General features: G+C 40.1%; 1 protein-coding gene across 2 annotated transcripts; it reads left to right on the top strand.

The window, feature by feature from the left end:
• Nucleotides 1-36,050: 36,050 nt before the first annotated feature.
• LOC149259687 (zinc ion binding protein) lies at nucleotides 36,051-104,145 on the top strand. 2 transcript variants are annotated; one of them, XM_089418953.1, is made up of 4 exons: nucleotides 36,051-36,566; nucleotides 36,919-37,114; nucleotides 37,853-38,365; nucleotides 47,225-47,526. In XM_089418953.1, the coding sequence occupies exons 1-4, from the start codon at nucleotides 36,397-36,399 to the stop codon at nucleotides 47,309-47,311; spliced, it is 966 nt and encodes a 321-aa protein (XP_089275079.1). In that variant the 5' UTR covers nucleotides 36,051-36,396; the 3' UTR covers nucleotides 47,312-47,526. The 2 variants fall into 2 exon arrangements, with proteins under 2 accessions (XP_089275079.1, XP_089275071.1); XM_089418945.1 differs by lacking the exon at nucleotides 47,225-47,526 and adding an exon at nucleotides 103,816-104,145 and having other exon boundaries at nucleotides 36,057-36,566.
• The last annotated feature ends 40,034 nt before the right edge of the window (nucleotides 104,146-144,179 follow it).

Below are 144,179 nucleotides of genomic sequence, written 5' to 3'. Positions count from 1 at the left end.
CCACCTCCTGGACTCCAAAGAAACATTTGGATCTTTTTGCATATAATTGTTTCTCCTCCAATAGTTGTAGCACCCTGTCAACATGTTCAACATGATCCTTCCAAGACTTGCTGTAGATTAGTATATCATCAAAAAATACTAACACAAATTTTCTAAGGAATGGTTTGAAAATTGAATTCATCAAACCTTGAAATGTTGAAGGTGCATTGGTAAGGCCAAAAGGCATGACCAAAAATTCATAATGACCCTCATGAGTTCTAAATGCCGTTTTCGGAATGTCTTCAATCTTCATTCTGATTTGATGATATCCCGAACGAAGATCCAACTTGGTGAAGTAAATTGATCCATGCAATTCATCCAGTAATTCATCAATAACAGGAATGGGGAACTTATCTTTAATAGTGAGCTTGTTGAGCTCCCTATAATCCGGACACATGCGCCATGATCCATCCTTCTTGTGCACCAATACTACTGGAGCTGAGAAAGAACTTTGACTCGGTTGAATTATACCAGCCTCTAGCATTTCTGCAACCATACGTTCAATTTCACTTTTTTGGACATAGGGATATCTGTACGGCCTGATGTTTGGAGGAACACTTCCTGGAATCAGATGAATAGCATGATCATGATCACGCATAGGTGGGAGACCTTTGGGAGTCTCAAATACCTTGGAATGATTGTCCAGGACTTTTTGGAGATCTGGAGAAATAGATGATTCCAATGTGGAAACATCTAGCGAACATAATTGTGCAATTACACCTCTTTGCTCCTTTTTTAGAAGCTTTGTCATGCCATTAGAGCTGATTATCTTTCCTGGTTTCCCTGCAATACCCCTTAATTCAACTTCCTTTCCTTCCGTAGAAAATTTGATGAAAAGTTCTTGAAAATTAAAAGCTATTGTACCCAAGGATTGTAGCCATTGGACTCCTAGTACAACATCAGCACCTCCCATTGGAATGGAAAGCATTGGGCTAGTCAATACATATTCTCCCATGGATAGCTTGATATTATGGCACTTTCCAGAGCAATTTATTGTTCCTCCATTTGCAATCATCACTTGACACTCTGGTGCTGGATATAGGAAGCAATTCAATTCTTTTGCTACCCTACAATGAATAAAATTGTGGGTGCTTCCTGAATCAATCAACACTATTACCTTTTTCTTCTTGATTTGTCCTTCTATCTTGATGGTTTGAGGAGTGGTAATTCCCGCCAATGCATTACAAGATATGGTCGGATTTATTTGTTCTTCATCTAGGCTTTGTTCCTGGAGTATATCCTCTTCTTTTGACCTTTCTTGCTCCTTTTCTTCTTCCTCTTCACAATCTATGTAGAATAATTTCTTCTCAGCACACTTATGACCTTTAGTGTATTTGCTATCACAACTGTAACAAAGCCCTTTTGCTCTTTTTTCTTCCAATTGTTGTGGTGTCAACCTTATAGGTTGTGGAAGACTAGGGGCAACAACACTTCCGTCTTTATAGTTGTGAGTGGTATGCTTCCTGGTTGCCATAATTTTGCTTTCCATTTTTCTTGCTAACCTGAATGCCTTCTCTAATGAATCAGGTTCCCAAAGGCGAACATCATGTTGGATATTATCCTTTAAAGACCCTATGAACACATCAATCCTATGCTCCTCTGGAATATCTTTTACCCTTATGTTCAATTTTTGGAACTCCTCAATGTGCTCCATTATTGAACCCTTTTGTTTGAGACTTATCAATTGGCTAAAAAAAGTGTTGCTTTTTGTATCTTCATAATGTGCTATCAATTCTTCCGTAAAAATTGCCCAAGTGATAAATTGTTTACGAGAGCAAAGCCATTGATACCATACAAACTGATTTGGTTCCAAATATACAGTTGCCATACGTACCTTTTGTGCGTTTTGCACATTATTGAGATCGAAGAATTGCTCCATCTGTAATATCCATGTGGCGGGATCCTTGCCATCAAACTTCCTCATATCGATTTTTGGAATATGGTGATTCTTCGATCCAACATTAGCGTCTATGGAATCATGATTAACATTTCTTTTGTTCTCATCATGAGTTTCCTTTACTACCTTTTCACCATTAGTGACCCTTTCTTGTAGCAACTTCTTCAATTCTTCCATGTCTGTCTTCAAATCTATCTTCAAATCTGCCATCGAATCCTCCATCTTAGCTTCCATGCCTTTTATCTTAGATTCCACGCCATTTATCTTAGATTCCACGCCACTTATCTTAGCTTCTGTTAGCTTTTGTGAGCGTGACATTTGTTGCACTTGTTCTTGTAATTTTGATATATCATGTAGCATTTCTTCCTCTTCTTCATGAGTCATGCTAGAGCTTTCAGGTTCCTTACTAGGTGTTTGCATTTTCTTTCCTCGGGGCATCAGTTACCGATAATAATGCTTTACTATGCCCTTTGAATTCCGTTAAACCAAGCTTACACAAAAATTTAAAAAAAAAACTACACACCTTTTTTCACTTTATAGAAGCCTGATATTGAATCTGATGTATCTCTGTAATTTCGGATCATCCAGTTCTGAAATTTCTACCTGTAGTAGCCTTCTGCGTCCTCTTTCCAATGCCACAAGTCTGAGCCAAATTGGATTCTCCAAGAGTTATGTGAAATCTCCCACAGTGACTTGCTTTTAGACTGGTTCAGTAGAGCGAACTTGTACGACGTGCCACGAGTCACTGTTTCAACCTTTGAATCTAAAACACAAATACAAGAAACTACAGTCCGTCCTCTTTTTGTACCTTCTTACGAAATTTCAATCCGATCCCCAGAGAGAAAGTTATGACGATTTTCCCCAGGTCACCTGTTTTGAATGTAATTCAGGAGTCTGCAAAAAGACCAACTTCCTCAGATCATATCTCCGCAAATATCGCGCGAAAAGCTCTGAAATTCGGACCCAAGGTTCAGCGCGATTTCTTCTCAAATGGGTTTTTTTTGCGACTTCTGAAACGTCACAAAAAAAAAGTTATAGCGAAAATTCCACGATGACCTGTTTGGAGCAGCGAAACCCTAGAATCCAAAGCTCTGATACCAAATGTTATGAAACCAGCTCACAAAAAGATAGAAAAGAGAGATCCACGCCTTAGAATTCAGCCTCTTCGAGGGGGCAACCTCCTTTACATTACATAAATGAACAATTCTTGGATGATACAAATGACAAAACCTCCTTTCTATATATAGGAGTCTAAGGAGTCACAATATAATCCAGCCGACCTAACAATAATAATATAAAGCCACAAAAATAACAATAGAGGGATTCTATGGGGCACAGAAATAACAATATGGGGGTAATAGGGGCACAACAATATAAATAAGGGGTATAACTACAATAGTAATGGGGTAATCACTAGTATTATAGGGACCCAACAATCTACAAAAAAGGGAAGCAAAATGTGGTGGCAGATGCACTCTCAAGAAAGGATGAGGATGTGGAAGCATTGTTGTGTGCCATTTCTATTATCCAACCAGATTGGATAAACGAAGCAAGGGAGGAATGGAAGAATGACGAAGAAGTGTGGGCACTTATTCGAAAGCTACAACAAGATTCCAGTACTTCTGATACATTTAGCTAGAAAAATGATTCGTTATGGTACAAAGATCGCTTATACCTCTGTAAGAATTCCCAGCTAAAACAAAAGATTCTTATGGAATTGCACACTTCTCCCTTAGGAGGGCACTCTGGATTTTTAAAAACTTACCATAGGGTTAAGAAGGAATTTTTTTGGGATGGCCTTAAATCAGATATTCAAAAGTTTGTGGCGGAATGTTTGGTTTGCCAGCAAAATAAAGTTGAAACAATTAAGACACCAGGTCTATTACAACCTTTATCCATTCCAAGCCAACGTTGGGAGGTTTCAATGGATTTTATCACAGGTTTACCCAAGTCTGAGGGAAAGAGTGTCATCATGGTGGTAGTTGACAGACTTACCAAGTATGCACACATTTGTGCATTATCACATCCATTTAAAGCCAGTACAATTTCTACTGCATTTATGGAAACAGTTCAAAAGCTACATGCAAACCCAAAGATTATTGTAAGTGACAGAGATCCCATTTTCACTGGAAATTTTTGGACAGAACTATTTTCTTGTCTTGGTACTTAGTTAGCTCATAGCTCATCTTATCATCCTCAATCTGATGGGCAAACTGAGATAGTAAACAAATGTTTGGAAGGATATCTTCGTTGCTTTGTATCTGATAAACAGACACAATGGGTCAAATGGTTGCCTCTCGCTGAATGGTGGTATAACACTTCCTTCCATACAACAACAAAAATGACCCCATTTATGGCACTTTATGGGTATCAACCACCATCCATCACATCATATTTAAGAGAAAATTCTAAGGTTCAGGCAGTGGAACATCACATCGAACATCAACAACAAGTCCTCCAACTCTTAAAGGATAACCTCGTGTTGGCACAAAATAGAATGAAACAACAGGCAGATCAACATCGCAGTGAAAGAAGTTTTGATGTAGGTGATTGGGTATTCCTATGGCTACAACCATATAAGCAAATGTCCCTAAAGCAAGCTAAGAAGGATAATAAATTATCACCAAAGTATTATGGTCCGTACAAGGTGTTGCAAAAGATTGGTACTATGGCATACAAATTGGAGCTTCCTGCAGCTTCTCGATTGCACCCAGTTTTCCTTGTTTCGTGTTTAAAGAAGGTTATAGGTGACAAGCTCCCAATTCAAACAATATTGCCAGAACTTGACGAGGAAGGAAAAATTATATTGGAACCGGAAGCAGTCACAGAAACAAGAACTCGACAGCTACGAAATCGATCAATTTCAGAGTATCTTATCAAGTGGAAGAACTTATCCGCTGAAGATTCCACATGGGAGGATGAGAATTTTATGCAGAAGTATCCAAAACTACTCAAGCGTTGAGGACAACACTTTTTTGAAGGAGAGGGGCATGTTGGGTCCCTATAATACTAGTGATTACCCCATTACTATTATAGTTATACCCCTTATTTATATTGTTGTGCCCCTATTACCCCCATATTGTTATTTCTGTGCCCCATAGAATCCCTCTATTGTTATTTTTGTGGCTTTATATTATTATTGTTAGGTCGGCTGGATTATATTGTGACTCCTTAGACTCCTATATATAGAAAGGAGGTTTTGTCATTTGTATCATCCAAGAATTGTTCATTTATGTAATGTAAAGGAGGTTGCCCCCTCGAAGAGGCTGAATTCTAAGGCGTTGATCTATCTTTTCTATCTTTTCTTGAGCTGGTTTCATAACAATGTCTCCCCACCTATCTCTTGGAGGTATAACTACATACAAAGTCAAATCTTCCTCCAACCTGGAGGACAACTAATCAATCTCTATCGAAGTTGCTGCCTTCTCTTGCTTCTCCTTCTTTTCCTTCTTCCTCTGAGGACATTGAGTACTGTAGTGATTGAACTCACTACACCTAAAGCAATTAACCTTCGATAGGTCCTTCTTCTTTATTTCTCCTCCATGTGAGCCTTATACCTAACTGAGACCTTTCTTTTCCTTTCCCTTTGATGCAAGGGCTACGTTCTCCTCCTCTTTCACACTCTTCAAATCTTTGTTGCTGCCAATAATATTACTCTTGACTAGAGAAAGTCACATCTCTTCTTGCGTGAAATCTACCCACAATCGATTCCCTCCAGGTAGTTGATCTCATTCAGCGATGCCTTGGATGAAAATAACCCACTCCTCGGTGAAATCGTTGATATCCACACACACAAGTTCATCTTCTTGCAGCGCCTTTCCTTCGCCAGAAAGCTCATTCCAAATATCCTAAATCTTGGTAAGGTAGGGGGTAACTCCTCCCTTTTGCATCCTAGTGGTCCTTGACTTCTCCTTAAGGAACATCTTCTGATTCTCGGAAGGGTTCCTGTATAGTGTTGCGAGTACATCCCACATCTCTTTAGCTGTATTCTTGGTCATTAAATGTGAGACTATATTATCCTGAAATCCATCAGGGATCAACCGCTTCACCTTGGCCATCTCTTTATTACAGTTATCTAACTGTTGCAGGTCTGTAGGTACAAATATAACTCGTTCTACGTACTTCTTTGAACCAAACTCTTTCAATAGAAATGACATTTTGGCCTTCCAAATAATGTAGTTGGATACACCATCCAATATGTCACGATCTCTAAGTCTTGCTGAGGCTATTTTCTGCAAAACTCACAACTGAGATATAAACAAGAATCTCCTCCTCTCCTGCTCAGTTGTCTGCTCTACTACTCGCACTCCCTCCTGGAATGCGTTGACCTGCTCTGTTATTGCCTTATGCTACTGGAAATCACTGATTTCCTCCTACCAATTGGATATGGAAACCCTCTAAGAAATTCCCTCAGTGTGTGTAATTTCTCTTCCACCCGATGCTGATTTTGCAACTGCAAAAAAATTTGCATGCAGATCAAGAATTTTCCCTGTAAAAATATTGATCTGCTCACCTGTTGTTTGCTGGAATCACTTCCAAACAAATTCAAACTTTTCTGGGCACCTACCTTTGCAAATTGAACCTCTGTCCAGTAATTCACATTGCTTGGCTAGGCCCCGCGCAGACCTGGAAATCGAGCTGCCAAAATCCCTTTGACTCTAGACGATTTCCTCCTTCCACCTCTGAGATTCCTGTCTGATCAAACTTACTCTGATTCCATGTGAAAATTCACTTGAAATGCAGCAATTGGGATTAATTCTTCTAACTAATAAATTATACAGTTATTTTGTTACAGCAAAATATCGAATTAATCACACTGCAATTTCTTCATAATAAAAAAACTGTGGAAATATACTGGAAACTAAGAAAATGATAACACACAAACAATACAAATTTGACATAGTTATTTTTGGACAAATGTCCCTAAAAAATCCCAATGTGGGAAAATCGGTGCAGTGGATGAGGGTTTTATTATTATATGCAACAACAAAAAATTTGAGGACAAATCTAGATGCCAAATGGAAATCCTCTAGCAAAATATACTGCCAAAATTATTGGGAGGATTTTCCTCCCTCTGCATCAATAGATCAACCTCCTTTTGACCGACTTACACAGTTGGCTTTGGCAAGCCATACGACCCCAATAACTCCTCCAACTTGGTCGCCTAGCCTCCCTTTATCACTGAAAATAAGTCACTATGCCTTTTGGGTGATCTCTCGGCCTTCGACAACTAAAACACCCCTCTTCTGACACTTTCGTTGGGGTTTCTAGCTTGCTCGTTCATCCTTGACGACTTTCCTACAAAATAATTTGGCCTCCCAACTACAACTGATTTGCTACTGAGAATCTTTATTGTAAATGTCTCTGTTGCTCCCTCAATCCTCCTTGTCTGGCTTGAACCTTCTTCTTGCACTGAATCCTGCACTGGATAGCTCGATCTGCCCAAGGAACTCGCTCTCCTAGCTTTCGTTGGCTCTCACAAATGTGATTCAATGATGCTTCCTCTAACCCCATCGACCTCCTTTTATAAGCTCCAATTGGATCACCAATGACTGTGATTAAGTCTGTATCAACGACTGAGATCATTTCTGAGTTGATCCATGTGAATTTCTAGATAAATCTCACCTTTCTCAATTAATTAATCATTTTCCCTAAGTTAGACTTAGGAAAAAATTAATTATTAATTAATTAACTTAATTGAGCTGCTTCTAGGTGGGTTTTCTAGAAACGATTCCGGGTTTTGGAGTCCTAGTGTTTCTCAACCTCTCGAACCAAAGTCAAGACTATAACACCATTTGATGCTAAAAAAACTAAAAAATTTCTCAACAAGATCAACACTTTTCGATTTCGGGGTGTTTTTTCATGTTTATTGCAAAAAAAAATTTACTTTTCAATGCCATTGTTAAAAAAATAAAAAATGGAATTTTAACTCGGGGAAAAAATTATTCCAACAACAACACTTTTTGTTTCAAGGGTGTTTTTCCATGATTTTTATGCAAAAAAAAATGGTTTTTACTGTCATTATAAAAAAAAATGTTGAGAAATTAGCCCCCCTCCGCCACCCCCCCCAACCCCCACCCCCCCCCCCCCCCCCCCCCCCCCCAAGACATTGTTCCAACATCAATACTTTTTGTTTTTTGGTTGTTTTTTCATGTTTCTTGCACAAAAATAGAGGTTTTTTTGCTAGAGTTCTCGTTTTGAGGTTACAGTTCTCATTAAGTCAGTAACTTTTTTTCCCAACCCCATATTATGTAACACACATAATATTGTCCTACAAACATCGCCACATGCCATGATATGTTGGAAGGAACCTTTTGCATGTGTATCTTATTTCATGGGAAAACTATAAAACCTCACAAAGTTTCATAAATATGGGGAGAAATTAAAATTAAAATTATAGACCCCGTTAAGCAATATGTTGGAAGGAAAATTTTGTATGTGTATCTTAAGTTTCACAATGATAGATAGAAATATCAAAAAAATTTATAGGTCTCCTTATCTATAAGCAAAGGGTTATCAACATTGAAATTAATTTTAATGAGAAGTAATAACAATATTGACAAGGTAAGCAACCTATTATCAATGGCTCTCCTAACCTTTCTCAATGATAACAATAATATGTAAAACTAAAGCAATTGATGCATTGAGTATAAATAGAGCTGGAATGATGCAATTTCAATGCCGGTAACAACAATAGTAACATGCATCCACTCAAGTTGCTAGAATCCTCATCCTTTTCTTCAATATCATAGAGGAAATTGATCACTTGTAGCAAGATCACTCCAAGCAATAGAGAAGTACAAGATAATGTAATAGATAGAAATATTTACATGTCACTTCAAGTGACAACACTACAACTATAACTATTCTCAAGAAAAGAGCATTGTTGTATAGTTTTTGTTCCCTCATTGTTTGATTCCCACACAAGGGATAATAATCATTGCCTTGAGAACAAAACATTAAGGTAATGCAAACTATAACACAATGAACTTTTATCCAAAAGTTATAATTACATATATAAATGTATAACTATGACTATTCTTTAAAACCCCCAAAACAATCATATTAATAATTAGACAGCTGTACAAAACAACCACATAATCTTAATTTAATTAATTAAGAAAAACTATTGATTACTATAAAATATTAGCAAAATCACATAAGAGATCAATTGAAAAAAGAAAAATACTAAAACAACAACAAAAAATACAAAGTTGATTTTATTTTGATTTGTGGAAATATGGGAATAGAGATCTAATTCCAATAACATAATATCATTAATAGGTGTTGTACAACTTAGTATGGGGAAATATCGTTGCATTCGTAAATGAGTGTAAATGTTTAAATGTCAGCTCAATATGGAAGCGATGTTGTAGTGTTTTTAAAATGAAGCTTTACATCAAACAATAATAATAATAAACATAAATCCATCTTAACTGTGGATCCACCAAGCCCTGAGAGGGATCAAATCTCTTAAATTGCAAACTTCTTTTTTATTGCATCACTTGAGAAAATGTTTGCGTCTTGAGAGATTTGATTCCTCTCATTGCTTGGTAGATCCTTAGTTAAGATGGATCTATTTTGGTTCTTAATAATATTATTTGTATTATATAAATTTCACATAAGTATTCTCATTATTAATTTTATTAAAACCTTGATTTAATCTGTAAGGAATGTCCACGTAATATTGTTTTTAGTAGTGAGGATAGAGGGTTTAGATATCTCAAAAGTAATTATAATATTTAAAAATTGTTATAAAATTAAATTAAAATAAAATATTTATAAATATTTGGGTCGTGAAATAAGTTATGGTTTTTGGGCATGTTGTATTGATAAGCCATGATATTGTAACAAAACCTATTTACAAATTGATAATATATATGGTTAAATATCTCGTCATATTGTAAGTTTATTGTAAATATTAAGTCTTTATGGGCTTATTAATTAAATTTAAATATGCTTACTGAATTCAATTTGTTATGTTGTAGTTTTCTTTTTATTAATACAAATGCAAACAAATTTTTTTCAAAAAAATCATAATATATATATCACATTAAAATAAATTAAAATAATAATGATTTATATTCATACCCATCATATTTTGAAACATGAAATTAATAAATATATCAAAATTTAATTAATTTAATTAATAAACATATAATTAAAAAAAACTGTAAATAGATAAATGTGAAATATATATAATATAAATAATAGCTATAAACTAAGATCCATTTTACCATTTAAATAAAAAATGCTTCATTAATGTTTCAAAGTTTCAAATTTAAATTTAAATAATAAGTATATAAATATTCAATATTTACAATAAACATTTTTTTTAAGTTATATATATATATATATATATATATATATAATCAATCCTATGCACATAACATTAAAAAATTATAATCACGCACAATTTAAAAAATAGGGATATTTGTATATTAAAGATTTAAAATTTATATAACTAATATAGATCCATCTTAATTCATGAACTACCAAACGTCTAAAGGGATCAAATATCTTCAAATGCAAACTTTTTTAAGTGAAAAATTGTGTACCTAAAAACATTTGATTCCTCTCAACTCTTGGTAGATCTAGTATTAAGATGGATCTATGTTGTTTTTGAGCAAAATACTAATAACATGTTGTAACAATAGTATATTTTTTATTTTCAATCATTTTATATAATATACACATAGTTGAAATTGGAATATTTTATTTATGATTCATGTTGCCCGTATTAAAATATTAATATATGCCTCCTCACATTCAAAAGTGAAAACATATATCCATAGAATATTATATCTCTAAGCACACATTGAATTATTTTTGTTATTAATACTTTTCAAAATCTCTCTATATATTATTTTTAACAATTACAAATCTCAGTTAAAATATTAATATATGCCTCCTCATATTCATAAGTGAAAAAAAATATATTAATATATGCCTCCTCATATTAAGAAGTGAAAATGAATATCCATAGAATATTATATCTCTAAGCACACATTGAATTATTTTTGTTATTAATACTTTTCAAAATCTCTCTGTATATTATTTTTAAGAATTATAAATCTAAGCCATATCTTTTTTTTGTAAGTTTGGCATGGCTACATCTTCAACATGTCCAATATATCACCCCAATCAGGCGGGGAATTGAACTAGTGACTTCACATCAAAGTATGCCTTAGCAAAGCACCCAATCACCATCTATCAAAGACCCCGTGGACAATCTCAACCATACTTTGAATTAGACTATATAATTAAACTCTCGTTAGTTCAAATATTATATATCAATTCCATATTGATATAGAATAAATCATACATTTCCTTTGCAATGGAAAGTGAAAATGAAAGATTATTTTTAATTTAAATTACTTTATATTTCTTATATAAAATTATGTTATTTAATATAAATATTGAAATATTTTATTTATGGTTGACACTACTTATTTGTTACTATATTTCTATTTTAAATATTACATGTCAACTGAACACAAAATAAATTACACATCATATACCATCAATAATATTAGTTTTACATGCTATCTACTGCACATTAAGTAGTGAAGGAATTACATATCTCCTTTATATTAAAAGTAAATTAGCCCAAAGGGCCTAGAGGAGAAGATGTTAGGGTGTTTTGTTCAGACACTTTGTGGTGTAAATGTCATCGATTCGAAACTTCGTAGGCAAAAATCCAGCCATGCTAAGGGTTTGTGTGGCGTAGATCAGGTGCAATACCTGGGTAATTTTTATGGCTTAGATGCCCCTAGGTAGAGGCTAATCAAGCCATAGGTTAGATGTGCCAGTCATCTGAAACAAAATAAAAAGTAAATTATTTTTTTATTCTTTCAATTACTTTGTCTCTCGATATATAAAGTTGATGTAAAACTATGGTGGAAATTGGAGGCTTTTGTTTATTGCAGACAATGGCTTTTTTTAACTATTTTTTAATTTGTTAATAAATGTGCTATTTTATTATTTTTAAATGTAACGTTATGTGACAACATCTCCCTCATACTAGGTTGTAGAATGTCTCTCAATAATATTATTAAGAACTAGCCTAAATCCATTTTAAGTTCAGATCTATCTAAGGTCTAGAAAACTCGAATAACTCATGGTGTAAACATTTTTTCAAGTTTTGCACTCAAAAAGAGGTTTGCATCTTGGGAGATTTAGAGGAATCAAATCTCTTGAGGTGCAAACCTTTTCTCAAATTTTGCACTCAACAAAAGGTTTGCGTAAAAAAATTGGTTTCTCTAGTTGCTTGGTAAATTTAAAGTTAAGATGGATCCATTATAGTCTTTATAGCAATGTTTGCAAATATTATATAAAACATAACTAAAATGACATGGTATGAAAGTCGTCAGCAATCTTAATATAAGAGTAAGGGAAATTGTTATCACATTAACCATAAGACTTGCACACCAAAAATAGCTATAACTTGATTTCTTTTTTGGTCAAGTAAGAGTGGAGCCTTCAAGTAACCGATAAAAAGATTACATATGGTACACGTCTTTGCAAGTGTAAAGACCAACAAAAGACAGACCCGTTGATGATTAACAGACAATAGGGTCAACAAAACCCAAAACCTTACACACAAAACCTCCGACCATTTTAAAACCCAATAGCCATTCGATAAGAACCCAATTGATCTGACGGTCCTCAAAGATATCACATCGGAAACTTGCGCGACACTTACCCACTTCACAGAGCCGAGAGAGATTATAAACCATTGGTCTATAAAACTTTGGGTCCGCTCTTAGACTTAACCTCCAACCATTTTAAAACCCGATATCCTTTCGATCAAGAACTCAAATGATCCGACGGTCCTCAATGATATCGCACCGGAAACTTGCGCGACACTTACCCACTTCACGGAGCTGATAAAGATTATAAGCCATTGGTCTATAAAACTTTGGGTCCGCTCTTAGACTTAACCTCCAATCATTTTAAAACCCGATATCCATTCGATCAAGACCCTTTTGATCCAACAGTCCTCAATGATATCGGATCGAAAACTTGCGCGACACTTACCCGCTTTATGGAGCCGATAAAGATTATAAACCATTGATCTATAAATCTTCGGGTCCGCTCGTAGGCTTAACCTCTGACCATTTTCAAACCCGATAGCCATTCGCTAACGAAGGCCATCAAAACCTGTGGCCTGCGACCCTTCAACTAGCACGTTGTTTACCAAATACTCATCCCCCGTAGTTAGCTATGACTTAAGCATTGACTGTGGGATCGACGGTTAGGATTTATTGCGGCACTTCAACCAGGCTCAAGGACTTCCGCTCTCTCCTACTTCCGCTAGTCTTCCTCCTGCTCATTATTCATGGTTTGGAAGTACGCCATATCTTTGGCTGCCTGTCGTTGACAATCATCACGCAGTTTACCAGAGGGTATAGAATCCCAGTCATACTGAATATAGATTTCCTTACATAGCACTCCTTCATTCGCCAAACGATCAGCTAACATATTGGCTTTTCTTCGCACATGAACGAAGCTGACGATTCTCAGGGTTCGCAAGTGGGAATGAATACACTGAAAGACCTACGATAGCCTCCAATGTTTCGACACTTTTCCAAGTGTCGTTCCATTACACATTTTCTTGGCCGCATTAATGACCAATTCAGAGTCAGCTTCAATGATGGCGTTGTGTAAATTTGACTCCATCAAGATTTCCAGGCATTTCTCTAAGGCCATGAGCTCCACCATGTTATTAGTGGCAGTCCCCAAATGACTGTGAAAGATATCCTTTATGCGCCCCTGCTCATCTCTTATGACACCACCAAATCCAACCATCCCTGGGTTGCCCTTAGAAGCCCCGTCTATATTGATTTTCAAAAAACCATGAGGAGGAGGCTACCATATATCTTTACCAACAATTGTTTTGCTCACACCCTTGTCAGTGCCTTGGGGAACTAGAGAATGGAGACCCAACTGCAGCAGTATGCGAGCATCCTGGGGTGAAGGAGGGTCCTCAGGAATTTTCCACATAAGGGCTCCTACTGTATCTTTGAGCTGTCGTAAAATTTGGACAATGATGTTCTGGGTCGAGCCTGTTTTGTTCTTGAAAATCTTGCCATTGTGTTCTTTCCAGACATCCCAGATAATAAAGCCTGGAACCAAAGTCCAAGCCTTGTTAATGATTTCATTACCTGAGAAGTCTTTCCTCCAATTCTTCAAAGTGTTGGTGATGCTGAGTCTGTCCCTATCAGTTTGCCTGAAGACTGAGGCCGCCCAATCCCACAAGGTAGAGGTGAAGGGGTAGAGGTTTAGTAAATGTTCCATCGTCTCCTCTTGTAAGCCACATAGATGGCATTTGGATGGGCCAAAAAATCCCCTTTTCAGAAGATTCTCCCATGTGAGAATTTTCTTTTGGTGAACCAACCACATAAACAACTTGATTTTCATCCATTACAAGTTCTGCCAAAGGTCATTCCAAACCTGATCAAAGTTTGGATAATCAAAACCTAGGGCCATGCGTTTAGCTTATTTGAGGTTAAAGGTGCCTTCGGTGTTTCAACCCCATATCAGTTGGTCAGACAAGGATGAGACCAAAATCTTCCTCTGCTCCAAGTCAAGAGAAAGGGAATCCACCTGGGCCTTCAAAGGAGTCTCTTCATTATAACCAATATCCTTCCACATTCTCCATTTACCATTGTCCCTAACCTGATCTCAAAAGTCACTTACCATAAGTAAACCTTTGTTGTTAGTGTCATTTTTGAGAACGGTTAGTTCTTCTCTAAACAAATTTGGTTCCTGCTGCCAGTTATCCTCCCAAAATCGTGCAAGGTTCCCAGCTCGGATCTCCCAGAAACTATGCTACTGGACAATGGCTCTATTCTCCCAAGCAAGGTTCCAAATGTGGGAGCCCTTGATGAGCCTTGACATGCGGATATGATCCCTCTCCTACCAATTATTTGCATATTTTTGTTTTAAAGCTTGGCCCAAGGGGTTTCCGATTCCTTGAGTCACCTCCACCAAAGTTTGGTTCCCAAAACTCTGTTGAGGATTTCAGGGTCATGAAGCCCCAAACCACCATGGGCCTTAGGTTTGCATAGCTTTTCCCAAGCTACCAAAGCCCACTTCTTTTTCTCTTCCCCTTTGCCCCAAAGAAAATCTCGTTGAATACTCTTGATTTGTTGCATAACTCCTTTAGGAGCAGGAAGAGCTAAAAACACGAAAATGGGTATAACCTACGGGACAACCTTTGTAAGCACAAGACGCCTCACCAAATTCAAAGACCTGCAGGTCCATTTCCTAACTTTGTCCTGAAGTTTATTAGTTACCAGCTCCCACACTCCCTTGCTTAGAGGTTTGTCAGTAAGAGGCATTCCAAGGTACTTGGAAGGTAACTGATCCCTTTGAAACCCGAGAATTCTGGTGAGGTTCCTCTGAATAGCAATGTTAGTGTTGAAAAAAAACACCTTTGATTTTTCAAGGCTTACCTCTGTACTAGCAGCCAAAGCAAAGTCGTTCAGGATTTGTTTGAAAGCTCTAGCTTCCTTGACCGTAGGAATGCCCTGCAACATTGTGTCATCAACAAATTGTTGATGAGTAGAAGCAGCACCATCCGGGGTAAGTTTCAGACCCTAGATTCTTCCTTCAACATTTGCCATTTTGATCACTCTGCCTAGCCCTTCCATCATGAGAACAAAGAGGAAGGGGGAGAGCGGATCCCCTTGTCTGAGACCCCTAGAAGGCATAAAGGTTCTAGAGGGAGAGTCGTTAAGCAAAATGGAGAAGCTAGCTGTGGATACAAGGGCCATAACCCATCTTATCCAGTTGTGGTTGAAGCCATAAGCTCTTAGCATTGCCCTAATGTAAGTCCAGCTTAGCTTATCATAAGATTTCACTAGGTCCAACTACATGATCATACCAGCTTGCTTATTGCTCTTAAGAGAGTGTACCACCTCGTGAGCTTGTATGATGTTGTTGAGAATTTGTCTTCCTTCCACAAATCCAGTTTTCTCCTTAGAGACGAGAGTAGGAATAAGAGGCTCGAGTTTGTTAGCGATCACTTTGGAAATAATTTTGTACACCACATTACATAAGGCTATGGGTCTGAATCTGTTTGCTCTCATAGCTTTTTCCTGCTTTGGAATCAAAGCTATGAAAGAGGCATTAAGAGCTTTCAAAACAGTTTTGGATCTTCTAGAATCTTCCACAACATCAAGGATATCTTGTTTGATTGTTTTCCAGCAAGCTTTGAAGAAGTCCACATTGAAACCATCAGGGCCAGGAGCTTTCCCATTTTGCATCTCATTAATAACTTCACTAACCTCCTCTTCAGACACTGGCCTGTTAAGATTGTGGTTGTCTTCCCTGGCTACAAGCTTAGGAATGAACTTTGTGAATTTGATAATGAACCGAGATCTGTCAACGAGAGGCTCCTCTGCTATGCTAAGGAAGTGTTGAAATAGGATAGATTCCATTTCTTTGTGAGAAACGAGCTCTTTCCCCTTGAGAATCTTTAAGTTTTGAGATTCTATTATGAGATCTATGATCTAAGGTTGATCTATGAAAAAAATTTGTATTTCTTTCTCCTTCTCTAGTCCATTTCACCCTCAATTTCTGTCTTTAGAAAATCTCCTCTTGCATGCACCGATCTTCCCATTCGTTCTAAAGAGAGTCAGCCTGATTTTTTCGCTCCTCAGTAAAACCTTCTAAGATGATGATCTGATTAATCTCTTGGAGTTTCTGCTCAACTTCTCTTTTGGCTTTAAAAATATTACCATACTCTTTTTTGTTCCAGTCTTTAAGCCTAGATTTGATGTGTTTAAGTCTCTACTACAACATGAACATTTTAGTGCCTTGAACGGGCATATCTTCCGTCCACCATTTGTCAATATTGTTGGTGAAGTCAGGGTGAGAGAGCCAAACATTTTCAAACCTAAAAGGTTTGTTCCTCGGTGTACCCATAAAAGTAGCTTCAAGCTGGACAGGCCAGTGGTCTGAGCCTCCAAAGGGAAGGATTAAAGCTGACATATCAAGGCCTGTGAGAAGGAGGTCCTCTGAGATTATGAATCTATCTAATTTAGAGGTGACTTGAGAAGCCCCTCCCCTCTTATTATTCCAAGTAAAAGTGCCATTTATTGTTTCGGTGTCCACTAGCCCCATGTTATTCATGAAGTTCTGGAAGGCAATGGAGTCTCTGCCTAGTGTTTTGGTACCACCTTTTTTCTTTGTAAGAGATCTGATCATATTGAAATCCCTTGCCAGAATCCAGGGTATATCCGGATATCTCTCTCTCAGCTCCTTAAGGGAGGTGAGAAGCTTAAGTTTATCTTCTAGCTTTTGAGGATCGTAGACGTTAGTGATCATGTAGATCTCCTTATCACCCAAAGGTTGAATCACCAACGATAGATAGTTCCTAGAAGCTTCAGCATCCAGGATTCCAAGTTTTTGAGGATCCCATAGAGTAATAATCCCACTCACCGAGTTATCCGCTTTAACCTCTAGATACTCATACTTGATTAACCATTTGTTGTGTATATCTCTGATCTTGTCCATCGAACATTTTGTTTCTTGAATAAAACCATATCTGATTTTTCTTCTTTTATTCTACTACTAAGAGTTCTTTGTTTCCTTTTACTTCCTAGACCCCTAATGTTCCAGGTTGTAAGCTTCATTAAGAAAGGTTTGTAAAGGAGTAACTGGTAAGATCCCTCATCTTACTTGAGTTAATCATAAGTTTCCCACATTCGGTCAGCAACTCATTCTGTTTTTTCCTTCCTCTTTTCCTACCTAGGTTCCTGGAAGAATGCATCAATGTATCGTCCATCGTTTTCACTCCCCTATTCTCCTGGCTATCATGGTTTCTTTTGACTCCAAAACACTTCATTTGTGATCTCCATAGGAAGAGCTGTTGAACCCTGTCAAACTCCTCTTTTGGCAGAGAGTCTACCCCTTTGGTGATTCCCTGCTCCAGAAACTTTTCTAGATCTAAATTCTCCCTCTCTAGAATCTCCTGCAGTTCATGGTCTTTCGTTCCAGCCTCACTTGGGGTCATCTCGTGGTCCCTACTGAGCTCCATAATGCTTGGCATATCATCCTTTTGTTTGTTGTTTTCTGGTATATCCTCCATATTAGCATCCCTTTCCTTCTCAGTGGGAATATTCTCTGATTCCTGGTTTGTCCCGTTGTTTTCGACTTCTTCTTCTAAGATCTTGAAACTATTGTGGCTCGGTTGTCCATCTTCATTAATTTTCTTTTGGTACCGCTTGCCTCCTTTCCCTTTAGTAAAACCTTTGGGATCCTTGCCTGTAGTGGCTTCCGTATTGCTCTCCAGCTTGTTCAATGGACAATCCCTGTATAGGTGCCCGTGTTCATGGCACTTCAGGCACCTAAATGGCACGTGTTCATAGTCCACCGCTTGCATCCGTTCCTCATCATACACTTCTAAAATGATTGCATTCGGAAGTGCCCCAGATAAGTCCATTTCCACACATATCTGGGCGAAGGAAGTGTATTTGCCTCTTAGAGTAGCATCTGAGATCTTTATAAAATGCCCTAGCTTGTTGCCGATAGCCTTTAGAGACTCTGGCAACCAATAATCTAAAGGAAGGGAGTAGAGTCTTATCCATACTGGCACCGAGGTGAAAGTTTCTCGTTCTGGGACAAAGTTCATTACCCATGGTCTCATATAAAGGCCTGCAGAAGCGTAAAAATAGGGTCCTCCCTCAAACACTCTGTCTTTATCCTCTAAGCTTGTGAACACCACCATGAAGAAGCCCTTGGACCCAAGGTGAAGGTTGATTTCCCCCTTTGGTTTCCAATGGTTCCTTATCCATGCTTGCAAAGCCTTCTCCGTCGGCCAAATCCCCATAAATTTACAGATAACAACATATTCCGCCATGTGTTCTCTGTGCACCTGTAGCGCTGGGTCACTTAAAATGACTTGAGGAATAGTGGTCGCCTTGGGTTTACAGACCCTGATTTACTCATAGGAGCAACATTTTGATTTCTCCCCTCTGTCCTCTTCTCCTTGCTAGCTTCTGTTAGCCTCGCTGACAAAAGGCCCAAAATTGGATTCATATATGCTCTTAAAGTCTCCGAATTTACTTAAAATCATTCCAAAGGATCCAAGTATGCCTCAAAAGTCTTCAAAATCCTCTTAAGGATCATTAAAAGTCAAAACCATTGCAAGAGGAGAGCCCTTGGAAGGGCGGAAATACACTATCAGGAGGCAAAAACACTCCAAAACCATGAAAAAACCAAAATCGCAGGCTTAACAGTCCAAATGCACGACAGCCATTCGATCTTGCCGATCAACGGTCCAGATCTAATCGGCAGATCACATCAGCAAATCTGATCAACACAGGCGGGCCGTGGCAATCGACGCAAGACACCGCCGATTAGCGATCGGCGATGATTGGATCAGCGGGTCGCAATCGGCAGAGCCGAGTCGGCGGTTATCGACGCAGACAGTATGCAATGAGCGATCGCGATCGGAGATTCAACGTGGATTGTCGATGCATGTTCAGATCGATAGCCCACATCGCATCGACGAATCGCAATCGAGAAAACGAAGGGGCGCAACCTTTACATGTATATGTGCGCGATGCGATAAGCCCCGAACCCGATGGGTTTTGGAAGTAAAATGTATAATCTTTCAAATCCACCAAAGCCCATTTTCAATGTATTTTTGTGTGTTTTCATTGTTTAAACGAAATACAAAGGAACCTTGGGGTAGTGCGATAGCGATGAAACCCAGACCCGATGGGTTTCCGGAATGAAATCATATATTATTTGAAGTCCGGGGAAAGCCATTTTCCATGTATTTTCAATGTTTTACGTATTTCACAATACAAAGGAAATATGCAGGGAACGGGCCGAATGCGACTTGTGATAACCCGAAGGGCGGACCCGATAGAGGAATTAATCATTTTTTAGGACTGTTGAAGTCCGAAAGAAACAGAAATGGGCGGGTTTTTTCAGTATTGCATCATTTCTCTGTTTATAACAGAAAGCAGTCATTGTTTGCATTTCAAAGGGAAAACAGAGGCCTGAGGACCCTTTCCACCTCACAGCATAGTCTAGGAGACAATTTGTCGGGAAAACAGAGGCCGGAAAGTGATCATGGATACACAGCACGCCCAACACAGCCAACCCGAAACAAAAATATCATGGGCATCTACAACACAACACAGCCTGAAACAAAAATATCATGGGCATCTACAATGCAACACAGCCCGAAACAGAATCTGTCATGAGGCATCAACAACGCAGCTTATCCAAAACCAACAAGTGATCATGGAGCATCTCTGGCATGAGAGAGCTCCCAGACAGCACAACAAACTACCCAAAATATCTGAAGGTGGTTATTCCTTTGTCAGAAGGAGAAAACCTTCGAGCCATGTTTTCCTATTGAGGGAATCAATCAGTTAACAAGACAGATCAGACATATTAAGACTCCGAGCCTTTGAGAGCTCAGGAGCATTGTAAAAGGCCTATAAAAGGCTGGAAACTAGATGTAATAAGGGTTCAACTTCTGGAGATTGTTCCTCCTCTGTTCCTTCAAGCTTCTCATCTTCATTGTAGCAATATAAGCTTCTTTTGCTATTATATTTTCAATGTCCATTCTCTTTGTTGTTCTATGCTTGCACTTGAATAGGTTATTCAGGTTTTCTGTTGTGTCTAATGCCAGATAACTGTCATCTTATCTCTGCATTGATAAATTAGATTTGCAAGTCTCATTTACTTCTTGTAGCTGGCCATTCATATGTGTTCATGTATGCAATCTACTGGTACAATGAGTGTTCTCTATCTATCCATTGAATCTATAAATTATTGAGCATTAGTGGTCTAAATCCTTGTATTGGTGAGAGTGTTCATGCATTTCTTGAGTGAAAATAGAGCTGAAATGGTTATCTGACTTGATCCAAACCATCATCCATTCCAATAGTTCTGAGAACAATATTGAAGATTATATGTTACTAGCCATCTCCGATCTACAACCTAGGAGAGTTTCCTAGAGTGATAACATAATTGGCGCCGCTGCCGGGGAGAGGAAACTGAAGCTTAGCTTCCCTGGGAAACGACAGAGATCCAGCTTTGATGATAGACAAAGTCTGGGCACTTTTTTGGTTGTAATCATCTATCTGGCGACTCTACTGAAGGACGAACCTTTTGGCGACTCCACTTCATAGTTCTGGCTCAGTTTGTGAGGCATACTTGGAGAAATCCTCAGGAGTCACAAGCTGACCCAATACCCGACCCTAAAAAAATCATCAAAGAGAGAAAGGTATTGCAAAAAGGAGAATCAGGTTCAGGTAAACCTAAACAATCTCCCATATCTCTTCAAGGAAGGCATGTAATAGAACAAATACATGTTGAGAGTATAGCTTCTAATACTAGCAACGAAGAAAAACTCTAAGAGATTCATAAAGCTCCTTATTCTCTAGGTTCTCCTTTTGTTGTAAGCCCAAAGGAAACCTCACCTCCTATCCGTCATATTCCTTTAGTCTTATCAATCACTCCTCGGCCCTCTATCATTCAGACTACCAGTACTCTTTTAGCCACCACAATGATGGCAGGCCCACAAGCACCTACCAAAATGGAAAGAATCATAACTGCTAGGTATGGACCTCTAATACTGCCCACTCCGTTGAATGCTATGCCTACTGGAGAATATCAGAAGTATATGCCTAAGTTCACTGGGACTGAAGGTGTTACAGCTAAAGAACATCTTGAATCATTCTATAGCTATGCTAATAACCTGGATATTAGTGAAGATGATGTCTGGATGAGAGTCTTTGTCCAAAGCCTAGATGGAGAGGCTAGAAAATGGTTCAGAGAACTGACCCCAATATCTATAGCAGATATTGAGGCCTTAGATGATGCATTCCTAAAGCATTGGGATCTCCTTTACTACTACACTAAGTTTGGGAACTTAAAGAGGGAAAATGGTGAGCTGCTGTTTGATTTTAATAAGAGATTTAACCGCATGTACAATAAGATACCAGCTGAAGTGAAACCCACCACTACCTCTGCTAGACTCATCTATGCCAGTGCCTTTGATTCTGACTTCTGTTTACTGTTGAAGGAGAGGCGATGTGCTTCTTTGGCTGATATGCAAGATGTAGCCCTGGAAGTAGAATCAAACATCATGGCTACAGAAAAGCTCAAAGGTAATGTTGATAGAAGGAGACAGAGGGGCGAGCCTTCATCATCCTCTGATCCTAAGATAGATAAAATGACCAAGATGATAGAATCATTAGCCTCTAAAGTTTCCAAATTAAAGGTTGAGCAGCATTCTAGGAAAGGAAGGGTTCCTAATACCTTTGCTCCTCCAAATCCAAATCCATATAGAAGGGCAAATGACCAGTTGCAGATCTTGCAAAGGAACAAAGATGCCAATGAAGACCAAAGGGTGAAGACCCCTTTTCAAAATGCAGTCATGGAAGAAGAGCAGTTTGAGGAAGATGATGAGATCCATTGTATGGAAGACAAAGGCAGCGCCACTTTTTTAACCAAAGCTACCTATGAGAAGTCATTATTCAATGATCAGATCAGCCAAGAGTGGGACGGTGTAGCTGTTCTACAAATTGAAGATCAACAAAGATATAATCTAAGGTCGATGATGAATAATGTCAAGGTAACTCCTGTTCATAAAGCTACTATCCCTGCAAAACAACAAGCTAATAAGCAAAAGCAACCAGCAGTTGATCTTATCATCCTCAAAGCTTCATCCATAGAGGTAAGAGGCCTTGACAAGTCCCATTCTTCTTTCAGTTTTCAATCAGAAATTCAGAAGCTAAGAATACTTATGCCTCTGATTGAACCAGTGAAGAATGAGTCCTTCAAGAATTCTATCCTTGAGGCTCTTGAGCCTAATGCCATTCAAGCTTCCACTGACTATGTAAATATGCAAGAGGACCAACCAGTTGTTATTCTCAGCCCAATGATTGAAAATTGTGAAGACAGCTCCCCATAATTCTATGTCTCTCCGACTATTTGATCTGAATTGGATCCATGAAGATTATCAAAGTGCCATGACTGTATTAAGACAGGACAGACTTCGAATTTATGAACACAGAGCGATCAGGAAGACCTCTGGACAGTGGCAGATTGCAGCTAGCAAGGAACAACAAGGACCTCGGTCAAAGCGCGTTGACCGAGGCCCATGGAGTCCGTGCAGGAGGCAAAACTGGCACTTAGGAAGCTTGGATCGGGAAACGGAGGCCATTTATGATGCGCGATTCGCGCATTGCTGGGCAAAACCCATCGAGAAGGAAAAGCCCTGAAGCGCTTGGTCGCATGGGAAGCCGGGAAACTGTGGGGAAAGCGCTAAGGTGAAAGGCGGGACCCGCGCTCCAAAACCAGCAGTATATTTGGGGCATCCTTGGGCAGTAAGCAGATTTGGCTGAAACCGAGTGATTCCATTCATCGCACAACGCGTGTCCGGCAGATGAGAGAGAAAACTGCCGCTCATCGCACGCTAACAGTTGAGCAAGTGAACCGCGTGAAATGAGCGAATAACGTAGGATATGGGGGCTCCAGATTTGACGACGGAGATTGTGCCCAATGGAGGAACCGGATTTGACAAGGGAATTAAGCCGCGAAATAAAGAAGTTTGAAGTCTGATTTGACCACTGAGTTGGCGGATGAGTCATTCCACAGTGTAACTGAATTACCGAACCATTGAGGAAGAGCTGGCGTAGTTCGTGAGAGGACAAGTGGCCACTTCCCTGTGGACGATGGTGATGACGCAGAGGCAGGGAACTCCAAGCAAACAGCAGCAGGCGATCCGAAGGGGCGGAAGAGGAATCAAACAGTCGTGAGATAGATCGGCTTTAAGCCATGAATAGACAGAGAACAGATGAAGAAGAAGAGAGAAGAAGAGAACGAAGACAGAGAGAGCGAGAGCAAAGAAGAGACAGTGAAGCAAAAAGCAGAAAACAGAGAGCCAAGCTGACCTAAGGCAACATCGAGCAGACAGAAAGCTTGAGAGGTTCAAGCAATCCTTGAGAGGATCTGTCGGGAATTGAGCACCACATTGGGCTTCTCCCATTAAAGACCAGAGAGGTCAAGATCTGGTAAGGAAAAGAGTTTGTGTACTCTAGTGGCTTGGGGGATCCAATAACCACCCTACCAGGCATTGTTCTGTTTCAGGAGACTCAAATTGAGCTCCTCATTGTAAATCTCTGCTTTAAAGACATAATAAAAGGAGGCCACCACTAAAAGCTGGACTGGAGACGTAGCCCTGGAGAATAGGGTGAACTCCTTATTAAATCTGTTGTTTTCTTGCATTTGCTTACTATGTTTCTCTTGTTGTTTTCCATTCTTCTAGTGTCTGTGTATTTTGCAATCTGATCGATTTGTTGCTTAAAATTACATAGACAAACACCAGCACATGAGTATGTAATATCTTCATTTATTAATTAAGTAACTGAGGTCACTCACGAGTGATTTTTAGATCAAGTGGTATCAGAGCTTTAGGCTATTAAGGTTAGACAAGCTTGTATTGGTTTTGCTGTTGAATGCTAACTAGATCAAAGCTCAAATTAGGAGAAGGAGAGTTGGTCGAAACTAATCCTGAAATTGGGAGATTCTATCCTCGGAAGACAATGTCAGAGGAAGGTTCTATGGGGCCAAACCCTCAATTCATAGATAGTTTCCTAGCCATAAAGTCCATGGTAGAAGAAATGTATAGGGACTTTAGAAAACATAAGGATGAAGATTCATTAGGCTCTAAGCAAGACAAAGGAGAAGATGAATCACATTCCCATGACCACTAAAAAGGCAAAGGGAAAGAGGAAAGCTTTCTCACACCTCCTGATAGCCCTAAAAAGAAAGCATCTTTGATCAAACTAGATGTTAAATTTGATTTACCTATATATGATGGAGAGTTGAATGTTGAAAAGCTGGACAATTGGATTAGACAAATTGATGTGTATTGCAGAGTACAGAATATCGACTCAGATAAAAGCAAGATTCAGCTGGGAAGCCTATGCCTAGGAGGCACTGCCTTGGTTTGGTGGGAAGGAAGAACCCAAGTTGACATGAAAAGACATGGTAAGACCATCTCTATATGGAGTGAATTTGTTTCTGTAATAAAAAAGCAATTCTATCCATTGGCCTACATGCAGCAAGCCATGATGAGTTGGCAAACTCTTCGACAGTTGAAAGGGAAAAATGTGTAAGGGTACACTCAAGAATTTAGAAAGAAAGCACTAATTCTAGGAATCTCATTAGACTCACCTGAGACTCTGTTGAAGTACATTGGTGGTCTACACAGCTACATGAAGCATACTATCCTCATGTTTAATCCCACTAGTATAGATGAGGTATCTGTACAAGCTACTCATTTAGAAGCTAGAGGAAAGAATGGAAGTCCAGAAGTTGGGGGATCATCCCAACCCACTGCAAGCAAGAATAAGGAGAAAAGATAGCATAAGTGGAAAGCAAGGAAGGCCAACACTGCACAGAAAAGCAAGGCTTCATGCACTCACTGTAAAAAATATGGGCATGATGATGAGCATTGTTGGATTCTGCATCTAGAGCTGAGACCTAAGAAGTTCGAGGGCAAGAAGAAGAAGACTGCTGCAGCTATTCAGAAAGATTTGGGGTCAGACTCGGGAGATGAAACAACCATTGCAGCCATAGGTATAAGAGGTAAGAATTCTGAAGCATCTACTAGTAATTTTGCACAATCTACTATTGATGAAGAAAATGAGAGAAAAAGACATGAGCTTTTCAATATTCAAGTTATTTCCAAACATCAAAAGATTGATACTTTGTTTGATAGTGGCTCACAAGTAAATTTAATTTCTGAAGCAATTGTAAAGAAGTTGGGATTAGCAACTACACCTCACAAGAAACCATACCCATTAGGATGGTTAAATGATAAAGCACAACTACAAGTGACTAGATAGTGCAAACTCAAGTTTTCTTTTGGGTCAGCATTTGTAGATGAGGTTGAGTTAGACATAATTCCTTTGGATATATGTGGAATTGTTTTAGGAAGTCCTTACGTGCATGATAGGAAAGCTATTTTCTATAGAGCTGAGCACAAGTATCTACTTGTTAAAGATGGAATCAACTACTTTGTAAGAGCTCATAAGCTCAAGAATAATTATACTCTCATAAACTCAGGGCAGATGAAAAGAATGATAAATTCATGCAAACAATTCTTACTGATGGTTGTAAAGGAAAAGAAACCTGATAAAACCAATGTATTTGAGGGTTGTAATGCTAAACAACAAGCTGATTTAGAAAAGGTTGTTTCAGAGTATGATATATTGTTTCAAGAACCTAAAGGTCTGCGACCCAAAAAGGAAATAGTACATGATATTATTTTGCAGCAAGATGCTCCATTGCTTAACATTGGAATGTACAGGTTGTCTGCTTTAGAGAATGCTGAAATCAAGAAGCAGGTGCAGGAATTGCTCGAGAAAGGGTTCGTCAGACCTAGCACATCACCATGTGGGTCACCAATCGTTTTGGTGAGAAAGAAAGATGGCTCGTGGAGAATGTGCATTGATTGCCGAACATTGAATAAGATAACAATAAAAAATCATTATCCCTTCCTCGCATATATGATCTTTTAGATCAAATGAAAGAAGTTGTTTATTTCTCCACACTAGAGTTGCACAGTAGATACCATCAAGTCAGAGTTGCATAACAAGATGCATGGAAGTCTGCTTTCAAAACAAAGCAGGGATTGCATGAGTGGCTGGTTATGCCTTTTGGCTTAACTAGTGCTCCTGCTACTTTCATGAGATTAATGAATGATGTACTCAGACCTTTTCTTGATGATTTTGTTATTGTGTATCTGGATGGCATTTTGATTTCTAGCAAAACGTGGGAAGAACACTTAAAGCATGTTAAGCAGACACTATATGTTTTACAAAGAGAAAAAATTCATGTTAAACTCTCAAAATGTGAATTTCGCACATCTCTGAATTATTTGGGTCATATAGTAGGGGGTGGTGAATTGAAGATAGATCCCTCTAAGGTGGCAGTGATTATAAACTGGCCTAAATCCAAATTTGCTACAGAAGTTAGAAGCTTCTTAGGGGCAGCACAATATTGGAGGAAGTTCATTTCTAACTTTTCCTTAATTACAACTCCCTTACATGCTTTAACAGGATTGAACAAGGTGTTTCAGTGGGGAGGCAAACAGCAGAAAGCCTTTGACACCTTGAAAGAAAAGATTAGTACAACACTTGTACTAGCACTGCCTGATCTTCAAAGACCATTTGAGATCCAAACATATGCCAGTGACTATGCCATGGGAGCAGTGTTGACATAGCACGGTAAACCCACATGTTATCATTCTGAGAGTTTTAATCCTGTAGTAGTTACCTATCCTACATATGATAAAGAATTGTATGCATTAGTTCAGAGTGTGAAAAAGTGGAAACATTACTTAATGGGCAAAGAGACAGTAATACATACTGATCATCAACCACTTCAATATCTACACTCCCAAACTAAGTTGCAGTAATCAAGGCACTATAGATGGATGGGTTTTCTACAACAATTTCATTTAGTCATCAGATATAAAAAGGGCATACACAATAAAGTTGGAGACATGTTATCTAGACCTATTATAAATGCATCTACTATACTTAAGCATAATTCTGTGCTACATAAAAGCTACATTGAACAATATGCTCAAGATATAGACTTTAAAGATGTATATGCAACTTTAATTCAAGGCAAACGAGTAGAAGAATTGGATTATCATATACAGGACCGACTCTTATACCATTGTGGGAAGTTATGCATTCCACAAACTGAGAGAGTAAAGATAATTAGAGAAGCACACACTTCTCTGATATCAGGGCACTTTGGGGTAAGTACAACAGTTGCACAGCTGCAAAGATTTTGTTATTGGCCAAAAATGAACGAGATAGTTTCTAGATATGTAAGAGAGTGTACTATGTGTGCTAAAAGCAAGCCCAACAACATAAAACTAGGCTTGTACACTCCATTACCAGTTCCTTCTCACCCTTGGGAAAGTGTTTCCATGGATTTTGTTGGAGGACTGCCTAAATCTAGGAAAGGTCATGATTATCTATATGTTGTTGTGGATAGGTTCAGCAAAATGTGTATTTTGATACCTTGTAATAAACAGATTACGACTAACTATTTTTTGAACATGTATGGGTTCATTTTGGATTACCCACTTCCATTGTATCTGATCGAGACACCTGATTTGTGGGGAAGTTTTGGTCAAGTCTATGGGAATTGATGGACACCAAACTGAAGAAAAGCACAACTTTTCATCCACAAACTGATGGCCAGACAGAAGTAGTCAACAGGACAGTGATCCAGTTGCTCAGAGGATATTGCAGCAAACATCCTAAGCTTCGGGATGAACATTTGTGTTATGTGCAACATGCTTACAACAGAGCAAAACATTCTTCTACACGAAGATCTCCTTTTGAGACCTGTTTTTGTTTCACACCAAGGTCTCCTTTGGATTTTGTCTTTGGTAAAGATACCACGGTTGATGGACATAGTGATGTGGATAGGGCAACTAGGTTCATTGAACATATCCAAGAGATCCACCAGGCAGTACAGGAACAACTGGAAAAGAGCCAAGCCAAATACAAGGCAAGGCATGACAAGCATCGGATGGAGCATAGTTTCCAAGTTGGTGACCAAGTCTGGCTGTATATTAGCAAGGATAGGATGCAAGGTGAAGGTAAAAAGCTAAAACCTACCAGGTATGGACCCTTCAAGATACTTGAGAAGATTGGTGAAAATGCTTTTCGCCTTGATCTACCAGCTTACATATACATCTACTCAGTCGTAAATGCAGATTGCTTGAGATTGTTTGAACCCTCTCTAATTGAAGATCCCGAAGAGCAGAGTCAATTGCCTTCTATTGATGACCTGCTACCTGGATATTTTAATGAATTGCAGGAAGACACAGTTCTGGATAAGAAGGTGAGGACAACGCGCATAAGAGATGTTGAGTACCTTAGAGTAGGGCTCAAGGGTTCAAAGTCGAGCAGTGCAAAGTGGATAGAGATTGGACAAGCGAGACAATTGTACCCTCACTTAGTCGATGCTTGAAAACCAACTTTTAGTGGTCTAAAAGCTTTTTTTTTAAGTGGGAAGGCCATGATCCGAATTAGATCCATGAAGATTATCAAAGTGCCATGACTGTATTAAGACAGGATAGACTTTGAATTTATGAACACAGAGCGATCAGGAAGACTTCTGGACAGTGGCAGATTGCAGCCAGCAAGGAACAACGAGGACCTCGGTCAAAACGTGCTAATCGAGGCCCATGGAGTCCGCGCAAGAGGCAAAACTGGCACTTGGGAAGCCCGGATCGGGAAACGGAGACCATTTCTGATGCACATCGCTGGGCAAAACCCCTCGAGAAGGAAAAGCCTCGAAGCACTCGGTCGCATGGGAAGCCGAAAACTGTGGGGAAAGCGCTAAGGCGAAAGGCGAGACCCACGCTCCAAAACCGGTGATATATTGGGGGCATCCTTGGGTGGTAAATGGATTTGGTTGAAACCGAGCGACTCCATTCATCACATGATGCATGTCCGGCGGATGAGAGAGAAAACCGTTGCTCATCACACACTAACGGTCGAGCAAGTCAACTGCGCGAATGAGCGAATAATGTAGGATCTGGGGGCTCCAGATTTGACGGTGGAGATTGCACCCAATGGAGGAATCGGATTTGGCAGGGGAATTAAGCCGCGACATAAAGAAGTTTGAAGTCTGATTTGATCGCTGAGTTGGCGGATGAGTCATTCCACAGTGTAACTGAATTACCAAACCGTCGAGGAAGAGTTGGCGCAGTTCGTGAGAGGACAAGTGGCCACTTCCCTATGGACGATGGCGATGACGCAGAGGCAGGGAAATCCAACCGAACAACAGGAGGCGATCCGAAGGGGTGGAAGAGAAATCGAATAGTCGTGAGATAGATCGGCTTTAAGCCATGAATAGACAGAGAACAGACGAAGAAAAAGAGAGAAGAAGAGAACGAAGACAGAGGGAGCGAGAGCAAAGAAGAGACAATGAAGCAAAAAGCAGAAAACAGAGAGTCGGGCTAACCTGAAGCAGCATCGAGCAGACAGAAAGCTTGAGAGGTTCAAGCAATCCCTGAGAGGATCTGTCGGGAATTAAGCACCACATTATGCTTCTCCCATTAAAGACCAGAGAGGTCAAGATCTGGTAAGGAAAAGAGTCTGTGTACTCTAGTGGCTTGGGGGATCCAAGAACCACCCTACTAGGCATTATTCTGTTTCAGGAGACTCAAATTGAGCTCCTCATTGTAAATTTCTGCTTTAAAGACACAATAAAAGAAGGTCACCACTGAAAGCTAGACCGGAGACGTAGCCCTGGAGAATAGGGTGAACTCCTTATTAAATCTGTTGTGTTCTTGCATTTGCTTACTGTGTTTCTCTTGCTGTTTTCCATTCTTCCAGTGTCTGTGTATTTTGCAATCTGATCGATCCGTTGCCAAAAATAATATAGACACACACCAACACATGAGTCTGTAATACCTTCATTTATTAATTAAGTAACTGAGGTCACTCACGAGTGATTTTCAGATCACTATTCATGATAAAATCCTTCATAATTGCCTTCTAGACACTGGAGCCAACCATAATCCAATGCCCAAGGCTGTCATGGATAAGCTCGGTCTTGACATTACCAAGCCTTATCAGTTGGCCTCTATGTAGCTTAAAAAACTAGTTTGCCAGATCACAGAGGAAGAAGGTCCACAAATTTGGGACATGTTCTTTGAAGGGGCTTGCTCTAAGGAAGCTACAGGAATAGGTGAAGTCCTTGTGTCCCCCAGACAATAATGCATTGATTCATCTTTTATATTAACTTTTCAAGTCACAAATGACACAACAAAGTATGAAGCAGACCTTATTATTCAACAGGTGTACAAAACCTTCCAAGCAAAACATCCAAGGCTGAAAGCATACAGAGATGACGTGAAATATAGACCATCTCTGCTTGATAATGTGAAGTGCTGGAAAGTTTTTGAAGTAGATGATCAAATTAATAGGCTTTTGCAAGTCTTTGATGAATTTGCTGATATGCACATTGACCAAGAGAAAGAAACCTTTGATAGAAAGGTAAAAATGGTCAATTTTCAGTTTGATGACTCTTTTCTCAAAAGGGATGCATCAAAGGAAGGAGGAGAAGATGTTTTTGATGGCCCAATCAATGGGCAGTTTTTGAAACTTTATTTCAGTTAAGGCTTTCAAGCCTTGGTATTGTAAATATGTTTTTTCAAGTTTTTATTTCATGCTAAATAGACTCCATGCCCAATGCAACACTAGGAGAAAGATTTGATTTTTGTTTTACAGGAAAGGCATTGATCTGTGATCCTTGAAACCTCATAAGAAGGATTTCATTCCCAGAAGGAGCCAATGTTAGCCTCGCTGACAAAAGGCCCAAAATTAGATCCACATATGCTCTTAAAATCTCCAAATTTTCTTAAAATCATGCGAAAGGATCCAAGTATGCCCCAAAAGTCTTCAAAATCCTCTTAAGGATCATTCAAAGTCAAAACCATCGCAAGAGGAGAGCCCTTGGAAGGGTGGAAATACATTATCGAGAGGCAAAAACACTCCAAAACCATGAAAAAACCAAAATTGCAGGCTTAACAGTCCAAATGCACGACAGACGTTTGATCTGGCCTATCAACGGTCAAGATCTCATCGGTGGATCGCATCGGCAGATTTGATCGGCACAGGCGGGCAGTGGCAATCAGAAACTCTCCTATGTTGCAGATTAGAGCTGCCTGGTAACAACTTCCTCATGATTCTCTTATTGTCCTTGAGGTCTGATGGTTTTCGATTTTTTTGTATTCGTAGCCTCTGTTACCATCTTCGTTGGTTTCTTGAAGTGATGTGATCCATCTCCATTGATTCTGTCCGCAACCACTTGACTGTAGGAGGGAGTTGAACTCCCTCCTTCGCGCTCTGCCATGGTGACCAACAACAAAACCCTAGTTCAGATTGCAGTGCATGTCTTCCTCACATATAATTAGGCATATATTAAATAACAAACCAGCTATAACTTGATTTCATAAAGTTTATTTGGTTGGATTGATTTTATACATGAAACATTAAAGTGATAAGTAAAGTTACATTTTTTGCAACCAATTATGCTGGAATCCAATAGATATCTTTAACAATCACAATAAGTGAATTAATTTGCCAAGTTCAAGTGTTTTTCAAGGTTTTGAGTCCATTTATATAATGCATTCTAAATAATAACAAATCACATTTTTCTTTTAAGAAACAAGTATTCATTCTATTAAGAAAACCTAGTTTGAAGGCCAGGACATTTTATAATGTTTCATAAATAATGTAGATAATTCATTACATCTATCCCAAAATTTCAAAAAAATATTGTCTTTATTATCCTCTATTATATATTTAACTATACTAAATTGGGGTATTCCATAAATCCTCCCAAAAAAACCCCACCTAAAACTATATATTTGCATAACATAGGCTAATACTGAAAAAACATGTCTACATATCCCCCAAAAGCTAGAATTCCTAAGCTCTAATCTCTGTCACGACGTCCTCTACGGGATTGACTTCCTGGTCACCTACTCAGTCACTGCTTTCACCTTCTCGACTGCTGATGGTGCCTCCATTAAGCAAAACAATTTCCATCTGCTCAACTTTGTTGCCTGCTGGGAGAACCTCGTCATCTGCACCTCATTCTTCAGCCAATCATGGGTTTGCTAAACAAAATTCCAGTATCTCCATAGCCAACTAGAGTCGGTCGAGTTTAAGCTCTATTAGGCCCATCTGACTAGCCATCAATTTGTTTATTTTGAGTCGTAGCTCCAGCTGAAATCAACTCCGTGTGATGGGAAATTAAGGAAATGATAAACTTGAGCGCTCCTTCCCTTCTGGCGAGAGAAGAACGAAAATCCTCCACACTATCTCTCAGAGAACTCTCCATCATATTCAGACAACACTAGAGACGAAGGTAAATTTGACAAATGCAACTCCTTAATTCACGTCCACAACTACCTGAAGACCCCATACTTCTTATAAATACCATTTCGCTTTCCCCATATGTTTCAAGCTCACTCCATTCTACATTAATGGTTGCGTGCATCACTAGAGCACCATTTGCAGGAACCATACTGAGAATCAGATAGGCCTTCCGAAAATCAATGTAATAAACTCTGTCACCCTGAGGTTTGTTATCACAGAATGAAAGCTCATACATACGACTTGCACTAATTATCTCAGTTGCCTTAATCCATCTGTCTTGTGTCCTTTTTGGTGTGACGATTCCATCCCACCTGTCTTAGGTTGGCGCGTTTCTCCATGTCCTCCGAGAGCCTTCACTTAAAGATGGTAGTATGTTTATGCAATATGGAAATAAATACACTATTCCGACACCTTGTCCTTGCTTGGTTTGCCTCAACATCATAACCATTTTAAATAGTCTTGGCATTTTTATGGGATAAGTTTGAATGCTATAGTCCCATCATCAAATTTTATTTCTTCTTGTGATAACTGCGTGCCTTGATTGGCCAAGGAATCTGTAGCCTCATTGAGGCTTCTTCTTATATGATAAAATTCAAGCGATCCATTTTTTTTCCGCCAACAACTTGATTCAATGAATTATTGGAGGAAGGAATTCATCGTCATTCTTTTTGCATTTTATCACTTGTTGTATGATGACTTTAGAGTCTCCAAAACATTGACAAATGTCGAATACCTCTAGTGAGGGCCAGATCCAATCCCTGCCATAGAGCATGATACTCAACCTGGTTGTTTGTAGCAACTTCTAAACTCCAGGTGAATTAAGACTCTTTTTCTTCATCAAGGTGAAAGAGAACCTCTCTCGTACCAGCGTCTACAGGGTTTCCTTTCGAAGCACCATCAAAAAATAATTAAAATTTCCCCAAACTTCTTTTCCATATGTGGAAGTCCTCTGGTTCCAACCTGTTTAAATGAAATTGCGGATCTAGTCCTTTGACTCTGACGCTGCCAACATGATTTGAACACTGCTCCAATTTCAACCATTCTTTTTTCTGTATGCGAAAGCTTTTCCAATTATTTTTTGAAAAAACCTTGAAGTGAAACTCTCTCAAAAAACATTATAACAAATCACAATTTTGCTTGAAATTATATCATAAAATTAGAAGAAAAGACTATTTTATCTATTAATTAAATTATGTCAATAATAATAACTAAATTTTTCATATTTTCTAATGAAAAGTAAAGTAAATAACAATTACAACATTTTAAAAATTTCAAGTAAATATAAGAAAATCACAATATTTCCAAAAGCGGTAGTCTAACCAGATTGCAAATTTGTCAAATCATGGAATCATGGAAATTCTAGTAAGATTTTGATAAAATAGGGGGGCATTTTTGTAAATCCAGGTTACAACTATCAAACTTCAAGATTTTGAGTGCCCCAAAAGTTTTTATTGGCGCTGAATCCATTTCCACCATCAAAAACATGATTTCAAATTTTTTTACCCTGAATAAATAAAAAAGCTTAACATTTTCCAAACGCCGATAAAATAGGGACAATCATTACATTTTTTAAATTTCAGAAAAAATCGTTAAACAAAACACACCTTTTCAAAGTTCCAAACTTGAAAAATCCATCACTATACTGTGTCAAACAAAATTTGTTGTAATGCCTCAATCAAGTCACGCTGATGCTTAATTTTCAAGAAAAGCGTTTCAAACTGTAAGGATTCATAGAAAAGCGTTCCAAACAAGATTTTGAAGAAAGAAAGAAGAAAGAATGAAAGAATTTATTTTAACGTCCATGAGCCTAAAGATAGCCTATGAGATAGGTTGCTTGTTCATCTGCTTGATGTATTCGGCCCTTTTTCTGTGAAGCTTCAAAATAAATGCCCCTAGCTTTTCAACAAACCCCTCGCTAAATAGATTATCCCAAGAGCTAACTGCGAGCATATCTGCATAACTTTCCCTGTTGCTTTTGAAGGCCTCACATTCTAAAATTAAATGTTTCTCTGTTTCCACTTTTCCGGAAGAACAAAAAATGCATACTCTTTCCTCCCACACTTCCTTTGGCCTTTTCCAGCGCCCTATTTCACAATGCTTCTGAATTTTCTCAACTTGTCTCCACTGCATGTCGGATGTACTGTTGGCCATAGTTCACAACCATAGAGAATCACCAGAATCATTAGAAGCCCAAAAAGAGTTTGCGTGGTTTTCCAGTCCCATAACTATGCCTCTCTACACCTACTTTGGAAAACATAAAATGCTTTCCAACCCCCCAAAGTTCTTTTCTTTCTACAACCATTCCAGCTTAGATTTTTGTTGAAGTCAATTCCGAGGTATTTGTAATCCGCAACTTCTTCCAGAATGTTGTCTTCAAAGTAGAACTTATGCTGGTTGTGTTTTCTTTTCTTAGAGAAGGCCACCACTTCGTTTTGTTGATATTGACTTGCATCCCCACACTTCTACAACAATGCTCAAGGGATAGTAAGTGCTCTTGCAAACCAAGAGCCAATTTAGCAATTAGAATAAGGTCATTTGTATACAAAAGAAGCCTTATAACGAACTTGCCCAAATAGATACCATCACTCCCTTGCGAATTTAACAACTCCTTAAACTTGTCGATATATAAACCAAAAAGGGTAGGAGACAACGGGCAACCTTGCTCGACCCCGATATCGCTTCTAAAACTTTTAGAAATCCTTGCTGAAGTTCTAAATTTGACTTTCACCTCTTCATACAACCTATGTACCACTGCTCTCAAATGTTTAGGAACCCCAAGTTCCTCCATTATGTGCCAAAGCTTATCTCTATGAACCGAGTCAAACGCTTTTCTGAAATCAACAAAGCAGCAAAATACTTCTTCCTTTTTCTCCCAAACTTTTCAATGATGTGCCTTAAAATTATACAATGATCAACTATGGAATGTTTAGGTCTAAAACCTGCTTGCGCTTTAACACGCTTATCTCTTTCTTTTACTCACTTGGTAATTTTATTTTCTAGCATACTTCATAGAGTCGGTGTGGTCCCTCGTCCAAGCAAACATATTGCTTAACTTTTGTGATCATGGCGGGCAAACGTTTCCGTTTTCTTCCAAAGTCATGCTAGTGGCCACCAAAGTGTCCATGTGGACCTTCGAAAACCGTTCACTCACAGTTTGTGGCGGGACTTATTCATTTCAAAGAGGCGCTCCTGTATTATAAGCGTTCCATGTGAGCGGTGTCTTCTCGTAGACGGTGTTGAGCCGAAAGTGAAGAAAAACTATATGCTTTAATATTATGAAATAATGATCGGAATGATAGAAACTTCCGGAATCAAATCGGTCATTTGATGCAACTGGTTTAGGTGCTATAGATCACACTTCGTCCAAATCCCATTAACTCAATTGTATCACGTGGTTGCATAGCTGCAATTCAGCTAGCGAAAATAGATGCTTCTGTCGCATTAAGCTTCTCCTTCCATATTCTTCGAGTAGTTTTAATACAGTCCATAATGCCACTCGCCTCAATTGGGTCAGGGCACCTTTGCAAGGTATGGGAAATCAAAACCCTAGGGAAGAGCAGGGATGCCGAGGCCAGAAAGCTTCTAGAAGATGTGGCTAAACAGGTCCAGCCCATTATGATGAAGCGCAAATGGACTGTGAAGGTCTTATCAGAATTCTGGTATTCCATTAACACGTTTTATCTTTTCATTTTTTTCTGTTGGGTTGCTGGTTTACTTGCACCCATGAATTTCGATTCAATTTAGTTTAGTTTGTGGCAGTTTCGAATATTTAAATTCTGAAATTCTGGATACACATGGCTGTCTGAGAGTTCAGAGCCTAAGTTATGGATAGAGACAGATTGAAATTCTGGGATATGGATGTAAGTCCTGGAATTTAAAACCTCAGTCTGGGATAGTTTTTTATTTTTATTTTTGGTGGGGGCAATTTTTTTAGTTTAATTTGTGCTTTATTTTTGAGCAGTTGTTGGATTTTAGAAAGATTATGACATGTATGTTGTGGATCGATTGCAGTCCGCGTAATCCATCTCTTTTAGGACTAAATGTTGGAGGAGGTGCAGAAATTAAAATTAGATTGAGGAAGCCTAACAGAGAAATGGAGTTCTATCCGTATGAGTCCTTGCTGGGCACTATGTTGCATGAACTCACACATAATGAACACGGTCCACACGACGCCAAGTTTTACAAGCTATTGGATGAGATCACCAATGTAAGTCTGAAACAAATTTTGTGAGTTATGGAACTTAGAAGTTTCGAAATGAATTTGAGTTAATGGAAAACTGTTTTGAGATAGCTTAAATTATGTCAAAGTATATCAGCGCTGCTGTCTACGAGATGCTATTCTTTTCTAAATGGTATATTACTATATTGTCTGGGCTTTTGAACTAGTGACCAGCTGAGGTAAACTTGTTTGCGCTTATTTCAAATAGGTTGGGTCATCGGCACATTTAATATCGAAATTTCATTTTATTATTTCTATGAGGTTAAAATATCAGCTCTATTTCAAATAAGGGATTTTTGTGTTGATGCTGAAATTTTAAGCTTTCAACTTACTAGTAATGGAAGTTCATGACCTTGGTGTGATGCAAAATTCTTATTAACTCCATGCTTAAGATCAAATGGAAAGGCCAGTATTTTATCTAACCTCTGAACAAATGAAGTAGTTCTGATTTAGTGGTCAAAACTGTGGGAACCCTTGTTAACTTGAGGTCATTACTTCCTTTCCCATTGATCTACCATATCACCCCAGTCATGCTAGGAAATTTAAAGAATTTGGGACCTTTATCTCATTGACCACACACTGAACTGCATGTAATAGAGTTGTTTTTTATGATACCACTCAAAGTGATACTGAAGGTGTCCTAGTCATTCTCGTAGTAGGATGCTTTTGGATGATTTCATGTATAACCCTAAAACTTAAAGGTAATTACCATGTCTGATTTTGTAGGAATGCGAGGAGCTGATGGCTAAGGGAATCAGTGGAACTGGCCAAGGATTTGATGCGCCGGGAAGACGATTGGGAGGATTTGCTCACAATCCGTCTCTTTCATCCCTCCGACAGAATGCTTTGTCTGCTGCAGAAAAAAGAGCTCGTCTTGGGACTCTAGTACCTTCAGGTCCAAACCGCATTGGTGGTAATAAGGAGATGATGAAACTTTTGACTCCAAGGCAAGCAGCTGCAATGGCTGCAGAAATGAGACTTAGGGATGATATTTGGTGTGCTGCTCCTGTCACTTCTGGGGCAGATGGGGTTCAAAAGGCCAGTGAAAGAGAGAGCAGTTTTGATGGATCTTCAAGTTCAACAGCAGCTATTGAGAGTCAAACAAGTGCAAACGAAGGCAGAGAAAGGAAGGATATTTTTCATGGTTCTTCAATGTCAGCAACAAGATCTGAAAACCAAACGAGTGAAAATGAAAGGGATTCTACGTGGGAGTGTGGTATCTGCACTCTCCACAATCCGGTATGTGTAACTACTTATTAATTTCTCTAATTTTCATTGAAGCTCAGGAATTTTAGTGCATACCTATTGCTGAGACTGAACAGTATTATTATATTTTTGATCAGATATTAGAACTTAATTGAAGAAATAAAGTCATATATGCGATAAGACTTGGGAAGACTTAGGAAGTCTTACCGTGAGAAAATGGTGAAAGCTTAACATGAGAAAATGAGTCGTTGCGACACTTAGGAAGTCTCATCCCATATATGACTTCCATATATGGGGTAAGACTTCCACCTTAGCAAAATGACAACCTCTAACAATATGTTAGAGAGTGCCTAGATGAATAATGTGCAGAATGGTCCAATCTTCTCAATTTTGAAAGACTAGATGATTCCTACAAAGCAACTCAATCAAGTAGACTCTAAATCTTCTACTATCACATGCTTCTACCTATGATGCCATACAAAATCAAGAACCTTCTAGAGTAAACAACAATGCATGCTATTCTAAAGGAAAGACCAACTTCATAAAGAACCTGACAGAGAGGATGCCTTCTTCAATAGTAAAGATCTTTGACATCTTCTTTCTTCGGCTTCTTCTCAGGTTCTCCCATTTCTTCAGCTGTGTGAGTTTCACTTCTTTTCTTTCTTTTGTTGTTCTGCTTGTTTGGACAGTCCTTTTTAAAGTGTCCATATTCATTGCATCCAAAGCATTGAACCTTGGACATATGCTTCTTCTTGGACTTACCAAACTTTCCCTTCTTCAGCTTCTTGGTTCTTGCAATAAAATGCTTGAGTTTGTTCGTTTGATTTAATGTCATCCTTTTCCTTGATCCTAGTTTCTTCCAAGATACATTAGGCCCTCAACTCGTCAAAAGGAGTTGAGTCTTTCTTAGAGTAAATGCTAGTTGCAAAACTGCTCCATTCTGGTGGCAAGGCATTTAGTACATAGATGGTCATCTCAGAGTCAGAAATTGTCTCCCCAAGCCCTTGCAACTGATCTCTTATTTGAGAAATCTTCATTAGAAAGGAGGCCATGTCCTCATCCTTCGATTTCTTCATTTTATATAGTTTATTTCTCAAAGACATCTTTTGACTTGATGTACTTATAGAGTACAAATTTACTAGCTTGTCATACATAGCCTTAGAAGTCTTCAAATTAGCAACAAATGGAACAAGATGATCCTTAATGGATTCAACAATGATCCTTTGTGCCCTTACCTCTCCTTTCTTATATTTTTCTTGTTCTTGAGTCTTGTCATTTTTTATCTTGATTGCATGGGATCCAAACGATTGACAACCCTTCTTAAAAACAAGGTTAATATTAGTCTCAAGGATATTGGTCTTAGAATGACTTGAACAAGCCTTGCATTCCCTTTATTGATGATATTGAACTTCTTATGGCCAAAATTGAATTTAGCATGATATGGCTCTAATCAATTCATTCCAATAAAGGATATTGTATGATCCGAAAGGCAAGACATTTAGATTGGCAGTTGTGGGAAGTCCATTCATTTTTATAGGACATTTCTCTAACACCTCTTGTACTCCCCTCGTAGCCTTATTGACCAACTGGATCAATTGAGGATTGCTATGCTTTGTAGATTTAAACTTGCAGCAATTATTCCAGGTGTAACATAACTGCTACCCACCAAAATGGGTAATCCCATAAGAGAAAACTTTTCTCCTACATTTGACAACCAGCCAGTCAGCCAGACAGCTAGCAGCCCCTGGCAGCTACCATTAGTTGATGATATGCCATATATCTCCGCCACTTGCATTAGCCACTTGCTTCTTGCCGTCTTGCTTCTTGCCATCCGACATGAGCATTTTAAAGTTAGTAAGCTCAGTGTATTTCTGTTCCTAAAAGCAGATCTGGAGTTTTCTCTTTTTCGTGCATGCATTTGGGCATAAATTATTTTTATTGCAATTAGAAATCAGATTTGAGCTTAGAAGAGCTAACGTTGCTCACCTCCCTTATAGCCTTCAAGCCTTTGTTGATCTTATCCTTTGTAGCCTATTTCTTGGCTGTTATATGGTTTTGCATGCTGTAAATTTGCCCATCATTGAAACCCTAACTTATAAGAATCTTTTCTTAGTTTATTGGGGTTGGTTGAAAGTGTGTTTGAACATTTGTAAATCTTATTTTGGCCTCCAAGGCTTTGACAGTGTTATGAATAAAAATATATATAAAATAATATAAATAATGTAAAACAATAATAATAATAAATAATGATTAATTAGTAACTAGTTAATGAAAAGGTATGTCCCTAAGGACATAACCATTGGTGAAGAGGTACCTGCCTAGGGTATATAAGCAGACCCTCACCCTCATTGTAATCATCTCATATCTCATCAATTCTTTTATATAATATTTAATATACAATTACTTGTCCTACAATGGATGTCTTTGTCTTCGAAGTATTCTGAAGATTATTGCAGGTATACGAACTTTGTTCGTTACAGACAATACCTTCTTCAATAACAATTAAGCTCTTATCACCCTTGAGCCTTCCTTTTGTTGAAGATCTTTCTAGGTAGTATCTTTAGCAAGATCGTTAGAGAATCATTTGCCTTAGTAACCCTAGGTCATCTATCCTCTAAGCCTTTCTAGGGAAACCTCCCTTGTGGGGATAACATCTGACAACAAAACAACAGGAGAGAGGCCACTGAGGTGATAGTGGTGGCTGATCTCTTTGTTTCCCTAAGACCTAGGTTTCTCAGTTGGGCTTTGCACTAGGTTGCTAGATTTTGTGGTAACACCCTCCATTGGTCTACTCTTCACATAACTGCATGATTGAGCCGGCGACTGCTAATGCATTTGCTTGTTGACTCATGGCTCCTGGTTGGGCTTCTATGGATCATGCTTCAAAGTTTTCTATAGTGTCCAACACCGCCTGACTATATCTTTTCAATCTTTCATGTTTACAACCATAAAATCCTTTCACTCGTCAAACAATAAGGTCATAATTACCAATAATCTTTAAAATTTAATACAAAATCCTTTTGCCAAATTTAAACCAAGTAAAAGAGCCTCATATTCAGCTATGTTAGTTGTTTTAATTTCTAAACGAAAAGCATAGAAAAAGTGTATTACCTTTGGGTGAGGTGAATACAATACCTGCACAATTACTTGTTTTGGAACTTGAGCCATTAAAGTTCATCTTCCATATTTTGTTGATGTTCTTTTGAGGTGATTCAGTTGTGGCCATCATTGTATATGAACCAAAACCATCACTAAAACATACACATCGATTTTATGTGTTCTTCAAATCTTCCACATGATTCTGTCTGAATTGTTTCTGATTTAGAGTCACAAACTCATCATCACTAATGGGGATTGTGGCATATGACAAAGCCATTTGAATGTTTCCGCCTAGAATAGTTGCCCACTTTCTTGATAAAAGAATAACTGATGCTGCTAGAGCATCAATCACTACAATATCCATCACTGGGCAAATGTTTGGATGCATTGTAGGGTGAATTTGTAAATCCTCGAGCAAGCCACACACTGGAATTTCTCGGGGATCCATAGCACAAATGTTTCTATAAAGACCTAGAAGTCAAGTGTGATAATGTTCATGGTTGCTCCAGATTCCAACATAGTATTATGCAATATCCAATCTGTAATAATCAACAATACAAAGAATGGGTGATGCATGGGATTCTTGCCCCCCTTTTCAATCATTCTCTGTAAAATGATAGGGGCATCTACTCCTTCTTCCATGTTCAAGACAGGACCACTTTTGACTTCAAAACCAAGTGCCTTGCTATGTTGCCTCTTTATTGTGGGATTTTTACACAATTCCTCAAGTCACACTAGTATATGTGCACTATTTTGCCAAGTTACGACATAATCTCCTTGTGATGAAGATGAAAATTGAAATTTCCTTGGGACTTTCCTTTTAAATAGCTTTAGGCTGACTTTCCGGAGGTGCTGATGACTATGGTTGCTTAGGATTGTTAGTCTTTCTCCTACTATATGTCTTTCCCTTACCCCTGTTGGGCATCATATGACAAATCTCTTCTCTTAATGACATCTCACCCAAGAGTTCTATAGCTCGATCAATTTCCATAGTATTGACTTGGGAAGCTTGTTCATCTTCATAAATCTCACTTAATGCCATATTGCAAGCATCTGGAGGACCTTGATTGCCTTCTCTTGTGTTTTCCCAAAAGAGAGCACAAGTGTCCTTTGCATGAACTTTGCATGCCCTGCAATAATATGGATGCATCTGATCCATCACATTTGTTGGTTCCAATGAGTCCGGGGGGTCTATGATTTTGTCCCAGTCTCCTGAATTTACAAAATCCTTTTTTGCATGGATGCTTGATACTTGTTGATGTTGATCTCCAACTCTTTGAACTTGTCAACCAAGACTGCTGATGGATCTGAATTGGAAGGTGGAGTTGGAGCCTAAACTCGAACCGTTTGCTTATGCTCAACCTTTCTCATAGGTGATAGAAGACGTGGCTTTCTTGACAGTACCCAACTCTCATCCATACTTTGTTTTTTCCTTTGCTTCTTTCAGTTCTTTGGTCTTTGCTTCATTCAGGAAGCATCTGTAATCCATTGGGATGGCTTCTTTGGTGGGCCGATGAGTATGTGGAATATCCCGCACAACCTTATCAGACTTTTTGTTATACTCATCAATAGATTCTTTTTCCATTCTCCTAATGTTAGTTAAAGCATTCAACAACAATTTTACATTCTTTTTCTTAACCCACTTATCAATAAAAACATCACAAGACGCCTCAAAGGAATCACTACCATTATCAGGTAAGCTAAGAAACCATTTTCTAGCATCTTTATTTTAAGACAATGCAAAACATTTAAGCAAGACATATAAATGACAAACAAAGATAGAGATCACGTGTTCCATAAAAGCTTCCCAATGCTCTTTTGCTCCAACTGAGTCATCCCCAATAAAGGTGGCATTTCCTTCAAAGAAGTAGGCATATCATGAGGATGATGTGCAATGTTAGCTAGATTGAAAGGTTTAAATATATCTGTCAACCATAGAGCAACCATTAGATCTTGAATATGTTAATAATACTCAAGCTTCTTGAAATAGATAAGGATAGAGGGCCTTGATTATTTGCTTTTTTGTCTACTTCTTCCTTTGATAAACTAAATGAGGCTTAGGGACTTGAAGAAGCTCATCTCAAGAGTTTTCTTTGTAAAGTACCTTTTTCTATTTTCTTCATGTGGAGTCGCTAGATGAGATCTGCCAAGTTAGTTGAGAGAATCTCACCAAAATACAAATTTAAAAGAAAGAATTATGTACAAATTTGTTGTTGATCAATGGAGGAAAATGACCTTGTCCCTTTTATCGAGGCCAGAAAATGTTTGTCGTGCAAGGGGACAATTCACTCTTTGAAATATAACGCTGTTGAAATGTTGGGATGATTGACCTTCTCCCCGACAATGGTGCTTGAAAATGTTAAGCATGCAAGGGGATAATCCAAAATATGAAGTGATTGTCATTGAAACACTAGGATGATTGACCTTCTCCCCAACAATGATGACAAAAAATGTTACCACTCATTAGCAGGCTTAGAAAGGTCCAACCAAGATGCTAAATGGTAAGCATACAAGAGACATACCCACTGTCATATCAACACATTCTCCTCTTACCTTTGGCTAACTCCTAGAACACCATGGGGGGTATCCCTACACAACAAAACATCACCAAAAGCCTAAGAAAGGGTAGTGCCTACAAACATTCAAATGATGAAGGTTAGGAGTTAAAGAGAAACAATAAATTCAATCTGATATAAGATATTCTACTGCAGAAAATACAGAGGCAGCAAGGAAGATACTAAAGTAGATGAAAATTTAACCATGAGAATTGTACCAAATTTGAATATGAAGGTCCTTACAGATATTAGAAATGAAATCCTTGACAAATACCTTTGGTTTGGGGCTAGAAATTATGATTAAGCTTACTGTTATAACCTGCAAAATCTGACTTTCTGCAAAAATATGCAAAAACCAGCAAGGAAAGGGCCACTTGGAGACTTCAAACAAGCCCAAAAATGCACTTGAAACTCAGTGCTGTTGCTTAGAAGTGTGAGTACAATGAATTGACAATAAAATGAGCCTACTAGCACTTCAAATGATTGAGTATTCAAAGAGATATTTGGATTTGAAAATTATCGCTCAGTTTTGGGGTCCAATACCCAAGGGCTGTGTTACCACAAAATCTAGCAGGGCTTGGAGAGGGAAACCCTACAGGACAAGAGCTAGATAAAGTGCTAGCAATGGGGTAGAGGCCCAATGTCACCTCAGCCAAAACCCCCTGCTCTTTACAAACTTTCACCGATGGGAAGAGTTCCGGTAAAGGAGGAATCACTTAAAATGGATATGCTAATGATAAGGTACAAAGTGACCCAATTAAATCTCATTCAAAGAGAAACACACTAAAGGTACAAGGCTTCAAAGAAGCAAAACACTCTTAATGAAAAATCCAAGAAAAGAAGGCTCAAGTCCTAGGGCTTTGAGATTTTCGATGGTGATAGGTATTCACAAGGTCAATGCCTGAAGGAAAGGGTTTCTTACAATGATATTCAACTAAGCCAAGGCTCATGAAACTCTCAAGAAAGTCAAGTTGAGGGGAAAAAAAACTAGGGTTTCTGTCTTAGAGCAACACCTAGGGAAAGAGTTTTTATGGATGAAATTTGAGTGGATGCCCACCAAATTTATAGATTAGGTAGCCTAGACCTATCTCTTGATGTTTAGGCTCTCAAATCACCAAAAAGCCTCCCTAAAATTTCGCTCCAAGCCCTAGATTTTCGCCCTAGCCTTAAAAGGACCAAATTTGAGAAGAGAAAATTATGGAGAAAATTTAAGGTTGATCATCAAGTGATTAGACTGCATTGTCCTATGGGGATATGGAGTCAAGGATGTGTTAGATAAGCCTAATTCCCTTCCAAGGAGGTCGAAATTTGATGCCCTAGCTATCAAAATTTCAACAATTACCCACTTAATGGAATAATGGATTTTTATGGAGAATAACAAAAAGTACTCCACTAGGAACATTCATTACATGTTATACAATGAGTAACATATACAATACTCAACTAGAAACCCTTTAGAATTTATTTTCAACAAGTCAGGGCAGAAACAATCATAATCTAGAAGCAACAATTCCATACATTAGACGCTTAATAATCTTCTACAATAGGCCCATACAAGATAACATGTAGCATATCCATCCATTAGACCAAGAAATAGCTCCAAAGAATGTCAAAAATCAGCTTCCATACATCAAACTGCATCCAAGTATCTCCAAAATCACCCACAAGAAGCAAGTGCGAATTCTCTAAGAGGTTCGAAATTCACAAGTTTGATGATGAGAGAGATCAAATGAGATCTCTCTAATTTATCTGTTCAATGATCTCTAATTTTAGCTTGTGATCCCCTCAAATAATAAAATAATGGGCAAGTACTAAGTAAGGTCACAAGCTGACCTTATAGCCAATATGTAAACATAAGAATTAACCCACAAAGAAGCCAAAATGTTGACGACATGCATGTGTAGGCCCTTCTAGGGCATGCATTGAGCTCCTGTAGTGCTGAATTGAATGAAGAGGGCTCCAAAAATCATACTCTAGGGGTTGGACCCTAGATCTCCATGCAAATCATCGTGTGGAGCCCAATTTTTGTTGAAAATTTGGTAGCTTTGGTCGGTATTTTCATTGGCAACGCGAAGGAGAAATTATGATTTTCTATCCTTGACTAGGTCAGCCTCAAATGCACAAGTTGGCCCTACTTAATGATGGGTTTGACCCCAAGGTCAAAACCCTCCTCCAAGATCATATATATATACAAGTTCGTTGACCTCAATTTGGCATCTCATCCATCCAACACATTTGATATGAAACATGAAGGTGATTTTTCCACACATGTGAAGAAGGAAAGGAGAAATTCTGATATGTTTTGACCAACTGTTTGACTTCAGTTTGACCCAAGTTGACTTGGGAGAATTTGCTTCTGTTTGATCAAGACTTTGACTAACATGGAAGGCCGAATTCATCTATGGTTTGTTGACTTTGTTTGACCAAATTTGTGTCTATGTTTTGGGCTCGTTGACTGCAGATCAATCTTGAGATTTCACTGAAAAATAGTGGTTCATTTGACTGAGATTTGACTAAATTTTGGCCTTTCTGTTCAACTACCTCACTCCAAAATTTGGCCCCTCTATTGCAGACTTGAACATTGACCAATGTTGACTATTTTCTCTCTCCTTTGATTGGTTTGACTTGGAAATATGGAATCTTGTTTGGAATATTTTGATGTACATTTTTGATGAATTGAATTCTCTTTCATAAGGAAAGATTGTTGGGTTTTCCCCTGGCTGTTAGCCTAAATTTTGGTGTCTCTTGTCTCTTGTTTTACTATTTACTGTGATCTCTATTGCTCTATTGAAGAAAGTGAATGGTTGAAATTTTTCATGTATAACTGCTTAATGATTGGAATGCTATAAGAAGACTAATTGTATCATTGGAAGTAGTTATCAATTTGAAAAATTGTACTAGTCTTGATTGCACTAGAAAATCAACATGATATCAAAGCTATGGTGGAATAAAAGAGCATGAGATCACTCCTGAAGAAACCCTATTCTACATTTGGAAGAAGATTGCTCATCTACACTTGAGGCAGCCCTGAAGATAAAATCATTTTTGGTTACCTTGGAAGCCCTAATACACTCCAAATTTGAGCTCTTTGATCGAAAGCCTTAGGATAATGTTCAAAGAAGTCATAGAAAAGTCAAAGTTTGTATTTGTGAAAGATCTGAGTTTTCTTTGAAAAAGATCCTAAGAAGTTCGGGCTCCATTTCTGTGACATCCAAGTTGCTTTTGTGATTGAAGCCAGGTCTTGAAAGAAACTCAAAGTGAGATCTCTGTGGTATTGTTCAAAGCATATGCAAGTTATCTCTATGATAAGTGTAAAGTTCTGTGACCTATGAGATGATGATCCAAGCTCCTTGTTAATGATCCAAGTGCATGATCCAAATCAGTGACCAAGACCGAGCTTGTATATCTCTGTGGAAGGAGTCAAGACTGAGCCACTTTGAAAGATCCCTGTTCTATACATAGTGAAAGAGACTTGGAGAAAGAGCCGACCTGGGATTCCCTTGGAGAAAAAAGCTGGAAGAATTTGAAGAATACCTCTATACTGAAATAAAATTTGAAGTATGACATGTGAGGTATGTATCCTAAAAGTTAAGTGATATTCTTTTCTTTACTCTGTCTTGACATAATTTGTACAAGATTCCTTTCTCTTGAAGATTGAAGGAACTCACTGGATCAGTGAGAAACCCTTGAAGTCAGATATCCATACTTAGATGAATTGATATGACAAATTAAAATTAGATGATGTTGTATTATGACATGTTGAGGAAAAGACACTCACAAAGGAGATCACTGTCACTAAAAGTCTAAATCCATGGCAACCAAGTTTCAATTGTATTGTTCAAATCAAGCGTTAACAATGGAAATCCGAAATCTGTGTTTCGAAGTTTGTGGAAATATGAGCCTTCTCTTTGAGCTAATACCGACCCTCATCTCTGTGGTATGGTAATCTGAGCTCTTTGTGTTAAAATTGGCAACTAGGGCCAAACTCCATGTGGGTAATCTTATTTATGACAACTGATATTTTTCTTGGATCCCTCTCATCGAGAGGTGTAGGATTGATCTAAAGATCATCCGATTCCGATAAGTATTCATGGAGTTATGAATTTATTTGTGTTATAAGACAATTCGTCAAGGTCAGCCAACAACCAAATAAACCCCACATGTGCTCAACGTTTTAGTATAAAAGGAGATGACTTGAGAGTCATTTCTCACACACACTTCTATCTTGATTTCTCTCCACTTGTCTTGGGTTTTAGTGGAAGAGAAATCTAGGAGTGGAAGCCCTAAACATTGGAGGATAAGAAGCTGCCCTAGCTGCAGTCAAGAAGAAATACGTTGCCCTAATCTAGAGGACGTAGTCATGAAGAAAAGCCCTAACGCTATCAAGGAGGAGCCTTAAACCTATACGCTGGTCCCTACTAACGCAGACCTAAAGCCCGCCCTAACACAGACCTGAAGATTGCCCTAACGCAGACCTAAAGGCAACCCTCACTAAGGCCTAAAGGCAGCCTTAACGGATCTATCCTAAGGCAGCTCAAGAAGAAGGAGGACGCTGATGTGAAGGGTCAAAGGGACAGCGTGGAGGTTGCCTTAGACAGAGTGAAGGGCTGTGTGGACAGCGGAGCCTTAGCCGCAACATGAAGAATCAAAGGGACAATGTGGAGGCTGTAGGGACAAGACGGTTAAGTGCACCATAAGCAAGCAACCAGGCTGAGGAGAATAGAAGCAATATGCTACTGTTTGTGGACGGATAGCTAGGTGTGTAAGGGCTGCCAGATGCCCTAACTAGTCACCATATAAGTAGCAATAAAGGCAGCATTGGAACAACAATGTTGTGGACAACAGCAAAGTAAATAGGACAGCTGGGCTACATGGTGCTGCTAACTAGTGCAGCAAAGTAAATGGGACAACAGGCTACATAGCGCTGCTAAAATGCATGGGACAACAGTATGATATAGTGCTGCAATGTTCAATGAGATAGCTGTAAGATGTTGGGACAACAGTATGATATAGTGCTACAATGTTCAATGAGACAGCTGTAAGATGTTGGGACAACAGTATGATATAGTGCTGCAATGTTCAATGAGACAGCTGTAAGATGTTGGAACAATAATGTGATATAGTGCTGCAATGTTCAATGAGACAACTGTAAGATGTTGGGACAACAGTATGATATAGTGCTGCAATGTTCAATGGGACAACTATAAGATGTTGGGACAACAGTATGATGAGACAGAACAATGATGGGACAAAGATGATATTGTGCCACAATGTTCAACACAATGATGAGGCAGTGGCACAATGGGACAACAATGACATTGTGCAGCAGTGGCACAATGGGACAACAAGCATGGACAACATGGCGCAACATGGCAAGCATGGATAGCATGGCAAGCGTGGTGTAGCATGGCAAGCATGGCAAGCATGGACAACATGGATAGCTGTGGCAAGCACATGAGACATGTTGTATGACAACATGGTTCCACAATGGCGCATGTGACAGTAGTGCAGCATGGTGCATCACGGTGAGGTGCAACATGATGACGAGATGTAACACTATGATAGGTGAAGGAGTCACCTTGGAGAATTATTTGAAGCAACATGTCTTCAACTGATCTCATGTATCATCTTCTTAGAGATGATCTATGCTCTTATCTAGATAAGCCAAGTGTTGACTTCTGTTGTAAATGTACTATCTCTCTCTCTCTCTCTCTCTCTTTGTGCTGAACTTTTGAAGAACATATAAGAAGAATTGATCAAGGGTTTCCCCACATTGGGGTTTGTCCCTGGCTAGCGCCACATCTTGTGTCCTCTTGTCTTGGCTTGTCTTCTGCGATTTACGTTTATGTTCTATCTGTAGTTTACTTTAATGCTGATGTGATTGCTAATCTGGAAAAGATATTGACCTAACTGTGAAAATTGAAATAAATTGCTCTAAGCATAAAACATACCTAAAATTAACACTTTGACATGATCATATGTGGCATCCGAATTATCTCTGTAAATATGAGCTATCTAATGACATCCGAGTTTGTCATTTTTATGGAAAGTGGCAAGATTGAGTTTGGAATCAAATCCAAGCTTAAAGTAGTTTGAGACACTAGTCTGAAATGGTACCTCTGTGAATTAAGTCCAAGCAGGCTGGGATTCATCTCTGTATAATCTGAAATAGTATTCTAAGACTTTGATCTGATCTATAGATTCTTTTTGAGAAGGACAGATTAGCCATTGTATCGTGCTACTATAAGAGACTAAGTCTCTTTGGAACTTTGCGTAAAAGAGGAAGAAAGTGTGCCATTATATTTAAGGAATTCAAAGACAGTAAATCCTAAGAGGTTGACAATGCCAGATAATGTCTTTAAAGGAAATAATTTATAAAGTTCGAGGATCCAAGACTGTCACATGGAAGGTCTATTATATACATTACCTTGAAAGTCATGCCCCATTAGAAAGTCTTCAAGCATATAATCAGGATTGTTGTAATAGATTCACAAATGACCTCCCACCATGATCATTTCAGGTGAAGAAATTATGTGACCCCTATTCATTTGATAACAAACCTGAGTAGGGAATTACTTTGAAGTCTCAAGTATTGAACAAGGAAGATTCCGAGCTATCCCTAGATCATAAAATGTCATTGAAAGATAGGATCTGCTAAATCTGAAGATGTCTCTTGTCCCTCTTCAAGCCTTGAAAGCCAAAAGTTCCACTTGATGAATTCCTAAATGACAAATAGTTTGCATGAATATTTGAGTATAAGCCTAAGACCTGAATGATGAAATTTATTGCAAGAACAAATGTTGCTGTAACAATAACGTTGTGATAAAAAAAGTTTCTTGATCTGAAGAACATTGCAAGCGTGTAGCTTTGGACATTGGAAACAAATTCAAGAATGACAAGGTTACACCATTTTCTAAGTAAGGCGGATATGATAAGAGGTTGAAGCTCCTCTTCAAAACTTAAAAGTCTGATCGAATTATTGCTGAGGAATTGAGACTTGATGAGATTGCAAAATCTAAAGGTTTGGAGGATTGAATGTCTTGACCAGATTCTAGGGATGTTTTGAGTTGTAAACCACAACAGGGGTTTGAACAAGAAAGCTCTATGGTTTGTTGATAAAACCCTAGGTCTGATGATTCATAATATTGATATTGAAAACGAAAATGATGAAGTTGGAAAAAGAATGCAAGGATGAGTGGATTTGTAAACCCTAGACTAAACTTGAAGAATTATTAGGATTTGGAGTCAAAACCCTAGTTAATCAATTGTTAACCCTATCTAAACAATTAGGGTTGGAAAAGAAATCCTAGGGCTTATGGATTGATTATTTCCGCTTGAAAGAAGAAACCATAGCTCCAAGAAGGAATGACATCATGATGATGATGTGGACGAGGTTGATTTGCAAGAAGGCTAAAGATCAAGAGGGAACTAACATGTTCTCAAAAGATAAGTATCTTGTATCTCTCTTTTTTGAAATCATTACTATTTTTGTTATTCTTCTTGGCCTTGTGTATCTTGTTTGGTTGCATTTGTTCTTCCTTGGTGAGGATTACAGGTACATGATGAAGCCTGCCAAGGTTGTGGCAATAGATGAAAAGACTGGAAGAACAAAGACAAGAAGACTTGTATTGAGAGATATTGTATTACATAAGCTCTGGACTCAGAGGGAGAAGACAAGATCAACTTGATTGAAGCATGTTTTGATCCATGATGAAAAGAAGTCAGTTGTGACTTCCAAGATGAAGATGGCTAGAGGTCTTGAAGAATGATGTTGATCCAACGATGTTGATGGTGAGCCCTTGATTTGGCTGCTTTATTTTGGACAAGGGTTGAAGTTCTCCTTGTCCAGTATAAGAGGGAGCTGATTTTTGAATTTGAGATGAATGACCTTAGTCTTATGCATTACTGTTTGGGATTGGAAATTTGGCAAAAACTTGATGGAATCTTTATTGGACAAGGCACGTACACTATTAAGATCTTTCAGAAATTTGGCATGATGGCCTATGTTAGTTTTTGTAGCATTGGAGGTGTTCTAGTCTTGAAACTATGGAGAGGCTAAAACACACGAGCTCTCCATAACCCATAAATAGTTTCTGGAAATTCCACCTAGAAGTGTCTCAATTAGATTATTAACCTATTTTTTAATATTTCCTAAGTCTAAACTTAGGAAATTTGGTTAATTAATCAGAATTAATTGAGATAAGGTGTGAATCATCTAGAAACTCACACGGATCGACTGGGAAATAATTTGGGCCCTTGATTAAGTTTTAATCTTGGCTGTTGGAGGTCCAACAAAAGATTATAAGAAGAAGTCGATGGGTAGATGGAGAACACGCTTGTGGAGACACAAAGATCGATTTCCTTGGGCAGTTCGATTTTCCAGTGGCAGTAGCCGGAAGAGTTAGAGCCAGAAGGAAGCAAAGACAGAGAGGGGCAGGGACAATGAAGCTAGAGGAAGAATTTCTAGATCCGATGAGTGCATTTGCAGAGAGGCCGAAATTTCTCCAGGAAGTTGCGTAGAGGCAGTGCAAAAGCTTCAGAGGGTAGTTTGATTTACTGAAGGAAGAAGGCATTTTCAGTTCCAGAGGCTGGGCAGAGGTTCCAGAGGGTTGGAGAAGCATTTTCCCAGTCAGTAGCAGGTAGGACGACTTCATTTTCAGTTGTTCCGAGTAGAGCGAGTGCAGGTAGTGCGAGTGCTGGCTGAGCGTGTAACAGACTGTGCTAGGATGATGCAGAAGTTGTGCAGGGCTAGGTGGAGGGCTTGGTTTTTACTGGCAGTCAAGTGTCGGGATGTCTCGGAGTGAGGGCAGTTTCCCTCGAGATATTTTTGCTAGTATTTTCTCTCCAGGATAGCTAGTATTCAACATCTAGATTGTACTCAGATAAATTCACTGCTGCTTAATAATATAAAACCCTCAGCTGCTGCATATGTTTTCCCCAGTTGGGTTTTTCCGGGGACTTTTGTCCAAAAATAATTGTGTCAAATTTTATGTGGGCGCTAGCATTTCTTAGTTTTCGGCGCTATTATTTTCCGCAATATTTTTTGTGAAGATTGTAGTGTGTTTATTTCGTTGTTGCTGTAACAATAAACTGCTAATTTAATTAACAGTTAGAAGAAATAATACTAGTTGTTGCAATAGGATTTCAGACTTGAAATTTTCACAGTATTAGAGCGTGATTGATTAGACAGGGAAGCTCATAAGCGAAGGCAAAAATTCATTGTTCAGAGGGAGCAACAGGACAAATTTTTGGAGGCTGCGTAGAGCCTAAGCTAGGCAAATCGAATTGTTAGGCAGATCGATTTTTCAGTGCAGGTTGGTAGAAAATTTTGGCTTGCCAGATTCAATGATTCCAGTCGGCAGAGGGAGCAACAACTCAAATTTTTGCTGAGCAAATTTCTTGTCTGGGCACAAAAGTTTTTGCAATAGTTTGCTAGAGCAGAATCCGTGCTGGGTGGAAGAGAAGAGCACACAGGGGGAAATTTCTCTTAGGGGATTTCAAGTTTAGAGATATGATTTTCCAGTTGCAGATTGGCAGTAGCTTTGAGGAGTTTTTTCTCACTCCAGAAGGGAGTGTGAATAGCAGTACTAGCAACCAATCAAGGAAGAGAGGGAGCTTCCATGCTTATTTTCTCCAGTTTTAAGTTTCTTAGATTTTGCAGCTTTGTAGGGATGACCGTATGAGATTGCTAGAGGAGGCTGTGCGAGTTAGCCAGAATGTAAATCTGGGCAACAGTTCGACTTCCAATTGCTAGAAACAAGTGCCGGCGGAAGTGCGAGTTGCAAAGAAAGGAAGGGTCCCAGCTAAGGACTAGGCTTGAAAGGAGATAGTGGGGCACCAGATCCAAGAGGAGTATGAAACTCCAGCGTGCCGAATGGGCAGGGTCCAACGCAGTTGCAACAAGGAGATCAATCAGATCAGTTTCGGATTGTTCCAGTGGGACCATCACCTTTGCTATAGGAACCCACGGTATCATAATAGTAGGTTTAGTGTCAGTAGATGCAATTTGTCATTAGACAGTTATAAATCTAGTTGCAGTCAGTACTTGGGAGATAGTTGCAAAGCTAGATGCAGTGACACAGGCAGTGCGAATTGCCCAGTTGCAGTATGCACGTGCAGTTCTAGCTAGAAGATTCCCATCGCAGAGCTGCGCAGTCCAGTTTCCAGTACATGAGGACAATGCAAGATGCCAAGAGGGAGCATAGAGATTTCCCATAGGGAGATCGAGACTTAGAGGGAGTCTAGCTTCAGAGGGAGAAGCCCTATGGAAGCTAGCGCCTTAGGATCTGGGGAGATCAGACTCATTATCGTAGTGCAGTGTTGGCAGTGCAGAGTGGCATAGTGTAGAGGCAGCAACAACACAGATTCTTCAGTGGACAATGCAGTGGCTAGTAGCAGTCAGGATTCGGGAGACAGATGCAACAAACACAATTGATTCAATATTTAGGATGCTTCTTAGTTGTAGTTGTTGCAGTTACAACAACAACAAATGACAGGGAGTTGCAGTGCAGATGCAGAGTTGGAAGCAATTTAGCAGTGTCAGTAGCAACACAGATGCATCATCAGAGTTGCATAGTGGTTGGTGCGCAGTGGCCAGACATCAGTAGTGTGACAAAGGGTGATGTAGAGATAAGGTGTTGTAGCAGTGTAGTACTAGAACACCTTCCTTGCTAAGGAGTATTAGTTTTTGTAGCATCGGAGGTGTTCGAGTCTCGAAACTTTGTGGAGAGGCTAAAACACATGAGCTCTCCATAACCCATAAATATTTTCTGGAAATTCCACCTAGAAGTGTCTCAATTAGATTATTAGCCTATTTTTTAATATTTCCTAAGTCTAAACTTAGGAAATTTGGTTAATTAATCAGAATTAATTGAGATAAGGTGTGAATCATCTAGAAACTCACACGAGTCGACTGGGAAATAATCTGGGCCGTTGATTAAGTTTTAATCTTGGCCATTGGAGGTACAACAGAAAATTATAAAAAGTCGATGGGTAGATGGAGAACACACTTGTGGAGACACAAAGATCGATTTCCTTGGGCAGTTCAATTTTTTAGAGGTAGCAGCCAGAAGAGTTTGAGCCATAAGGAAGCAGAGACAGAGAGGGGTAGGGACAGTGAAGCTGGAGGAAGATTTCCAGATCTGGTGAGTGCATTTGTAGAGAGGCCGAAATTTCTTTAGGAAGTTGCGCAAAAGTTTCAGAGGGCAGTTCAATTTACTAAAGGAAGAAGACATTTTCAGCTCCAAAGGCCAGGCAGAGGTTTTAGAGGGACAAAGAAGCGTTTTCCTAGTCAGTAGTAGGAAAGACGACTTGATTTTCAGTTGTTTCAAGTAGAGTGAGTGTAGGCAACACGAGTGCGGGTAGCGCGAGTGCGGGCAAAGCATGTAGCAGACTACACCAGGGTGACGTAGAAGCTGTGCAGGGCTAGGTGGAGGGCTTGATTTTCAGTGGTAGTCAAGTGTTGGGATTGCTCAGAGTGAGGGTAATTTCCCTCTAGATATTTTTGCCAATATTTTCTCTACATGATAGCCAGTATTTTACATCTAGATTGTACTCAGATAAATTCAGTACTACTTAATAATATAGAACCCTCAACTGCTGCACCGGTTTTCCCAAGTTGGGTTTTTTCGGGGACTTTTGTCCAAAATAATTGTGTCAAATTTTGTGTGTGCGCTAGCATTTCTCAATTTCCAGCGCTATTATTTTCTGTAGTATTTTTGTGAAGATTGTAGTGTGTTTGTTTTGTTGTCGTTGTTGATTTGGGGTAGCATCGGATGTGCTCTAGCCACGAAAATTGGTGGAGAGGCTAAAGCACATGAGATCTCTAATACCCAGAAATGGTTTGGGCAGATTCTAAACAGTTTGGGAGATATTAAAATAATTAATATTTTAATGGAGTCCCAAAGTCTAAACTTAGGGAAAATAAAATATTAATGTGAATTAATATAAAACTGTGTTAGAATGGTCCAAAAGTCATAGATCAAGCCAGATCTAATCTTAGCCATTGATTAAGGACTTAATCTCGGCCGTTGAATTGTCAATGAGAAAAGTATAAGAGGAGGCTTGAGGGTCACTTGGTGAACACACCGAGTTGATCAAGATTTCGATTTTCTGGGGCAGGGTTTGCTGAGGAAGTCAAAAGAGTGATCAGAGTTGCAGCTGAGGGGTAGTGAATACAGAAGCAGAGAGGCAGAGATAGTGCCAGGAGGATCAGCGCAGTAGCTGGGCGAGAGTGGCACAAAGCCAGCTAGAGGTTCACGCAGAAGCAACTAGGAGCTGCGTAGTGCCTCAGAGAGCCAACGTGGGTGATGCAGAGGCTCTAAGAATTGACGCAGGGCCTCCAGAGGCTGACGGAGGGCAATCTAGGGTGACGCTGGGCAGACACTGGGCCAGAAAGGGCTGACGCGGTCCTTAGAGGCTTACGCTGTGATTTTCGTGGGGCAGATTGGAGCTGGGAGCTGTCGGAGTGTTTATCCGGGGTTTCAGCGGGAATATATGCTTCCGAGTAGAGAGGTACTATTGCTGAGATTATTCTCTGTTGGGTGAGCCGGTTTTGGCACCTAGATTGTATTCAGAAACTGCATAATAATAAAACCCTCATATAGTTGCACTAGTTTTCCCGCATTGGGTTTTTCCGGGGACATTGGTCCAAAAACAACGGTGTCACTTGTGTGCTTATTTTGTTTCCTTCAATTGATGATCTGTAATATGTTGAGCATGTACTTGTATTTATTTTCAATATTTACATGGTAAATAACCTGTTAATTAATCAGAACAAGTAGGTAGAAATAAATCAGAAAGGTACATGAAGGGTTTCTAACAGTTAGAATTAGAAATTCCAACATGGTACCAGAGCGTGGTTGCAGATCACAGGAGAATTGATGACATCATTCGAGCAGAGCAACAACAACAGAAAACAACTGTCCCGAGTGATAGAAGCTGTTCCTAGCAGAGAAGCAGCAAGGAAGGGGTGACGCAGTGCCTGCGTCATCAAGTTTGAGCCGGGAAGAGGATTAACGTAGTGGCAGAGGGGAGCAGACTCGACCTACACAGTGCCTGGTCATCTTTCTCAGACAGGAAGGATTGACGCCCATGGCTAGGAGGTGTGAATTTTGCTGGTGCTGAGATTGCGCAGAGCCTAGAAGCTCTAAACTTCAATTCGCTGGGGCTTAGGAGGTTGTGGGTAAGTTGCAGAGTAAAGCTGGTGGGGTACTGTAGTCAAAACAATACCTAACAGGGCAAGACCAAGGAGGAGGGAGTTGCTACCAAGGGTTTCTAGCCAAGAAATCCGGATTAGTAGTGCAGCGGCACGAAGGATTAGAGTGGGGGCATCTCGACATTGGCAAAAGGGTTTCCAGGAGGAAAATCGTGCCTCAGAGGGAGTCACACCGAGAACTTCCAGAAGGGAAGTAGAGGAGTAGCGAGATGGCAGTGAACGGGGTAAGAGACCAGGACAGACTGGACGGAGCCTCAAACTTCGTAGTCTGGAAGGCCAAAATCTTATCTGTTCTAGACAGGAACCGTCTCAAGCAATTCGCCTTGAGGACAATAGCGGTCCCAATTGACCCGACTGATAACGATAAGTACGAGGATGCAATGGCGAGGGCCAAGAGCATCATCCTTGACGGGGTCAAGGACCATGTAGTACCACACATTGCCGAGAAGAATACGACAAATGAGATGTGGGAGGCCCTAAAGAAGTTGTATCAGCATACTTCCATGCAGAGGAAGATGCTACTAGAAAATCAGCTGCGGTCATACCAAATGCAGAAGGGAGAACAGATCGACCACTTCCTCGGTCGATTGAAAGAGATCTGGGATCAGCTGACTTCCATAGGAGCCACGCCGGATCAAGAATTGATCTTGAGAACAACCCTGAACGCAGTCTCATAAGACTGGGAGGTGTTTGTCCAGAGCATACTGGGTAGGGCGACCCTTCTAGATTGGGAGGAAATGTGGGTGGCTCTTCGCCAAGGAGAGATCAAAAGGCTAAGCAAGGCGAGAAGTAGCGACAAGGGGATCAAAATCAGGAGGAGGAGGAGGAGGATGTTGCCCTAGCATCTGAGGGAAAACATGACAAACGGAAGAAGGACCTCTCCAAGGTCAAAGTGCTTCAACTGTGGGGAACTAGGTCACTATGCGAGCCAGTGTTCGAGGAAGAAGAACAAGGGAGAGGCTTTTGAGACCAACGTTGCGTCAGCAAGGGCGGACAAGGAATTGGAGACAGATGATGACTGTGCCATGAGTGCTCACACGCCACTTGAGCGGAAGTGGGGAGACATCGAGTTGTAGTCAGACAGACTACAGGCGATGAGGGGCAGGATCCTCGAGGTACCTAGCCTCTTGGATTATACCTTGCTACAGGAACCTCGAAGAGGAGTAGCAGGACTGGCAGGTGTTGGTAGAGATAGACGCGGATGGAGCGACAGAGGGAGCTATAGTGCAGGACTCACAGGACAATGTGAGACAGCCGTGCGAGATGCACAGAGTTGTTGCAGTAGCGCAAAGGTCAGAGGGAGCACTTGTCAGTGAGAGAGGGAGCTTTAGCATCGAGAGTGTTTCTAGCCTGACGGAGATGTCAGAGTTGGGAGATCAGTTACTTACTTCTTAGTAACTTAGTTTCAGTACAATAGTTAGCAGTGGCAGTGTTATGGGTAGCACGATGCAGCATGATGAGAGGGGTTGCAGTGCAGATGCAGCAGTGGCAGTGGTAGGGCCATGGGCAGCAACATGGATGCAGAGGGAGCTGCCGTATAGATGCAATAGTGGTAGTGGCAGGGCCATGGGTAGTAGTACATGATGCAGCAGTGCAGAGGATGTTGGTCAGCAGGCCTAGCATCAGCACAGGGATTGATGCCGGATGATCAAGGTGATACTCAATAAGGAGTATTACTAGAGCACAGTCCTCGCTAAGAGGGAGTGTTGATTTGGGGTAGCATCAGATGTGTTCTAGCCACAAAAATTGGTGGAGAGGCTAAAGCACATGAGATCTCCAATACCTATAAATGGTTTGGGCAGATTCTAAACAGTTTGGGAGATATTAAAATAATTAATATTTTTAATGGAGTCCCTAAGTCTAAACTTAGGGAAAATAAAATATTAATGTGAATTAAAATAAAACTGTGTTAGAACGGATCAAACCAAATCTAATCTTAGCTGTTGATTAGGGACTTAATCTCAGATGTTGAATTGTCAACGAGAAAAGTATAAGAGGAGGCTTGAGGGTCACTTGGAGAACACACTGAGTTGATCAAGATTTCGATTTTCTGGGGTAGGGTTTGCTGAGGAAGTCGAAAGAGTGATCAGAGTTGCAGCTGAGGGGCAGTGAATACAGAAGCAGAGAGGTAGAGATAGTACCAGGAGGATCAGTGTAGAAGTCGGGAGAGAGGGACGCAGAGCCAGCTAGAGGTTCACGCAGAGCCAACCAGGGCTCATGCAGAGGTAGCCAGGAGCTGCGCAGTGCCTCAGAGAGCCAGCGTGGGTGACGTAGAGGCTCTAAGGGTTGACGCAGGGCCTCCAGAGGCTGATGGAGGGCAAGCCAGGGTGATGCTGGGCAGACGCTGGGCCAAAAAGGGCTGACACAGTCCCTAGAGGCTGACGTTGGGGTTTTCATGGGGCAAATTGGAGCTGGGAGCTGTCAGAGTGTTTATCCGGGATTTCAGTTGGAATATCTACTTCCAAGTAGAGAGGTACTACTACCAAGATTATTCTGTGTTGGGTGAGCCGGTTTTGGCACCCATATTGTATTCAGAAACTGCATAATAATAAAACCCTCAGATCGCTGCACTGGTTTTCCCGAATTGGGTTTTTTTGGGGACATTGGTCCAAAAACAACGATGTCACTTGTGTGCTTGTTTTGTTTCCTTCAGTTGATGATCTGTAATATGTTGAGCATGTACTTGTATTTATTTTCAGTATTTACATGGTAAATAACTTGTTAATTAATCAGAACAAGTAGGCATAAATAAATCAGAAAGGTACATGAAGGGTTTCTAACAATTAGACTTAGAAATTCCAACAGTTGTAGTAGCAATAAACTGCGAATTTAATTAACAGTTAGAAGAAATAATACTAGTTATTGCAATAGGATTTCAAACTTGAAATTTTCACATCCTGCAAGTCCATGGACATTTCCATGGTAACAAATTTGAAGGAGATATGAGACTATGATTCTTATCTGATTGATCCCTCTATGTATCACAAATTGATTGGCTCATTGAATTATCTGGTGAACACTAAACTTGATATTTGCTATGCTGTGAACATGTTGAGCCAATTCTTGGTTAAGCCCTGACATGTGCACTGGGTAGCAACAAAACATATATTGAGATATCTGCATAGCACCATAGACAATGGTTTGAGATATGTTTCTAATGAAAAATGACAACTGCATAGTTTTACTGACGCTGATTGGGTTGGATGCTCTGATGATAGAAAGAGCAACTCTGGGTTTTGTTTTATCTTGGGCTCTACTATGATTTCATGGTCTATTATGAAGCAAACTTTTGTTGCTCTTAGTACGGCTGAGGTTGAGGACATTGCTGCGTGTTCAGCTGTGTGGCTTCGAAAGCTATTTGTTGGCTTATTTGATCAGGTGCTGGAATCAACCATAATGTATTGTGACAATAAAAGCTGAGTGAAGCTTTATGAGAATTTGTTTTTTCATGACAGGTTGAAGCACTATATCTAGGATGTTGTCCAAAGAAGAGCTGTGAGGCTTGAATACATTTCTATTGATGAGCATGTTGCTGATGTTTTGACAAAGCCACTATTTCGAATGATGTTTACTTCTTTGAGAAGATTGGAGTGGCTGAGAATTCTTCTTGCATAAAGAGAGCATTGATTGTATAACATCATGAATCTTCCTTGGGCTGTAGCTGAGAGGCTATAGATTATGGTCGGGAAGATTGTCACTCCGAGAGGTTAGTGAGTTTGGTCGGGAACTTGGTTCTGAGGCATGAAGTGATCCATTAGGTCATGATGACTGAGAGACCAATGATTTTGGTTGGGGACACTGATTTTGTGATCTCTCCCTTAGGTAGTTACCAAGAGACCAATGGATTGGTCGAGGATATTGATCTTGAGTTCCCTTCCTTGGGTCGTTGACTGAGAGGCCAATGAGTTTGGTCGGGAAGGATGAGTTCTCTCCCTTGGGTTGTGGATTGAGAGACTATCTAGTCAGGGAGATTGGTGTCGAGATAAGGATTCCTCCCTTGGGTCATGGACCAAGAGACCTTTGTTTAAGGTTGGGGAGATGTACCCTGTGTATGCTCTGTTGGGTCATTGAGCTTGATTGAGAAACCATTGCATATGGTTGGAGAGTTTGACCCAGTGTTGCGAAAATCGCGATAATATCAAAAAATCGCGATTTTTTGAGTTTGGCGATATTATCGCCCGATTTTTACGTTATTTTTTTTTCTTTTCTTTTGCAAAAAATCGTGGTAACTTGAAATAATCGTGATTTTAACGAAAAAATCGCGATTTTTTGGGAAAAAATCTTGATTTTTTTTTTTTTTTTTTTTTTGATGAGGAGGAGGTGACACAACCTACCCAAGCTACCCCTGTCACCAGTAGAGGACGTGGTCTACCTCCTGTAGCTCCTAGTTCTTCAGCTTCTAGAGCACAACAGAGTCCACTGCCAACTCCACCGACATCTACATCTAGAGGGAAAGCTATTGCATTTTCTCGCAAGAGGGGCAGAGGAAATCAGTGGTATTAGTTATTTTGTTCATTTCATTGTATATGACATCATGACTCATGATATGAGATACATTATTATATTTTTTGTTGATATTTTGAGGCTGAGTTGGGACTCAGGAGTCGGGATTGACTATTCAGGACATGATTCACTGTTATGTGTGATGTAACACTAGAAATGATATTACACATCTTATATATTAGTTCTTTTATCATATTTATGTGTCAATGTATTTATTTTATGTTGTAGATGCTTTAGATATTAAAAAAATTGAAAAAAATGAATATTTTTGTATTTTACGATTTTTTTTCGACTTTTTTCCTGATTTTTTCCCTTGCCGATATTATCCCGATAATGATTACTACAACATTTTGACCTCATGAACAATATTGGTTAATCCCATTGGTCAGTTGGGCACTGACATTGATGCCATTGGGTTTTGGCTTATGGGATGTGTTGGATGCTAAGTATCTTTCCTTATGATGAGACTTGTACATTTGATCTCTCCTTTGGGTTGTTGCTGAGAGACCTATGGATTGGTCGAGGAGATTGATATGAAGAGAGAGAGAGAGACTTGTACAACTAATCTCTCCAAGAGACCTATGGATTGGTTGGGGAGAACGATCTTGAGAGAGAATGAGAAGTACCTCCCTAGCTAAGAGGGAGCGTTGAAATTTTGGTAGCTTCGATTGGTATTTTCATTGGCAAAGCGAAGGAGAAATTATGATTTTCTATGCTTGACTAAGTTGCCCTCAAATGCACAAGTCGACCCCACTTGATGAATGGGTGTGACCCCAAGGTCAAAAGTCTCCTCCAAGATCACATATAAATACAAGTTCGTTGACCTCACTTTGGCATCTCATCTATCCAACACATCTAATCTAAACAAGAAGGTGATTTGTCCACATGTGCGAAGAAGGGAAGGAGAAATTTTGAATTGCATTGACCAACTGTTTGAGTTTAGTTTGATTGCGTTGACTTGGGTGAATATGATTTTGTTTAGCGGAGACTTTGATTATTTGGAAGGTTGAATTCATCTATGGTTAGTTGATTCTGTTTGACCAAATTTGCATCTTTGTTCTAGGCTTGTTGACTGCAGGTCAACCTTGAGATTTGACAAAAAATTATAGTGGTTCATATGGCTACGATTTGATTGAATTTCGACCCTTCTATTCAGCTACCTCAGGCTGAAATTCGGCCCCTTTATTGCAGACTTGGACATTGACCAACATTGACTATTTTCTCTCTCCTTTGACTGGTTTGACTTGGAAATATTAAGGTTAGAATTTGGAATCTTGTTTGGAATATTCTGATGTACATTTTTGATGAACTAAATTCTCTCTCTCATAAGGAAAGATTGTTGGGTTTTCCCCTTGTGGGTTTTGCCTTGGCTGCTAGCCTAAATTTTGGTGTCTATTATCTCTTGTTTTACTGTTTATTGTGATCTCTATTGCTCTATTGAAGAAAGTGAATGGTTGAAAATTTTCATGTATAAGTGCTTAATGGTTGGAATGCTATAAGAATACTAATTGTATTATTGGAAGTAGTTATCAATTTGAAAAATTGTACTAGCCTCGATTGCACTAGAAAATCAACAGTCTTGTGTTTGGGTCACAAAATGGGTCTCCTGGTGATAGAATAGCTTGGTTTTGCTCCAACGTTGAGGGCTTAGAGGATGGTTCTAGGCCTCCCATGTCTTAAGGGGTGAGACAAACCTCATCCGGGCCTCAGATCAACTGCCAAACCATGTGATCACTGCTATGCTTGTTGGGGCACTAGTCCAAGCGCATCATCTCATGAATAATGTGGGGCAAAGTGCAGACTGTTGGGGTGCTATAGGTGCCCATGGAATGGAATAATGCTATGCAAGTAGTAGGAGTCCCACGACTCTCAATGCTTCACTTGTAGGGTGTCATAAAGCTCCTCTAGTGGACTTGGGCCTCAGTTAAGTTGCCCATCCCATGATGAAAACCACTTGCCAATCACACACAGTGTCTAGTGTTGCATCTTCACCATTAGATATAGTAATCATTAGTGCATCTAAGTGGACCAAGCTTGTTAGTCAAGGGAAAATTGACACTTCATATGGGGCTTCCCTTCCAAATTTGGGGCTTTGATCACGTAATAGTGTTACCTCCCTAGGTAGGAGTGGCTAATAAACGACCCTATTAGGTGTTCCCAACCCCTAAGGGGAAAGACAGGTCCTTGGTACGTCCTTCAATAGGTGGCATATGAATAATAATGGAACAGAGGGGGAAAAGGGGTCTCAGGGCCAAATGCCATGGTCAAAGGGATAGCAATGATGAGGAAATCCACATTTTGGGCATATAGATGTGAGGAGGGAGCAATCGTGGATGCTTAAATTACTCCAACTTGTATTTTTCCACCCCTCTTATTGCCTTTTGTTTTTTCTTGATTTTTCTTTGTATTAATGCTCAAAGCTCTAGGAAATGAGAGCATCTTGTGAATGATGTGTAGCAGTGGTTACCCCCTTTAAAAGTGGGCCAGTTCATCGCCCATCAGGGGTTGGGACATGTAAGGGTTCCTTATATGATGTGATTGGGCAACATTGGCCCTAGGAACCGGGTGATGGCCATAATGATAAGGGGCAGAGCTCATGCTTGCGTTTTGCCCATGTGCTAATTTTAATGTCCTGGTCATCTTTTGCATCTATAATTTTTCTTTCTTTTATTTCTTGCTTGTGGCCATGATATGCTTTTTACATTTTTTTTAGCTACATCAACTTCCAGGGCAACGTTTGTAGGCCCAACCCAGATTTGTGGACAAGGGGAGGGTGTGTGCTAGAACCCAGTGGACCCATGGTCATCTGGACCCAAAGAAGGGAGATGGAGGATAGGGCTCGTAATGTACAGAGGAAAGTGATAAGTATGGAATGGGAAAATGAGACCACACTATCTCAATCGCGGTTTCCCAAGTAGTGCCCTTCCTAAGGCCATTGGCCATTAGGGAAGGTCCCACTGGACTAGGATTGAAGATTAACCTTGCATTAAGGTGCGGGAACAAGACCATGGTCAAAACCCACCCTTCTTCCAAGTCACCCAATAATCCATGCCAAATGCCCAAATGAAAAACAAGCATAAGCACCGATTGCATAATGAATAACATACTTTTTGGATTGGATTGCCCATCTTCTAACATGTGCTCTTGACAAATGGGAGAGGAAACATACAACTAATGTAGGTGGAAAAGATAAAGTGGCACATCACATCAGCCACAAGGTGGTTGTCAGGAGCTGTTGGCTGTCAGCTAGAAGAAGATGATTAGGAGAAAAGTTCTCCTAGGGGTACCCCACTTTTGGTGGGTTATAGGCTGAAAATTCTATGTGTTCCTAACTCGTTGCACTTGTTAGGACAACAAATAACACTTCTAAAGGTGAATAATATTCAATCAAACTACTTTAGAAATGAAGCTTGGTGATGCAAGGGTTAGGAACCACCTTTCACGTATCCTAAGGTTAGGGATTTCACCAACCTTTTAGCTGTAAGTGTTGAAGACAAAAATCAGATTGATGAACCTACCTTCAAAAGCTTCAAAAAGACGTTAGATTTGCTATAAGGCTCAAATAGAGAGGGTTGCTAGCCTTCTTGGTGCCCGAGGAGGCACAAATCCCAAGAAAGAAGTATAGTTTTGAAAAATTAATCATTCAAAAATATTCTAGATTTTTATTTTTGTTGGTGATTTTTCTATTTTTTGGAATTTGTTATATTTCTTCTATTTGAGGTTTTTTGTTTTCTTTCTAAAATTTAAATAAAATAAAATTGTTGAAATTTTGTAAAGAGATGTTTGACTTGTTGGAATCAAGATTGCTCTTTATTTCCACTAGGCCTATGGGGTCAAATTGATGCCCCTCTTAAGTTGGTTGACCAATGCTTGTGGATTAGGGCTTGAGATGAAACCAAAAGTAATCACCTCAAGTCTAATCAATAACAAGTTATGGAACTAAGCTCTACTAGGAGGGATACCAGTGTGGGAAAAACCTCCAACCAATTGACCAATTATGATGCAAAAATAAATTGAAACCTTTGATGAGAATCCTAGGGCATAGCTGAACAAGGAGAAACAAACCTTAACTTACACCAACATGAGAGTAGTGTGAGTAAACAAACCCTAGACATCCCTCTCCAAGTGACAAAGTTTCCCTTCAAATGGATCAATCCAATTAGACTTTTAATAGCCTTGAATTATTCTCCCTTCAAATGGATCAATCCAATTAGACTTTTAATAGTCTTGAATTATTCCACAATTTGTATTAGAAAATATTTGATATCAACCAAGAAAAAGAGACTCCAATAAGAACACTAACACTTTCATGAAAATAAATCACATTTCGGCATATGATCTCAACAATACACAATTATTTGCTAAGGAGGGAGAGGCCTATATTTATACATGATGCTCTCCTCTTTTAGCTCCCAAAATGTAGGTGACTTGTTATCCACAATATTCTTGGAGATTAAGTCAGATTATAAATTTCCACTTTTACATTGCTTAAAATCCTCAAGGAGGTGATACGTCCTCACGCTAGAGTTTCGATTTGACAAAAGGAAGGCCGTTTTGGCCTAAAGGTCCAATGTTCTATCAAAACATGCTTGAATGTGCTTCAAAAAAATGTTGGAAGGCTTGAAAGGTGGAAAGAATTGCTTTGGAGGCTCAATGTCTCTTACTTGAAGGCTAATCCAATCTAGAAGAAAGGGGAGAACATCCTTTCTTTTGGTTCTTTCCTTGCTTGAAGTATGATTTTTGGCTTGATGATGCTTGCCGATGAATCATACTTGGTCCATGAAGTGATCCTTTCTTGCCTTGACCTCCAATATGTCCCTCACACGTGCTACATTGCTCAAACTATCAACACGACTAACCCCAAGAGTGAAGTTGACCCCTCTTTGAAGGTACCCTAAACTAGTTAGGCCACTTCTAGGAGGGTGTTTTGAGTTCTTTGACTTATAGCTGATTTCTCCTGGTTTGGAGGTTGCAACAACCCTTTTCTTTGCCTTGGAGGATGTGGGACATTGTCTTGGGGAGTGCAAATGCGTCGTGAATTGTGAGACTACCAAGAAGAAAGATGGTCAAGGCCAAAGAAGTTTGCATACACAAGAAGATGGTCCATGTGGGGAAAGATAGGTACACTAGGATTAAAGGGATAATGGAGGGGAAAGTACAATTAGTGATCACCTTTATACGACTAAAATAAACCACAAGTGCTCCCATAAATATTGAGTCCTAGTAGATTCATCTCCATGATGCTTGCATACCACTCCAAGGCATAAGAATGCCCATCAAGACAGGAAGTTACCGCCCACTAGGGGCATGCCAACAATGCCATAAAACCAAACACCATGAAGACGAAGCTAAGAAGACTGACCTTGACCGTCCACCATCAGGGATCTAGGAGACACTTTCACAAAAGTTACACACACGGTTATATAGGGCTATCATTGGCACTCTCTTTGGGCTTATGATGGTGTGGTCAAAAGTTTCATAATACCCCTGCTGGAGGAGGGGTGATGGGGCCTTGTCTTTGGCCTTGAGCACTCGCTTACAATGCTAGGTTAGTTTCATCAATCAATCTAATAACAAACCATAAACATAATGATGTGTACAGATGTATGTGCAAGAATGCCAAAATATGTACAAGGGTGATTAGTTGTATTATTTTTTCCTCGAGAAAAACACTGCCCTTAGTACAACTTCATGTTGATCAACATCTTCAATCCACTCCTCCACTCCTGGCAACTTGAGAAACCCGAACATTCGTTCATATTGCTAATAAAAGTAGTGGTAACACATGAATTGTTTGTTAGGATGGTTTTATTGGTTGACTTTAACAACGATACCCTTTCTAGCTGCTCCCAGGTCAACGAGACTTCATGCTACTGATGCATCACCCTAGTGACTACATTTGATCAAGGGAAATTTTGTGTTGTTTCTACACCACTTTTGTCTATCCATGTTGTAGAGAGATGCTAATGCAAGCAAGAATGACAACCCAAGGGATAATATCACAAGTGCACAATTGATAACACATAATTCATTCATTCATAACAGGAGAAATAATTTCAAATGCATAATAGAAGTCAACAAGACTTACCTGGTCATGCAATGACAAATTTTCATTGCTTGCTTATGGCATGGAAAAGCATTTGAACCATATCTTTTTTGCCTTGGATTGGCTAGTCTTAGTTCATGGTAATTTGATGGTTCCTATTCTTTTGCCTTGATCACTACTCCAGATCAAGGCATGATCTGCAGTAGACATCCACTTTATCTTGCTAGTCTACTCACTAGAATAAGGCAATAATTAGCTGCAAACTAAGTTACAAGACACGTCCTTAGGGGTCCCGTGTCATGTATATCACGTGTTGGACACGACATGACCCATAAAACGTGTTTGAAATTTTTTTCAATGTGTCCTAAAATCAAGACGTGTCTGGGCGGTGTCGAACACATGCCCCAATGTTTCCTCATTTTAGGACACGTGTCTCACTAAAACCCCAAGCATCTTGATTTTTTTCCATTTTTTCTGTCAATTTCGTGTCTGTTCGCGAGGCATTAGCCAACATGGATCTTAATGACGCAATGCTAGAGCTAGTCACTTTTGATGATGACTCTCTTGAGGGGTCATCCTCCAGACCAACAAATGCGACAAGAGATCTTGGATTAGACATAGAGGAGGATGGAGCAAAGTTAGATGGCAATGGTAGTGATGGTGATTATGACATGGAGGAGGGCCTCGACTAGTGAGTCATGACTATTATCACTGATGAGCTATGATATTCCTACCTATTTTGTATTTTCTAGTGGCATTCCCTTGGTATCTATGTAATACATTTTGATTTTGATGACTTAATGAAAAATATGCAATTTATGGTTTTAATATCAAAGTTCTACTTCTAAATATCTAGTTTTATATTATCAATCATGATATTTCCAAATTTCTAGTTTCTTATGTGCTTGAACAATTAACATGAACAATGAACTAAATTAGTAAATAGATATTACCACGATTCACATTTATAGATGTTCTAATTTCTAAAAAATATGGATCAAACACTATATTTCAATATTTTTATATATATATATATATATATATATATATATAACGTGTTCCACGTGTCTTGTTTCCGAGGTCGTTGCGTTTCATGTTGAATACTCGTATTTACGTGTCCTACGCGTCTCGTGTCCTTGTGTCATGTGACTTAAGCTTCAACCCTTGCTAGCTTATTTGGTATACAAGACTATGAAAGGAGCACTACTTCACAACTAGAAATTTTCCTTGCTAGAATAAAGCCTAACTTGCTATTGTATTGTATTTGCTAGGATAGGGGCATATCTAGTAGGCTGTATATGCATATGCCCTTTTTACATTGATCCTTCTCTGGATGAAAATGATGATGTGCACACATTTGTAGGAAATTCATATGAGTAATGGCATTAATTCTTGCAACTCTCTTTTCTTTCTTATTCTCGAATTGTTTCATAATTATCCCTTCGTAGGAGTAAGTGGCATAGTGAAAACCCTGCATTGTCACAATGCCACCCAAAAACATTTCTAATTGTTGAAGCTTATAGTAGCCTCGAAAGGTGTTCTACGTAGGCGTGGTGTCTTAGCGTGTGGAGGATGATTTATTGCCTCTTTAGGTGCTTTATTGGTGTAGTAAATGATTTTGTCTTCTTTCCTAGGTCTAACTTAGGAAAAGTACAATAATTAAAGTCAATTAATTATTGTGGACAATTAGGCCATTTTCTAAGGATAAATAATTTAATGATTTAAGTGAGTTAGAAATTATCTCAACCATTGATCTCCAAGATCTTCTAGAAGGTGGATTAGAGTTAGGGACTTGGGCTTAATGAAGATTATAAAAAGAAGCCTAAGGAAGAGGTGAAGACACAAGGGATAAGAAACAACGAGATAAAGTGATTTTTTCTAGTGCGAGTGGCTCAATAGATTGTAGATTGAAGTGCAGAGGAGGAAGACTACAGGGGGATTCGAGGGTGTGTATTTAGGAGGCCAAATTGTTGGAGATTGTAGGGATGAGTTGTTGAAAAGAGAGGGAGGTCAATTTGCTAGGGCCAAATTTCCTGAGGTGCAATGGCAACACAAAGGGAAGGTGCAGGGCTAATTTGCCGGCAAATTGTTGGGCCGAAATTCTCCAGGACGAAGTTCCTTCAGAGGTTGATTTCTAGTAGGCCGAATTCCTTGGACCAAATTCATCTAGTGGGGGTTGAGTTATAGGTTCCAGTGGATGTATTTTTCCTTGTAATTCTCCGTGGGTCAAAAACCTTAATTTTCCAGATTAATGAATGACAGAGAATTGTTGTGGGTATTTATCTGTTACAATGTGTGATTGATCTCTCCTAATTTTTATTTTCCGCTGCATATATTTCTAAAAGTTAAAATACTCGAGATATTTTTTTGGTAATTTAGAATTTTTTTGGTTAATTAAATAAATTGTTGGGAATAAATAATTGTTGTGAGAAAATAAATCTGGGCTAGTATTAGGAGATTTAACATGGTATTAGAGCTTTCTAGATAACTCTGAGAGAGAGATCTAAGATCACTAGGGTTTGCAATAGCAAGTTTCTTCTTTTTACGGTAGCAAAAATATTTTTAAATTTTGCAATTGGGGTTTTGTGGCCAAGGTTGATTTGTGAAGATGGCATCACTGAGTAGTTTGCAATATGAAGATAGGTTGGATGGGCCTACTAACTTTAGTCCTTGGAAGGAGTGGATTACCATGATTCTAAAAATGAATGGTCTGTGGGATTTTGTGAACATAGACATTTAGGTTCCTTTAGATCCAAACCTAATGGCTGAGCATGATCTCAAGGATATGAAAGCAAGGTGTATAATTTTGGATGGTGTGAGGGATCATATAATTTCTCACATATCAGGGAAGGACACAACATGTTAGATGTGGGTAGCCCTAATCGGTCTTTATTACAGCACAAACGAAAACAAGAAGATGGTGGTATGAGAGAAGTGAAACAACATTGTGATGAACATATCAGAGACTGTAACAACTTACCTCACAAGGATCTAGCAGGCTCTTGATGAGCTTTCAGTTGTTGGGGAAACTGTGAATGATTTGAAGCTAGTGAAGGTAGCTTTGGAGGGTTGCGTTAAGCATTGGACCTCCTTTGTAGATGGGATCCTTGCTAGGCAACCACTTTATGATTGGAGCTAGTTGTGGGATTTCATCCAGAAGGAGATCTGGGAGAGCTTGGAGGACAACGAAGGAGTTGTGAGGAGAAAGATGAGCTTGCTCTTGCTACACAAACGAAAAAGGGCAAAGTAAAGGCCAAGTAGTATTAGAGTGGTGGTGAACCTTCACAGAGTAAAAATGAGAAGGACATGAGCAAAGCCAAGTGCTTTGCATGTCACAAGTTTGGGCATGTTTCCAGTCAGTGTCCAAACAAGAAGAAGACCAAGGGAAAGACAACCACGACAACCACTACTCAGATGGATGAGATGGCTAAAAAGTTCGAGAAGAACTTTGCCTTGGTGTCATGCCTTTCTAGAACCATCACAAGAGGTGTCTGGTTTGTGGATAGTAAAGCATCTCAACACATGATGGGATCTTGAGACATTTTCACCAACATGACCAGGGAGCCTAGGGATAGACACATATAGGTTGGTTATAATGCCAAGTATGCAATAGAAGGCATTGATAGCATTGAGTTTCAGATGGACTCAGGTGGTATCATGGAGGTGAATAAAGTATTGTTTGTACTAGGTTTGGAGAAGAATCTCCTTTCAATTTCAGCCATAGAAGACAGAGGACTAGAAGTGAGCTTTATGAGAGGTGAAGTGGCTAGTGGGTCGAAAGGAACTAATTCTGGCAAGATGCATGTAATTGGGAGAAGGGAGAAGAATCTCTATCTGTTGAGAGTGTGAAAATTCCTAAACCTGGAATTCCTATTGCAGCAAACTGGTGCTATTTCTCCTACTTGTTAATCCATACAAGTTATTTACTGTGTTCTACGGTAAATATATAAGTAAATGCAACTCCAACATTCACTATTTAAAATAAATGCTGAAACAAGACACTGAACAAGAAAAAGATACAACACAGTGACACAGCTATTTTTGGACAAATATCCCTGGAAAAATGCGGGAAAACCGGTGCAACAACTCTGAGGGTTTTATTATTATGCAGTAGTAATTTCTGAATACAACTTTTGGATGCCTTCTTGACAATGTAGTTATAGAGAATATCATTGACAAAGAGATTTGTGAGATTACCTCACACTATCACTGGAAATCCTGGCTGATCCAACACTTGAATGACTGCCCTTGGTTGTCTCTGGCTGCCTCTGCGCAGTCTTTGCGTCAGCCAGCGTTAAACCCTTTGGGGACAACGCCACTCCTCTAGCTAATCGATTTGCTGCCCATGAACTTCGATTTCTGCCTCCCGGTCTCACACCCCGGCTCTCGACTTTTGCAATTGATTCCTTGAGCAAATTTTTGGACTTCCTCTCGGCTTTTGCGTTGCCTCTGCGTGGTCCTGCGTGGCTCTGCGTCAGCCCCTCTAGCTCTGCGCTGCCACTGCTGGATCTTCCTCTGCCTTCTTTGTTTAGTATTCTCCGACGGGAAAGGTTTCTTTCGGATACTATCCTTGCCCCTCACTACAAAAGCTCACTTTGAATTTCTCACTGACAACTGCTTTGCTTCATAAATTCGATCTTCTGAACTCTCTGTGTGTGTTCTCCAAGTGCCCATCAAGCCTTCTCTTATAATCCTCTCGTTGATCAATCAACAACCCAGATTATATTCTAATCAATGGCTAGGATCATATTGACTTGATCTCCGCCTTCTTCTAGAAGTTACACCCACAGTTTAGATTAATACCTATTAATTATTTTAATTTCCTAAGTTTAGACTTAAGGTCCCATTAAAAATAATTAATTATTTTAATAAAATTGTCTCTAGGTTGAATTTCCCAAAACGATTTCTGGGTATTGGAGAATACATGCGTCTAAGCCACCCTACAAAATTTGAGACCTAGAGCACATCCGATGCTACCAAAAATCAACACTCCCTCTTAGCGAGGAATGTGCTATAATAATGCAACCTACTGAAGCATCACTCTGTTCTGTAACATTCTTTGTTGTTGATGTCTGACATCTTGTCTACCAACTACTGTGCAAATGCTGCATGTGTATTGCTGCTGACCCTGCCGCTGTCAACACTGCATCCGTATTGCAACTCCCTCTTAATTCTGCATCCGTGCTGATGCTGGCATTGCCACTGCCAACTGCATCTGCATTGCAACCTTCTCCAACTAGTGCTGCTACTGCATCAGCAACAGAATAGCATCTCAAATTACTGAACAAGTGTTTAGTATGATGCACCTCGCTGCTGGAGTCTGACTGCTGCTAGTCTCTGCACTGATTCTCTGAAGCCTCTACGTTGTTGTTGACTCTGCATTGCTGCCAACTCTGCTATGCGCTACTCAAACTCTGACGCTTCTAGCCACTGCAACTGCAACTGTCACTCCGACACTCCTCTGCACCAACCAACACTAGTACATCCCGCTACTTCTGATCTGGGCTCTCGTAGAAAGGTATTGATCCGAGAGGTGGGCTCCTCAAGGATCCTGCCCATCTGTAGCTCTTTCGAACTACAACTCTAAATCAACCCACCTCCCTCTTAGAGGTATCTCGATTGTCATGTCAAACTCATCCTCCTCGATCTTCACGGCTGCAACCTTCGGATCATGCTTCTCATCTTTGTCCTGAGAGGACACTATGTTGCGTAGTGACCGAATTCACCACACTCGAAGCATTTGATGTTCGAAACGTCCTTCTTCTGCCTCCGTTTCTCCCGCTGCCCTTTGGATGCCAGCGCTGCATTCTCTTCCTCCTCCTTGGGCTTTGACTCATTGCTGCTGCTTTCATCAAGTTTACACTTGACCAAGTCCCTCCTTAGCTTCTGTTGCTTAAGAGTTGCCCACATCTCATCCCAGTTTGGCAAAGTTGCCTTGCTCAGGATGCTTTAGACAAAGACTTGCCACTCCATAGACACTGAATTTAGAGCCAGTCTTATCATCTCAAAACCTTGAGGTGTTGACCCCAAAACTACCAATTCATCTCAGGTCTCCTGAAGCTTCGTGACGAACAGATCAATGTGTTCCCCTTTCTGCATCTGCGTAGATCTCATCTTCTGCTCCAAGTACATCTTCCGCTGCTCGGAAGATCCTTGATACAACGTTGACAATGCATCCCACATCTCCTTGGCAGTGTTTCTGCCAACTATGTGACAGACTATATGATCCTTCACTTTGTCGAGGATCTTTTTTTTTTGTCTTCGCCATTTCTCCCTTGTACTTCTTGAGTTGATCTGGATTTGTGGGCTCAGCTACCACGTTGTCGACGTAGACTTTGAGAAAATGTTCATCTAGAAGGCATGACATTCTTGCCTTCCAGATCACATAGTTGGATGCCCCATCCAACCTATCCTGATCTCTTAGTCCACTGGTTGCCATCTCTGCCAATCGAAAAAGTCGAATAGCCTCCTCTCTCCTCTGCGCAACACTAGACTGGCCTACGCACTCCCTTTTGGAGCTTGTAGATCTGCCCCTCTCCGCTGCTGCTCAACTAGTAAGAATTCAGACTCCTTGGTTGGAAGTCCTCTGAGGAAGAATTCCCTCAACCGTGTCTCTCTCTTCCCTCTGATGTCTTTTTGCCCAGCAATTGCCTGCAGAAAACTATGTCCCACTAGAAAAACCCCTCTTCGTTGAAGCTTTTGCTGCGCTGCTCCCTTTGTCGCTGATAAATTTCGATCTAGAAATCTTACCTCTTTTGACTCACTCAGAGAGAGATTTACCACGAAAAACTAGCCCTCTTGGCCTGAACTGCGCAAACCCTCTGGGATTCGAATAGCTGCCTCTGTAGGAATTTTGAATTCCCTTCTTCCTTTAGCGTTGGGTCTTTCGGCTTTGTTCTTCTTGCTTCACCTGCAACTCTGATACCATGTGAAAATTCCTAAAGCTGGAATTCCTACTGCAACAAACTGATGTTACTTCTCCTACTTGTTAATTCATACAAGTTATTTACTGTGTTCTACGGTAAACATCGAAGTAAATGCAACTGCAACATTCACTATTTAAAATAATATGCCGAAACAAGAAACTGAACAAGAAAAAGATACAATACAATGACACAATTATTTTTGGACAAATGTCCCCGGAAAAACCCGATGCAGGAAAACCGGTGCAACAATTCTGAGGGTTTTATTATTATGCAGTAGTAATTTCTGAATACAACTTCTGGATGCCTTCCCGACAATCCAGTTACAGAGAATATCACTGATAGAGAGATTTGTGAGATTACCTCACAATATCACTGGAAATCTTGGCTAATCCAACCCCTAAATGACTACCCCTAGTTGTCTCTAGCTGTCTCTACGTCAGCCCAACGTCAAACCCTCTAGGGACAACGTCACTCCTCTAGCTGATCGATTTGCTGCCCAGGAACTTTGATTTCTGCCTCTCGGTCTCACACCCCAACTCTTGACTTTTGCAATTGATTCCTTCAGCAAATTTTTGGACTTCCTCTCGGCTTCTGTGCTGCCTTTGCGTGTCCCTGCGTGGCTCTGCGTCAACCCCTCTGGCTCTGTGTTGCCACTGCTGGATCTCCCTCTGCCTTCTTGCTGAGTAATCTTCTACTGTTAAAGGTTTCCCTTTGGATACTATCCCTGCCCCTCACTGCAAAAGTTCACTTCGAATTTCTGACCGGCAGCTGCTCTGCTTCAGAAATTCGATCTTCTGAACTCTGTTTGTGTGTTCTCCAAGTGCCCATCAAGCCTTTTCTTATAATCCTCTCGTTGATCAATTAACAACCTAGATTAGATTCTAATCAATGGCTAGGATCATATTGACTTGATCTCTGCCTTCTTCTAGAAGTTACACCCACAATTTAGATTAATACCTATTAACTATTTTAATTTCCTAAGTTCAGACTTAGGGTCCTATTAAAAATAATTAATTATTTTAATAAAACTGTCTCTGGGTGGAATTTCCCAAAACGATTTCTGGGTATTGAAGCATACATGCATCTAAGCCTCCCTGCAAAATTTGAGACTTAAAGCACATCCGATGCTACCATAAATAAACAGAGAGGACAACCAATGAAGGCTCTCGTACATGAGGGTGACAACTAGAGTAAGCTTTGGCACAAGAGGATGTGACACCTACATTAGAAGGCTCTTCCTATGTACGGAGAATGGTTACAGGTTTTCTGAAGATCAGAGTGTAGGATGGAGCGTGCAAAGGGTGTGCGCTTGGAATAAGGGAGTGCTAGACTTGGTGCACTCAAAAATTTGTGGTCCTATGTTTGTGGAGTCGATCACAAGGTCTTTGTACTTTGTGACATTCATAGATGATTTTTCTAGGAAGACTCCGATCTATTTCTTGAAGACCAAGGGAGAGGTCTTTGGTCGGTTTCAAGAGTTCAAAGCTCTTGCAGAGAACCAGATCAGGAAGAAGATTAAGGTGTTGAGATCAGATAATGGGGATAAGTATACCTCCAATGAGTTCTAGGATTTTTGCAGGGCAGTAGGGATAAAGGAGCTCACAGTAGCTTACAACCCTCAACAAAATAGGGTTGTCGAGAAGAAAAACAAGACCATAGTGGAGACATTGAGGGCAATAATCTATGATCAGGAATTGCTTATGTTTTTGTGGGCAAAAGCTTGCAATACAATTGTTTATGTGCAGGAGAGGAGTCCTCATGGGATATTGGAGGACGTGGTGCTTGAGGAGATTTTTACAGGAGTGAAACTGGATGTGAGCCATTTGTGCATTTTCGGTAGTCCAATCTATGTCCATGTTCCCACAAAGAAGAGGAATAAGTTGGAGCCCTTGTTAAAAAGGAGTATATTTGTGGGCTACTGTGAGGTCTCAAAGGCCTACTGAGTCTACATTCCAAGACAGTGGAAAGTGATAGTCAAGATGCCAAATTTGATGAGGGCGGGACCTTTAGGAGGTCTCACGAGAAAGCGCTAGTAGGGGTAGAGGATCGGGCGCGAGGGGCTTCTGATGTTGCGCAGGGACCAATAGTAGGGACACAACCTGTATATCCGGAGGAGCGAGATGTTCCTTCAAGCTCTACCAGCAAGAGACTGAGATGGGCCAAACAGACCTTGAGGGATGCTGAGGACCATGTGGAGGCTCCTAGCAACAGTTTCAGGCAGAGTGGACTACTAGTGAGATTTTCTAGTTATTTGGCCTTGTTGAGTAGCATCAACGAGTCCAAGCCTTCTACTTTTGAGCAGGCTGCAGATGAGTAGGTTTGGAGGGATGCCATGGTGGAGTATAACTCCATCATGAGGAATGATGTATGGGACATAGTGTCGAGACTGGAGGGAAAGTTAGTGGTCACTTCTGATGGAACTACAAGATCAAACATGCAACTAATGGCAGTGTCAAGAAGTATAAAGCAAGGTTTCTAGCGAGAGGGTTCTCCTAGCAGGAGGGAGTAGATTACGAGGAGACAATCACGCTTGTCACCAGGTATGCATCCATTAGAGCAGTTATGTCCATTGCTTCAGAGATGGGGTGGAGGATACATCAGATGGATGCGAAGACTACATTCCTCAACAAGGTGATTAAGGAGGAGGTGTATATTGAGGAACCTCAGGGCTTTGAGGTGCATGGGAGAGAGTCCCATGTATGTAGGTTAAAGAAGGCCCTTTATGGGCTGAAGCAGGTTTTGTGCGCATGGTACGTCAAGATTGACAAATATCTTCTTGGTTTGAGCTTCACCAAGAGCAAGGCGGATCGTAACTTGTATTATGTACTCATTGAGGGTGATCCAATCATCTTGATACTTTATGTGGATGATATTTTATTGATAGGATTATAGAAGCTCATAGGGATGTGCAAGGAGGATCTTGCTTTGGAGTTCGATATGAAGGACATCGACTTGATACTCTACTTTTTGGGATTGGAGGTGTGGTAATAGTCAGGAGAGATTTTCCTTGGGCAGGGCAAGTATGTAGTTGAGATCTTGAGGAGGGTCAAGATTGAGAATTGCAAGCCCATATCTACACCGATGATCACTAACCTGAAGAAGTTGAGTTGGTGGATCCCATACTGTATAGGCAGTTGATAGTTTCTTTGATGTATTTGGTTAACACTAGGATAGATATTTGTTTTTCTATGAACACACTTAACTAGTTTATGGTGGGAGCCGAGGTAGGTTCTTTGGGTGGCAACGAAGCATGTGCTAAGGTACTTGCGAGGTATGATGGACTTTGGATTGAGATAGGTCAAAGTTGGTGGAGTGGAGTTGTAGAGGTACACAAATTCTGATTAGGTTGGGAGTGCCGTGGACAAAAAATCCATGTTTGGATGTTGTTTCAATTTGGGATCAACCATGATCTTGTGGTACAATAGGAAGCAACAACGAGTGGCCCTTAGTTCAGTAGAGACACAATACATGGAAACGAGTATGGCAAGTTGTGAGCAAGTGTGGCTTCACGATATGCTTGCAGGAGGACATTTTGATTTGGAGAGAGGGCCAATAAAGATTTACTATGATAATCAAAGTTGCATTAAGTTCTCTAAAAATCTTGTGTTTCATATTCGGTCTAAGCATATCAAGATTGCATATTACTTGATCAGAGACAGGGACTAGAGAGGTATTGTGAGATTGTACTACGTTTCCATAGAGGAGCAGGTGGCAGATATTCTCACTAAGCCTCTCATGAAAGGGAAGTTTGTGAAGTATCGTGATAAGCTCGGTTTGGTGGAAAATTGTTGAAGTTTCTAATTTTACTTAATTTAGAAACACTTCATGCACTTTTTTTGATTTATTCCTATCTACTTGTTATTTTTCTTTAACAAGTTATTTACAAAGTAAATACTGAAAATAAACACCAGTGCATGCTCAACATATTACATATCAGCAACTAAAAGAAACAAGAACAAACACACCACATGACACCATTATTTTTGGACCAATGTCCCCGGAAAAACCCAATGCGGGAAAACCGGTGCAACTATTTGAGGGTTTTCTTATTAAGGAATATCAGAGTACAATCTGGGTGCCGTAACTGGCCTACCGAACAGAGAATTTCCTGAGTAGCTATACCTCACAGTTTGAGAGAAATCTCCTGGTTGAAACCCCAGAAAATCCTTCCGGCAGCTCCTCAGCACAAAACTGCTCTTGCAACCCCAACGTCTACCCAATCTGGACTGCGTTAGCCCCTCTCTGTCTCACGCTGGCCCTGCATTAGCCTTTCCTGGCCTGCGTCCGCACCAGGAGGCCTTGCGTTAGCTTTGGGAGCCTTTGCATCAACTACGCTGGCCCCTCTGGTGCTTTGCGCAGCACTTGGCTGCCTCTGCCTGGCCCTGCGTGAGCCCTTGATGGCTCCGCGTCACCTTCCTTGGCTGCTGCGCTGCTCTCTCGGAACAATCTCTGCCTTCTCTGTTCCTTTGTACTCAATGCCCCTCAGCTGCTCTCCCGATCACTGATTCTATCTCTCTTAGCAAACCTCGATCTAGAGAATAGAATGACTGATCATCTGGTGTGATCTCCAAGTGACCCTCAAGCCGACTCTTATACTTTCCTGTTGACGATTCAACGGCTGAGATTAAGTCCCTAATCAATGGCTAAGATTAGATCTGGCTTGATCCATGTCTTTTTGACCACTCTAACACATATTCATATTAATACACATTCATATTTTATTTTCCCTAAGTTTAGACATAGGGACTCCATTAAAAAATATTACTTATTTTAATATCTCCTAGTCTGTTTAGAATCTGCCCAAACCCTTTCTGGGAATTGGAGACCTCATGTGCCCCAACCTCTCCACCAAATTTCGTGGCTAGAGCACATTCGATGCTACCCCAAATCAACACTCCCTCTTAGCGAGGACTGTGCTCTAGCAGTGCTCCTCACTGAGTATTACTTTGATCATCTGGCATCGGTACTTGTGCTGATGCTAGGCCTTCCTGCCCAACATCCTCTACACTGCTGCCTCCTGTACTGCTGCCAATGGTTCTGCCACTGCCACTGCTGCATCTTCACAACAACTCCCTCTACATCCGTGCTGCGGCTGGCCCTTTCTCCCAGCATTGCATCCGCACTGCATCTCCTCTCATCATGCTGCATCGCGCTGCTCATTGCTGCACTGCAACTCAGTTACTGAGAAGTAAGTAACCGATCTCCCGATTGACCTCCCTGTTGGGCTAGAAACACCCTCTGATGCTGAAGCTCCCTCTGCCGTTGACAAGTTCTCCCTCTCTCTGACCTCTGCGCTGCTGCAACAACTCTCTGCATCTCGCACCGTTGCACACCTCTCTGTGCCTTCCTGCACTGGTGCAACACTCCTGTGCCTCTCGCACTGTTACAACCTGCTAGCTTTGCGCTGTCTTGGGACTCCTGCACTGTAGCTCTCTCTGCCGCTCCATCCGCATTCATCTCTATCCGACTTAGCCAATCCTGCTACTCTTCTTCGGGGCTCCCGTAGCAAGGTCTAATCCAAGAGGCTGGGTACCTCGAGGATCCTGCCCCTCATCACCTGTAGTCTGCCTGACTACAGCTTGATGTCTCCCCACTTCCGCTCAAGTGGTGCGTGTGCACTCATGGCACAGTCATTGTTTGTCAAAATTTCCTCATTTGCCCGTGCTGGCGCTTCATTGGTCTTGGAAGACTCTCCCTTACTCTTCTTCCTTGGGCACTGGGTCGCATAATGACCCATCTCCCCACAGTGGAAGCACTTGATCTTGGAGAGATCTTCTTCTTTTGCTTCTCTTGCTTTCCCTCAAGCTAGGGCCACATCCTCCTCCTCCTGCTTGACTTTGATCCCTTTGCTGCTGCTACCTGTCTTTGACTGCCGTCTGATCTCTTCCTGGCAAAGAGCTGTCCACATTTTGTCCCAAGGTAGGAGAGTCCCTCTGCCCAGGATGCTCTGGACAAACACTTCCCACTCTTCTGAGACAGCATTCAAGGCTGTCCTCACCATAAGCTCCTGATCCGGTGTCGCTCCTATAGCAGTCAACTGATCTCGGATCTCATTCAGTCCTTTGAGGAAGGAGTTAACCGATTGACGCTTCTTCATCTGATACAACCTCATCTAGTTCTTGAGCATCATTCTTCTCTGCACAAAAGTATGCTGGTACAGGTTCTTGAGAGCCTCCCACATCTCAACTGCCGTTTCCTTCTCGGCTATATGTGGTACCACATGATCCTTGACCCCGTCAAGGATAATGCACTTGGCCCTCGCCATCGCCTCCTCGTACTTGTCATTATCATTGGGGTCGATTGGGATAGCTATAACCTTCAAGGCGAAGTTCTTGACATGATTCTAGTCAAGCACTGATAAGATTCTGGCCTTCCAGACTGCGAAGTTCGATGCTCCATCTCGTCTATCTTGGTCTCTTACCCTGTGTAGTGCCATGACGCTCCTCTACTTCCCTCTTGGAAGTTCTCTGTTTGACTCTTCTGAGTCTCTACTTCTCGTCTGGAAGTTCTCTTATGGACTCCCTCTGAGTCTTGATTTCCCTCCTGGAAATCCTTCTGCCGCTTGTCGAGATGCCTCCTACTTTGATCGTCTTGTGCAACTGCACTGTTGATTCGGGTTTCTTGGCTAGAAACCCTCGGTAACAACTCCTCTGGCCCTGCTCTGTCAAGTACTGTTCTGACTACAGTACCTCACCAGCTCCACTCTGCAATATTCCTGCAACCATCTAGACCCCAACAACTGCCTCTCTGTGAACTGTGTCAGCCCCTCTCTGCCTCACGCTGCATCTGCGTCACCCTGGATGGGTTTGCATCAGCGCTGGGATGCCCTGCGTCAGCCCTTTAGCCCTCTGCTTCAGCAACGCTGGCCTCTCTGAGGCTCTGCGCAGTTCCCGACTTCTTCTGCGAGGCTCTGGTTGCCTCTGTGTCACACTTCCTTAGCTTTTGCGCTGCTAGAAACATATTTTTTCACCTCCGGACCACTGTTTTCTGCTGCTATTGCTCCGCTTGGCTGATGTCTTTTAGTCCTCTTGTGATCTGCAATCATGCTCTGATACCATGTTGAAGTTTCTAATTTTACTTAATTTAGAAACCCTTCATGCACTTTTTCTGATTTATTCCTACCTACGTGTTATTTTTCTTTAACAAATTATTTATAGAGTAAATACTGAAAATAAACACCAGTGCACGCTCAATATATTACAGATCAACAACTAAAAGAAACAAAAACAAACACACCACATGACACCATTATTTTTGGACCAATGTCCCTAGAAAAACCCAATGCGGGAAAACTGGTGCAGCTATCTGAGGGTTTCTTATTAAGCTATATCAGAGTACAATCTGGGTGCTGTAACTGGCCTACCCAACAGAAAATTTCCTTAGCAGCTATACCTCATAGTTTGAGAGAAATCTCCTAGTTGAAACCTCGGAAAATCCTTCCGGCAGCTCCTCAGCACAAACTGCTCCTGCAACCCCAATGTCTACCCAATCTGGATTGTGTTAGCCCCTCTCTGTCTCACGCTGGCCCTGCGTTAGCCTTTCTTGGCCTGCGTCCACCCCTGGAGGCCCTGCATAAGCTCTGGGAGCCTCTGCGTCCGCTACGCTAGCCCCTCTGGTGCTCTGCGCAGCACTTGACTGCCTCTGCGTGGCCCTGCGTGAGCCCTTGCTGGCTTTGCATCACCCTCCTTGGCTGCTGCGTTGTTCTCCTGGAACAATCTTTGCCTTCTCTGTTTCTCTGTACTCAATACCCCTCAGCTGCTCTCCCAATCACTGATTCTCTCTCTTAGCAAACCTCGCTCTAGAGAATAGAATGATTGATCATCTGGTGTGATCTCCAAGTGACCCTCAAGCCTCCTCTTATACTTTTCCTGTCGACGATTCAACAGCCGAGATTAAGTCCCTAATCAATGGCTAAGATTAGATTTGGCTTGATCCATGTCTTTTGGACCACTCTAACACAGATTCATATTAATACACATTCATATTTTATTTTCCCTAAGTTTAGACTTAGGGACTCCATTAAAAAATATTAATTATTTTAATATCTCTTGATCTGTTTAGAATTTGCCCAAACCCTTTCTGGGAATTGGAGATCTCATGTGCCCCAACCTCTCCACCAAATTTCGTGGCTAGAGCACATCTGATGCTACCCCAAATTAACACTCCCTCTTAGCGAGGACTGTGCTCTAGCAATACTTCTCACTGAGTATTACTCTGATCATTCGGCATCAGCACCAGTGCTGATGCTAGGCCTTCCTGCCCAACATCCTCTGCACTGCTGCTAATGGTTCTGCCACTACCACTGTTGCATCTTTACGACATCTCCCTGTTGTAGAGGTAAATCCTCTCTGCGGACAGAGACGATCCCTACTAACCCAGACCAGGTCTAGCAACAATCACACAATGCTATCACGCAAGTTCCTGATTGCAAATAAAAATTAGATGGTGAGAACCTACTTGGATTCCAACGCTAGTGTTCGTCGAAGAGATGTCGCCCTCGTTCCTTTGCCTTGGCCGGTCACGATCCCCACGATCTCCGTGATTGGACACCTGCACATGCAAAGAACAACACGAAAACAAGCATAAAATCTAGTAGATGCAATTATATATCAGTCAGAAAAGATATAACTCAACATCAAACATAAAACAATGAGAGTGGAACCATAATGATAGTCATCTATTATTAATAAATAACAAAGAAGAATACAACCATAGTTCTGACGTCGAATCCTTCTCAAGAGGGTCCAGCCAGCAAGTCTCTTAAGCATTCACCCTTGGAGGTAGATCTCCCAAGACAAAAACTCTCTCTCACACAAGTTTACACAAGAAAGAAACACTTCACAACCTTCCTTAAGCTCTCTAGCAATTCCACACTTGTCACACCAACTACCTAACAAGATCACACACTAGCAGCAACACTCCAAGCACTATCAATTCCAAACTAGCTGCTCATGGCAATGGTAGAGGCTTAAATAAGAGGAGTCTCCATGAATGGTGGGAGGATGAGCTTATCTCCAAGGAAGGTGGCTCAAATGACGAAACAGACATGCCAGAGAAAGGAGGGCGACATTTACAAGGCCAACAACCAGGTCTGGAGTCATCTGGAAGGCCGGCTGTTAGAACAAACTCGCCCAAACTGGATCAGCGCGGGTCCATAACTGCACTGGAGTGTTGATATCGTAGCTGAATAACAAAGAAGGTCATGTCAGCGCAATCAGATATGAATAACAGACGCGCTGTCTCATGAAATTCGACCAGCGCGGGAAACATGTGTACTTCTGCGCTGGCAGCGCATTCCGTCCGTTATGGAGCGCCTATCAGCGCGTTTATTTTAACAACAGTCGCGATGATAGTAAAACTTTGGCAAAGTGGGTCATTTGGCAACATTAGAGAGCATGAGCATGATTAATTTGAACTCATGACACAGTAGGAAGACCGACAGGAAGACAGTGACAAATTACTATGTAACAGATACCCCCTAAAGCATGAAGCCGGAGAGAGTGGAAGGGGTGAAATGCTTTACAAAACTCGCTGAACTGGAACACCACCAGGAAGAATCTGCACGTACGTACAACTGATATCTCTGATAATCAATTACATGTAGTCCAGGAATGGGCGCAGCGATCCAAAAGACATACGAAGGAGGTCCGTGGTATGGACGTAGCCACCCAGCTGAAGAGACCATGATGATAATAAAGGTATGGTCGCAGCCATCCATGAAGACTCAGGTATGGGCGCAACCATCCATGAAGACTCAAGTATGGGCGCAACCATCCATCAATGAGTCATGTAATGATCATAAGAATCCACAAAATCGCAACCTGGATTGCAATAGACAAAATACAGGGTCTTGCGCTCCATCTCGACCCGATCAAAGTACAAGTTCAGGCATGCGAATACATGGGTTGAAGTCGAACATGCACGAACATCGTCTGATTACCAGTCAATGATGAAAACTGTTAACAGACGCGAGAGGTACCACCAATAATGACAATGGTCTTCAAGGTACTATGGGCACAATCTACGGCGTGTGAATCAATGAGCTGGCGTTGAACACCCGCAGAATCATTCGATCGGAGGCCAATGATGAAAACCTCGCGTTGAACACGAAGAACCTGCCATTGAGGCATGCAGGCTCTAAGGCACCTGAAGGGAGTCTCTAAGTCACCTTCCTGGATAATGAGCTGAAGTCGACAAGAAGTGAACTTGATCAAAGGTGGGCCATAGTGTTTCCCACATCAGTGACACGAGACAGAGGAAGGATGTTGTGGTGAATCAAAATTATGTGAGGTATCAGAGGGGGTTGTACTGTTGCAGAGGTCAACTTCTCTTGAACATATCGGCGGCACGACAGTGGACTTGGCAGTATCTGACATCAAATGAGCAGAGGTCATGGTGACAAGGCAATGAGTAGATGAGAGGTCAAATAGGATAACTCAAACCCACGGAGGCTAGTGTAAAACAAGATGAGATGCCCCCACCCAGACACGAATGTAGACGAGTGCCATGTTCAAGAGCGACATACTGCCGACACGACAATAATTATGGATCCATTTTCCCCACAATTTCTGGCAAGTACCCCGATTATTTTTTGATGACAAGCTTGACGGGGATGGCATATGCTTGTGAGCGTCATTTCGACGGAGTCCGATGTCATTAAGTTTTAACGAGTCTGACAAAGGAAAAACTCGGCGTCTTTTCATGTTTAGAGAGTTTGAAAAGACAGCAAAAAAGAAAACTCCAGGGGGGTCCTTTTTCGTAAAGTTGTGTCTCTCGGGCCCGAAAAAGTATAAAACAATGCCCGAAAGAACCGCCTGATTATTACGATCGAGGAGTACTTTTCATGTGTAGTGACATCGACCTGAAAAGGTAGAAAAGCGATCGATATCACGTCGTTTCGTAACCATTAACGAACCTGAAACGACAAAGACCCGACAATCTTTTTGTTTTTTGCACAGTCGAAAAAGAGTTTAAAAACGACCGCCTCTTATTTCCATTTAACGAGTCAAGAGGGAACTCGGCAATCTTTTCATCTTTAAATGGTCGGAAAAGCGCTGAAAGCAGACCTCCATTTTTATTCTCTTTAACGAGTCAAAAAGGGAAAAATACTTGGCAATCTTTTCATTTTTTACGAGTCAGAAAAGAGCTTAAAAGGAGACTCGTCTTGGAGGAACGAGTGGTATAAAGGGTAGCAACTGGTTCCGGTAATGGTGGAACTGCTCAAAACATGTAATGGCCAAGAGGCTGGCTAATAAAACCACTCATCGCTGCGGTTCCTCAGGAAAGGAAAAACAACCAAGTGAAAGCATATGATCAGCCAAAGAGATGGTGGCAATGGAATGAAACAACCAAGGCTCATCTAGCAGAATTTAGCAGATAAAGATAGCAATCACGAGATGTAAAATGGGTATGGGTTCATTTTTACACAAGCTTGAACCATGGAGAACTTTGCTTGGATTCGGTTTCATGTTTTCACAAGCTTGAAACGAAAAACTATGCTTGTTATGAGTTTGCATGCCCCCAGCATAATAACGCAAATAGAGGTACATGCCCCCCAAACGTCATTGCATTCAACAAAGTGGATGGAATGAAGGTTCACTTTCGAGATCTTGGAAAGACTCGACTTGGATTTTACGAGATCTTAATCAAAGATTCGATTTGGAAACGGAGGAGTTGTTTCATTTTTTAATGAGGTTGACATAGAAAAAGAACTATCCTCATAATCCTTATTGCATTTTTTAACGAGGTCGACATAAGATCAAAACTATCATCGTCCACCTTGTTTCATTTTTTAACGAGGTCGCCACAAGATCAAAACTATCCTCGGACACCTAGTTTCCATTTTTAAGGAGCTTGACACAGGATCAGGAACTATGCTCCGACCAGACCTAGTTTCATTTTTTAAAGAGCTTGACACAGGAAAAGAACTATGCTTCACCAAACTTAGTTTCATTTTTTAAGGAGCTTGACACAGGAAAAGAACTATGCTCCACGAACCTCATCATAATGAACAGGAAGTAATTGCTTCCAAGAGTGTCACTCCCGGTGGAAGGACCACATCTTGGAAGTCAGGGCCCAATGCCCCCAGGACACTATGCACGACGACGTCATCACTGGATACAGGCACGGGATAGGTGGCCACGTAGTTGATCTGCGGTGGGGCAGATACAACTGGTGGATAAAAACTAGGAGGGGACGACAACTGCGCAGGAGGCATCGGGGGACTAACGAATGACACTTGATCGATAGTCACAATTCTTCCATTGTGCGGAAAGCAAACCACACGGAAAAGTGAAGAAACGAGGGCCCCCATGGCGTAAACATAGTCGCGACCAAGGAGAAGACTAAAGTCTAAAACACCTTGGGTAACCAAAACGTCTATATAGACGGTTTTGCCTCCCAAAGGGACAACGTTGCCATATAAGGAGCACCAACATTTCCAAAAGGAGCGAAATGACCAGGGTTCCCGTCAGAGGGGATCCTTGGGTTGGTGAACCTCGGAAAAGTTGCCATCGAGAACAAAAAGAAGCCTACTCAAGCTAAGACAAACAAGATCTAACCGGGTAAATGTGAACGCGGCCAAATAAATTTTAAGACGCAAGGACACAACTTGACCTTTTCATGTTTTAAGAGTCGAGAAAAGGACAAAAAGATGACTCTAGTCTCCTTCGAATGTTTAGTGAGCTCGAAGTGACAAGTGCTAAAGTGAACCTTTTCTTTTAAGGAGTCCGAAAAGGATCAAAAGTGACTACTCTGGAGAAACTAGGCAAAGGGTTTACCAAACAAATCTGTAAAACTGCATATACACCTTGGCAGTCATATGAAAACCAAGGACTTCCCGTGCGGCAGTCAATCTTCCCGAATGCTGTGTTCGGTGCGTTACGGCTTGTAAGGTGGCAGACACGACTTCCTGTGGATAAAGGATGATAACCTAGTGGGGTCTCCCCTATATACTCGACGGTACGTGGGAGCTCAAGTCCGTGCTAGACCACTATCGAGTCACAAAAGGAGGAATCACCCAACCGTAATGTGAAACAACAGTGACTAGGTTTAACGACGCCGGAGCACGTCTCTAGCCTAGACCTCTAAACAGTGAGCGTTATGTTCCAATGCGTTTTTAAGTTCATTCAGTTCATTTTATGGTTGATCTTTGATTAGGTTTCGATTTTCAGGCCCTACCGTATGAAATCTCTCAAAATCGCCTAAATGCAAACTATATGCCAAAATATGTCATTCCATTTGATGAATGCTAATTACGAGAGAGTTAGAAGGCTTTCATACAAACGAAATGATCACAAAACAACAAACAGTTTCTCTAATGCAGCTAACGGAAATTCACAATCTTTTCTTTAAGATCACTATTCATTAATCAAAACGAAAAGCTTCTAGTTCTCATTAACCAATACAAAGCAAAAGAGATTTTTTTGTTGATGGCAAAGTGCATTAAACAAACTTTTGAGAAATAATAACAAACAAATGTGAAAAGAACCGGTTGACCCCAAACAACTGTGATCCGTGTCCGGGTAGTGAGAAGTAATCGAAACAATGTGAAGACTGGTTCAATAACAATCACCTAAACAACCAAGCAAAAGCAAGCAAAGAGGAAGGTTTCACAAAACCAAAAGCAAGCAGTAAACGAACCTTTGTAAGCGAGTAACCAAGCAAAGCTGATCCAAAGAAATTGGAATGACAAAACTAGGTCACAAGACACAAAAAGCAAGATTCGCTCAACAAGACTTCACAAGAAAGTGCTTCAATTTTCAGACAATGGAAATCAAGTCATAAACCAAGTGAAAACAGCAGGGGATAGCAAAACCAACAGGCTCAGGAGGCAGAATTGAAGAAATTCAATTCTACAGGTATCAGCGCGGGTGATACACAACAACAAAGCGCTGATCAGAAACCACGCGTAGCAACAAAGCGCTGTCAGCGCGGAAGTACACGGCTTAACCGCGCTGGTTCGATTTTCAGAACCGTCGCGACTGTTCAGTGTATAAACGCGATGATCACGAAGTCAAAGAAACAACTATGCGATGGCAGCGCGACTGTTTTATTATAAACCGCGCTGAAGCTAAAAAACAGGCACAATCAAGCCAAAAGCTCCCAAACCAAGGCAATCACTCTTTAAACAATCAAGGCACCTCCCAGACTGAACCAGGAAATCCAAAAACAGAGAACTAATCCCCAATCTTTGAAAAGAGAGCAAAAATCAAACTCAAGGACAAAAAATGAACACAAAGACAGAAGCCAGCTCCAAGCTGTTCAGTTCGTAAACCAAACCGGAGATGGACTGAAGTGGCTTTGATCTACTTCGCTAATGCAGAGCAATAGCGTTTCGAAGGCTATCTGGCCGTGCTTCAGGCTCCGTCCAAAGTTTACAAATCAAACAACAAGGTAAAGAAACTCCCCAGTGGAGTCGCCAAATTGTTGTAGAGGTAAATCCTCTCTGCAGATAGAGACGATCCCTACTAGCCCAGACCGGGTCTAGCAACAATCACACAATGCTATCACGCAAGTTCCTAATTGCAAATAAAAAGTAGATGGTGAGAACCTACTTGGATTCCAACGCTAGTGTTCGTCGAAGAGATGTCGCCCTCGTTCCTTTGCCTTGGCCGGTCACAATTCCCACGATCTCCGTGATTGGACACCTGCACATGCAAAGAACAACATGAAAACAAGCATAAAATCTAGTAGATGCAATTATATATCAGTCAGAAAAGATATAACTCAACATCAAACATAAAACAATGAGAGTGGAACCATAATGATAGTCATCTATTATTAATAAATAACAAAGAAGAATACAACCATAGTTCTGACGTCGAATCCTTCTCAAGAGGGTCCAGCCAGCAAGTCTCTTAAGCATTCACCCTTGGAGGTAGATCTCCCAAGACAAAAACTCTCTCTCACACAAGTTTACACAAGAAAGAAACACTTCACAACCTTCCTTAAGCTCTCTAGCAATCCCACACTTGTCACACCAACTACCTATCAAGATCACACACTAGCAGCAACACTCCAAGCACTATCAATTCCAAACTAGCTGCTCATGGCAATGGTAGAGGCTTAAATAGGAGAAGGAGTCTCCATGAATGGTGGGAGGATGAGCTTATCTCCAAGGAAGGTGGCTCAAATGACGAAACATACATGCCAGAGAAAGGAGGGCGACATTTACAAGGCCAACAACCAGGTCTAGAGTCATCTGGAAGGCCGGCTGTTAGAACAAACTCGCCCAAACTGGATCAGCGCGGGTCCATAACTGCACTGGAGCGCTGACATCGTAGCTGAATAACAAAGAAGGTCATGTCAGCGCAATCAAATATGAATAACAGATGCGCTCTCTCATGAAATTCGACCAGCGCGGGAAACACGTGTACTTCCGCGCTGGCAGCGCATTCCGTTCGTTATGGAGCGCCTATCAGCGCGTTTATTTTAACAACAGTCGCGATGATAGTAAAACTTTGGCAAAGTGGGTCATTTGGCAACATTAGAGAGCATGAGCATGATTAATTTGAACTCATGACACAGTAGGAAGAATGACAGGAAGACAGTGACAAATTACTGTGTAACACTCCCTCTGCATCCGTGCTGCTGCCGGTCCTTTCTCCCAGCACTGCATCCGCACTACACCTCCTCTCATCATGTTGCATTATGCCGCCCACTGCTGCACTGCAACTTAGTTACTGAGAAGTAAGTAACCCATCTCCCAACTGACCTCCTTGTTGGGCCAGAAACACCCTCTGATGGTGAAGCTCCCTTTGCCGCTGACAAGTGCTCCCTCTCTGACCTCTGCACTGCTGCAACAACTCCTTGCATCTCGCACTGTTGCACACCTCTCTGTGCCTTCCTACACTGGTGCAGCACTCCTGTGCCTCTCTCACTCCTACAGCCTGCTAGCTTTGCGTTGTCTCAGGACTCCTGCACTGTAGCTCTCTCTGCCGCTCCATCCGCATCCGTCTCTACCCGACTCAGCGAATCCTGCTACTCCTCTTTGGGGCTCTCGTAGTAAGGTCTAATCCAAGACGCTGGGTACCTCGAGGATCTTGCTCCTCATCGTCTGTAGTCTGCCTGACTACAGCTCGATGTCTCCCCACTTCCGCTCAAGTGGTGCATGTGCACTCATGGCACAGTCACTGTCTGTCAAAATTTCCTTCTCTGCCCGTGCTGGTGCTGCCTTAGTCTCAGAAGACTCTCCCTTACTTTTTTTCCTTGGGCATTGGGTCGCATAATGTAAAGTTTTGTAGATGTTCTATGCTAAGAGCAATTTCACTTTTCTCACAGCAATCATACAAGTAGATAAGCAAAATGCAGATAGAACATATAAGCAGATCTTACAGAAGACAAATCAGAAACAAGAAAAATGTATGTGTTTGTTTCGGCGGTCAACAGGATGCTTCAACCAGCAAAGTCTCCTTTGGTCAGCCAGCGCAGCATGTGTCACAACAACCCTCCAACCAGTAGATGAGTCAACCCAAGTCAGTTCTACAAAAGTCAACGCTGTCCTGAAAAGCCAACGCAGGGGCAGCAAGCTAAAAGTCAACGCAGCAGCAAAACGGTCAACCCTTTGACCTCGATTTTTGTGCCAGGTAGTATGGCCTTCAAAAATCGAACCTCCCACAAGTTTTCAGCTTGTTTGGACCAAGCGTTGACCAAAGTCAACGCTGGTCAAACTTCTGCGAAACCCTAGCAGCAGAAAAATCCTCTTCGTCCTTCCCACGTGTGGCTGAAATTCGTCCTCCAGGTAGCTCGTACTTTTTAGGATGAGAGAGGAAGATGTGAGTTGTGTTGTGAATAAATTCTCTCCAACTTTTCCTGTATATATATATCCATCAATGAGGGTGTGTGACACATCTGTTGGGCATGTGAGCCTACATTACAAAACTGGCTGACCTTTGCACATATAATTTATTAAGAATAATAAATTCAAAATATAAGTTCTGCTCATCGGATTAAGACTATTTTTATATGGATTTTACACCTCTCAGAAAGAGGAATCCAACAAAAATATTAGCCTCTTAATCTGAGCATCAGAACATGGAGTTTGGACCTAGTTGTCCAAATTTAACACTCCCTCTCAACTAGGGAGAACTCCATCTATTAGTGCAATTAACATCGTGAGTCATCCCGTCGAAACTTGCTTTGCTGGCTTCTTTATTTCAGAACAGAAGTGGGTCAGTCACAAAGACATCATTCCCCGACTGACATAATCAGTCCAGAGGTCCCAGACCTCACAAATCTTGATCCCAGATCAAGTGGTTGGACCATGCCATCCTAGATAGAGAGTACGGCAATCTCTGATGCGTCCATCAGTCTTTGCTAATAGTCTCTAGCTTTTCCACACCTCATTGGCCAAATGAGAGGTACTTCCCATGAGCCTTGAACTCAATGGGTAGGATGCATACGGGGCACAGATTAAATGAGTGGCGAACCAGCTCAATAATCACAAGGGTGGGGCAGAAGCATTATGAGTGCTTATAGCTCCGAGAAGCTATCCCCAAAGCCCCCCAGAGCTCCCAGAGCTCATCGTCCAACAGGACCCACATCATAGGGTCTTTCCACGACACCAAGACTCTCACGGAAGGTTAGGAACTTGACCTTCCCCAGGGGCTTAGTGAGAATATCCGCGACCTGCTCATCAGTTCCTATATGATCGAGCCTTACGGCGCCTCGCTGTACCATATCCCGGATAAAGTGGTACCTGATATCAATATGCTTGGATCGGTCGTGGAACACAGGATTCTCAGTCATACGAATCCCACTCTGATTATCACAGAGTATTTCAGTGGTATCTAGCACATGTTGGAACAGCTCACTAAAGAGCTTCCTCAACCAAACTGCTTCACAACAGGCCATACTAGCAGCAATGTATTCGGCCTCCGCGGTGCTCAAAGCCACCGACTTCTGCTTCCTGCTCATCCATGAGATCGAAGCAGAACCAAGATTGAAACAGCATCCAGATGTGCTCTTGCGATCCACCACACTGCCAGCCCAATCGGCATCAGTATATCCCCGAAGTATCACACTCCCGGCAGTGTATCTCAGCCCATGGTTTATCGTGCCCCGAAGATATCTCAAAAGATTCTTGGCACCAACCCAGTGAAAATAATGAGGCTCAACCATCTGTTGACTCAAAGTATTCACTGCAAAACATATGTCCGGACGGGTGTTCACTAAGAACATCAAAGCTCCTATGAGTTGACGATACTCAGTAGGATTGGCCAAGATAGGCCCTGCAGCGCTGCCACTCAACTTCTTAAAGTTGAGTTCCATTGGTGTCGACACGGACTTACAGTCCACCATCCCAAATCTTTCCAGAAGCTTCACAATATACTTTCCTTGAGAAAGGAAAATCTCTCCAGGTCTCTGCCAGACCTCCAGGCCTAGGAAATAGTGCATCAGTCCTAGGTCTTTCATCTCGAACTCAGCAGCAAGCTCCCTCTTACATTGATGAATGAGAGGGTCATCACCTGTCAGGAAGAGGTCGTCCACATACAGCACTAGAATGAGAGGCTTTCCTTCCTCAACCTTAAAGTAAAGGTTTGGATCAACATTGCTTCGAGTGAAGCCCAGCTTCATCAAGTAACTATCCATCCTCTCATACCAAGCTCTGGGTGCTTGCTTTAACCCATAGAGGGCTTTCTTCAACCTGCAGACATAAGTGTCTCGATCTTGAACTTCAAATCCCAGAGGTTGTTCTACATACACCTCTTCCTTTATTGCACCATGCAGAAAAGCGGTCTTGACATCCATCTGATGAAGACTCCATCCTTGCGTAGCAGCAAGGGCTATGATGGATCGGATGGTGGTATATCAAGCCACAGGTGCAAATATATCGTCATAGTCAATTCCTTCCTTTTGAGAGAAGCCACGGGCAACAAATCTTGCCTTGCCTTAAACTTTTCAACACTCCCATCAGATCCATGTTTAATCTTGTAGAGCCATTTAGCGGTGACAACAGATTTGTCCTTCGGTCTCGGGACCACATCCCAGACATCATTCTTCATAATAGCCTCATATTCTTCATGCATAGCATCCTTCCAGACTTGATGCTTGATGGCTTCTTCAAAAGATCCAGGTTCAGATTGTATAATAGTACTCATGGCAGCTAGATACCCTTGGTATCTACACGGCTTCTTGCTTTCTCGGAATGTTCCCCTTGGGGCAGCATGACCCTCAGCATCTTCGAGGGTGTCCCTGAGCCATGATGGCCTCTTTCCTAGAGAAGGGGAAGGATCAATAGGGTCCATTGGCCCTTCAACATCAGGCATAGTCTCATCCTGGGGTTCTTCCAGATTTCCAGGTCTTTCTTCATGGTTTTCTTCAGATCTAGGAAGATCTACTACTTTCTTCAGGGAAGCATCTTCGTCAAAAGTGACATCATGGCTTATCTCTACTTCCCTTTGACCAGGTACATAGACTCTATATGCCTTAGAAGTCTCACTGTAGCCCACAAACATTCCTTTCTTCCCAGTAGCATCCAGCTTACTTCTCTTTTCTTTCGGCACATGAAAATAGACAGGACATCCAAAAATTCTAAAATGTGAGACATCAGGTTTCTTACCAGAGAAAACCTCTTCGGGAGTTTTGGAGTCCAAAGCGGAATGAGGGCATCGGTTTTGAATGTACACAGCAGTATTTGCAGCTTCTCCCCACAGAAACTTTGGAAGACCCTGGTCACATAGCATGGCACGGGCAGCTTCCACAATAGTCCTATTCTTGCGTTCAGCAACACCATTTTGCTCAGGAGTATATGCAGTGGTAGTCTCCCTCTTAATGCCAGCTTCTCTGCAAAAGTCTTTGAACTCATTTGACTCATATTCAGTGCCATTGTCAGTCCTCAAAATCTTGATCTTCTTTCCGGTCATATTTTCCACCAAGGCTTTGAAGGTACGGAACCACATGAAAGCCTCATCCTTCTTCTTCAAGAAGTATATCCAGGTTTTGCGAGAGAAGTCATCAGTAAATGTCATATAGTAAGAACATCCCCCCAGGGATGTTACAGGCAACATACCGGAAAGATCAGAATGGACCAGTTGCAATATCTCAGATGTCTTTGTGACACTTGAGGGGAAAGGTCCCCTTGTATGTTTTCCTTCAGCACAGCCCTTACATACACCTTTATGATTATTTCCAAAATCAAGCATCCCTGTCACCACCTTCCTTGCTTCGGGAAGAGCCTTGTAATGAAGGTGTCCAAATCTTCGGTGCCATAGTTCGGTTTGACGGATAGTATCACAAGTCATAGCTCCCAACGGACTCCCTCCAACCTGGTAGAGTGTACCAACTCTAAAACCAATTGAGATAGCTTCCTTGAAGCTCTTCTTCCACATGAGTACCTTTCCATCAGAGAAAGTTACATTGAATCCTTTGTCTTCCATGGCAGATACAGACACAAGGTTCTTCTTCAATTTGGGTACATAGAGTACATCTTGTAGATGGAGGACTTGTCCTTGAGACAAGTGGAGGGTCACAGTCCCGGTCCCTTTCACAGGATAAGTGGCATTATCCCCAAGGATAATTTCTAGATTAGTATCCCTTTCAACCATGTCAGAAAGTGCTTCCTTGAATCTGGTGATGTGTCTTGAGGCACCACTATCGATTAGCCAGACATCCATAGTGTCGGGCGGAGATGCAGCTGAGAGAGCAGATATTAGAATATACTCATTTCTTTTATCAACAACATTAGACTCCTCATACCTGGTATTTCTGGTCCTTTTAGAAGGTGGATGGTTTCCTTCAAAGTGAGCCTTCCTCTTTCCTTTGGATTTGTCATTTCTTTGATTCCCATTCCTTCGGTTGTTGTTGTTGTCGTCACTATCGGGAGAATTCTTTTGGAAGGGGCATTCTCTAGCATAGTGTCCAGTCCTATGGCAGGTGAAACATTTACCCTTCTTCTTTTGAGTCTTAGTCCTTCCTTTGTCCTTGGAACCACCAGAGTTCTTCTTTCGGGAATGAGCAACATAGGTAGCATTTCTTTCATTATCAAATTCCTTCATCCTTGTTTCTTCTTGCATACATCTAGACAGAAGCTCATCAAAGTTAGGGATGGTATTATTGTTGAGAATGGTAGTTGTGAATACTTGCCATTCATATGGAAGTCCTCCAAGTGCGGTGAGAACCATCTCACGATCAGCTATTGTCTCCCCAATAGCTAGCAGATTGTTCCTGGTTTCGGTCAACTTCATAAAGAAAGTTTGAATAGACTCGTCTCGGCCCTTCTTCATATTCTTCAACTTGTTCTTGAGGAATAGCACTTGGTTCACATTGTTTACTCGGAACATAAGTATCAGTTTGTCATACATTTCCTTGGATGTGCCTAGTTCAGATATGTAGGCAACCAGACTCTTATTTATGGATTCCCTGATCAACAGTTTTGCTCTGATTTCTCCCTTCTTATACTTGTGTTTAACAGCAGCAGAGGCATTTGATGGAGGACATCTTCCAGGCATGGAAGTCATCACTTCCAGTCAGCTTGTCATTCTCCCTGAATTCAAGCTTAGAGGAATCCATTTCCTTCGATGATGATTGCTATAGATAGAGTTTGTCTTCACCTCAGCTCCGATACCATGTAAAGTTTTGTAGATGTTCTATGCTAAGAGCAATTTCACTTTCCTCACAGCAATCATACAAGTAGATAAGCAAAATGCAGATAGAACATATAAGCAGATCTTACAGAAGACAAATCAGAAACAAGAAAAATGTATGTGTTTGTTTCGGCGGTCAACAGGATGCTTCAACCAGCAAAGTCTCCTTTGGTTAGCCAGCCCAGCATGTGTCACAACAACCCTCCAACCAGTAGATGAGTCAACCCAAGTCAGTTCTACAAAAGTTAACGTTGTCCTGAAAAGCCAACGCAGGGGCAGCAAGCTAAAAGTCAACGCAGCAGCAAAACGGTCAACCCTTTGACCTCGATTTTTGTGCCAGGTAGTATGGCCTTCAAAAATCGAACCTCCCACAAGTTTTCAGCTTGTTTGGACCAAGCGTTGACCAAAGTCAACGCTGGTCAAACTTCTGCGAAACCCTAGCAGCAGAAACCCTAGCAGCAGAAAAATCCTCTTCGTCCTTCCCACGTGTGGCTGAAATTCGTCCTCCAGGTAGCTCGTACTTTTTAGGATGAGAGAGGAAGATGTGAGTTGTGTTGTGAATAAATTCTCTCCAACTTTTCCTGTATATATATATCCATCAATGAGGGTGTGTGACACATCTGTTGGGCATGTGAGCCTACATTACAAAACTGGCTGACCTTTGCACATATAATTTATTAAGAATAATAAATTTAAAATATAAGTTCTGCTCATCGGATTAAGACTATTTTTATATGGATTTTACGCCTCTCAGAAAGAGGAATCCAACAAAAATATTAGCCTCTTAATCTGAGCATCAGAACATGGAGTTTGGACCTAGTTGTCCAAATTTAACACATAATGACCCATCTCCTCACAATGGAAGCACTTGATCTTGGAGAGTTCTTTCTTCTTCCGCTTCTCTTGCTTTCCCTCAGAAGCTAGGGCCACATCCTTCTCCTCCTGCTTGACTTTGATCCCTTTGTTGCTGCTATCTGTCTTTGACTGCTGTCTGATCTCTTTCTGGCGAAGCGCTGCCCACATCTCGTCCCAAGGTAGGAGAGTCCCTCTGCCCAGGATGCTCTGGACAAACACTTCCCACTCTTTTGAGACAGCATTCAGGGCTGTCCTCACCATAAGCTCCTGATCCCTGTTGATCCTATAACAGTCAACTGATCTCGGATCTCATTCAGTCCTCCGAGGAAGGAGTCAATCGCCTGACCCTTCTTCATTTGATACGACCTCATCTGGTTCTCGAGCAACATTCTTCTCTGCACAAAAGTATGCTGGTATAGGTTCTGAAGAGCCTCCCACATCTCAACTGCCGTTTCCTTCTCGGCTATATGTGGTACCAAATGATCCTTGACCCCGTCAAGGATAATGCACTTGGCCCTCGCCATCGCCTCCTCTTACTTGTCATTATCATTGGGGTCGACTGGGATAGCTATAACCTTCAAGGCGAAGTTTTTGACACAATTCCTGTCAAGCACTGATAAGATTCTAGCCTTCCAGACTGCGAAGTTTGATGCTCTGTCTAGTCTATCCTGGTCTCTTACCCCGTGTAGTACCATGACGCTCCTCTACTTCCTCTGGAAGTTCTCTGTTCGACTCTTCTGAGTCTCTACTTCCTGTCTGGAAGTTCTCTTCTAGACCCCCTCTGAGTCCTGATTTCCCTCCTAGAAATCCTTTCGCCGCTTGTCGAGATGCCCCTTACTCTGATCGTCTTGTGCAATTGCACCGCTGATTCGGGTTCCTCGGCTAGAAACCCTCGGTAACAACTCCTCTATCCCTGCTCTGTCAGATACTGTTATGACTACAGTGCCTCACTAGCTCTACTATGCAATATTCTTGTAGCCTTCTAGACCCCAACAACTGCCTCTCTGTGAACTGCGTCAGCCCCTCTTTGCCTCACGCTGCCTCTGCGTCACCCTGATTGGGTCTGCGTTAGCCCTGGGATGCCCTGCGTCAGCCCTCTGGCCTGCTGCGTCAGCAACGCTGGCCTCTCTGAGGCTATACGTAGTTCTCGACTTCTTCTGCGAGGCTCTAGTTGGCTTTGCGTCACACTTCCTTGGCTTCTGCGCTACTAGAAACAACTTTTGTCACCTCGGGACAACTGTTTTCTGCTGCTATTGCTCCGTTCGGCTGATGTCTTTTAGTCCTCTTGTGATCTGCAATCATGCTTTGATACCATGTTGAAGTTTCTAATTTTACTTAATTTAGAAACCCTTCATGCACTTTTTTTGACTTATTCCTACCTACTTGTTATTTTCTTTAACAAATTATTTACAAAGTAAGTACTGAAAATAAACACCAGTGCATGCTCAACATATTACAGATCAACAACTAAAAGAAACAAGAACAAACACACCACATGACACCATTATTTTTGGACCAATGTCCCCAGAAAAACCCAATGCGAGAAAATCGATGCAGCGATTTGAGGGTTTTCTTATTAAGCAATATCAGAGTACAATTTGGGTGCCGTAACTGGCCTACCCAATAGAGATTTTCCTTAGCAGCTATACCTCAGTTTGAGAGAAATCTCCTGGCTGAAACCCTGGAAAACCCTTTTGGCAGCTCTTTAGCACAAAACTGCTCCTGCAATCCCAATGTCTACCCAATCTGGACTGCGTCAGCCCCTCTCTGTCTCACGTTGGCCCTGCGTCAGCTTTTCTTGGCCTGCGTCTACCCTAGGAGGCCCTGCATCAGCTCTGGGAGCCTCTGTGTCAGCTACGCTGGCCTCTTTGGTGCTCTACGCAGCACTTGGTTGCCTCTGCGTGGCCCTATGTGAGCCCTTGCTGACTCTGCGTCACCCTCCTTGGCTGTTGTGCTGCTCTCCCGGAACAATCTCTGCCTTCTCCGTTCCTATGTACTTAATGCCCCTCAGCTGCTCTCCCGATCACTGATTCTTTCTCTTAGCAAAGCCTGCTCTAGAGAATAAAATGACTGATCATCTGGTGTGATCTCCAAGTGACCCTCAAGCCTTCTCTTATACTTTCCCTGTTGGCGATTCGACGGCCAAGATTAAGTCCCTAATCAACGGCTAAGATTAGATCTGGCTTGATCCATGTCTTTTGGACCACTCTTAACACATATTCATATTAATACACATTCATATTTTATTTTCCCTAAGTTTAGACTTTTAGGGACTCCATTAAAAAATATTAATTATTCTAATATCTCTTGATCTGTTTAGAATCTGCCCAAACCCTTTCTGGGTATTGGAAATCTCATGTGCCCTAACCTCTCCACCAAATTTCGTGGCTAGAGCACATCCGATGCTACCCCAAATCAACAAAAATCCCTTCCTTTGCTAGAAGGGAGTGTTGAAGCTTATAGTAGCTTCGGAAGGTATTCTACATAGGCTTGGTGTCTTAGCATGTGGAAGATGATTTATTGCCTCTTTAGGTGCTTTCTTGGTGGAGTAAGTGATTTATGTCTTCTTTCCTAAGTCTAACTTAGGAAAAGTACAATAATTAAAGTAAATTAATTATTGTGGACTATTAAGTCATTTTTTAAGGATAAATAATTTAATTATTTAAGTGACTTAGAAATGATCTCAACCATTGATCTCCAAGATCTTCTAGAAGGGAGATTAGGGTTAGGGATTTGGGCTTAATGAAGATTATAAAAGAAGCCTAAGGAAGAGGTGAAGACACAAGAGAGGAGACACAACAAGAGAAAACAATTTTCTCTAGTGTGAGTGGCTCAATAAATTGAAGCGTAGAGGAGGAAGACTACAAGAGGATTCAAGGGTGTATCTAGGACGCTGAATTGTTGGAGATTGTAGGGTCGAGTTATTGAAGGGAGAGGGAGGTCGATTTGATTTGAGAAGCCGATTTTTCCAAGGCCAAATTTTCTAAGGCGCAATGGCAGCTCAAAGGGAAGGTGCAGGGTCAATTTGCTGGCAAATTGTTGGGCCAAAACTCTCCAAGCCGAAGTTCTTTCGGAGGCCAATTTCAAGTAGGTCGAATTCCTTGGGCTGAATTCATCTAAATTAGAGAAATTTTGAGGTCTAAAATGGGCCTCAAAACAAAAATCTACAACCAAAATCAACTTTATAAGAGCCAATAGGATTCAAGATGATGATGTCAACCATGGGGGATGATTTACCATTTTTGGAGTAAAAAGTTAAAAAGATTAAAATAAAAAATCTATTTTTTCAACTCGTATTTTCAACTTATCTACCTACGGTTTTACTCAAATTTCGAGTGGGAGCACTCGTTGGATGCAGAATTTAATTCCACTTCCAAGAAGTATCCATGTTGCATACTTTCGATGGACCTTGCAACACGAAAAATGAGAAATACGTGAAAAACATGATTGTAAAATTTATTGGTGTGGCATTTAGTTCATTGTTATGAAATGAATATGACGACTGAAGCAAAACAGTGACAAAGTGAGGGTTTAGAGAGCAAACCCTTGGCCCAAGGCCTTGAAAATAACTTGCCCAAAATGCCAAAAATTCATCCAATGATTATGCCACTTGAAAACACAAATTTTGAGCCAATTTTCTCTGCAAAACACACCAAGTATTTAGTCCAAAAAAATAAGAGATGGGCAGAGATCAAACTAGGGCTAAAAAAGGGGCAATGCTAGGCCCAATATGGCCAGCGTTGAGGAGAGAGAGGGCTAGAAGGGTCAGCGCTAGAGGGAGGAGGGCTTAGAAAGATTAACGACTTGGGGAAAGTCCTAAAGGGTTGCCGTGGGTCGCACAAGGTTCACTACCTAGGGTTTGAGGCTGAAAAGGGGAGCTGTAAGCCCTTTGGAGGGCTACGACTTGGAGGAAGAGGGAGGACGAAGGGATTCGAGAGGGGAAGGAGGCTAGCGGGGGAGGAAGGAGGGGAGGGGAGGAAGGTCGAGAGGAAGAGGAGGGTCGAGGGTTAGAAGAGGCCCGCAAGGCCTGCAACCAAGGGAAGGAGGGTAGGCCGAGGCCTTAGAGGCTTGTGACCTAGCCTAGGAGGTCCAAAAAGATGACGCTGGGCCCTCAAAGGGTGACGTTGGGGCCACAAAGGCTGACGCAGGGCTAGGAGAGGAAGACACTAGCCTTGGAGAGGGTGGATCTGGGCCCAGGAGCCCTAAAACTTTTAAACCCTTGCTCCAAAAAATTAATTTGCTTCAAATCTGCAATTTGCTTCAAATTTTCTTCAGTAGCTAGCCCTGCAAAAATTTTGGAGACTAGATATTACTCTCAAGGGCCTAGATCTAGCTCTAATCCAACTCTTCTCACTTGATCTAACCTGCACAAATGAATTTACAAATACCCAAAACCCCAATATATACAAAAATCTCAGAACCCCAAAACCCCAATATATACAAAAATCTCAGAACCCCAAAACCCCAGTTAGAAAAAATAAATTACAAAATATATTATACAAATTTATTTACAAATATACAAATATACAATGCTTTTAAAAAGAATTTTGAGAAATAATTTTTTTAGAGATTTTTTGATAAATGGCTAAGTATACTTTGGAAAATAAATGCAAGTTACAACCTTAGCGAAGTTAGATAAACCAGTGTTGATAATATCGGTATCGACAAAGTATCGACGAGGGTCCAGAAAACATCTTATCGGCCATATTGACGAAAATATCAGCAAATATCGACAAGCATAAGTAATCAATGTTTGTTTTGTTTTGTTTGTTTGTTTGTTTTTGTTTTGTTTTTTTTTACTATTCAGATTTTTGAACATAGCCGATATTTTCAGAATATGACGATATTTTGCCAATATTTTCAAAATATTGCGATATTTTGAAAATATCGCGATATTTATTTGACAATATATCGTTTTGCCAAAAATATCGCGATATTTATTTGACAATATATCGTTTTGCCGAAAATATTGCGATATTAGTGAATATCGCCGATATATTTCCGATGTTATCAACACTGAGATAAACCATAAAAATATTTGAAGTCCAAACAAAGTCAGCCCAAGGATTGGGGAACCTACAAACACTACATATTTTCTTCAAGAAAACTTGTTAGACATGTGGCAAATCAGATCACCTAGGATAGACCCAAAATCTGCCAATATAATGTTCCTATCACCATCTAATGAATAAATAAACTTTTAAAATTTCAAGCACAATATAAGAATGCCTGTACCCAGCACATACCACAAATTAGCAGACAATAAACACCATGAACTGCACCACAACGTCTTTATTATGATTCAAAAAAACATTCCTAGCGGGACAATAGTGTTACATCAGATTTTTTGTAGAATTTTCTTAGCCAAACATCAGAGGGCTTGAGACACAAATGATTCTTAATTTGTAGATAAATCCTCCAAGTAGAAAAATAACGGCTAGTTGGCTTGATCCTCGTCAAAATTCTCTCGGCCGTGGAAAAATATTTGATTATCTTTTAATCGCCACTGTCGAAAATATTTAATTTTTGAAGAATTTTCGAATTTCTCATTAAACCCATTATTTATTAGCTCAAAATTAATTATTTTGAGCCAATTTTCTCAAAAAATTGATCTTAACTTAACCACCAAGATTCAATGGTCCAATTTTTCTTAAAATTCATAATATTCCCTTAGTGTGGGACCTCCAAAAATTAATTTCTTTGACACCCACGAATTTTTCCAGTTGGAGAATCTAATTTCTCTAAGACTTTAATTAATTAAATTTCTGGCTTATGATTTTAATTTTTTTTTGCTAGAAAATTTAATTGATTGACACTTGAGGGGATTAATAATTTTTCCACCCTCTAATATTTTAGCCATGATTTCTAAGTATGAGGGACCATGCACTAAAATATTTTTTACATAAGATAATTACATTTTCAACCCTCAAATGGGGAACACCCGTTCGGTATATACCTTCAAATTACATACTCAATTCTGCGACACAATATGATCTCGTAGACCAAGTGATTTGTAATAAAATAATTTAGCTAACTAGCTTAAAGTATTCCCAAACCACTTTTACATAAGACTCGACTAAAACACTAGGACTCACCTAGGACTTTGACGAAGAATTCCACTCTAGCTTTGGAGTGCGGTTGGAGGGCAAAATCTGCCGACTATCCATGTTTAGAAATACAGATGAGTCAGTGAGATGAAAAACCTGCTAAAATGAAACTCTTGTCAAAATAATAGGCTTACCTAGGTTGTTACATACATACACAGTCTTACTAGCATCATTTACATTATAAATTTTTAGAATGGGTTTACAAGGACTGAATGAACTGATGACTGATGATCCGATCCTTCGAATTTTTTTTGGCATATTTGCTTCGCTGTAACATTGACAAAAAGTGTGCAACACAGTGTTAGTCTTCTTGTATGAAATTATTATAGTTGTAGGAAGTTCCCAATTCCATTTATATAAGTTGTTTTGTCAGTGCACCTTCTTGGTGAATGATGGTAGAAATCTAGATTTGTCTTTAATGCCATTGCTGTCAATGCCAATGCATATACAACATTTATATGTATCGTTCATATTATTCTTATGTATGCTAATTTTCTTTATTTTTCCATTGAATTTATTTAATTCTTTATTTACGTTCTTTTGGTCTAAAATTGTGTTTTGACTGTCTTTGTGTTTGGGTTTCTTGTCATAGCCATTGGCATTGGTTTGTGGAGCTTGTGGTTCTGAGAAATCAAGAGAGAAGTTGCAAATGTGGTCATGTAAAACATGTACATTAGAGAATCCTGTCAATATTGATAGATGTTCTGCATGTGACCAATGGCGATATTCTTATGGTCCACCTGTGTCTGTGAGTGCACCAAATGTGGGAACTTAAAAGGTACTACCGAGTTGGCAAAATTAACATTGGATCTTTGGATTAGTGAGCTTATAAAGTAAACGATGCATGGATTATTCTACTTAATTTATGTGATTTCTTACTTTTTCTTTGAACATTTGTAAACTCAATGTTGTTTCTACTTGAGCTTAGATACTTATGGTTTGTCAGACAAACTATAATATAGTTATATTTCCTAAAGGTTAGGAACATTCTGAGTTAATAACCTCTCATTGATCACATGCATATCTCTCAGTATCGATTTATCCATGATGCTTCTTGCTAAAATATAAGGCTTTAATAGTAATGTTATAAGTAGCTTCCATGTCAATTTAAACAAATATATGCCAGGAAAATAGACAGATCAAAATGTTTTGACGAAATTTGTACTTGCAGCTCTCTCAAAATAGTTTCCCTAACTAAAGAGTCAAGACTCTCAATGGAGAAATTAATAAATAAAACACTTGATCAAGAAAGGAATGGAGAAATTACCTCTTTCATCCATAAACAGGTACAAAGTATATCAAATAATAGGTAGCCATATATCGACCAAGACTAGTGTCAGCCTTAGAGATTCTCCTTTATTTCACTCTCTTCCTGCAAACTATGTAGATTATCGTTGGCTAAATTCTCTTTAGAGCAACGTTGAATAATGTTTGCTTTTAGACACATTACATGTCTTCAATTAATTACAAATTGATTATATTTGTTCAATTGCCTTTTGATGTAAGGTTTAGAGATTGACTTGCAAGCAATTAATAACATAAATCAAATTATTTTACATCTTACATAATTAGTAACACATCATAACAAAGTACAATACTGGTCTGTTGAACAAACGATGTTGGTTTCTACAAGCGAGTTCTGTAATTGCAGCCATTTCACTGCAAATTGAAAGTTAAATTTTAGACAATATATATCAATTGGCCGTAAACTCAACAGCGATTACTTAAATGTTAGTGATGAAGATCCACTTTGCTGAAGGTAATTTTTTATGTTAGTTATTTTCTTGTATGAAAATTTGATCTCCCGTTATGTTTTCCTAGAAAAAAGTTGTGATTTCTTTAAGTAATAACTGAAATTACACTCTGTAGATGCCTTCGGCATCATCGATTTCTTCCTGCTACTTTTTATAAAAGACAAGACATTATGTTGCATAACAGCATACATCATTTAGCTATATCAAACTTTCTTGGTCTTTAAAGGTGGACCATATTGTTCTGAATCAAGTCACAGACTGTTCAATAAAAGTCCATTTACATACCATTACATTTTTAAGGTGACCAAAATTGTATCACTAACTCTGACCAGCCAGCATGTCGATGCATTTTTTGATAAAAAATAGGAAAAATAGCCACAACGGTAACATATCTGCAAAGTAAAAGAGATCTCATATGAAAGGGTTCTTGGATCAAATTCACTCAGCACTCATTGATAAAGCCTAGATATGCCAAGTATCGGGATCCATCTGCACACCCAATTTTTATAAAGCATCAGCGATGTAAGAAAGAAAGGAACTTCATTTATTGAGTTTTTGATATTGCTGATCTCAACAAAGACGGGCCTCAAGTGAAAATTCCTCATAGAGGATAAACTTGTCATACAATCAATAACAACTATGTAGTCATTCATCACCTGTAATTTGTGAATTCCTTTCTCTACATCTAAGAATACTACCCATTTTAAAGCTATTAGTTCTGCCATGTTATTTGTATTTCCATGCAGAGCTTTGTATTTCTGGAAAGTGGACTTAAAATAGTATAAAATTCCTCCAGCAACCCCAAAGGATGGTAGTCCTCGAGCAGTGCCATTGAGGTAAGCTCATGCCCTTGTTCTATCAATGATTTCTTTTCTTATTAATCTAGGAGGCTTTGGATCCTCTGTCTGCTTGGATAGGCTCTGATGAGGGGCAGTGCTTTGAATGGTTTGGCTTGAGGATTTTCACACTAGAATCTAAGAGAATCCTTTACCGAGTCCCCTTTCCCAATGTGTTAATTAATTCTAAATGCACCTTTAATGCCTTCCACATTGATTAAGTATAATAGCAATAAATAAGTATATGGGAGATGTTTTCCTTGGATGATTTGCACAGTGGACATCTACTTGGATCATCCCATCTTTTCTTTTGCATGAAGTCCCATGTAGGTACTTTTTGATTGAGGGCTAGTCACATGAAAGCTCTTGCTTCTAGAATGCAAACTTGATCTTCTGCAAACATTTGTTGAGGTATTGAGAATGGTGTAATCTTCTTTTTTGGTCACAATCAACCCTATATTGTATGATTTTTAATATTTACGTTTGTTTAAGGTTGACCTTGTCAACATAGAATTATAACCCTTCTTGGGGAAAGCATCCCACCCCTTGAGTTGTGTATTATATTTACCAACTCTTTCTTGTAAGATTCATATAAGTGGACTCTTTTAAATCTCTAATAATTAAGTGCTATGCCTAAGGGCACCACCACCTCTCTTTAGTTATGTCTCTCTCCAAATCACTTATGTCTCTCTATCTCTAGGGTTATGTTGCCATAGTTTGGTTTATTCTCTTTATTGCATTAGGGTTCTAGTGGTTGATTCCATTTGGTCTTTAAATGTGGACCATATTGTTCTGAATCAAGTCACAGACTGTTCAATAAAAGTCCTTTCACATACCATTACATTTTTAAGGTGACCAAAATTGTATCATTAACTCTGACCAGCCAGCATGTCGATGCATTTTTTGATAAAAAATAGGAAAAATAGCCACAACGGTAACATATCTGCAAAGTAAAAGAGATCTCATATGAAAGGGTTCTTGGATCAAATTCACTCAGCACTCATTGATGAAGCCTAGATATGCCAAGTATCGGGATCCATCTGCACACCCAATTTATATAAAGCATCAGTGATGCAAGAAAGAAAGGAACTTCATTTATTGAGTTTTTGATATTGCTGATCTCAACAAAGATGGACCTCAAGTGAAAATTCCTCATAGAAGATAAACTTGTCATCCAATCAATAATAACTATGTAGTCATTCATCACCTGTAATTTGTGAATTCCTTTCTCTACATCTAAGAATACTACCCCATTTTAAAGCTATTAGTTCTGCCATGTTATTTGTATTTCCATGCAGAGCTTTGTATTTCTGGAAAGTGGACTTAAAATAGTATAAAATTCCTCCAGCAACCCCAAAGGATGGTAGTCCTCGAGCAGTGCCATTGAGGTAAGCCCATGCCCTTGTTCTATCAGTGATTTCTTTTCTTATTAATCTAGGAGGCTTTGGATCCCCTGTATGCTTGGATAGGCTGTGATGAGGGGCAGTGCTTTGAATGGTTTGGTTTGAGGATTTTCACACTAGAATCTAAGAGAATCCTTTACTGACACCCCTTTCCCAATGCATTAATTAATTCTAAATGCACCTTTAATGCCTTCCACATTGATTAAGTATAATAACAATAAATAAGTATATGGGAGATGTTTTCTTTAGATGATTTGCACAGTGGACATCTACTTGGATCATCCCAACTTTTCTTTTGCATGAAGCCCCATGTAGGTACTTTTTGATTGAGGGCTAGTCACATGAAAGCTCTTGCTTCTAGAATGCAAACTTGATCTTCTGCAAACATTTGTTGAGGTATTGAGAATGGTGTAATCTTCTTTTTTGGTCACAATCAACCCTATATTGTATGATTTTTAATATTTATGTTTGTTTAAGGTTGACCTAGTCAACATAGAATTATAACCCTTATTGGGGAAAGCATCCCACCCCTTGAGTTGTGTTATATTAACCAACTCTTTTTGTAATATTCATGTAAGTGGACTCTTTTAAATCTCTAATAATTAAGTGTTATGCCTAAGTGCACCACCACCTCTCTTTAGTTATGTCTCTCTATCTCTAGGGTTATGTTTCCATAGTTTGGTTTATTCTCTTTATTGCATTAGGGTTCTAGTGGTTGGTTCCATTTGGTCCTCCTCTCTCTCTCTCTTGCGACACCAACCCCCCTCGCCCCCCAAACAATGAATTTGAACACGATATCAAAGCATGTGTCAACCCTCCCACGCAATTTAGCGGTTGTGCAAAGTTTTTCACTAGTGGCTTCATTTAGGGTTTATTTTGTGACTGCAGAACTAGGGTTTTAGGATCGTCTCTCTTTTTAGGTTTTCTTAGGGTTTAAACCATTATTTAAGGTTGATGCTTCTTTTCTAGGGTTTAAACTCTCTTTCAAGACCAACACCTCCTTTTGTAAGTTTTCCAAAGGTTTTACTTAGGGTCTAATCCCTGCTTTAAGGTTAGCATACTATAAATTTCTTCAACAGAAGTTGGTCTATAAAGGCAAAAATTCTAGGGACTTCATGGAGCCACCTCCTTTATGTCAGAAAATTAGAAAGGCAGAAATATTTTCTTATTCTTGATAATTACTTGTGATGTTCTTGATTTGTTATTAGGTTTCTTTATACATTCTTTCTTTTAGTTCATCAAGCAATTACCAAAGCAATAACACATAAAACAATAGACACCAGATGTAGGATCACAGCCAGGGCAAAACCCCTCTCTAGGGTAAAATCCAATCAATAGTTCTTCCTTAGATAGTTTTTATGGAGATATTCTAAGACTCTTGACCTTGACACAAACTTTCCTCCACACCAAGTCAACCTTCTTCCTTACTTGCAGATGATCCTTCTTGACCTAGCAGCAGCAGTAGCAACATCGGCAACACTTTCTTTGACCCAACAACTTCGATCTTGTCTTAGAGACTTTGATCTTCACTTAGAACCTTCGATCTTGACCCAATACAACTTCTTGAGGTGACAACATCACATGACAACTGGCTACGACATCAACATGACAACTGGTTATGGCATCATACGGCAATTGGCTACAACATCAATAAGAGAACTTCGATCTTCCAAACTAGGGCACGAGAGAGAGAGATAGTTGCACCAAAGATTTGATTTTTCCTTTCTCCTCCTAGACCAAACTCAAACTTCCTTCTCCTTCTTCTTCTATCTTGCACTTCTTTCGGCTTCAAGAGAGATCGAACTTGCTTGTGAGAGTGAGTGCTTCAAATGGAATTTGAATGACTTCATTTATAGCCCTTTGGTGAGGTCGAATAGCCTCCTTTGAGGCCAACTTGATCATCTTAAGGCCGACTTGGTGTGGAGACAACAAAATTCATACTTGACGCAATACTTAACCTTTTTACACAATTGAAAATCCCAAAAAGGGTCTCTTTAAAAGTACAATGACTCTATTGACTCCGAATAAATCCTAGAAGTCCTCAATGGGGATTTTGAACTAAAACATGGTGACCCAAGCATGAAACCCATGCTTTAATAAGTCACAATAATAATAATAAGTCTTTTCTTTATTCTTTTGATATGTACATTACAAGATGACTCAAATACATTTAATGAAGACCAAACCTAGTTACAATTTCCAACACTCCCTCTTACTAGGGAGGTATTCATCATATACAAGTACAAGGAAGATATCAACTATATGAACCATGAAGAATTTTTAGGCACAACATTGCCATGGACTAGATTCCTGACCAGGGCAATCTATCCATTGGTCTCTCAACAATTTAGGGATCGTAATGCCACTGACTATATTCCTGACTAGGGAAATCTATCAATTGGTCTCTCAATAATTTAGGCACTGCAATGCCACAGACTAGATTCCTGACCAGGGCAATCTATCCAAGTGGGAATAAGATGGACTCAAGCTTTAAGCCTCTTTAGGTGCCATCAGGCTTACTTGCTAACCATTAGCCCAGAAGGAAATGTAAGTAGGTTCAATTTTCATTATTATGATATTCTGTAAAAGAAGAAACAAATTATTATTATTCCTTGCATCATGGGTTTCACGAGCAAGATGTGTTTACCATAGGTCAAAGACTTCTTCCTGATGTCTTTAGGATTTTATGTCTCATCATAAGTATTATAAAAATCATAAGATCAAAGGTCTACGCTCCAAGAGCAAGTGTCACTATCCTCGTGCAAGTCGGCTAAATAAAAGATAGTGATCTCCTTGATGATATGTCGGCCTAATGTGCCATCGTTGATCTATATGTATATATAAGGAGTGACGTTGTGTCAAATAAACAAGTCTTCGGATCATTCATAATACAGTCAGCGAAGAAGATATGCATACACAGTGATTAAGGGTAATATCTCGGTGAAGTCTGCCTACTATACATATACATCGTGTCAAGCTTTAGGAAGTCTAGACAGAACTCTCAGAGGTCTATATCTATACACTTTGATAACTCTCGGAAGTCTGAACATAACTCTCGAAGGACTATATATATATGCACAGTGACTGCTCTCGTTATAGCTCTCGGTGGCGGCCTGTCCTATCATTATCATAACAACGAAGAGCATGAAGGACTGTCTCAAGATAGTGACATGAACAAAGTAACGTGTTCCTGAGCAAAGAGCTGTGGCAGTCGACGAAGGAGTCGAGAATTGTGACTAGATAGTGAAGGTACAAGGGGACTGAGAACTGAAGGAATATAGTGACATCAAGTCTATAGAATGTGGATTGAAAGCCGAATAGTGTAGGGGATAGTGACAAATAGCTTGGAGGTAATCTTGAGTCAAATTTTGTCAAGGGTCTTGGTATTCGTCAACTAAACATCTATAAGAAGAGATTGAAGGGTTTTCCTCTCAAGAGGGGAGGTTTTAGCCCTGGCTTGAAAGCCTAAACATTTTATCACTGTCTTATTGTTTTGGTTTGCTATTTGATGTACTGAACACACACAATAATAAGGCTCTAAGACAATATAAGAAGATGTACACAAGTAGTAATCAAGTAAGAGAATCTGTAATAAATAAAATGCCCTTAAATTCTCAACATGGCATCGGAGCTATGATTTAGTCAAGGGCAATCAATACAATGATATTAGGACACCTAATGTAAGGATCAATCCTCTTATGGCATTATCATCTCGACATACATTTCACAAAGACGGTCAACCCTCTCGGATCAAGTCATATAAAGGAATTTGGTGCTAATTCAGGTGATATGATCTCGCTGTGAAATCACAGTCTCCCTCTTGGCACTATTTCAAAATTACAGTGAAGATCTCGGTCTGACAATCTCAACAATACTACATGATCTTGTGACTACAATGCGGACCTTTATAATTGGATGACATATCTTAGTGCGGACCTAACAAGGTTTCACTCTATCTCGACTTATGCACATATCCTCACTTACAGATATGTCTACTCAGCAAAACTATATCCACAGTTTGACGAAATGGTTATTCAAATATTCTCCATAATGAAATACAGTTCGATGAAGCAAGCATGATGATCTCAATACTATTCACGATGCCTAGTTATTGAGGATCTTGGGTAAAATTCCATCATTTGGGTAACTCCATACAAGTCCTCGATATAAGGAGACATTTCTTCTCTGTCTTAGCATAAATTATACTTTCAGAAACTCAGGAAAAGAAGGTAGACAATCTCTCTATATAGTGCCTCTCTAGACAAAGACATCACTGTCTTGATAAAGTGTCATAACAATATACTTGTCATAGTCTTAGATCTTGAACAACATGATGCTCAGATCAGAACAATAAGTCTCCCTATATCACTATCATAGTTTGGATAATTCTCGATGTAGGTGTTTGTTGATGCACTCTGAGGAATACTGAGTGTGATAAATTCCACTTGTGGGATAGCAATATCACTAGCATATCAACAATATGCTCAAATACCTTAAAGATGAATTAGGAGTCAAAATGATCTCAAGGTCACAAAGCAATTTCAGTAATGTCAATATCACTAATGTCGTGGTGCTAGAAGGTCTCCAAGGAAGTCTTGATAAAAGGATACTAGTGATGGGCAGCTCAAGCAAAGGAAGCATCAAGGTGAAGATCTCCTCTTCACATGCCAAGTAAGTATCTTTCATGTTTAATCAATTTTTGGTCTAATGACTTTGTTTTGCAAGGAAATAGAAATACTGGAGGAAAGTCATAGTCCTCATGAAAAAGTTCCTTGCATAGAACAAGGAGGATTGTCATAATCCTCATAGAAAAGAGAAGTCATTGATGTTTATGGAAAGGTCTCTGAAGGTAAAAAATGCATCAAGAGACTAATAGGATTCATATGAAATCACTCAAAGGTCCTCCCATGCCTATGTAGCAGAAGAGGAGACATAAAGAGATATATGAAATGCTAGAAAATATACTCTGAAAATATAGTAAAGAAAGTCGCATCACTTAGACCCACACAATAGCAATGGTATCTAAGAACAAAGGAATATCTTCATGAGATCTCAATTGGGACATCTAGGAAAGATGATAAGAAGAAGGTTAACTCATTCAACAATATGTGGTCTCTATGCTAGATAGAGGAAGACAATGTAAGATTCAATGCTACGGAAAGAATGTGAATATAATCTCATATCGCTGGAAAGAAAGAGGGATCAACAAATCTCTCACAAGAAGGGGTCCTACCATAAGTTCCTAAATCTTTAGATATGACCATAAGATTAAGATGCATTGTAGCATCATGAAAGCATTAGAAACAAGATCTCGTGACATCATCACGAGGGTGACTAGATTCACAAGGATAAGTAAGATACCTTTGTCAACAACTTAAGGTTTCTATGAAAGAAGGCAAGCTGTAGGCAACAACTTTACATAACTCAAACATTTGAAGAAGACTCATCATGCATAAAAAGGGAAACATCTGCTAAATAGGGATCTTTAAGATCCTCAAGATTCTCTAATAGAATCTTCACTAGAAGATTCACTGATTTAGGAATGAAGCAAGTGTTTCAATAGGAACTCCAACTTATGGAGTTCATGGATAATGATATGATGACATGAAGCAGATCAAGGGATTGAAGATCTTTTTAATCAAGGAAGCTGTTGGAAGAAGCCTCGATGACCTGAAGGTAAAATAAGGTATGTATGCTTGTGTTTAATATTATAATGTCATGTCATATGGTTGCAGGTAACATGAATCATTGCTTATAACTTAAGAAGCATGATCAAGAGAAAAATGATCTCTTCCTCTGAAAGGATGCAGGAAGACATAAGTCACACTGGATGAGATCAACATAATATGTCCTCATATGAAGTATAAGGTGGTCGACTACAATGAAGAAACTCTGATTGAAAGCTACTAGGAATGAAATTTGTGAGGAAGGAAGAGATCGGGAGATATGCAACCCTGATGAAGACAATCAACATCCAAAAGATCAAGAAGACTTGACTAGAAAATCTCTCGGAAAGATATGAAGACTCTGATGGAAAAGATGAAGACCTTGAACAATGGATATCTTTGGGAGATGTGTTAACATGTATGCAGGATGTTGATACCTACAGAAATATGTCATGATGAAAATGTTGAATTTCCACGACCTTGGGTCTAGGTTAGAGTCTTAGAATCACTGACACTACCAAACCAAGAATCTCAACCATAAACTACTTTGCACAATGGAAATATAAAGTAGTAAATCACATATGCACAATATACACAATTTTAAACAATATTGTACAATATGTACATTCCCAATCTTCGTTATATTAAACAAACTAAGTAATACAACATTCTATGGTTACAAGACACAATGACAAACTTGGCTGCAACACTTCTATGTCGTACCTTGTCTTGCCGGTCCATCGCACCTGTACTGCTCACTAGTAGTGCCTAGTCCATCAAGGCCACTACATATCGAGACTCCAGAAGCGCTGCCTCCTATCACTGTTGTAAGTCACGTCTACTACAATGAACAGAGGCTCATCAACTGCTCTCTGGGTTGGCAATTCCCGAGCTCCAATCTGCCACACTAGCAACAACATTAGTCCATCAAAGCATTGAACTTCGACATCGTCCTTCACCCAACTCTCAACTACTCTTCGTCCTTCAAGTTAGCTCTTCTATGGGCTACTTTGGGCAACACATTGCCCTCCAACCAACTCTATGACACCCAATACTTCATTGCTGAACCTGCTCTTAGGAAGACACCTTCCCTCCCCAGAATGTCTTCCAGTTGGCTCCAACACGCTGCTTATAAACTGATCCAAGTCTGGTCATAAAATATGACCCAACATCCTCATACTTATACTTGAGCATTGGTGCACTATTGCAGCCCTGCAACTCTGGTTAGGGCATCAACATACACCATAACAACCACCTCTAAACGCTGCAACAGTCCTTGAAAAGAGTGCGACTTACCTCTCTTGAGAAGTTGCTATCCTACGCTGTTTGTGCCATGGAACTGTTGTAGGAGTATGGCCTTATAACCATCCACAACTCATCCAAACAATCTTACATCCCATTGTAATTACAATAGGGATTTGCGACCTTAAAAAACATGGGGTAATCCACCCTAAACTGCACTAGAACAACCCAAAATTTAAGCTGATCTTTGACCTTATTCCTTGCTCAAATTCGGACCCAAAACATTGAAGAATAACCCCTTAAATCATGCCTAGATTTACCTTTAGGCCTACGGCCTACCTCCTGTAGCAGCTCAGCCTAATCATAGGTGTATTCTTGCCCAAACAAACCCTTAAGTCCTTTGTCCTCCTTCTCTTGATCTCGACCAAATTTCAGAGAGAGATCTATGAGATGTTGCACACACATGGATGCTCTAAATGGCCTCAATACACTTCATATTTATACACATATGAAGGCTCAATGTCACATTTGAAGTGACACTTATCAAGTCAGCCTACTTGACAACTAAATTAATTATGTCAACTTAAAAAATTCATATCTCTCTAACGACAACTCGGATTCGGACGATTTTCGATGTGTTGGAATTGTCTTTCCGAGCACTATCATCCTCATCCATCACATGCCGTGAATCCATCATGGTTTTGCCCCAAAAACATGATGGGTGCCAAAACCCCATACTTGGGTTCCAAGCCCACAAGCTGCCCTTGTGGCGCTTTGTCCTCCAAACCCTGAACCCTAGGGCTTGGAGTACCTCCCAAGCTACACAATTCAACACTCCCTCTTAGCGAGGGAGGTACTTCCAAGACTAGGAAGTATCTCGTCATCATCATCACTGCTTGCAACACTTTCCCAACTCTTGGCGCTCACAATCGCAACAATCCCTGTATGGTGAACTACACCCTTCTCGGAAGTGTCACTGTCACTGCCAGAAGCAACCTGCTTCTTCTTCTTATCCTGTAACGTCTTCCACTCTTTCCATGATTCCTTCTTGGTAGTTGTAGGAGCACCCTTGCTCACCACTGACCACACGCTCTTCTTGGGTTGCAAAGTCTCCCTCTAAATTTGCAAGCTCCCTCTCAAACTAGACTCCCTTTGAGTCTCTGGAACCTGGACCTTCTTGGGAAAGTGTACCTTCTTCTCGGAAACTTGTGCCTTCTCCTCTGAAGCCTGCACCTGCACTTGCTCCTACTTCTTTGGAACCTGCACTTATCCCTGCTTCTTTCCATGATCCTCAGGCTTGGCAGTCAACCTGTAGAGACCATGCTCTCTAACTCCGAGTACAATCCCATCGGACTTAGAGCCTCTGAGCCTGAGTATTGCCTTTCCATCATGGAACAAGACCTCAAACCCCTTCTTCTCTATCATCGAGACGAAGAGCACATTATATCTGAGTCTTGGTACAAACAATACATCCTGGACCCACATCATACATCCTGTCTCCATTCTGAATGGCACAACACCCGATCCTTGGATCTCCAACTGACTCTTGTCGCCCAACACCATGTGCAACTTCGAGTCCCATCCAGCTAGAGTCTCAAAAATATCATGTGACCCTGTCATATGCTTTGTCACACCATTGTCCACGTACCATCCATCCTCTTTGATAGTACTCTACGAGAAATGAGAAATCATAGCAAAATCCTCCTCTTCGTCTTCTAATCTTCTAGCGAGCTCATCCATCTCTGCTTTATTGGCAATGAGGGTGGCCTGCTTTCCTTTTCTTTTCTCATCATCTCCCTTCTTCTTCTTTGGACATCTTGACGAAAAATGACCCATCTTGCCATAGTTGAAACACTTGACTTTACTCAAGTCCTTCTTTTGCTTGCCCTTCATTCGTGATGCAAGTGCCATGTCATCATCTGAAGCTTTCTGCTTCGACTAAAGATCCTCGTCTCACAACTCTTCCTGAATGAAGTCATCCCATATCCTATCCCAATATAGCAGCGTTTCCCTGGCAACGATTCGTTTGATGAAGGGTTTCCATTCCTCGATGAACCCTTTCAAGGCAATCCTTACAATATCTCCATCTGAGACAGTCACACCAATGGTAGCAAGCTCATCCTTGACCTGAGACAATCTCGTCAGATACGAGGTCACGCTTTCATCCTTTAACGTCTTACTAGACTTCAAATTATCCTCCAATACAAGCACCCGGTTCTCATTCTTATTCTGGAACAAATTATGAAGAGACATCCACATCTCATGTGTAGTGTTCTTTCCGGACAAATGAGGTATTAGGGCATCTCTCACACCATCTAGGATGATCAGTCTCGCCCTTGCATCCAAATCTTCCCATCTTTCTAGCTCCTTAGGGTCGGTTGGCTTTTTGATCTCTTTCTCGGCAAAATATTAGATCATGTTGACTTGTAAGATCAACTTGATCCTTTCCTTCCATGGACTATAGTTGGACAACCCCTCCAACATGTCCTCATATCGGATACCAGCCTGCAACTTCGACATTGTAGTGAACCCTTCACTCACAATGTGACCAACTCCCTCTTACTCTGTACTTCGCTGCGCACAACTCTGATTTACTTACTTCCAAACTAGCCCAGACACCCTCTGATACCATGTTGAATTTCCACGACCTTGGGTCTAGGTTAGAGTCTTCGAATCACTGATGCTACCAAACCAAGAATCTCAACCATAAACTACTTTGCACAGTGGAAATATAAAGCAATAAATCACATATGCACAATATACACAGTTTTAAACAAAATTGTACAATATGTATAATCCCAATCTTCGTTATATTAAACAAACTGAGTAATACAACAATCTATGGTTACAAGATACAATGAAAAGCTTGGCTACAACACTTCTATGTCGTATCTTGTCCTGTCGGTTCGTCGCACCCATACTGCTCACTAGTAGTGCCTTAGTCCATCAAGACCACTACACATCGAGACTCCAAGAGGGCTGCCTCCTATCACTGCTGTAAGTCATGTCTGCTACAATGAACACGGGCTCATCAACTGCTCTCTGGGTTGGCCAATTCCCGAGCTCCAATTTGCCACGCTAGCAACAACTTTAGTCCATCAAAGTGTTGCACTCCGACACCGTCCTTTAGCCAACCTTTAGCTGCTCTTCGTCCTTCAAGATAGCTCTTCTACGGCTACTTTGGGTTATCAACACGCTGCCCTCCAACCAGCTCTATGACACCCAATACTTCACTGCTGAATCCGCTCCTAGGAAGACACCTTCCCTCCCCGAAATGTCTTCCAGTTGGCTCCAACAGGTTGCTTATAAACTGATCCAAATCTAGTCATAAACTATGACCCAACATCCTCATACTTATACTTGAGCACTGGTGCACTATTATAGTCATGAAACTCTGGTTAGGGCATCAACATACACCCTAACATCCACCTCTAAATGCTACAACAATCCTTGAAAAGAGTGCGGCTTACCTCCCTTGAGAAGCTGTTGTCCTACGTTGTTTGTGCCATGGAACTGTTGTAGGAGTATGGCCTTACAACCCTCCACAACTCATCTAAACAATCTTGCGTCCCACTCTAATTACAACAAGGATTTGCGACCTTCAAAAACATGAGGTAATCCACCCTAAACTGCACCAGAACAACCCAAAATTTGCGTTGATCTTTGACCTTATTCCTTGCTCAAATTTGGACCCAAAACAATGAAGAATAACACCTTAAATCATGACCAGATTTACCTTTAGGCATGTGGCCTACCTCCTGTAGCAGCGCGGCCTAATCATAGGTGTATTCTTGCCCAAACAAACCCTTAAGTCCTTTGTCCTCCTTATCTTGAGCTCAACCAAATTTCAGAGAGAGATCTATGAGATGTTGCACACACATGGATGCTCTAAATGAACTCAATACACTTCATATTTATACACATATGAAGGCTCAACGTCACATTTGAAGCAGTGTTTTTAAAACCGGCCTAACTAACTGGTTACTGGTCTAATTGGCCGGTCAGCAAGGCCACCGGTTGGAACTGGCTGAAAAACCTAGTCAGGAAGGCAATGTGGCGAAGTTTTGGCCCTAACCGGTCCTAACTGGCCGGTTTAGGACGGAACCGACCGGTTTGTAGTCAAACTGGCCGGTTCAGTCCTAAACCGGCCGGTTACCTGCCATGCCAGCCTCCACCATTTGTATTGCTGGTTTGTTTGTGGGGATCCTATCTCTGACATGATTGGAAGCTTGGAAATGATTTGTATGAGGATGACCAACATTCTCTCTCATCACCTGAACCATATATGCATCAGATTTCAGATCCAAGGAAGAAAAGTGTGACGAAGGCCTTGATGTAGCACCCCATGTTTCTATTAAATAGTATGCATGCCATCATGTCTCAAATGAAGCACATTGTGATGATGAGATACACTTGCATGAAGGCAAGGGTTTGGTAAGTCATATTCCCTTCCAAGTTTCTGAATTTAGTAATGATTTTTTTGATGATTTGGAGAGGGTATATTTTGTAGAAGAACCCTGAAGATGAAAACCTTTTAGGTGTTATCGTTCCCTCATGTAATGAAGAGCATGAAGGCCAAGAGGATGAGGATTTTGACACTTTTTTTATTGTAACTTAATACATGGCATTCTGAGATGTAGCACAACTATCAGTCATTCTACCTAGTACAGATTTTACTAACAAGAAGATCCTTGACCAAGGTGAAGGCATGTGGTGTGAAGAAAGTTTTCTATGGAAACTAAAACTGTGTCACTCTATGGTTGAAATTTACATTATGGTTACGTTACTCGGTAGCAGGGGATTCTTCATTACAAGTTTTTTGAAGGCATGTTGCACTATACAAAACATAGACAATGTACTGATTTCATGTCCGTTGTTCCACTATGGTATTGGTAGCCTGTAGGGCACGTTGAATTCCAACCGATTGAGGATGGTAAGTTTGGAGAATTCACAATTTAAAGGCTGTAAGTGCACTGTGTCTAGTCCTGTTTCAACATCTCAGACAGCCTGTAGATTTAGCACTGTTTCCAGTAGTGAAGTATATCTCCAGGAATCATGTAACAAAATTCAAGTAGCAAATGTATCAACAGAAAGAACACTCCAGTACAATGTTTCTTTTCAGATTATAAATGAATTCTGGTTGAACTTGATTTCATGCCTAGATCATCCTTCGGCCAAGCAACCAAAAGACTAGAAATAATCTCCAGTAAACATGTAACAACAATCAAGTAGCAAAATGTATCAGCAGAAAGAGCGCTCCAGCAGAATGTGTTCTCTAGTTTAGAAAGAATACTGGTTGAACCTGATTTCATGCCTGGACCATCCTTGGGCCTAACAGCGAAAAGACTAGAAACAATAGTCGCAGTCACCTTTCAGCATGTAACAAAGAATACTTTGAGCTCGTCTAAGGGAACACCTCACCTCTTATTGCTCACACTTTGGTTACAGTAAAAGGTAAGCTCAATATTGAAGGAAAAGGAATAATCAACCCTTGTATAGATACTGTATGCTTAGTCCTGTTCCTGGCAGCAGAATTACAGAGGGTGCATGATTTTGGAACATTTTTGTGGTTATGATTATATATATATATTCCCAACCTTCTTTCGTGTTTAAGGGCTGATCTAAGACAAGATGCGGGAATGTTTGAGAGGACATATAGACTAAAGATTAAATTGATTTGAAATAGAGTTTTAAATCTGAGCTGACCTGTCCATATAACCAGAAGCAATTTAACTTGAGACCATGAAGAGCTTGAAAGAAAAACATGTTGACCCACTTGTCCATATATAAAGGTGGATTTGAGGTTTAGTTTACATGATGTGTACAAATTTGTATGCATAGATGGCATTTGTATTACTGGTTTGTTTGTGGAGATCCTATCTCTGACATGGACATTGAGAGTTTAATAGAGAAATGTCTAATTGGCATACTCAATTACTCCAATTCCAATTAGCGTCAAAGACCATCTCATGAAGCATATAGAAAGCATTGTAGGGTCTATCTTTGATGATCTCAGAGGCCAAACATGGTGGAGGAAGGGGAACCATTTATCATTATTAATGAACAACCATATCTTTTCATCGTGGTGATTCACTGCGAGATAAAGGGCTTTTTTATGGCAATAAAATTGCAAACCAAACAAATTGTCTATTTGAGTCATTGCTTATGTATTTTACTATTTTGTCGATGATATGTATTGCACTCGGTGCCATTTTGATATATTTACCTTTACATGATATATAAATGAGCAAACTTTGCATATTTTGTCTCTATTGGCTTGGTTTCATGGTTTTAAATCTTAAAAATAGTTTTGTTTCATTAAAAATTATTTAATGTATTTTTCTAAAACCGGTTTGTTTAGACCTAACCAGTTGTAGGAATTTACAGGGTAAGTTCCTCAGACAGAACACCAAAGGACACTGCTCACAAACAGATCACAGATCAATACACCAATATTTTTGACGTGGTTAAAACCCTCAAAGAGGGAAACAGTCCACGGCCTGAGCCAACGCGGCCACTTCAGGAAATATATTAATAAAAATAATGAAAATTTACATAAGCTTCTCTCATGAACGGTTACCCTCCAAATGACCCTCCATGCTCTTTAAATAGAGATCATGGACCAATCGAGTGCTAAGCCACGGATCAAGTGTCGGTAACACCTAGGAGAGAATGAACCGTCGGATCACTACATATCGTGACCGTCGGATTGTAAGTTACAAAATGTACATAGTAAAGAAACACACTTTACCTAACTCTACACTAGACCAAGTTATACTTAACTATTTCCTATGTGTTGGAATATCCTAACATCCTCCCTTAAGAACAACTTGGGATAGGATTGAATGATTTACAAATATGACACAATAGGAGAAGGAAGGAGGCACTAGAGCCTATCCCCCCTTAGTGACAACTTCCTGAACTCCAACCATAAATCGAAGTTTAGTAAACTTCGCCTCTGTGAGAGCCTTTGTAAAGATGTCTGCAACTTGATCATCTGTTGAACAATATTGCACTTCAAGAACATGGTTGTGAATGAGCTTTCTGATGAAGTGCATGTGCAGTTCAATGTGTTTGCTGCGCTGATTTTGGACTGGATCTTTGCATAGCTGAATGGCACTTTGATTATCATACCAAAGTGTAGTCGGATGCTGCTGCTGAAAGCCAAACTCTGATAGGATCTGACGAAGCCACAAGGCTTCCTTACTAGCTTCGACGACACCACGATACTCTGCTTCTGCTGAAGAAAGAGAAATGGCACCTTGTTTCTTGCAAGCCCATGTAATAGGTCCTGAACCAAGAGTGAACACATAACCTGCAGTAGACTTCCGATCATTAGGGTCACTAGCCCAATCGGAATCAGTGAAACCAACCAATAGAGGAGCTGCTTCGACACTGTAATGAATCCCAAACTGAACTGTACCTCGAACATAACGAAGTATTCTTTTAGCTGCTTTCCAATGACTTTCATGTGGGTTTTGCATAAACCGAGCAACAAGGCCAACAACAAAGGAAAGGTCAGGACGAGTATGGGTTAGATACAAAAGTTTTCCTACAAGTTGACAATATAAGGTAGCATCAGCTTCAGGAGAAGTACAAGTGACTGAAAGTTTGACTCCAGACTGAAAGGGAGAAGGGGCTGGCTTACAGTCTTCCATGGGAAAATGGCGTAGAATATCACAGGCATACTTGGACTGGGAAAGGGAAATACCTTCCTTGGATTGCAAGACTTGAAGACCAAGAAAATAATGTAAGTGTCCTAAGTCTGTCATTTCAAACTTCCTTTTAAGGCTAGACTTCACATGGTTTATAAGGTTGGGATCACTACCAGTCAGGATAAGATCATCAACATAAAGAACAAGAATGATAAGAGACTTGCCCACTTTCTTGGTGTAGACAGTATTGTTAGAATGACACCTAGAAAAACCATTTTCTAAAAGAAAGTTATCCATTTTGGCATACCAAGCTCGAGGAGCTTGCTTGAGACCATAAAGGGATTTCTTAAGCCGACATACAAGGCTGGAGTCTGTTTGTATAAAGCCAATATGTTGTTCCATATAGATTTCTTCATGCAAGTCCCCATGCAAAAAGGCAGATTTAACATCCATCTGATGGACTTCCCATTTGAAAGAGGCAGCAAGGGAAAGAACAAGGCGGATAGAGTTCATTTTGGCAACAGGGGAGAAGGTTTCAGTGTAGTCAATGCCTTCAACTTGTGAAAAACCCTTAGCAACAAGACAAGCTTTATGTTTATCAACTTTCCCATCTGGTCCATACTTGGTTCTGTAAACCCATTTGCATCTAACAAGTTTTCGTCCCTTTGGTAGAGGAACAAGATCCCATGTATCATTTGCCAATAATGAATGATATTCTTCATTCATAGTTGCTTCCCAATTTGGATGGCCTGAAGCTTCTGCAAAGGTGTCAGGATCATAATTCACTGAAGCTTGAGCCAGTAAAGAAGAGGCTCTATCAAACTGAGAACGTGTACGTCGCTGATCTGTAGGATCACCGGCAAGATCACCTGCTGCATCCTGAGTAGCACAGACCCATTTTGGAAGTTGAGGAGCTGAAGGAGGATCCTGAGAAGGTAGGGGAGGATTGTCATCCTCGCTTTCATCATTTGAAGAAAAAATATTTTCAAAAGTAGAAGAGATAGGGAGAGGTGGCACATCTGCTGAACTAGGCTCGTAGGCCGATATATTTTCAGCAAACTTTACATCTCTTCTAATGATAACATTCTTGGACTTAAGTGGAATAAGTCTATATCCTTTGACATCTTCAGAATATCCAGCAAAAATACATTTTTCACTCTTAGGTTCTAAAGATTTATGTTTCTCATCTGGAATATGGGCCCATGCTTCACTTCCAAAAACACGAAAGTGACTTACATCTGGTTTAATTGAGCTCCATGCTTCTTCTGGAGTGATATTCTTTAAAACCTTAGTAGGAGTGCGATTTATTATGTAATTTGCACAGTTAATTGCTTCTGCCCAAAAATTAAGACCAAGTCCTTTAGATTGAAGCATACAATTAGCCATTTCCTTTAAGGTGCGATTCTTCCTTTCAACTACACCATTTTGTTGTGGAGTATATGGAACAATATGTTGCATTTGAATTCCATTCTCAGTGCAAAAGTTGATGAATTTGTTGTTAACATATTCTCCACCATTATCAGATCTTAGCTTAAGAATTTGATGTCCAGATTGTTTTTCAACAAAGGCATTAAAGGCCAAGAACATGTTAAATACTTCACTCTTGAGTTTTAAGAAGTATACCCAAGTGCGTCTGGAGAAATCATCAATGAAAGTTAAGAAATACTTGTAGCCAGAGAATGAAACAACTGGAAGTGGACTACACAAATCACTATGCACGAGCTCTAAAGGGGTTGAGGCGTGCTAAGAGGCACATTTTTCAAAACTATCCCGATGATGTTTTCCGAGTAGACATCCGGAACAATCACCATCTTTGCAAGATACCATTGGAAGACCTGTCACCATATTTTCTTTACATAGATTCTGAAGGGAGCGATAGTTTAAGTGACCAAATCGCTCATGCCAAAGTTTGCTCACTTCATCGTTATGAGCAACAAATACTGAGGGAAGATTTGATGACCCAAAGTTGTGAAACTTATACAACCTTGTAGAATCATCAACAATGCGAGTAGCTAAATTTTGTCTAGGATCTCGTAGGTCTTGAATTACAACCTCGTGAGGTGAAAATTCAATGATTTTACCTTCACCTGATGAGGTATCTGATATACAGATAGAAGGTTGCAGGATAAGGTTGGAACACATAATACATCATTAAATTGACCATTGTCTATATGAACAGTTCTAATCCCTACAACACTAAGAGATCTATCATCACCAACATATATATTTTTGGTGTTACAATCATTTAAAGAAGAAAACATGGCTTTGTTTTTGGCCATGTGATAAGAAACTCCAGAATCAGAGCCACTCATGAGAATGAGAAGAAGAAGATACATTTAGTGCATACCCAGACCGAGATGCCTGACAACCACATGCAGAAAGTGCTATTCCTGAAGATGAAGTTGAAGTTGAAGAGTGCTCCAAATGGATGTTATGCTTCTTCATTGTTGCTTCCAAGGCTTCCATCTTCTTAAAGCATTTGGATTCTAAGTGGCCATCTCGATTACAAAAGTTGCAATGTCTATCAGTCTTCTTCCCTTTGTTTTTATTTGTCTTATCATTTTGAGGCTGAAATTGCTTAGGACCCTTGTTTGGTTTAGGACCATTCCTTTTAGGATACAACTTCTTAGGATTCTTTGAATTTGGTTGCTGCTGGGCGGCTAACGCTTTCTTAGAAGAGTTTCCAAGATGAAGAAGACCAAGGTGTAAGAGTTTTTCTTGTTCTCTTATTAAAGAATCACAAAAGGAATCAAAGGAAGGGGACTTGTAGGCTTGTCCTTGAGAAATGAAGGCTTCTCTTGTAGAATGGAAGGTGGAAACAAACACAGAATAGGCTGGTCCCAACTTAGTAAGAATGGAATAGATAAGGCCACTATCTTCTTTCTTAACCTTAACACCTTCCAAGAGAAGTCTAAGGGTCTTGAACTTGGACAAAAAATCTTCAATGCAAGAAAAATTATTGGGGTCCAATGTAAGCAACTCATTTTCGAGTTGATGGGCTTTAATTTCATTTTTAATTCCAAAAACTTTAGTGATCTGTTTTATTGCTTCTTCAAGAGTATCAAGTTCTGCAATATGGAATCTAAGATCTGGAGAAATAGACATCCCTATCAACCCACGTGCTTGATCTTGCCTATTTTCCCATTTAGCTGCCTTATCTTCATCTTTCGGTTTGGTTTCATGGCCTGAGGCTATTCTGTAGAGACCTTTACTTCTAAGTAAATCCACAATGTAGGACCACCATTGGAAGTAGTTGGTGCTGTCAAGAATAAATTGGCATGGACTTTCCATTTTAACAGAAACTGAAGCTATAGATGCTGAAACTAAGTGTTCCAATGGAAAGATCTCGAAAAATTAGGCTGGTTCAAAAAAACGGCTCTGAAAACGGCTTCCGGATGAAGAAGTTATGGCTTTTTGAAGAAAATTTGATGAAGATGCCGACGAAGTGCGGAAATGAATGATAATGTTATATTAAAAAAAATCCACCCCCTTTCCAAACTTAATCTAATTAGCTCAACAAAAAGAAGACTTGAACTCAAGACCTCTACTCTCATAAAGTAGCTTTGGACCAAGTGAGCTAAACTAAAAGTTTAGTAATTTTTGGAAAAGAGGAAGGGGGGTTTTTTTTTTTAGTCGCTGAAGCTTTGGGTTGCGTGCTTACTTGAGAAAACTCTTTTTCCCTACAAAACAGAAAACAGAAAACCCAACACGGACATACAAAAAAACAAACCTCACGGCTTGAAGTTAGCTTTACCCGGAAACTAAATATTTTCCTCAATGTTTCTGATTTTCCGAGATCACACTAAGGCGCGACGGAAAAGAGCATATGCATGAGAAAAATCCTTCCTTTCTGTTTCTGATTTGCCCAGATCGCACAGAGTCGCGGGGCAAAGAGCATACGCAGAAATGAAAGGTATAGATCCGGTAATAAAAAAAAACAAAAAGCTAAATAAACCGAAATAAACAGAGAGAAAATAACTGTAAACTGCAAATAAACATTGTATACCTCCAGATCTTAAAAATGACGTAGCTAGGGCTGCCGGAAACCTTTTCGCGTGAAACGAAAGGGGTTCCTCACTGGAACAGATGCTCCTAACACAATAGAGCAGTCCTCTCGGCCCGAAAGTAGTCAGAAACAGTAGATCTAGGAAACGACAGTCGGATGCAGTTCTACCGGCTTCAAATTTGGATCACCAACGGACGCGGCCCTCAAATAGCTCTGATACCATGTAGGAATTTACAGGGTAAGTTCCTCAGACGGAACACCAAAGGACACCACTCACAAACACTCAATACACCAGTGTTTTTGACGTGGTTAAAACCCTCAAAGAGGGAAACAGTCCACGACCTTAGCCAACGTGGCCACTTTAGGCAATATATTAATAAAAAGAATGAAAATTTACATAAGCTTCTCTCACGAACGGTTACCCTACAAATGACCCTCCATGCTCTTTAAATAGAGATCATGGACCAATCGGGTGTTAAGCCACGGATCAAGTGTCGATAACACCAAGGAGAGAATGAACCGTCGGATCACTACATATCGTGACCGTTAGATTGTAAGTTACAAAATGTACATAGTAAAGAAACACACTTTACCTAACTCTACACTAGACCAAGTTATACTTAACTATTTCCTATGTGTCGGAATATCCTAACACCAGTCCCGGTTCGACCGGTTCCGGTTGGTAAACTGGTTCATTAGGTGGACCGATCCGATCACCGGTTCCGGTTTTAAAAACGCTGATTTGAAGTGACACTTATCAAGCCGGCCTACTTGACAACTATATTAATTATGTTAACTTAAAAAATTCATATCTCTCTAACGACAACTCAGATTCAGAGTATTTTCGATGCGTTGGAATCGTCTTTCTAAGCACTATCATCCTCATCCATCACATGCTGTGAATCCATCATGGTTTTTCCCCAAAAACATGATGGGTGCCAAAACACCATACTTGGGTTCCAAGCTCACAAGCTACCCTTGTGGCGCTTTGTCCTCCAAACCCCGAACCCTAGGGCTTGGTTTACCTCCCAAGCTACACAATTCAATAGAAGACTCATCTTGTAAGGTATGAATTGATTTAATATGTTTTGATTTCTTGAAAAATATCTGGATAAGTTCATGCAGGGCCACTCAAACAAGAGTTGTAAATACAAGTACAACTAGCATTCATGTGGTGGATCGAAGAAGCATGATGAGGAAGTAGCCATATGATGAAGGTTCCAGATATGAAGAAGGCCACTTTCCATGAAGAAAGGAATGACATGACAAACTAAGGAAAGTGATCGATGGTTGTTGCCCTACAAGGAAGAAGCTCAACTGAATTCATGACATCAAAGAGAGAAATTGATCAAGTAACGAAAGAACCCACGAAGAAAAGGTTGCTGATATATAAGAGTCCCTAGCCAAGAGGGAGCTCTGACAAGTTCTTGATTAAAAGGGAACTTGGGCAAGTTTCTGATCAAAGGAAACTTGGGCATATCTTCCCTAGTTAAGAGGGAGAGATAGACACAACATTCTTGTCTTCACTTTGAAAGAAAGAATGGAGGATTGGGTAATCATTTGGCATCTGATGGTCTTTGAGGATGTGTAGGGCATCCAAGATAAGAGTAGGCAAGAGGACCGATATTCTTTGAGGGCTGGGAACCCAAGATAAGAATAGTCCTAGAAGGTCATACTCAGTGAACACCCGGGTGGGTATGTACCTTGAGAGACAATGATGAAGGTGTCTACCATCATTGGTCTCGCCAACATTGTGCTCTGATCTATGAAGAGATAGAGTTGTTAGTCAAGGCCTTGCTATGTGACAATGTTGGTGATAGTGATGCTATACAGATGGATTACTAGTCCAACTCTTCTTATGAGATCTCTTTAGTATTGAGAATAGACATGTACCAATGAATACCTCCCTAGTTAAGAGGGAGTGTTGAAGGAAATGTAACTAGGTTCGATTTTCATTATTATGATATGATGTAAAAGAAGAAACAAATTATTATTCCTTGCATCATGGGTTTCATGAGCAAGATATGTTTACCATAGGTCAAAGACTTTTTTTTGATGTCTTTAGGATTTTATGTCTCATCATAAGTATTATAAAATTCATAAGGTCAAAGGTCTATGCTCCAAGAACACGTGCCACTATCCTTGTGCAAGTCAGCTAAATAAAACACAGTGATCTCCTTGATGATATGTCGGCCTAGCTTTAAGGCACTCATGTCGGCCTGATGTACCATTGTTGATCTATATGTATATATAAGGAGTGACGTTGTGTCAAATAAACAAGTCTTCAGACCATTCATAATACAAACAACAAAGAAGATACGCATACACAGTGATCAAGGGTAATATCTCGGTGAAGTCTGCCCACTATACATATACATCATGTCAAGCTCTCGGAAGTCTAAACAAAACTCTCGGAGGTCTATATCTATACACTGTGATAACTCTCGGAAGTCTGAACATAACTCTCGAAGGACTATATATATATGCACAGTGACTGCTCTCGTTATAGCTCTCGGTGGTGGCCTGTCCTATCATTATCATAACATCGAAGAGCATGAAGGGATATCTCAAGACAGTGAAATGGATGAGTAACTTGTTCTTGAGCAAAGAATTGTGGCAGTCGAGGAAGGAGGAGCTGAGAACTGTGACTAGACAACGAAGGTATAAGGAGACCGAGAACTGAAGGAGTACAATGACATCAAGTCTATAGACTGTGGATTGAAAGCCGAATAGTGCAGGGGCTAGTGACAAGTAGCTTGGAGGTAATCTTGAGTCAAATTTTGTCAAGGGTCTTGGTATTCGTCAATTAAACATCTATAAGAAGAGATTGAAGGGTTTTCCTCTCAAGAGGAGAGGTTTTAGCCCTAGCTTGAAAGCCTAAACATTGTGTCACTGTCTTATTGTTTTGGTTGCTATTTGATGTACTGAACACACACAATAATAAGAATCTACGACAATATAAGAATATGTACACAAGTAGTAATCAAGTAAGAGAATATGTAATAAATAAATTGCCCTTAAATTCTCAGTAAGATCCAAATTTGTATCCAAAAACAAAGCTCTTTAATCAACACCACCTTTTCTAACTTCAAGAACTAGACATCAACAAAGTGCTGGCCAGATGTCCTCCCAGGCAATGCTTCACTCACAAAGCCTCAACACCCTTGGATCCAACAGATCAAGGATAACCAATCTTTGCCAATCAAATTGATTGGTAACCAACATGCTATTGACACCTTCGAGAGATTTACCTATACAAACACAACCCCAATGAATAATATACTTTCATATGTACATAATCAAATACAAACCTCCGGGGTCTTGATGTTGCTTCTCAAATTTTCATGGTAGGAATATCTACCAAATCTCTGACAGAAGATTCCTCAATCATACAATTTTCTTTCCTACTTCTCATGCAACAACATATCCTCCGAAATTCATTCTTCAATCAAAACCAAGCTGTGCACTCCCTCTCAACCAGGGAGCATCTCTTTATCCAGACTCCCTCTTAATCTTAGGGAGGTCTCTTCTATTAAGGTTTCTTGAGGGAGATGAACTTATTTTTCGTCATCGAAGAATCTTTCGTGGCTTCCAACCATTTGAGCAGAGTAATTATCATCCTCATCATGCTTATCAATGTGCATATTTACCATATTGAAGATTGTGTACCTGCACAACTTAGATATCAAGTACAACCAAATATATAGAAGCACGAGGTTAGCTATATCAGAATCATGAAAGCATTTCAACTTTATACATATCAGATACCAACACAAACAAGAGACACATACTCTTTCAACATCTTACTAGGGACTTAGTCATAAACCCTAGACTACATCACAAATTTCATTACATTTAGGGTTTCAATGTTTCTTCCAAAGGTATGACACACCTTTCCTCATAACAAACCCTAGAAACAATTCAAACAAATATATATCAACAAAGCATCAAACAATTTTTAGAGTTCATATGTCAGACTTCCCACTAGGGTTTCATACAAATCCTAGATTTCATACATGGGAGATAATCAATCAAAGCCATTCACAACTTAGTCATCGACATGACCAACAACTTCCACTAGGATTAGTTGCAAACACTAGATTTTTCAATTAGACATTAATCACAACTAAAACTCAGATTTCAACAATCTTACACAAATCTCAAATTATCATATTGTCATCAGAGATTTTTTTTCTTCTACTAAGGTTTAACTCCAAAACCCTAGAATTTCACAAATACTACCATCCTAGAGAAACAAACATCGACTAGGGCTTAGTTCCAAACCCTAGGATTCATGATCACTGATAGACATATCAACTCATACATCTAGGACTTCATCATCATGCATATGCATTTCATATCATGTGTTAGTCAGACCCAACTTCATAAATATCAACAAGAGTTAGATAAACAAACTTGATTGGACTAGGGATTGATCAGACAAACACACATTCCAAGGAAATAATTTCTAAGACATTATAAGGGTTTTGCTTACATATTCTACCAAACCCTAATGAGTTAGGGTTTCAATATAAGAACATAACAAACCCAAAATTACCAATACTTCAAAGGTTCGAGATTTTAGACTTTATCATTCAACCCTAACAAGGTAGGTTTCCCTGATCATACCAAAATCCTAAACATGACATCATCAACAAAAACTTCAATTAACATTTCTCAATAACCCTAAGCAGTTTACGGTTTCAAACATTTAACATTAGCATACCCTTAGGTTAGGGTTTTCCAGAGAACCTGTTTAGGGTTCTACAAAATCAGTTAAGAATATGAGTGGGGTGGGTAGATTTATCAAGTGATGAATCACCCAAAACAAGAATCATTATGATTCAATATAGCTAGACATAACAATGTTAGTAATAGATTGTCAAATGAAAACATTTAATATAAAGAAATCAATGTATTGTAGTTTAAGGCATACCTTTGTTTCTTGACAAACCTTATCTTGGGTGGGTCTCTTCAAACTCTTTGAGGATATAGCAGATGTTTTCCTAATCAAGACAATAGAGGGAGAATGGTGATTAGTATTAATATAATAAAAACTTAAACAAGTACATGAAACTAAAAACTGAAATGAAATGAGATACTTATCTTTGGGAGTTGTTGGGGGCTTCCTCCAAAGCTTGAGGGATACCTATAAAATTATAAAGCAAAATAAAGAGTCTTTTCCAAAAACATGTTAAAACCTATAAATTCTTAACTCCAGAAATACAAAATAGAATATCTAAGACTAAAAGCAAAGGACTTAATAGTGTAAGTCCCTTATATCAGATTATTCGGGTTTTGCTTTCTTTGGGTCTCCTTCAACAATGTTAACATGATCTCTATCTCTATTCTTATTCTTTGGATTGTCTGGATAGTCACTCCTGTAGTGACCCTTCTTATGACATTGATAACATTCTACCTTGGACATGTCTATTTTTTTCGTTGGTCCTTGAGATTTCTTTCCTTTGTGTTGAGAAATGTAGGCATTTGATACTCCTTTAGGATTGAAAACTAATGAGATCCTTAATTCTCTTGACTGCATGCAGTCCATAGTTTCTCAAAAGTGGGAGCTTCCTTCCAACTATTAAGACCTGCAGCAAATGCACCTCAAGTAGGTGGCAATCCTAATAGATTAGTGATCACGAGTTCTTTGTCTGGAACAATTTCATCAATGGCCAAAAGGTCATCTCTGATTTTTGATATCTTCACAAAGAAGGAGGCCACTGTATCTTCTTTAGTCATCTTTGTGGTCCTTGGTTCATTTTTCAAGCTTGCCAGTTGACCAATGTTCTTAATAGCGAATAACTTTGACAAGGCTTCATACATTTCCTTTATTCCTTCTACCATTAGAGTCATGGCCACCAATTCTAATTCTCTAAACTTTACTTTGTCAGCATCACTGGAGTCATTTGTAGGCTTCTTTACTTTTCCTTTGACCAAGTCTAGTACCTTGTTCTTTTCAAGGATGAGCTCAATCCTCTTCTTCAAAGACCTGTAGTTTGAGGCTCCTTCAAGTTTGTTCTCTCCCTTGATTATGTTAGACATATTCCTTGAATATAGTGGACTTCTTCCCTGAAATAACCCTTTTGAATGGTTCCTTGATCAAGTGCTTGAGACTTCCTTTTTCTTCTTTCTTCACCAAAGCTCTGATACCATGTTAGAAAATCAGAAAGGAAGAAATATTTTCTTGTGATGTTCTTGATTTGTTATTATGTTTCTTTATACATTCTTTCTTTTAATTCATCAAGCAATTACCAAAGCAATAGCACATAAAACAATGGACACCATATGTAGGCTCACAGGTAGGGAAAAACCCCTTTTTAGGGGAAAACCTAGTAAATAATTCTTCCTTCAATAGTTTTTTGGAGATATTCCAAGACTCTTGACCTTGACACAAACTTTCCTCCACACCAAGTCAATATTCTTCCTTACTTGCAAATGATCCTTCTTGACCTAGAAGCAACAACAACAACGACAACACTTTCTTCGACCCAACAACTTTGATCTTGTCTTAGAGACTTCGATATTCACTTAGAACCTTTGATCTTGACCCAATACAACTTCTTGAGGTGACAACATCACACGACGTTTAGCTACGACATCAACACGACAAGTGGTTACGACATCATGCGACAATTGGCTACGACATCAATAAGATAACTTCGAACTTCCAAACTAGGTCACGAGAGAGAGAGAGAGAGAGAGAGATTGTTGCACCAAAGATTCAATTTTACCTTTCTCCTTCTCCTAGACCAAACTCACACTTCCTTCTCCTCCTCCTATTTCACACTTCTTCCAGCTTCAAGAGTGATTGAACTTGCTTGCGAGTGTGAGTGCTTCAAATGGAATTCAAATGCCTTCATTTATACCCCTTTGGTGAGGTCGAATAGCCTCCTTTGAGGCCGACTTGATCATCTTAAGGCTGACTTGGCGTGGAGACAACAAAATTCATATTTGACTCAATACTTAACCTTTTTACATGATTCAAAAGCCCAAGAAGGGTCTCTTTAAAAGTACAATGACTCTATTGACTCAGAATAAATCTTAGAAGTCCTCAATGGGGAATTTTACCTAAAACATGGTGACCCAAGCATGAAACCCATGCTTTAATAAGTGAATAATAATAATAATACAAATTATTTTCTTTATTCTTTTGATAAGTGCATTACAAGATGACTCAAATACATTTAATGAAGACCGAATCTAGTTAAAATTTCCAACACTTTATTCTTGTTGAAGTCATGTAGTCATAGCGGATGTTTTCTCGATTGATGGGGCTAATTATGATCCTTGGTTAGGTCGAATAATTGCCTTTGCTAGGAGTAAGGGTTTATTGATGGGCATGGAGAAACCTCTGCTTGCTAATATGCAAGATATGACTCCATTAATTTTTCATTTTAGAGTTTTTGATCAAATACATAAGCCCATATTCATGTGTATTGTCTATATTATCCTTCCACTTACAGGATGATTGAAAGTAGAGATGCCATCGTTGATGAAGTTACTATTCACGATTTGCAACAATCTTTTCTACTACCTAGACATGATTCGATTATAGGTGAATCTCAACATGTTTCCATGAATCTTTCTCTTTATGAAGTTGGTCCATTTTGGATGCACTACATTTGACAATTCTTCTGTTGATAACAACTTGTGCCAATCTTTGCAACCCAACATGTTTTAGTGGATCTCTATTTTTCCACATTATGATGTTATTCCTTTTTAATAATGATTGTTTGGGTAGATATTGATGACAAGAGCCTTATTTTTGACTTGTTCATATCTTATGTTGTAGAAGTCTCTTCTTTTATACCTTTGTGAGTGGTCACCTTCACTAGCTTGTAAAATCATATTTACGTGGGAGTTATGGTGTTTAGAGGGGATACTATGCCTTCTCTATATAGCCCTTGTTTAGCATTAGAGGTTATGTGAATTTTGTGATGCAATGCCTTTAAGGATATTTGTTCAAATTAAGTGGGGACATTGAATCTAGGTATGCAATCTTCATTTTTGACTACAATTGACTTTGCATCAAGTTGGATATTAATAAACCCATTGTCAATTTTTGGCTATGATTGACCTTATATTATGTTTTAGTGTTTGTAAATCCACTCTCATTTTTAGCTTTGGGCATAGGTATAGAAGAAGGATTTACTGAAACATGTGGATTGGTTGAACGTACATAGAGTGGCACAAGTTACATCTGATCATGGCATTCTAAGTGTAGTACATCCAAAAAGAATTACCATCATAGTGTGAAAGGAAGAGGTCTACTGAAATATGTTGTGAATAATTTGTAAAAAATAGTGGGCTAGATCTTGTAGACTTGTGAATGAATATTGCATCAAAGAAGGTGAGAAAGTACTAAGCTCCACCACAAGAATAAATGGTGCTCATAGGCTTGAAAACGTCACTTTGAACCAACTCCAATACTTTAGAGTTGTGCTTTAGACCATGATAAAATAAAGCATCCATTGCAAAATGTTGAAAAATGTATAACTAGGTTCACTCTTCATAATGACCCGATCTTTGTAAATGATGTAATAAAAGAGAATAAATTATTTTTGTATGCCTTGCTACATGGGTTTCATGAGCAAGAAGTGTCATTAGGTCAAAAGACTTCTTCTTGATGTCTTTAGGATTTATTAATATGTCAAAGAGTCAAGTCATGTATGAAAGAGCTCTTCATGAGCCTATGTAAAATGTATTCAATCCTAGAAAGGCCCTCCTAGACCAAGATCAATCCTCCAAAAGTAAGCACAAGAAGCCTGCAAGCATAAACAATAAAGAGATCACCATGTTGGCCTCAAATTGAATTAAATGAATAAAGGAATGACATGTCGGATTATATAAAAGACATGTCGGTTCACTTGTAAAAGTCGGCTCAAAATAGGAGGCACAAACCACTATAAATACCCTGTCAAGATATCCACAAATCTCAAGAACAGATCTTGGATTCTTCTCTGAAATTTCGTATGGGTGTGAGGAGTAGGAAGAGGATCTCGGATGGGTACAGGATTTCAGAAGGCCTCATCAACTTCGGTGATGATCACAATGATGAAGATGATAGTCCTCTCCTCCTCGCTGATGCACATCTCAACTAAGAAGCACAAACACTTCGTATGGGTGCAGGCAAACAAGACCTCAAATGTCTCTATTCCGGTGGTGATTACAGTGAGTAATCACAAGTCTCAAGAAGTTACATTTTCTCTGAAATACTTCAGATGGGTATGAGGAGCAGAGATCCGCATTATAGGAAGGCAGTTGTTCAGGACTTCGGATGGAGCAACATCACTATGGTATTCGAATGAAACAGTAAGGTATTCTCGGCATAATTAGAAACAGTAGTAACCATTACAATCTCGACCTAAATGAAAGGTAAGGATCTCAGTATCACAATCTCGGTGGACCTATTTCATAGCAGTCAATGTATATATGTGAGGGAAAGAACCTCAGAATCCTTACTATCTTTGTATGGTCTCAGTCTCACTGTCTCGGCTTAAGAGAGATCACAATGATCCTATAGTTACAATCTCAGTCTCGACATACTTATCATAGAACACACTCTCGGCATGCTCAATGTCAACATGATGATCTCAACAAGAGTACAGTGATGATCCAAGTATAGATGGAGATATGGTGCAACAGTCACCTTGATGATTGTCATAATGAAGACATAGAATCAAGGTCACAGTGAAGATCTCAAGAAGTCAAGAGACCTCGTTAACATGGTGAAGAAGCAGTAATGAAGATCTCAGTGATGCAGTAGTGATGGCCTCAATGGTGCAACAATGAGGATGATCTCAACAGTGATAGAGAAGAGGATTGGTGTCTTGGTCTTGGAGTGGCAGAATAGGTCAAGGGTCATGGTCTTGGTATTCGTCAATTGGAATCTCTATAAGAAGAATTTTGTGCGGGTTTTCCTCTCCAAGAGGGAGAGGTTTTGGCCCTTGCAGAAAGCAAAATACTTTGTGTTCTTGTCTCTTTTGTTCTGATAACAATTTGATGAAGCAAACACATACTAATAATAGTATGAAGATCAACCTAAGATAAAATTGCAAAAGAACTTCACAAATTGTTATCATGCTAAAGAAGAATCTCATTAATTCTTGATTGCCCTAGATTCTTCAAAACAAAACCTCCTATTCTTGGAATATAAACAATGTCTCCAAGTGTGGTAGAATTAGTAATCAAATCATCACATCTTGGGAAGGCTAGATGGGAAAAATGCATCTCCATATGTGCAATGTAAGGAGACTTGATCAAGCCTAATGATAATGGATAAATGTTCATGTGAGGTACATCAATAAGAGGAGTTACATCAAACTGTAATTGAGTAATATCTAATATACTAGGTTGAAAATCATCCATAGAAGAATCCTTAGAATGGGGCAGTGGAAATGATTCTAGCAAATTTTGAATAGAAGCTCCGTTAAATATAACATTGGTATTGGAAGGGTCATATAGCCAATATATTAGAATATTGGCTGATGTACTTGGTAAGAAAAACTTGAAGTGGATTATTAATGAATTCATACATTGATCAAGGGTTTGGTACAATAGATAAAACCCATAAGTAGAGTACACAAATAAATGTGCTTTCCAAAAAATGTCCACCGTGTCATCTAGTAGATCCCTATCACAAATTGTTACTCTTGCAAGCTTGTTCAATCCGCCGAAGACAAGTCAACAGAGACTTAGAAGATGCAACTCTCTATATGACAACCATGGCATATATAATTCTTATGTATAGATCTACCAATATAAATAACCTTGTTGAGTAGGGAAAAGTGCCATTGTGAGGTCATTATGTTCAACAAAGAAGGATTTGGAAAGGCTTCAAGGAATCCCTCATATATACTAAAGAATGAAATGATGTCTTTTCTTCCAAGAAATATGCGATGCATTATTTTTGTATTTAAGGTAGTGTAATATTTAACAAAAAACACAACCTTAGAGAAATATTACTGCAAAAGATGGTCTAAGAAAACTCTAGTTCCACATTGTAGATATGATGCCACTAGTGAATAGTTTTTCGATCAAATCACTAAGTGAGCCATGAAGAAGGATTAAAACCCTACGAAAACTCTAGGAAACCTTAAGAGATGAAGGAGAAACTCTAGACGTGCAACAATTATAGAAATTCGTCTAGATAATAATATTCAAATCATTTGTAGAAAAAATAGAGATGGAAACCCTAGTTTCACAATGCTTATGGCAATGGAACTAGACACAAAATTGTAAAAAGTTGGTGTTGAAAATCTCATGAAATAAATCAAGGAAAGAGTGACATGAAATCAATGTGTTTTGTAGTTACAAATAATAGTGATGCCACCAAACAATAGCCTCAGATATGTTGTTGAAAATTCTTGAAGTAAAATTCAACAAATAAATTTTAATATTGGGTGCATCAATTGATGACAAGATCTCTAAAAAGGTGCACAAAAAAATTCAAACAACTTCAAACAGAGCATTTTTTTCCAGCCAAGACCTCAAAATACTTAGATTTAGAGATTCTTCCATATGCCAAATTTTGATCACAAAGTACACCAGCTGAAGAACTGCATAGGAAACCCTAACTAGTAGTGAAATAGGTGGAGAAAGGTTTGCTTTGATATGGTGTTGGGATCATATGTGAATGAAGTGATTGAATGGAACCAAACTTTGAATCCCAAAACTTGCATAAGTAAAGGAGAAATCAACACTAAACAGATGCACTAGAGTTGTCCAAAAGATGTGTTAGAAAGAGAAAAATGCGGCCATAGAACAAAAAAATGTCAAATATATAGTTCTCATGTATAGAACAATGATACCCATAGGCTACAAGATAATATTACAAGTGAAGTTTGAGTTATGTATTTACACATGACTAAAGTACACTGTTCTCCCAAGAGAAGTTATAAAAACAAATAAGTAGGATGCACTCACCATGAGGTTATTGAGATTACATATCAAAGGTGACAAGCTCGACCTTAACCGTGACCTATTATTACAATAAATGATGACCTTAGCCATTATTAATTCCTAACAAAATGCATCAATTACACTATTAGATGGTCGTGGCTACATGTGAATATTTCATCGTTCTCAATAGATGTGCCTTTTCAATATTTTGAAGATTGCTCCTAGAAGGTTTTCACAATATTTTCACTCTTGTTGCTTAATAAAGGTGGCATGCTGTAGTTGACATTGATTTATGCACATATTCCTTTGTATGAAACTCCTAAGCATACCTAGAACACTAAAAAATATGAGGGAAATCATTTTTTACTCTACTTTTTCAATAGTGGGACCTCTATATTTTTCTTAAGGATTAATGTATTAAATGAAAATAAATTCTCATCACATCGTAGGAAAAGAAATAGAAGAGAACTATGCATAACAAACCCTCATGTGAGCATCAAAACCATTTCATAGAAATAAACATAGCAACATAAGGAAAAATTCTAATAGTGTTCATTTGTGTATCCACAGAGCAATTGCCTCAAAATAAGGAAAAATACTTTGTATTAATAGGAGAAGGTACAAATGTTGTCAAGATTGACATGAGAGTTTTGCCTAGGATGCTCAAAGAAAGAAAGGATTGTTTAAGCCAAGACAACTCCAAAATTTCAATGCTAAGAAGATATATGTTGATTGAGACTCCAAGAATTAAGCAAAGTTTCATAGTTTGTAGAAAGGCGATAAAGAATGAAATATAAACAAAAATGAGAAGAATGGTAAACTAACATAGGGCTTGCATAGATCGTAAACATGGGCATGTATCACCAAAAAATTAATATGTTGAAAGTTGAAAGTACCATGCAATGAAGGAAAAAACACTTTCTTTGTTCTGCTCCTTCAAGAGTTATGCTGGATGTTGGTCTACCTTTTTTTTTTGTCAGAATTAAATTTCATATGAATTGTCAAACTTGACCAACTTATACTTGGTGGTTCTATGCTTATCGATATTTGGACATGAGCTATCATGTACAATTTTCTGGAAGTTAAAGTGTAATGCAAAAAAAATCACCTCTTTAACTAGAGGTTTCTTGGATCCTAACCCTATGAATTTTCAACCTTAGGGTTGTTAAGAAATAGAGGATAAAATAATAGCGGAAAGATACCCTCTTCTCTTTTTCCTTTACACCAAATATATGATATGTTTTTATCAGAAAACCCTAATCTCAAACTTCCAAGGGATAAGTTGTAGCTATAGACCTTTAAGATGGTCTAAGATGGTCCAAGAAGACCAAGAAATCCTTGTCACTTTGGGGGAGAGAGAGAGAGAGCACAATTGTAGACCAAGAGGGGGGGAGAGAGATGGAGTACAAGTGAAGACCAATAGAAGGAGAAGATTAGTACACACTCTTCTCTAGGCCACATCTCAACTCAAGAGTGAATACAAGATGAATGTATGTTATATGAATGAGGAGGACTGTCTCCTCCCTCATTTATATGAGGTAAGGGAGGCCAACAATACAATGTGGGACAAATCCCTTACAAACAATCTAGAACAAGCACTTGTAGGCCAACACAAATGAACTTCTTTACCCCAAAATACACATTTCATCTTCCAATGCACAATAAGGAGCCTAGTATGATGTAGCTAATCAAGGTTAGTCCACATCTCCCCATCACAAGTCTCCTTGGACTCTATTTATCCTCCTAAGCAATATACTCCACTAGGTTAGTTGCCTTTTGTTAAAATTGGCAACTAGGGCCAAACTCCATGTGGGTCATCTTATTTATGGCAGCTAATATTTTTCCTTGATTCCTCTCGTCGAGAGGTGTAGGATTGATCTAACGATCATCCCATTCCGACAAGTATTTATGGAGATATGAATTTATTTGTATATACTTGACAATTTGTCAAGGTCGGCCATCAAGATAAAGTGTGTGGCACACCCCCAACTTTACCTCAACGTTGCATATAAAGCAAGGAGACGTTGTGCCTCATTTCATCCTCATATCAACACTCATCTTCTCTCTCCTCATCTCATTGGGCTAGCGAAGGAGCAACTTTTCTCACACGTGCAAGAGGAATGACACATTTTCTGTTTAGGGCAGTGTTGACTTTTCTAGGGTTGCGTTGACCAAGCACTGGGCTACTAAATGAAGCGTTGACCAAGGGCTAACATGCGCATTTTGTTTGGGTGTTGCGTTGACCAGTGTTGATCAACGTTGACTTGTTAGGGATGACCGTAGATTGCTAATCTTTGATTGATGTTTTGACCAATGACGAAGGGTTGTTTTGGGTTGCCGAAGTTTGCTGTTGAAGACCGAGTTCTTCAAGGTTGACTAGAGGTCAATCGAGGCTATTTGACTAGATTTGACTTCGCTGATTTAGGGTTTGCTGCTGCTGTCATAAAATTACAGATTTCTGAATTTGTACTATTTCTCTTTGCTGAATTATTGAAGATTAAAGAAGAATTGATCAAAGGGTTTCCCCGCATTGGGGTTTGTCCTTAGCTCGCTGCCACCTTGTGTCTCTTGTCTTGACTTGTTTTCTGTCGATCTATTAATGTTCTATCAACATTTTACTTTATGTTTATGTGATTTCTAAACAGTGGCTAATAAGAAAAAATCGAAATAAACTGCACTAAGCATAGGACATACCATAAATTAACATGGTATCAGAGCTAAGGTGAAGACAAAGCCCAAGCAAGAGCAAGAGCAAGCGCAAGAGAAAGAGAAATCACCGAAGGCTGTTGAAGCAATCTCAAAGACTTCATGGGGTCCTCATCACACTTCCCAACTGAAGACAAGCTCCATGAGAAGTATGACTATCACGGATGGAAGATGTCTCTCAATCTAACATTGGAAGAGTAAGAAGTGTTGGACCATGTGAGAGGCAGAATCGTTAAGCCTCCATCAAATGCATTTGTTGCTGCAAGGAACAAGTGGACCAGGGGAGAAGTCAAAGCAAAGAAGATCATCCAGGACTCTATTGACAAGCGCCTGGTGGCCTATGTTTCCGAGCTGACCACCTCCAAAGAAATCTACGATAGACTGGTAAGCTTATTTAAAGTCAATGATGCAAATCAAGTTTTGTTCCTTAGAAATAAGTTGAAGGAAATTAAAAAGGGCAAAGATGAGAGTATGCAAGCCTACTTCTTAAGGATTACCGAGATCAAGAATGATCTCCTATCGATTGGGGAAGTCGTTACTGACAGGGAATTGACTATCACAACTCTCGGAGGGCTCCCATCTGAATGGTATATATCAGAACCACTCTTCTCAACAAAAATGTAATCCCAGGATTTGAGGAACTGATGGCGAGATGCATTCAAGAAGAAACAAGGATGGAAGAGCAAGAAATGCCTGCACTTAGAGGCAATCCCGCTGCATTCTCCTCTCATACTAAAAGGAGAAATAATTCTGGGACAAGATCTAAGGGAAAGGCTAGATCGAAAGGTGGAAGGAAAGGTAGATGTTACATTTGCAACAAAATTGGCCACTATGCGAGGGAGTGCCCTGATAGAAAGAACACATCTCATGACGATGATCAAAATCATTCCCGACGCAATTCCAACAATTAAAGGAAGGGCAGGTTCAATGGCAAAGGAAAAAGGAATGACAGAAATCAGGGAAATAGTCAACCCTCCAAGAAGGTAAGAAACTCCAGGTATGAATCTAATGTTGTTAACAATAAGCAAGATGAATATTATCTACTAGCAACCCTCTCTACCACTGCTCCCCCGGACTCGCTGGGAAATTGGCTTATTGATAGTGGTGCCTCCAGGCACTTCACTGGTTACAAAGAATCTCTCTCTAACCTGATAAAGAAGGAGACCAACTTGGAAATTTTTCTTGGGGACAACTCCAAATATCCTGTGAAAGGCGTAGGGAATGTCTCTCTACAACTGAATCAGGGTAGTACAATTCATTTGCAAGAAGTCCTATATGTACCTGATATAAAAAAGAACCTGGTGTCCCTTTCGACAATGGAAGACAAAGGCTACAAGGTGGCCTTCATCGATGGCAAGGTACGTGTATGGAAAAATAATTTCAAAGATGCTTTCACTCTTGGGTTTAGGGTTGACTCTTTATATCATGTCGGAGGAAGTCCGTTGGGTGTCATGACTTGTGACACATCTCTTCAGTTCAAACTATGGCACCAGAGGTTTTACCACCTTCATTATAAAGCTCTACCAGATGTGAGACAAATGGTGACTGGGATGCCTGAGTTCAAATTAGAGCAAGAAGGTGTATGTCCTGGATGTGCCGAAGGAAAGCTCAAAAGGGGATCATTCTGCTCAAGCCATAGCAAGACCTTCGATATATTGCAGTTGGTTCAGCCTGACATATCTAGTATGATGCCTGTGAATTCCTTGGGAGGATATTTATATTACCTCACTTTTATTGATGATTATTCTCGCAAGACTTGGATATACTTATTGAAAAAGAAGGATGAAGTGTTCTCCTAGTTTCGTCAGTTCAAAGCCTTGATCGAGAATCAAACCGAAAAGAAGATCAAAATCTTAAGGACTGATAATGGGATTGATTATGAATCCAATGAGTTCCATGACTGTTGCAAAGAGGCTGGCATTAAGAGGGAGACTACAACACCATATACTCCTGAGCAGAATGGTGTGGCGGAAAGGAAGAATCGTACGATTGTGGAAGTTGTCCGTGCTATGCTCCATGATCAAAGGCTTCCGAAGTTTCTATGGGCCGAAGCTGCGAATACTGCCGTATATGTGCAAAACCGATGCCCTCATCAAGCATTGGGTTCCAAGACTCCCGAAGAAATGTTCACTGGTAAGAAACCTGACGTATCTCATTTTAGAATTTTTGGAAGTCCTGTATATTTTCATGTGCCGAAAGAGAAAAGGAATAAATTGGGTGCATCCGAAAAGAAAGGAATCTTCGTGGGCTATAGCGAAAATACTAAGGGCTATAGAATCTATGTGGCTGGTCAAAGGGATGTCGAGATTAGCCATGATGTCACCTTTGACGAAGATATGGCTCTTAGCAAAGTTGACAATCTTCCTATACTAAGGAAATCTGGAGAAGCTGTCACCAGGAAACCAGAGGAAAAGGAAGATGAGACGATGCCCGATGTAGAAGAACCTATGGATCCTATTGATCCCCCTCCGCAAGAACCTTCCTCTTCTAGGAAGAGGCCTTCATGGCTTAGGGGGACACTTGATGATGCTGAAGGACACATTGCACCCAGAGGGACTTTCCGTGAAAGTAAGAAGCCGGCCAGGTATCAGGGATACTTGACCATCATGAGCACGATCATTCAAAATGAGCCTTCATCATTTGCAGAAGCTGTCAAGCATGAAGTATGGAAGGATGCTATGACTGAGGAATATGAGTCCATCATGAAGAATGATGTCTGGGATGTGGTCCCCAGACCCCAGGACAAAGCCGTTGTCACTTCGAAATGGCTTTACAAGATAAAGCATGGAGCTGATGGAAGTGCTGAAAAGTATAAGGCTCGTTTGGTTGCTCATGGCTTTTCTCAGAAGGAAGGTATATACTATGACGAGATATTTTCACTTGTTGCTCAATATACCACCATCCACTCGATCATAGCCCTTGTTGCTTCGCAAGGATGGAACCTACATTAGATGGATGTCAAGATCGCTTTCTTACATGGTTCGATCAAAGAGGAAGTCTATGTGGAACAACCCGAAGGATTTGAGATTCACGATCGAGAATCTCACATGTGCAGGTTGAAGAAAGCCCTCTATGGGCTGAGGCAAGCACCCTGAGCATGGTATGAGAGGATCGATAGCTACTTGATGAAGTTGGGATTCACTAGGAGTGAAGCCGACCCTAACCTTTACTTTAAGGTTGAAGGTGACAAACCTCTCATACTGGTGTTGTACGTTGACGACCCCTTTCTGACAGGAGCAGACCCTCTCATTCACAAATGTAAGAGGGAGTTCGCTTTTGAGTTTGAGATGAAGGACCTGGGACTGATGCATTTTTTCTTAGGACTAGAAGTCTGGCAGAAGCCAGGGGAGATTTTCCTATCTCAAGGAAAATATGTGGTGAAGATATTGGAGAGATTCGATATGGTGGACTGCAAGCCCGTGACTACTCCGATGAAGCTTGACTTCAAGAAGTTAAGCGGTAGCGCTGCCGGAACTGTTTTGCAAATTGCTACCGAGTATCATCAACTCATCGAAGCATTGATGTTCTTGGTGAACTCCCATCCGGATATATGTTTTGTAGTCAACACGTTGAGTCAACATACGGTTGAGCCTCACCACACACATTGGGTTGGTGCCAAGAATCTGTTGAGACACCTTCTTGTCACAATCACTCATGGCTTGAGATACACTGCCGGAGATGTGAGACTACATGGATATACCAATGCTGATTGGGCAGGCAGTGTGGTGGACCGAAAGAGCACTTCTGGGTGTTGTTTCTCTTTGGGATCTGCCTCGATATCCTG

The sequence above is a fragment of the Pinus tabuliformis genome, chromosome 6, assembly GCF_031772625.1.
Source record: "Pinus tabuliformis cultivar Carrire ecotype Pingquan chromosome 6, CPIR1, whole genome shotgun sequence".
In the NCBI taxonomy this organism is placed as follows: domain Eukaryota; kingdom Viridiplantae; phylum Streptophyta; class Pinopsida; order Pinales; family Pinaceae; genus Pinus; species Pinus tabuliformis.
The sequence above is the reverse complement of the archived record's forward strand: the minus strand, read 5'-3'. Positions and strand labels throughout refer to the sequence as shown.

Coding starts and splice junctions, on each gene's coding strand:
- LOC149259687 (XM_089418945.1), top strand. CDS start 36,397: ATGCCACTCGCCTCAATTGGGTCAGGGCACCTTTGCAAGGTATGGGAA. Junction 37,115..37,852: donor TATTGGATGAGATCACCAAT/GTAAGTCTGAAA, acceptor CTGATTTTGTAG/GAATGCGAGGAGCTGATGGC. Junction 38,366..103,815: donor TCTGCACTCTCCACAATCCG/GTATGTGTAACT, acceptor TTCTTGTCATAG/CCATTGGCATTGGTTTGTGG.